General features: G+C 45.2%; 1 protein-coding gene across 1 annotated transcript; it reads left to right on the top strand.

Moving 5' to 3' along the window:
- The first annotated feature begins 54,158 nt into the window (after positions 1 to 54,158).
- NAPEPLD (N-acyl phosphatidylethanolamine phospholipase D) lies at positions 54,159 to 138,593 on the top strand. The gene is made up of 5 exons (XM_069229686.1): positions 54,159 to 54,678; positions 96,329 to 96,641; positions 105,577 to 106,223; positions 130,706 to 130,820; positions 136,524 to 138,593. Exons 1-5 carry the CDS (start codon positions 54,482 to 54,484, stop codon positions 136,746 to 136,748), a joined length of 1,497 nt encoding a protein of 498 aa, XP_069085787.1. The 5' UTR covers positions 54,159 to 54,481; the 3' UTR covers positions 136,749 to 138,593.
- The last annotated feature ends 2,753 nt before the right edge of the window (positions 138,594 to 141,346 follow it).

The raw sequence follows: 141,346 nt of genomic DNA, 5'->3' as shown, positions 1-141,346 counted from the left end.
TCCAACCGATTGCTTCTCTACGCTTGGCCAGTACCAGCACCAGCTGTGCCAGTTTATATGGGATGCTCCGTCTACGCGGCTTCCACACCACTCCCAAGATACACGTCATCGGCGTTGCCCCTAACCCCAACCCCGTGGCCTCCTCAATCGCTGCTACCACTTCCTGCCAAAAATCATATACTGCCCTGCAAGTCCAGGCCAGGTGTAGGAAGGAAGCACCAAACGCACCACACCAAGGGCAGCACGATCTACAGTTCGCGTCAATCCTGTTTAGTCAATGGGGTGTGACATCCATTCTGTGTACAAAGTTAAAATACAACAACTTAAACCTGTGAATACACAACTCCGTATGCACCAAAGACAAAGCCAACTCACAGTCAGAGTCTACTATGGGTTCCCCCAGTTCAGACTCCTATGCCCTGCGTCCCACACATATCACACCCGGTTGATCCTCCTGCAGGGCTTTATAAAACCTAATAATCAAGTGCGTTCCTTCACCCCAGTTAATCAGACTGTTCAGCACCCCAGTGGCGACCGGAAAACCACTCCAGATCTCACAAGCCACACTCTTGATTTCCGCATATTGCAAAAATTGACCCGGGCCCAGATCAAACAAATCCAGAGCGTCAGTAAAGGATAGAAGCTCTCCATTGGGATAAAGATGCCCAGCCACCTCACATCCTCCCAGTCTCCAGGCCTCTACCGACATTATCCTCTCCATATCCCGAAATGGGGCCAAGCCCCATATCTTCAGCTCCCTATCAAAAGGGCTCATCTGAGTACATGTTTAACTACCTGCTCCCTAATCCCAGCAGTGATCTTGATCAGGTAGGGCGCAGCAGGTTCAGATCTACCCCCGACATCAATATATGCACCAATGATCGCCCATCACACATTCCAGCATACAACCTCTTCTCCCAGTTATCAGTATCCGTCAACCACTTGGCCGCATATTGCAAGTGTGCTGCATAATAGTAGTATCTGATGTTAGGGACTGCCAACCCACCCCCCTCAAGATCCTTCTGCAACACCGACAGTGCCACCCTACTTTGTTGACCAGCCCAAACCAGAGAAATCAGGAGACTGTCCAAACGACGAAAGAGCTGGGCAGCCAACGGATACAAGGAGTTCTGTATCAGGTATAAACACAGTGGCAAGAACACCATCTTTGCCTCCGCAGCCCTACCCATCACAGAGAGAGGCAACCTGTTCCAAAAGGAGACCAAGCGTTCCAGGCCCACAACTACTCGCTCAACATTGTGTTTATCATGCGCAGCCATAGAGTTAGTGACCTATATACTCAAGTACAGGAAACACTCAGCCTCCCACCGAAGTCTCGTTTTGGGTAGCCCAGCCTGTGCAACCCCGCTAAGGGACCCCAAGGGGAACAGGACGGACTTCTTCCTGTTGATCTTGAGATCAGAGACAGCCCCAAAAACATCCGACCTCTGCAGCAGCATCAGCACTGAAACGGGAGGATCCCATACAAAGACCAGTGCATCATCGGCATACAGGGAAATTACATGCTCCACTGCCAGAGCAATCAAGAGAGGCGAGAGCAGGTATCCCTGCCGTGTGCCCTTGCCTATCTCCCAGGTGTCCGAGAGCTCTCCCACCACCCGTACTTGTGCAGTAGGAGCAGTATACCGCAACCGCACCCAAGCACAGAAACCGGGGCCAAACCCCATGCCTTGCAAGACCTCTAATAGGTAACCCCACTCAACTGTGTCAAAGGCTTTTTGGAAAGTCGAGAGACACTAGCGCCAATTCAGTCTCCACACCTTTGGTCTCATGCAGAATATGTGCCAATTGATGCAAATTATAGGACGGACTACGACCAGGGATAAACCCACATTGATCCTCGTGACTATACCCTGGATCACCCCACGGAGCCGGGTGGCTAAAATCTTACAGAGTGTCTTGACATCGTTGTTTAACATGGTATGCGGGCGATACGAGGAGGAGTCGCCTGGGTCCCCCCATGGCTTAAGCATCAAACATACAATACCCTGACGCATGGTGTCTGGCAACATACCACGCACTCGAGCTTCCTCAAAGACCTCCAGGAGCTTTTCCCGTAAAGACAGGGAGAACATTTGATACAACTCAACAGAAAAACCATCACAACCAGGGGATTTGGACTTTGTCATTGCAGCCACTGCCTCACTCACCTCCTCTACAGTACCTGCAGTCTCAAGTGCATCCCTGCTCTCCGGACCCAAGCGCTGAAGCCGCATCTGCTGCAGAAACCGCCCCACACCTTCCTCAGGTAGTACAGCACCAGCCCTCGACACCCTGTGGAGGTGCACAGCCAATTCCCGCAGAACGTTCGCGCGCCTCTTGAGCGTTTCGCCATCTGCATTCCTAATATGCAAAATAGGAGAGGTCTCTACTTCCCGTTTCAGAATCCACGCCAGAAGCTTGCCAGATTTATCTCCCTCCCGATGCAGTCGCTGCCTATACCCTCTAAGTGTTATCCGGCTTAGCGTATTCCAGCAACTATTAACCTCCTTGTTTAACCTGAGCTCCTCCCGTTCAGCCATTCTCGCATCCGGTAACTGCTGCTGCAAATCCCCCAATTTCACCTCCGGTTCTGTAAGATCCTGCTCCAATTGTCTGCGTACCCCACACACCATGCCTATACACTCCCCCCCTTATAACTGCCTTCATAGCCTCCCACGCCATGCCCCTAGAGAGTGTTGTGTTCCAATTCAATTCCATATACTGTTTTATGGCCTTGCCCACCCTTTCACGACACCCCGCATCAGTATTTAAGTCCGCAGGCATATGGCAACTACGCGCTGAACAAGTGGCCGCTGCCCCCCATTGTAACTGTAACCGGACTGGTGCATGATCGGACAAAAACCTACCCATATGCGTAACATCCAGCACTTGCAAGCCACTGAGACCACCCAGCAGAAACCTGTCCAATCAGGTATGAGTATTATGTGTTCTGGAGTGGCAAGTGTATTCCCTGCCCTCAGGGTGCAGCTCCTCCAACTATCACAGAGCCCTAAATGTGTCATCACTTCCGTTAGAGATTTCACCATCAGGGGTTTAGTTCCCAGCTTCGGCGGAAGGTGATCCAGATCCTTATGCAACACACAATTAGAATCCCCCGCCCAGACCAAAGGCCCATCCAGACTGTCCCCCAAGATCTCAGGTATTCTGGTGTAAAAGGAGTGATCATCCGTGTTAGGAGCATATGTATTAAGGATAACGATGGGTGAAACAATCAACATGCCCTCTACCAGAACATATCGGCCCTCAACATCTACTTCACTGTATACATGGGTGAATAGAACCCCTGGGGCCACCCAAACAGACACACCTCGGGCATAGGAAGAGAAGGAGGATGAGAACATTTGCCCCCGCCACTTCTTAGACAAGTTGTGTGCTTCCTCTTCAGTCATATGTGTTTCCTGAAGACAGGCAATATGTACCTTAAGCTTCCTGAGGAACGAGTGTACCCTTTAGCGTTTGGTGTAGCTCTTCAACCCCCTGACATTCCACGTCAGCATGTTAATTTGACGACCCATAGCAATACAGTATTGACCTCCTTCCCAACTGAACAACTCCCCCTGTGCTCCAACCCCTTGTGGTAAGACAAGAAAAAGACATATTGCACATCTCGCCCTGACACCTGCACTGTTGAATAAACTTCAAACATTGACGTACTTGGCTTATCAAAACCCCCCAAACGCACAACCCCACCCCGGATAAACAGTAAAACAACCATAACAGACCATATTGTAAGTCCATTCCATGAATGCTGCCAGGACAAGAGCCTAAACCACAACTTACCATGTCGAAAGACCTACCACAAATGTGGAGTGACCACCCCCCGGCATTAATCCATAGATTAACCGAGTACCACCCCAGTCTTAATTCACTAAGTGTCAGCTTCACCTCCTGAGGGCCATTGCAATCCAATCCTTAAGTGAGACCCCGTCAGAACCTGAACCAAGTTAGCGCTGCAGCTCTCCACTAGAGAAATACTTTCTTCATTGTCACCAACCTTGCAAAAAAGAGTCGCACTGGCACCCTGAATCATGAAGATCATAGTCAGACTTGCGCAGGATCCCCCCCAGCTCCTAGCCCCTGCTCTATGTACAGACCCCCAGCCAAATCAGTAGACACTACTGCCATTGTTCCATCCTGTTGTATCTCAACTCTGTGATTAGAGTCCACAGCTGAACCGACAGTCCCAGCATCCACCTGCCGACCAGCTTCACGTGACCTCTAATCCGGACTCTCTGCTCCGGAGGCCCGAAGAGTGACGCCTCCAGTTCAGTCCTTCCTCCCCGGGGCCACCTTGTCCCACATCTCCAGCAATCGCCACATCTCCTCCAGACGATCGAAGAAATGAGATCTCCCGCCTGAGAGAACCTTTAAACGTGGCGGATACAGAAGCATATATCTAATGTTCATGGCACAAAGTTTTGCCTTGACCTCCATGAATCCCTTACAAGAACTCTGCACCTTGTTTGTGTAATCAGGGTAAATGGATATCTTGCAGTTCTCGTATATTGTCTTATCGGACTCATGTGGGGTCCGCAACACACAGTTGCGATCCTTATAGTTCAGAAAGTGGGCAATAATAGCCCTGGGCGGCGCACCAGGGTGGAGGGGCGAAACAAGGGCTCTATGCGCGCGCTCCACTACAAAAAGCTTAGATAGCCCAGTGGGCTGCAGCACATCTCTGATCCAGCTCTCAACAAAAGGTTCTGCACCGGACCCCTCCGCAAGCTCCGGAAAGCCCAGCAGTCTAACATTATTCCGCCGGGACCACCCCTCAGTGTCCTCCAGCCATCCAACCATGGAGCTGGCCTGCAAATTTGTTTCCGCAGGGCCCCCACCTCTGTTTGTAGCTCCACAATAGATCCCTCCAAACCTTGATCTTGTCGGACACCTTCCGGAGGTCCACCCAAAGCAGGTTGACCTCCACAGCCACAGTCTCTATCTTACACTCCAGTGCCACCCTAGAGCCCTGGATGGCCGCAAGCAACTCAGCGTGTGAAGGTTCCTCAGGATTCATTAGCACCCTCATATCTTCTCCAATCACCTCCGATCTGGACGGGCGCTGCGGCAGGGGCACCGGGGTAATGTACTGCTCCATGGTGTTACCCTGTGATGCATCGGTCCGCTTATGGCGCTCCATCCCGTCTTACACATGGACCAGGGCTATGGCCAAATCCCAGTTGTAGCAGGGACACGCCAACAAGGTCCTGAACACAGCGTGCCACAAAAACAATATCCGCTGCTCTCCACACCATCAGGCCCCACTATCCTCCACTATTACACCAGGTGGCCAGGTCAGAGGCCGCAGATATTCCCATTGGTAGAGGACATCTCTCAAGGCAGTCACAGGTAGGAGCCAAATGGATCAAAAATGTAAAAACAAAAAAATGAAAATAAAATGTAGGTCCAGAGGTCACCACCGCACACACCCGCTCCGGTGCGCGCCAACCAGCGATCACAGTCCAGCAGGCCCCAGTGCAATTCCCTGGGTTCCAGCCGGCCCCTCCGGCGCCACCACTGGACACCGCCACTCCTCTCCAAACCTGAGCGACTTTCACCAGGGGCCAGAGGCCGCGGATCCAGCAGGCCCACCCGAATCAGGCACGCAGGAGGAGCCGCCCGCCCTCCAAGACAACGGGCCAAGCAGCCGGTCCCCACAAAGGCGAGAGGAGGCCTCCACTCGCAACCTCCAGGCTCCTCAGGCCCTAGCGCAGCCCACCGGAGCCCTCAATAGTGCCGCCTCCCGCCTCGCGGCCCAAAAGACACTCCACGTAGGACGGGGGCTGCTGACACCGTAACCCCCCCAATCCGGCTGCGCCACCGATGCATCCACCCACTGCGAGCCCCACAGGCCCAGCTGTCGTCTCCTGCGCAGCCCAAGAGAGGCACGCGATCAGTACCTCGGCACCGGCTCTGCAGGTGCCAAAAAGAGGGACCCTGCTGTGCCCGTACTCTCCTCACGTCATCCCACTGCAAGATGAGGGTCCCCACTGTCTCGGGTACCCCAGGATCCCTTGAGGATTTCATTGGTAGCGGGAGCTCACAAGGAGCGCGTCCCTCAAGCCATGCTGCTTGGCCACGCCCCCCCTTGAAAAGCTACTTAGTCCACAACCTTTGGTTCAGAAGATTCTTCCCATGAGTCATACTTCCTGACATCTCCTCTCCTCCCGGTAAGAACCTCACTATCAGTTTTCAAATACATAACACCTGGCTATTCACTAACTAACACAAGGCTTTTGGAAAGTTACAGCATCTGCAGTGGAAGAGAAAATACCTTGTGCAAAACAACAGTTTAATGTGAAATACAGGTCTTTCAATGATAATGTATAAATGATTGTTAATATGGCATTAGTTCTTAGGTTAACTTAAATCAGTACATTATTACTTTTTGTATGCTTGTAATGCCAAAATTTGATTACCTACTACAGAATATGCATTTTTAAAACAGATTTAACACAGGCTTTTGTACATTCTATTTAAATGTGTTTTTGTATTTAAAATCAAGACATTTGTGTCATCGGTTCCCATCTCTGATGGTTAGTATAAACATCACAATTTATCACAAATGAACCTCTAAGGAGCACCTTTTTTTCTTGCTGAGTCATCAAATTTGTTTTTAAAGTTTCCACCCACTTCAACTCCTTGTATGATTTATTCTTTCTTCCTTACATTTCTAGTTCCTTTTTCATTTGCCTTTGTCTTTCTGAACTTTTTCCTTTTTGTTAGGTAACATTTTGATCCCTTATGCACAACAAATATGGATATTAAGCTAATACCAATAATCAATATAGGTTTTAATATGACCCCTACTAATCTGCTCCTGATATTTCTAAGCCAGTTATTATAGCGGCCTTTGCCTAAGAATCCTAACACACTAGTTGTCTCTAAACAGGAATGTTCTTTGCAAATTGTTCTCTCATTTTACTCTCATTAGGTGTCAATGAGCAACAGAGTTGAGCCTTAAACATCTTCCAAACTCCTCCTTACTCTGTCGGGAATATATCTAAAGCCAATCAGTCTTGTAAAACCAATTAATCTAATAGCTACTACTAATTCTGTGTTGACTGCCAGTAAAGCACCAGATGACCTATAGGCTAGTGTATCTACTATTGTAGAGCGCTTTCTAATTTTCTTGTCATTTAGAACTACTCCTACCAGCAGGTTGATTGCCCTAAAAATATCTCCCACTAATTGTGTCCCATCAATGGTACTGCATGTATGTCTGTGCGATTGATCCATTATTGGAGCAGCTATGCTATTTACACAATTCATTTTAGGGAACAATAAAGCTAAATAAGAAATACCCTCCCAATCAGCAGGTAACTGGACAAATGCATCTTGCCCTCTAACAAAATATACTCCTGGAATAACTGGCCCTTTTCCAAATAATATTTGAATAGGCCTTCCAAGAACTTCAAATGTATGTTCACAGCTTCTTATTCCAATGTGTCTTTTTCTAAAGCGATTTCTCCTTTTAGAAACACATAGGTTTCATCTCTTCCGTCAATGCAATTTAAATTTTAGATATATGGCCTGATTACACCTTTGGCAGAGGGGGTTAATCCATCCCAAATGTGACGGATATCCCACCCACCGTATTACGAGTCCATTATATCCTATGGAACTTGTAATACAGCGAGCGGAATATCCGTCCCATTTGGGACGGATTAACCCCCTCCACCAAAGTTGTAATCAGGCCCATAGTGTTTTCTTTTTATATTTGTCCTACTCTTCCTTCCAAACATTCTTTAATATATATTCTTCCTTGGTTGCCTTATCAAACATATTAGCTGTCCTTTCCTCTAATGCTTGGATACATTTCTCTTCTAATGACTTCATTAAGCATATCAGATTTCGTTCCTGTGATTTAACAATGTCTATCTTTGTAGGGGATCTAAAAAATACCATGTTACCTCCATCTCCTTATATTGTAGATGAGGGTTCATTCTTTGTGAATGGGAACTTTGGAACAATATTCAAAACAATTCTGCCTATAAAACAAACTAAGCAATATACTACATGTAACTGCACAGGAGCATAGAATATGATGATATGTTACTGTAGGAAGCTGGCTCTGTATATACTATACCAAAATGAGGTGTAGTGTGAACAGAGTCCAGAGATTCCCCAGAGGCTTAACAGAGGCTAAAGTAGATAATACTAATGCTCTATTTGTAGTAGTGTGGTTGAGCAGTTAGGCTTACCAGAGGGTAGTGCAAACCATTTGTTGTACACATGCAGTTAAAAAATGAGGCACACACTCAATGACTAACTCCAGGGCAATTGTTTTAAATAGCAAGAAATATATTTTGTTACTTTATTTTTAGAACCAGAAGGTCTTTGTTGCAGGTAAGTACAATTGTCAATAGGTATCAATCATATGTATCAAATGTACTTTATTTGCTTTTTGCAGGTAAAGCAGTTTACAAGTAAGTAACACTTTTCTATTTCAAAAGTTGACAGTGCAATTTTTCATGGGAATCAATGGAGTCCTAGGCGAGGAAAAGTGTTAACACATGTAACAGGTAAGTACTCAATTTACAATCCCAGTCTTGGGGGGTAGGATGTCCACAGGTTAACGTTCAATTGACCCCAAAACTGCACCACCAGCAACAGGGGGCAGGCTGGGTGCAGAGGTCAAAGTTGGCTTTGGCTTTTCAATGAAATCCTCTGAGGACTGGGGGTGCTCAGTAGAAAACAGATTGTAGGTAAGTACTTGTGGTTTCAGGATATAGGCTTAGGGAATTTTAGATCAGCACCAGGGGGGCCACAGGTTCACACCAAATACACACCCTCAGCGGCTCAGGATGTGGCCGGGTGCAGGGTGCAAACACAAAGATGGGTACCCAATATTTTTTTATAGGGGACCCCGTGGGTCACAAAAGTTGCTGCAGGCTGAGTCCAGGGGGTAGGTTCCAGGAAACCAAAGGCTGGACAGGTAGGGGAGGTGCCCACTGGACTTTGTAGGACCATCAGTCAGATTCCCCAAGGCAGGGGGACTGCAGGTGCAGGGTTCTCCTTGGGCGGCGGGTATCTTCATGGGGTCCGATCGTGGTCAGGGGGTCCTCCGGAGTCAGTCTGCAGGCTTTGTTGTGTTGGCCAGGAGTGGTCAACCCAGGGTGGACTCTAGGTCGGAATCGCCTGGGGACCTTCTCTGGACCGGTGGGCCACCTGGACTTGGGCTGTGGCCGTCGGGTGCAGAGTGGGGAGGGCTTGCGGATCCGGGGCACTTCTGGAGTCCTCATGGAGAGTTTCTTCTAGACAGGGCCGCTGTCCTCTGGAGTTCTTGGTCCTCTGCTGGGCAGGCAGTCCTCTGAGAGTTTGTAGAGGTCACTAGTCCTGCAGGATGAGTCGCCTTCTTGAAGCAGGGGCCTTTGAAGCTGCAGACAGGACGGTAGGGCTGGGGTCAAATCAGTTGCTGTCTGGAGTCTTTTCTGCTGGGGTCGGCTTGGCATTCCTTCTTTCTTCTTGAGGTTGCCAGGAATATGGTGAGTGAGGTTCAGGAGAGACCCTAAATACTAGATTTAGGGGCATTACAGGGGGCACAGTACAGTAGCCAATGGCTACTGTCCCTGAGGGTGGCTACAGCCTTGCTGTGCCCACTCCATTTGGGGAGGGGGCACATTCCTAACCCTATTGGTCCCTATCCTCCAAAACAAGATGGAGGATTCTACAAGGAGGGGGTCACTTCAGCTCTGGACACCTTAGGAGTGGTCCCAGCTGAAGTGCCCTGGGGCACTGTAACAAGAGGCTTGAGCCTTTGAGGCTCACCACCAAGTGTTATATTTCCTGCAGGGGAAGGTGTGAAGTACCTCCACCCGGAGCAGGCTTTGTTTCTGACCCCTGAGAGCACAAAGGCTCTCACCCCAGGGGGTCAGAAACTTGTCTGTTAGTGGCAGGCTTGTACAGACTGTCAGTCTTACACTAAAGGGTTGGGTAAAATACAGAGGGCATCTCTAAGATGCCCTCTGGGTGCATGTAGGAAGTTGGCTCTGTATATACTATTTCAAAGTAAGATATAGGGGGTCATTCTGACCCTGGCGGTCGGTGACCGCCAGGGTCACCGACCACGGGAGCACCGCCAACAGGCTGGCGGTGCTCCGTCGAGCATTCTGACCGCGGCGGTTCAGCCGCGGTCAGAAACGGAAAGTCGGCGGTCTCCCGCCGACTTTCCGCTGCTCGGGAGAATCGGGAGCTTCGCCGCCATGGGGATTCTGACACCCCCTACTGCCATCCTGTTCCTGGCGGGTCTCCCGCCAGGAACAGGATGGCGTTAGGGGGTGCCGTGGGGCCCCTGGGGGCCCCTGCAGTGCCCATGCCGATGGCATGGGCACTGCAGGGGCCCCCGTAAGAGGGCCCCACTGTGTATTTCAGTGTCTGCAATGCAGACACTGAAATACGCGACGGGTGCAAACTGCACCTGTCGCATATACCCACTCCGCCGGCTCCATTCGGAGCCGGCTTCCTCGTGGGGAGGGGTTTCCCGCTGGGCTGGCAGGCGACCTCCTGGCGTTCGCCCGCCAGCCCAGCGGGAAAGCCTGAATGGCCTCCACGGTCTTTCGACCGCGGAGCGGCCATATGGCGGTTCCCGCGAGGCGGGCGGCGGTAGTGTGCACAGAGTCCAAGGGTTCCCCTTAGAGGTAATAGAGGTAAGATAGTGGCAAAATTAGATAATTCGAATGCTCTATTTTGTGGTAGTGTGGTCGAGCAGTAGGCTTATCAGAGTGTAGTGTTAAGCATTTCTTGTACACACACAGGCAATACATGAGGAATGCACACTCAAAGACTTACTAAAGGCCAATAGGTTTTCATATAGAAAAATATATTTTCTTAGTTTATTTTAAGAACCACAAGTTCAAGATTTGAAGTAAATACATAAAATGCAAGGTACTCCACACAGGTAAGTTAGGAACTTTGAATTAAAGCAATATCACATACAGAGGGTCATTCTGACCCTGGAGCACCGCCAACAGGCTGGCGGTGCTCCAATGAGCATTCTGACCGCGGCGGTTCAGCCGCGGTCAGAAGCGGAAAGTCAGCGGTCTCCCGCTGACTTTCCGCTGCTCTTTGGAATCCTCCATGGCTGCGGAGCGCGCTCCGCAGCCATGAGGATTCTGACCCCCCCTACCGCCATCCAGTTCATGGCGGGAAAGCCGCCATGAACAGGATGGCGGTAGGGGGGGTCGCGGGGCCCCTGGGGGCCCCTGCCGTGCCCATGCCAATGGCATGGGCACGGCAGAGGCCCCCGTAAGAGGGCCCGAAAAGTATTTCAGTGTCTGCCTTGCAGACACTGAAATACGCGACGGGTGCCACTGCACCCTTCGCACCTTCCCACTCCGCCGGCTCGATTACGAGCCGGCATCCTCGTGGGAAGGTCGTTTTCCCCTGGGCTGGCGGGCGGTTTTACTGGAACCGCCCGCCAGCCCAGGGGAAAACTCGTAATACCCGCCGCGGTCTTTTGACCGCGCCGCGGTAATTTGGAGGGCGGGATCCTGGCGGGCGGCCTCCGCCGCCCGCCAGGGTCATAATGAGGCCCACAGTCTTTGATAAAATGGCAATAAGCTATTTTAAAAGTGGACACTGCAAAAAATCAACAGTTCTTGGGTGAGGTAAGTATTGGTTAGTTTTTGAGGTAAGTAAAACACTTACAAGTCTCTGTTCCTGAGCACAGGCAGCCCACCGTTGGGGGTTCAAGGCAACCCCAAAGTTACCACACCAGCAGCTCAGTGCCGGTCAGGTGCAGAGGTCAAAGAGGTGCCCAAAATACATAGGCGCCTGTGGAGAACAGGGGTGCTCCGGTTCCAGTCTGCCAGCAGGTAAGTACCCGTGTCCTCTGGGGAAGACCAGGGGGGGGTTTAGTAGAGCACTGGGGGGGACACAAGTAGGCACACAAAACACACCCTCAGCGGCACAGGAGCGGCTGGGTGCAGTGTGCAAAGCAGGCGTTGGGATTTTAATAGGTTTCAATGGAAGGACCCAGGGGTCACTCTAGCAGTGCAGGCAGGCACAGGGGGGGCTTCTCGGGCTAGCCACCACCTGGGCTAGGCAGAGGGTCGCCTGGGGGTCACTCCTGCACTGAGGTTTGTTTTCTTTACGTCCTGAGGGCTGCGGGTGCAGTGCTTGGTCTAGGCATCGGGTCCCTTATTACAGGCAGTCGCGTTCAGGGGGAGCCCCTGGATTCTCTCTGCAGGCATCGCTGTGGGGGTTCAGGGGGGTCGTCTCGGGCTACTCACGGGGTCGCAGTCGCCGGGGAGTCCTCCCTGTGGTGTTGGTTCTCTGGATCTCGAGCTGGGGCATCGGGTGCAGAGTGTGAAGTCTCACGCTTCCGGCGGGAAGAGTGAGTTCTTTGAAAGTTGCTTCTTTGTTGCAAAGATGTAGCTGTTATTGAGCAGAGCCGCTGCTCACTGGAGTTTCTTGGTCCTGGGGGTCAGGGCAGTCCTCAGAGGCTTCAGGGGTCGCTGTTTCCTGTTCGATGCGTCGCTGGTTGCAGGTTTTCGACTCAGGAGACAGGCTGGTAGGGCTGGGGCCAAAGCAGTTGTCGTCGTCCGTCGTCTCTGCAGGCCTGTAGGTCAGCAGTCCTTCTTTGTAGTTCAGGTTGCAGGAATCTTATTTCCTGGGTTCTGGGGTGCCCCTAAATACTAAATTTAGGGATGTGTTTCGGTCTGGAGGGTGGCTCCACCCTCTTTGTGCCTCCTCCCTGTAGGGAGGGGGGTACATCCCTAATCCTATTGGGGGAAGAATCCTCCAAAACTAAGATGGAGGATTTCTAAAGGCAGGGGTCACCTCAGCTCAGGGCACCTTAGGGGCTGTCCTGACTGGTGGGTGACTCCTTGTTTTTCTAATTATCTCCTCCAGACTTGCCGCCAAAAGTGGGGGAAGTGGCCGGAAGGGCGGGCATCTCCACTAGCTGGGATGCTCTGGGGCGTTGTAACAAAGGGGGTGAGCCTTTGAGGCTCACCGCCGGGTGTTACAGTTCCTGCAGGGGGAGGTGTGAAGCACCTCCACCCAGTACAGGCTTTGTTCCTGGCCACAGAGTGACAAAGGCACTCTCCCCATGTGGCCAGCAACTCATCTGGTGGTGGCAGGCTGGCAGAAACTGGTCAGCCCCACACTAGAAGTCGGGTTCGTATTCAGGGGGCCTCTCTAAGATGCCCTTCTGGTGCATGTTACAATAAATTGCATACTGGCATCAGTGTGCATTTATTGTGCTGAGAAGTTTGATACCAAACTTCCCAGATTTCAGTGTAGCCATTATGGAACTGTGGAGTTCATGTTTGACAAACTCCCAGACCATATACTCTTATGGCTACCCTGCACTTACAATGTCTAAGGTTTTGCTTAGACACTGTAGGGGCATAGTGCTCATGCACATATGCCCTCACCTGTGGTATAGTGCACCCTGCCTTAGGGCTGTAAGGCCTGCTAGAGGGGTGACTTACCTATGCCACAGGCAGTGTGAGGTTGGCATGGCACTCTGAGGGGAGTGCCATATCGACTTAGTCTTTTTCTCCCCACCAGCACACACAAGCTGTGAGGCAGTGTGTATGTGCGGAGTGAGGGGTCCCCAGGGTGGCACAAGACATGCTGCAGCCCTTAGAGATCTTCCCTGGCATCAGGGCCCTTGGTACCAGGGGTACCAGTTACAAGGGACTTATCTGAGTGCCAGGGTTGTGCCAATTGTGGAAACAAAGATACAGTTTAGGGAAAGAACACTGGTGCTGGGGCCTGGTTAGCAGGGTCCCAGCGTACTTTCAATCAAAACTTAGCATCAGCAAAGGCAAAAAGTTAGGGGGTAACCATGCCAAGGAGGCATTTCCTTACAGTGCATTTTACAATAAATCCAACATTGGCATCTGTGTGGGTTTATTGTGCTGAGAAGTTTGATACTAAACTGCCCAGTCTTCAGTGAAGCCATAGTGGAGCTGTGGAGTTTGTTAAAAGCCCATGTACTTAATATGGCAACACTGCACTTACAATGTCTAAGAGTGGACTTAGACACTGTAGGGGCATATTGCTTATGCAGCTATGCCCTCACCTGTGGTATAGTGCATCCTGCCTAACGGCTGTAAGGTCTGCTAGAGGGGAGACTTACCTATGCCACAGGCAGTGGTTTGTGGGCATGGTCCCCTTGAAGAGGTGCCATGTCGACTTGCCTTTTTCTCCCACCAACGCACACAACTTGTAATGGCAGTGTGCATGTGTTTGGTGAGGGGTCCGATAGGGTGGCATAATACATGCTGCAGCCCTTAGGGACCCTCCTTGGTCACAGAGCCTTTGGTACCACTGGTACCTTTTACAAGGGACTTAGCTGTGTGCCAGGAGTGTGCCAACTGTGGAAACAATGGTGCAGTTTAGGGAAATAACACTGGTGCTGGGGCCTGGTTAGCAGGATCCCAGCACACACTCAGTCAAGTTAGCAGCAATAGCAGGCAAATCGTGGGGGCAGGGGTAACTGTGCCAAAAGGGGTACTTTCGTAGATACATCCTATGCAGCTGAAGAAGGTAAACATGCACAAACATAATAGTCTAAAGCATCTAAAAGGTGTGTAATAATCTAGTGTAGACATTTGATGTGAGATCTACATTTGAATAATCTATGAATGAAGCTTTTAATTTCCTCTCATCTAATGTATGTGTAATTAATGACAGTGGAGGTGTAGATTTAAGTGTTACAGTCTCAGTGGTAATACTTATACCAACTAAAAGATCTAAAAATGCTAAAAAAAAATCAGAACAAATATGTTTATTGAGTTCTACAACATATAATAGCGGACCTTCATAATTTTGCATGTTATATAATACAATGATAACATTTGTCCACAATACAAAACATGCATTTAGTTTGGAAGAAACAGGAGGCAAACTGGGAGGGGGGGGGGCGGTGGAAGGGTCTTGGATCAGGGTGGTACTGGTGTTTTGTTGGCAGTGATGTCAAAATGTAGGAAGGGCCGGCAAGGGCATCAAGGCTAGGAAGGGTGTGAAGGGAAATGCAGCGGCCCTTCCAGGATGGAAGGGTTGGGTTATCCTGGGGGCTTGGTCTGGAAGTATGAAAGTGTAATGGGGAGGGGGAAGTTCACAAAACATGACTCTTTGTGGTAATGAGTCATCTTTGGTTAGGGTGACGAAGTAGGGTATCCCATGCCTGGGAGATGGGATGCCTACAGATGTGTTGGACTTTCTCCAGGCGCGACACCTCCACCCGCCTACATCCCTGCACTGTCCCATGCCATTGCGCTAACACGGGAGGCTGAGAGGCATGCTAGTTGAGGGTAATTACACGCCTAGCCAGAAGCAAAGCAAGGTTCGCAAAATGCACTCTAACCACTAACCTTCCCCTATGCCTGAAGATGTCTAAGACGCAGGCTTCCCAGGTAGCGTTGACCAGGAGTTTAGTTACTTCACAAGTTGTGGTGTGAATGGCATGCCAGTATTGTGAAAGAGTGGGGCGGGATTACAACATATGTCGAAAGTCAGATGAGAACTCCTGGCAGCCCAGCTGGGGCTTGGGAAAGGAGTGATTAAATGGAAGCAGTGAACTGCAAATTCTGAAACCAGATGTTTCAGGAGACTTTGTGCGGAGATTCGAGAGCTCTGGTCATTTCAGTGTCATGGAGTGCCTGACCAATATCTAGGTCCCATATGTCTCAGACGGGGGTAAGTTGGACTCCTGTGTGGTCTATGATGGCCCTGTAGAGCCATGTAATTAGATGGCATCCCTCCCCGGTGGTGAATAGCGTCTGTACAACCGTCTTTGGGGGGAAGCCTGTGTATTATATGGACCACTGCTAATGAAGTGGTATCCTAGAAATTGACATCTAAAGGAGAGTGAAATTATCCCCCAGTTGGTCGGTGGGAAGAAGGTGGCCATCAAGACAGAGATCTCCCACTGTCATTTCAGCAATCTTCCAATAATTCCCCCCAAGGATTTTTTTACAACTTATATTCCCTATTGCGAGAGTTGAGCTGGGATAACAAACAACACCAAAAAGCCTTACCAAAACCTCAGTTGCCCATTGAGGTAAGCAGACTGGGTGCACTCTCCTTTGAGGTGTATTATCTGGCTGCCCACCCTCAGTGAGTCTCTTTGTGACTTGTGCAGAACAACCTGTTGGAACTTCGATCGGACACGGCCCCCCTCACCCTTCTTGACATTCAGGGCCTCTAACTGCCCAAGACAGGCCCTCTGAGCCGGTGATTAACCCACCTGGTGGAAGTTGCACAGAAATGTATTGGGGGGATGCCAGTCCTTATTCGATGCGTGGTACGGTATGCTCCTGCTTTCCCACTGTTCGGCCTCCAGCCTCTGCCTGGCAGTCGTTCAACTCCAATCCTCCAATCCTGGCACAATGGTTCTCTTTTAGGTGGTTGTGCGTGGACAGTGCATTCAGGAAATCTCCGTAGTCTGTAAGACACTAGACTGGGACATTTCCAAGTCTGAATGCCTGATTTCTGACCTCAATAGGGTGGTAGTACTCAACACCTCCAAGCGATACCCTCCTTGATCAGCTGTGTTGCATTAACTTTAAGCCGTACGAGGGAAAGACAAATTGGGAGTGTGATAAGTGTGGCACTCCCCTTGCCTGGATAGTACATCAAGAAACCCATTCCGGGTCCATCCTCGGGATTGCCTTATCCAGAGAGGCCATCCTTCACACCCAGCAAGACACATTGGAAGCCTTCTTTGCCTATTATTCAGCAGTTTGCGCTCCGACATGTTCCCCCCAGAGACAGAAACCACCACCTTTCTCTCCGGGTGCTCTCTCCCAAAGCTCACCCCAATCTGCTGCAAAGAACTCGATGAACCCTTAACCATTCAGGAAGTCAAGCAGGCCATTCGCACACTGGCCAGGTACAAGACAGTCGGCATCAATGCCCTCCCAGGTGAATAGTAAAGTATCTTCTGTACACTCCTAGCTCCTCACTTGGTGGAATTTTACAAGGAGGCCCCACAAACAAAGAAAACTACCTCCGTCCTTGTGTGAGCCTGTCCTGATGTCGCTCCCCAAACCCGATTGAGACCTGATTCTTCTCACATCCTATCACCCTATCGCCATTCTGGGCACTGATTATAAAATCCAGGTTAAGGTCCTAATGGACCAATATGCTCGATGTCTGCCGAACCTCGTCCATCCGGATCAAAACGGCCATGTTCCTGGACAGAAGACCTCCCTTAACATACGACATCTGTTCCACTTGATGGACAAGGCTCCAAGTCGCTTTCATAACAACACTTGTCTTATTCTTGATTTAGAGAAGTCTTTTGATTCACTGGAGTGGGACTTCCTCTTTCAAGTCCCTTTTCCCACTATTATTCGCTCTTGCGGTAGAGCCCTGGCCACTCGGCTCCACTTGGCTGGAGAGGCGTGGGACATTCATCTTGGTGGCGTGACCCATACAAAGATGATCTATTACTCAACATCCGATATGTCCATATGGACCTCAACCCCTTTTACACCACGCTGTGCACCTTTGCATGCATCTCTAGATTGCAGGTTAACTGGGCAAAGTCATGTTTATTTCCCTTGAGAACTTCCATGCCCCCGCAGAGGTTCAAATAGGAGGACATCTGCTGGAGTGTAAGGGTGATGTGGGTTCAATACCTAGGTGTCTGCCTAGAACACTCCCTGGTGGACCTCTTTGAGGGAAACGTTTGCCGGGTTTACATAGCCCTCAAATCCAAGGTCCAATTCTGGAAATTTCTCCAGTTAGCCCCGATGGACAAGATTACCTTATCCAAAATCATGCTTCCCCGCCTCTTATATCCCCGCCTCCCATTCAAAAGTATTCCATTGAAGCATCCCATTCAATAGTGCATGAGGACGTTGATTCGCTGTTAATGGAGAAGTATTAAGCGATGAGTTGGGCATGAGTGACCTGAAAGAACGGATCCGTAGTTGGAACTGTAGCCCAAGAGATGCCCCTGGAAAGGTCTACAGTGTGTGCATTGTGGTCTGAGAATAAACAGCCCTGATAGTCGGCCCTGCATACTGCATCTAGGAGTGTGGTGGATATATTCCATAGGCTCGGTAAAGGCACACATATAGATCATGGACTGCCAAATAAAAGAAGTATAAGCACTCACCAGGATGCATCGACCGCCATGCAACAACCAATGCCCAGCGCCCAGCCCACTCCCTCAAGCTCCCTCAAGCTTGCTGCCTGTGAGTAGGGAGGTGTCCAAGACAAGGGAGGGCATGATTGATCTAGGGTGACATTGAGGGGGGCAATTATAGTCTCCTCCCAGTATCCACAGAGTCACTGTTCTTTGCACCAGAGTGCGCGAAAGTATGGCTCAAAAAGTGTCTTTCTCCGTATTGGGGCATTAATGCTACCACTCAGCATGCCGGTGGCTCTCAATAAGAACAAAATAAACCTCCCTATCTGCGACAGTGTTGAGTTCCTGGAAGGGGGATACACGAACGGATCCATATAAGCGTGCCACATGCATATGCATAGTAAGTGGTAGCTACAATGAGACCTCTCCAGTGTTTTCTCAGTCGCTGTAACTCAACCTGTGTGATGTGGGTCTCCTGAAGAAAGATGATCTGGTGCTTTGCATAGGAGTATACTCCATAGTGCTTCCTCGCTGAGTGCATCCCCTTGACATTAAGGGTAAAGAGTTGGTTATTAGCCCGGGGTGCCACGGCAGGGAGGAGGGAATCGTCCCCCAGGAGGACGGCAGCAAGGGATTTCGGGCGCACCAGCCACCCTCACCGGTGCTCATGCACTGTGCACAGCTATTGCCACCCTGGTCAAGTGATCGCGGATGGGGGGAAGCTAAGGGAGAAGTGAACAAGATAACAGTTCACTTCTCCCTTAAATCATAAAGAACTAAATACCAGTTCAGAAGCTGGGGTCATGCCTAAACAGGAGGAGTGATGGCAATGAATAATGTTGAGTAGCCACCAAAGTTTGGCAAGTAGATGCAGCCCGGGCTGTGTATAGAAAGGTAACAGGGAGTGGGAGAGCGGAAGAAGGTGGGGGCAAGGAAACACGCTGAGAAGTGCTAGATGTACAAACTGGTCAGATTATAATGTCTGCTGTTTGACCAGTCAAGGAGTCTGGGAGCCAAACCACAGACCATGTCCTTGAGTAATTTGTCATCTGTTTTGAAGATGTCTGGGCTGTGTTCGTCTTCTGAGGAGCCAGCAGTGTCCCAGAACAATGCAGCCATTTGTATTGCTCACTGGTGATCCTCCATGAACTGTTCCAGAGTGGGAGGGTTTGTGGGTCGGGTGGGAAAAGGGAGTTCCCTTTTGCTCATGAGGCTGCTTGTGGTGCCCTGATGTAGATGGCCTGCCCCCCTCAGGTTGAAGATGGTGGGTTAGCTTAGTGCTGGTCAATCCAATCCCACATGTCCTTAGGGGTTGTAAAAATGTAGGATTCGCCATCAGTGAGGACCTTAAGGCGAGCCAGAAACAACAGGGGGTATTGTAGTCCAAGTTCACATAGTCTTTTCTTGGCTCCCAGAATGGAGGATCATTGTTGCTGCACTGCAAGCGTTTGGTCAGGGAAAATCATCACTGTATGACTGTCTAGCAAAAAGGGCCTGAAGTCGCACAGCTCGTAGAATAGCGTCCCAGTCTCTGTAGTGGAGCAACTTGTCTAGCGTAGGGCAAGGGGAGGTGCCCGGAAACAACTGTCTCACTGGCAGTCTGTGGGCTCTTTCTGGACAGAAGAATGGAGTAAGTTCTGTGGCAGGGACAAAGGAGCAAAACGAGGTATTAAGGAAAGTTAGAGGATCACAGCCCTCCAGGACAGCAACAATGTGAATGTTACTTCTTCAGGAGGATTCGTCTGCATCTTCCGCTCGCTCCTTGAGGGTCTTCACAAGCGCCTGTAGGTCTGACAACAATCTCTGTGCTTTGATCATCAGGGTAAGGAGCGTTGTAAACTCCTTCTCATCCTCCGCTAAACGGTCTGATAAGTTCCTATGATCGTCCCAGAGGAATCAACATTCTGTCATCAATGTTCCTACTATTGACTGAATGGATAAGCAAGAACTTTCTATTGCCACCGGGACCTTGTCAAGTTTGTCATCTGGTGATAATGGGTTGGTCTGTGTGGCATCCGGAATGGGAGTTTCTAGCAGAATGGTCTGTTGCTCCGGTGCCTGATGTGAACTGGGGGCAGTGGTGCAGATTTTTGTCGATCCTGTGTTCACTCCAGAGGGAAGAAGAGGCAGAGAGGGTGTTCTTGACAGCCAGGTACTGCGGTAGGGTGAGTGAAGGATAGGCTGGAGTTCCAGGGTAATGGGCTGTACTGTTGCTGGGCGATACCAGGCCAGTGCTCCCAGGTAGGAACAGTAAGAGATCGCTGCCTGGAGGCATATTAAGTTGGGTGGTGTAGTCGATCAGCGGGGTGCCCTCAGTTGACTTACGAGACAGCAGCAGTGGATGAGACTGGTGATGATTCGTCCAACAGTGTGGCAGAGGGCAAAGGTCAGGGGTCCTGCCAGGGACTGCCCAGGGAATTGGCAGAGATCTCCCTTTCCCTGACTCCAGCGGGGTCCTTACTTGTGTTGACTGCTGCTGTACTAAGAGAAATGATTTCCACCAGAGCTTGGTGCTTCTATATAAATGCCAAGAAATGGTGGAGAACAGCCTCAACACGAAGCAGAAAGGAGGGCTGGGGGGGGTGAGTGCTTTTTTCTTCCAGGTCCAGCCCGCTCCTCGCTGGATAAAGTTGTGGTCAGTTATTTCAGGCTAGTGTGGCCGGCGCCTGTGCCACAGGGAGTAGTGAAGCGTTGTGCAAGGGATGGTTGTTGGGTGGTTCGGTTGGGGGACTGCTGACAGTGTAGGCAGAGGGGACCACCAGAGTGTCAGGTGGAATGAAGAGGCTGTCAGGCCCAGATCTGCACTGTCAATAATGTAGGCTGGACAACGGCTCCTTTAAGTCGAGAGAGTGGCAGAGCACTCCAGTGGTTGAGGCCGTCCATGTTTTGAGCGTCCTTAGAGAGGGAGAGAGGAAATGGATGATCACTGCAGCATCACACCTCCTGCGGCTCCCCCACTGGGTAGGATTGAGACCAATTAGAATAGCCCCTAGTTTGAGAAGGGTGTCCCCACCAGCCCCCCCGATGTTGGAGAGAGGAGAGGCTGGGGCAGAGTGCAGCAAGCCATTGCAAGGTGCCCTTGGTTAGGGAAGCAATGTGCCCAGGCTTATTTACTATAGGAAGTACAGGGGTCTGAGTCCAGTCTGTTTGCATTGGAGGAGGGAGGGCTGAGCTGTTGAGTTCCCTGTGCCTGCAGCCACACAGTGTTGTGCAGAAGGTATGCCTTAGAGCGTCTTTCCAACTAGACTGGGACATTGGTTAGCTGGCCTCGTGGAGGGCCTCAAAGGTCAATGAAACAAAGAGTGAGCACTTTCAAGACCTCAGGCCAGTCACAAGCCTCACAGGGTGGTGCGGTAACTGGAGAGTTAAGGTTTTTGGGAGAGAGGCGCAAGTACCTGTGATAGTGGTAGCTGGGACCAGTGTGAAGTCTATGCTGAGGCCAGCGCCGGTTTCACCGCAGCCCTCCTGCAGGGGAGTTTGATGGAAGAATGGAGCCCCACCTCGTCTGGTCACCAGGGTAATACAGCATGAGATGGTGTGTAGTGGCAAAATGCGAGCCATCTCCTCAGGCCATAGGCTTTTGTTCTTCTCTGAAGCTGCTGGGCAGGTGTTGGCTGTCAGGTTCAGTGGCCCCTCCAGCCCCAGGAGGCCGCAGGTGCTTGCCGATATCAGAGAGATTGCAGCCTCTGGTGAGGGAGATGGGGGCTTTAGGTAGGGTGCGCCTGCCAGCATCAGTTCAGGGTGAGCCCTATATCAGGTGCTGATCAGGCTGATTCAGATCTCACAGAAGGGCAGCCATCGTCCTGTGCGGCCACCTGGTCGGCAGGTTTCCAAATCCTTCAGCTAGGGGCCCCGGCCAGGGTAGACTGCTCTGCAGGTGTATTGGTTTGGGTGCCACAGTAGTTGGTCGTCTCCGGCTGGTGGTAGAGGTAGGTTGTGCAAAATGAATGACTCCTGCAGGCTGCACAGCACAGCTGGAGGCATCCGTGCAGGTGATCGCTGTCCCAGCGGGCCCTGATCGGCTCCCCCACAGTGGTGCAAGAGGTCGATCGTCAAGCTGGTGTGATTAGGTGAGCCCCGGGGTGAGATTGAGCATGATCGGGATGTCTCCGTTCATTAAGCTGTTGGCGACAGCGTCCACCATGATGGCTGGCTAAGCCACGCCCCCCTGCAAACACTAACATGACAACTATTAGTGTAGTTGCAATTACTATTCTACACCTAGCCTTGGTAAGGAAACATAAGTATGTCTACACTCAGACCTTTAGTAGAATATAGCAGCAGGTAGATTTAATTTTCTACGTTGACTTCTAATTGTACAATAGGAGCAACATTTTCAATGGTTAACTTGTGATTATGTCATTCATCTTATATACAGTAATCTTCCCGAGGCATTCCTAGCCATACCCCATCTTCTTCTAATTGTGTTAACCATACTCTTCCACTGCAAACTTGGCCCAAGGGAATGCTTTTTAATTATTTGTGTTTGTCTTTGACAGAAAATAATTGCCATGTTCATTTATCACAGTTTTTATAATTTGATTTAGTCACAGATCGTTATTTGTAGACTCAGATATCACTGAATTGCATCAACTAGGTATCACTTGTCAAGTCTTATTTTATAATTTTGTCTTGAGAGTTTGAATCAAATGATGTCTTAGTGTAGCATGTCAGAAAGTTTCAAGTAATTCTGATCTCAGTTCACTGGGATCCTGATCCGTGGCATTAGGCACATTCTCTGTGAAGTAGGTCTGCTCTGTGCTTAGTACGTACAACAAGGTACTTTCGCTTTGGATCTCCTTGGTGTCTGTTGATCTTCTTCTTCTGTCACTCATACCACTATTTTCTGCTTGCTTCTTTGATGATGGTTTGTGGTATGCCTTTAACTGACATGCTAGTTTTCAATTGTCTTCTACCACACAACCATGGCAATCTCACCTGTAGTCTTTCATTCCTCACCCTTGTTACTTCACTAGGATCATTCAATTGTTCTGGTGGCAATCCAACAGCACCCCTACTTTCAGTTCGCAGATCTTCATTTTCAGGGGGTACTTCCACACCCCTTTGCAACATTTCAGAAACTTGGACAGGTGAGGAATTCTGTTGATATCAACCTCTTCTGATCCTTCAGGACATAGGGACACAAGAGGTCTCAGGCTTTGCTCAAATGTCACCTCTTAATCAAGCAGACACCACACTCTCTCTCTGTGAGCTGGATGTACTCAATTGGGTATCCCAGCACATTTCACAGCAGTGTTAATGATTAGAATCACCTGGTAGGGTCCTTTGTACCTTGGCTCTCAGCAGGATTTTCAAATGTGCTTTTTAATGACGCCCTAACATGGCGGTTAAGGTAATGATGCTGTGTGTGCTCTACATGTGCACCACATTTTTTGGGGTGCATGACAGAGGGCCTTATGCCCATAGCTATCCCTGATTTAGCATTTTCAAAAATAGTAATTTCCTAATAGGAAATTTTGGAAATGCTAAACCGGCCAGTTGGAACAAATGGCATGGGGATTTCTGAATAGTGATTTACTAATCTGTGATTTCATACATATAATTTTGCATTTCCTAAATCGCGATTTCTATGGAGTTGCTATTTAGGAAATTCAAAAGTGAATTTTCATACATCTGGCCCCTCATTACATATTCCCCATTCCCGATTGGAGATGTGGATGAAGTCATGAATTCCCTTTGTGACCACAACTGTCCGAAGTCATGAACCAGACCAAAGCCATACTGACTATCTGTACATTTAATCACTTGCAATTGTGCTGAAACATAGCAGGTTCGAGTAACGGCAATCAATTCTGCCACTTGTGCAGAGGTAACACCTCGAAACCAGGAGGCTTCAACTACTTCCTGAATTGTACATAAAGCATAACTGCTCTGAAAAGTCCCCTCATTATCTCTCAAACAGGACCAGTCTACAAAGATTACACGTGGGCTCATCAAGGGTTCATCTTTCATGTCAGGTCTTAGATTGGTACATAGATCCGTAACATTAAGGCAGTCATGTTCAACCTCGTCCCCTTCAATTTCATTTTCAGGCAATGGTAACAATGTAGCTGGATTAAGAATCAGCTATTCAGGGGGCGTGGTCTGGCCACGCACAGAGATGGCCGCCTAGGAGCTGAGCTCTGCTGGACGGCGGGCCTTGGGCGGGGGGCGGCGGCTCCGGGGGTGCACTGGCGGCCCACCCACCACATACAACACGGGGGCCAGTGTTTGGCAACGCCTGAGATGCTCCGGTGAGGGCGGGGTTGAATACTCTCCCCCAAGCGAACGGAGAGAGCAGCGGCACCATGGAGGCCTGCGGCGCAAGGAGAAGCCGTGGCCTCGCGCATTGGTGAGTCCCGCGTCCCGACACAGGCGGAGCATCTCGCCAACCCACAGACACCGGGGGCGGCAGGCGTCTGGGTGCCTCCCCGCCTACCCCCTCCCCTTCCTTCCCCGCTTGGAACTGAAAGAGCTCCTGCCCCACGGGCATAACAGAGGAACCGGGCGGTCCGCGAAGAGCGACGTCGGAACCGCGGCCCCCCCACCCGGTTTGAATTTGAATTTGCTTCTAAATTGTAAGTTGAAACAGGGAACTGTGGAGGCCTGGGGCCGAAGGCGACAGCGTCGGGGGTGCACTGGTGCCCCTCCCCCCCCCACCTACCATCTCTACAACAAATGCCAGGGAGTGGTGATACCCGGGACACCCCGATGAGAGCAGGAGACGCCTGCTATCCCCCCGAATGCCAGGGGGGGGGACAGTGAAGCCATAGAGGCCTGCGGCGAGAGGAGAAGCCGCAGCCTCGCCTACCGGTGAGACCCGCCCCACGAAACAGAAGGAGTACCTTGCCTCTTCACAGATACTGGGGGCGGCGGGCACCCGGGAGCCTCCCCACTCATCCCCCCCCGGCTCGGAGCTTGAGGAGCCCCAGTCATGCGGGCACGAAAGTGAAACTCGGGCAGCCCACGGAGAACGACGAGAGCGCCGCGGGCCACCCCTTGCCCGGCTTGAAACAGAGACTCACAGAGGCCTCCTCGTGGAAACTGGATGCCATACTGCCCCTGAGTGCGTGAAGACATCAACTGTGCCTACGCCTTGGCCCTCACCTACCCTCACATCCTCAACCAGTGTCCGCCCTGACCTTCTGCTGCACTAACCTCCCTCCCTCCCCAGCGGAGCGGGGGGCTGTGTGTGTGAGTGTCTACACCTACACCTGGACCTACACCTTGCCTCAGCGTCCGGATGTCGATCCTTTGAGACTTTGCTAAGTACTGGAACTGAACCCTCTCGGACACCTCGGCTGCCAGATCCCCTCCACACTCCCCCCTTCTGCATCTGCTGCACCACAGGCAGGTGCCCTTCGGATCCCTACATACAAAGGGAAACATGCAATGCCTGGGGGGAAGTCGGCGAGCAAAACACTGGGTAAACCAGCCCGCCAACTACTCTTCTCCGAAGCCCTGTGACAACAGAAACACTCAACCGCAGAGGACCCTCCACATCCGCCTCATACCAGCATGGCGGATGATATGCAGGGTGCGACAATGGACCGCATCCTGCAGGAGATATCGCCGGTAAGCCGCAAGCTGGAGGGTATGGACGGCGCCATGGTCTCACTGACGGCAGAGACAAGATCAATACGCTTGGATATAGCGGGCTTCCAGTCGCAAGTTACTGGGCTAGATCAACAAGTAACAACAGTGGAAACTCAAATAGCCTCCTGGACCGACAGAGACCAAGAACTCCTGCACCTTCGCAGTAAACTGATAGACCTGGAAGACAGGAGTCGCAGGAATAATGTTCGCCTCCTTTGGTTCCCGGAAGGCATTGAAGGTGCAGACATATACTCCTACCTACAGGAGACATTACCCAAACTCACGGGTATAACATTTGACCCTCCTTTGGAATTCCAAAAGGCACACAAACTGGGTCCCAAGAGACGAGACGGAAATAGCCGCCCCGCCCAATTATAGTTTGTATGCTGCGCCACATGCAGGCCCGCCAACTGCTGCCAGCAGCTCGAATACAGGGGCCCGTCCGGTCTGACACCCTGGAAATTCAATTCACAGCTGACTTCTCCAAAGAGACTGCCGAAAGCAGGAAGGCCTTCCTTTCTTTCCGTCCCCGCCTTCGTTATCTAGACGTGAAATTCGGCCTATTTGAGCCAGCCAGGATGTGGATCACCAAAAACAGAGAATCAAGGAACTTCTACGACCCGGAGGACCTGAGAACATTCTTGGAGGGTCTCCAAGACCAGACGCAATCCATGGACATGATGGCCCAGACCCCTCAAGACACACGGGCCTATCCTCGGAAGCCGCCCATTCGACATCTGCATCTGACCCTGGGGGAAGATTTACCACAGATCCCCAGGCTAGGGGGAGAGACCTAGAGAGACTCACAAAAAGCTACGACGACAGGGGTCGGCAATACACACACAGTTATCGGATAGAGACAAATCCCGCTCCCCCTTGAAGCCTACGCTGGCCCCCACCTGAGGACTGGAACGTACTGTGCTTTTAAAGACCCTCGCTACTGCAGACCCCGAGCTCTTATGAGGAACCAAAAGGGCCCTGCTGTGGAGAAGATGAAGCGGAGAGATGAGTACCTGATTTTGTGACCTCACAGACATGTTATTATTAGGGGCCATTGCTCCAGATTGTTTTTGATTGTTTCTAATTGTCTCTATTTGCTATTACATGTTTCTGTATATTTCCTGGGGATTAGGGGACATGCCTTTTTCAATAACATAACTCTCGTCTCATTTGTCTAAAGACATTAGACACCACACCTCTTTAGAGTTGCCACATCACTCCCATCTGCTACCAATTTATCCTAATTCTGGTTATTTTTCAGGGATTATTATCCACTGCTCATTACACGTGGCAATTTATTGCCGCAACAGATTAACATACAACGGCAGTACAGTATTCCACCTCACTCTTGCCGACCGGGCCCACCTGCCCCCTCCTGCCCTTCCGGCTCTCCCTCCCTTCCTTCTCCTTCTTATTTAGACAAATGAGCCACACGTTGTCCTCGCTATTATGTCCTCCTGAACGTGACCAAGGTAATGACCTCGCTCCCAAACCCTTGAGGAACAATATCCTTCCCCTACTTCCCGTTCCTTCCCCTCCCCCACCCCCCTTCCTGCAGTACAGCACCGACCTGTTCCCAGACCCAGACTATCGAGTGAGTCTAACATACTCTCCCTACTACCTCCCTCCACACCCCCCCCCCCTTTCTCTCCCTTTGTTGCTCAAACCGGAGCGTGGACGGGAGGGCCAGATTAAGGAGGCCGGGGTGCCATACAGGCGCTGCCTCCCTCGGCGTGAGGCCCACCAGTCGGGCGTCAGAGCTCTTTAGACCTGGGTTTAGACTCACAGGTTATAGTTCGAGAACGCCGGGGCTTGTGTCCCAATTTCCTAAATCTTACTCTTCTTCTTGGCCTTGTCCACCTGTTTCTTCTTCTTTTCTTATTCTCCCTTTCTTCATCCTTTCGTTTCTCTCCTCACTTATTTTCTGTTTCCTCTCTCCCACGTCCCTTCATCCCGACCTTCAAAACAACACCAAATCCCCACTCTCCCTTCTCCTCCACCCCCTGCCCCATCCCTAGTGTCCCCCTCAATTCCAAACAGGCTGACGTCGCCCTATTGCAAGAGAACCATTTAGATAAACTGGAATCTGACAAACTAAGACGAGACTGGGTGGGCACCGCTTTGTTCAGTTGCAACCCAACTCCACCAGGCGCGGAGAACACCCCAAGAAAATGCGGTGTGGCACTATTGTTGCGTAAGACCCTCCCCCATACAGTTACTAAATCGTGGTCAGACCCAGAGGGTCGCTACGTATTTGCTAAACTAAAAATAGGCGATTCCTCACTGTGTATGGGCTCAGTCTACGCACCAACTGGTCCAAAGCGCCTCTTTTTCTTACAAATCAACTGCCTACTGACTGAGATAGGGACATCCCGCTACGTAATAGGGGGTGACTGGAACATATTCAGGCCAGAACGGGACCCCTGGACGTCAGCAATAATGCCGATATACTATCGGGCAATGGCCTAGTAGACCACTGGAGACTAACCCACCCGACCGACAGAGAATTTACCTTCCTCTCACTGGTACACGGCACCCAATCCCGACTTGACTATTTTCTCCTATCCCACAACCTGGTGGCCCAGGCCCACGATGACTGCATACTAGAAGGTGGCCTTTCAGACCACTCTCCTATTAGTGTTGCTATCCAACTGGGTCTAGTATCCCCGGGAAGCAAGCCCTGGGGATTCGCAGTTCATCAATATCGCTCCCCCCAGGGTAAGCTACAGCTACAGGACCACGCATCCACCTTTGCCCAAGATAACCTGGGCACTGTTGTTTCTAGCCGAATCCTGTGGGCTGCAGCCAAAGCAACAATATGGGGACAGCTCATGCGGGATGCCGCGCTGCCAAACCGAGACAGAAAAGAGCAACAGGCGGCACTGAAATTTGACATCCGGCGGCTCACACGGCTATACACCACCCACCCCTGTCTTTCAGGGCGCCGAAACCTGGAGCGTGCCCAAATGGCCCTTAATAAGCTGTATACCTCTCAAGCCGAGTATGCTCTACAGAGGTTACAAGGGAGACATTATGAACAGGGCGAGAAAGCAGGACGTCTGCTGGCAGCCCAGCTCCGCCAGAGGACTGCTGCTCTTGCCATTCCAGCCATCCGTACCTCCTCCGGAGAAATACTAACACACCGCAAGCAATTGCAAACAAATTCACGTCTTTCTATAGGCGACTTTATACATCAGAGACAACATCCAGCCCTGACCAGATTACGGCTTTTCTGGCGGCCTCGACTTACCCTCCCTGTCAGACGATGGACGTGGCCTTCTAGAAGGGGAAATAAGCAGACAGGAAATAGAAAGAGTCATCTCCGACCTCCCCTACCACAAATCGCCCGGGGAAGATGGACTCCCGGCAGAATTTTACAAATGGATAGGGAGGGAGGCAATTGACATCATGCACGCGGCCCTGAATGAAACCTGTACAGTGCAAGCTCTAGGAGCCGTCTCCAACAATGCTACGATAGCCATTATACCAAAGCCCGGGAGGGATCCCTTGCTGTGTGGCAGTTACCGGCCCAGATCTCTCCTAAACGGGGATATAAAAATCCTAGCAAGCGTCCTGGCAAACAGACTACGCAAAAGTTATACCGTCCCTGATCCACCATACACAGGTGGGATTTGTACCGGGCCACACTTCTAGGAACCACCTACGCACCTTATGCCATACCCTATGGTCCTCAAAGGACTTACCGGAGACAGCGCTGGCTTTGTCCTTGGATGCCGAAAAGGCGTTCGACCGCATAGAGTGGCCCTATCTGTTTGCGGCGCTGGAGAGATTTGGCCTGGGAAACAGATTCATTTCAATGGTACGGCTGCTATATGATCAGCCTGCAGCAAGAGTTAACTGCGGAGGCTTTCTCTCTGACCCCTTTCCAATCCATAGAGGTACACGACAAGGATGCCCCCTTTCACCCCTTTTGTTCCTACTAGCAATGGGGCCCCTTGCTGCAGCCATCCGCTGCTCCACTTCCATAACAGGCCTCATGCTACCGACAGGAATCTCTAAAATCTATTTATATGCTGATGACGTCCTATTAACCCTCACGGACCTCGAGCGCTCTCTACCACCTCTCTTGGAGGTCATAAAATAGATTTGCATCCCTCTCAGGCTACCGCATCAATTGGGGTAAGAGCGAGGCGCTCCCCCTCTCGCGTGTGACCACAAGAGCAGCACTCCTAGGCTTCCCATTCCGCTGGACACCTCAAATACCTAGGAGTGCTAGTCAATCCGGGTCTGGTGCATTTGGTGGCGGACAATATCTACTCTCTCATCATACGGACGAAACTTGATTTTGCGAAATGGAACCAATTAGGCCTCTCCATGTGGGGCAGAGTACAGACGGTCAGGATGGTCACGGTACCTCGCTTCACTTACATCCTGGAACTCCTCCCCTTACAGGTGCCCCTTTCTACGCTGCGAAGCATAGATGCACTCATTAGATCATTTGTATGGGGTCCTATGCGACCACTACTGGTGCCCGCCAAGCTTTTAGCCTGCCTCTCCCACGCGGGCATGGGACTTCCATTGGTAGAGCACTACTCACTAGCATTACATCTATCCCAATTGTCCCACACTTTGTCTGAAGGGCCGGATCCGCCACAGTGGGTAGCTTTGGAAAGACTACTGCTTTATGCGAATGAGGGACTCGGAGAGCCTTACCGCGATGACCTCCCATCCGCTCACGCGGTGAACCCGATCTTGAAGGCGACTCGGGCAGCCTGGCGAAGGGCCCTTCGTCTACTGGGGGTCTACCCTCTCCTTCACGCCCAGGCACTTCTGTGGCTTAACAGCGGTCTACAGATAGGCGGAGATGTGCTCAACTGGCCGCAATAGAAGAGGGCCGGCATTCATACACTTTCTCAGATCCTAGAAAATTACACGCTTAAACCTTTCCTTAGGCTGAGGGAAGAATTTGATCTCCAGCCGAGCCAAAAGTGGAGATACCTGCAACTCAAGCATTGCCTGCACCAAGAGACCGATACTATCCGACGGGGATCCCAACCCTCATCCGTGATGACCTACCTACAGAAATGGGGGCAACACAGGGGAGTTATGGCGGGCCTCTACGACCTACTTACCCGACAGCTCTATTCCCAACCTCTCCTAGATAAGCAACAGGTACTAGATCCGACAGAATGGGAAGACATTATAGAGGCCTTGGACAGAGGCACCCCGGAGGCGCGTTTAAAGTTCTGCCTCTTTAAGATTTTACATGACTGGCATTGGTCCCCAGTGAAATTGCACAAGGCAGGGCTTCTCCCATACGAATTGCTGGCGATGTTCAGAGACATACTGTGATCTGAAACACATCTTAATCGATTGTCCAACAGTCCTACCACTGTGGGAAGTGGTGGGCTCCACTCTGGATGAATCCATGATACTCCCGTCACCACTCCCCCCCTCTCTCATACTCTTACAAGATACGACCTCCCTCCCAGACATCTCTAGACCGTACAAAAGACTGTTACGCACAGCACTCGCCACCACAAAAATCTGTATCCTCCGCCATTGGCGGTCGGTGACCTCCCCAACCCCAGAGGAATGGATCACAGCTATGACCCGCATTGCTATGCATGAAAGAATTATCTATAACCTGCAAGACCAAGCTCAGTTATTCAACCAAGTGTGGATCTCCTTCCTCACCGCAGGACGACCGTAGACCGCCCGCAGCTATCCGCTCCCCTCCCCCCTTTTCTTGCAGCTCCCAACAGCCTCCTCCACTTCCCCCCTCCCTCCTCTTACTTATCCCCCCTCTTCTTCATTCTCTTTTTTCTAATCAGTCCTTCTTTCCCCTCTCTCTCTTCCTCCTCTCTCAGTTTTCTAAGAGACTTGATCCTGGTCTTTCCTATTTCTCCCAGTATGCTCCTCTCGTAGTTCTATCCTCGGATCACTGAAATGGTACAGAGTACTACACATGAACCGTGCTGAGCGAAGACCCCAGCCCCAATATCACGATCGGTCTGCTATTCTGGCACTACGCTGTCTCGGCACATTATTATCCTATTATCCTGATACTTCGACCTCCGATGTGACAGTACCCAGCCTGATCTGGTGTTCTAAAGGACAAGCACGTCGCAACATGACCCCAATCCAGGTTTCAACACAGTGAGGAATGACTTTTTTACCACTGGGCGGCCAGATGACCTCGTACCTATATCCTCACCGCCCTGTTAGTCTGATTATTCCCCCCCCCCCTCGCCCTTCCCGAAGGTCCCATAACCTGGTACTCTGCCTTTTTCCCCATCTCTTATCTTTTATTTTTTCCTTTGATTGATTAATGTGTTATGTTTTCAAAACGTGATTGGCAACATTCCAATTTCTTATTTGCTTTCCACAGTATCTGAATTATTAGGTATCATTGTTTGTAGATGTTGGGACCTTGGTCCCTTTTGAGTTCTGTACCATTTTGCAGTGTTAACAATAAAATAATTAAAAAATAAATACATTTTTTTAAAAAGAATCAACTATTCATATTTTGTAAATCTGCTGTTTATCGAATATTGGGTCTTAGTATGAGTGAGCAAAATCTCAACAGAGTGAGGGACCATCACTGTAAGAGGATGCACCATAACTATGCTCTTGCTTCTCCTAATATTGACACCAACCGCCTCAACTGCTTTAAGGCAGCCAGGCAGTCTTGTGGCAACAGAGGCAAGGAGAAGTTAAAAATTATCTACAGGTCTTCAAGAGTCTCCATGCGAGTGAGTAAGCACTGAGAGAGTGCGGGTCTCCTTCAGAGACTATCTCTCCGATCTTTAAGCAGTTGTTGTGCCACGGAAGCGGATAAGACAAACACTTGTACGTCAGCCTCAGGTAAAGCTTTGCCACTAGGGAAAAGTTGGGTATATACTGTCTACACTAGCCCACCAATCCCAGAAACATTCTGATCTCTCACTGTGTTTTGGTTAGATTAATTTTCAAAATTGCTGTGATTCTCACTTGTGACACCTTTCTCATTCCCTTTTCAATGATATGTCCTAAATACAGGACTGCTTTTTGGCACTATTGCAACTTGCTCAGGGACACTTTATGCCCATCGTAAGCCAAATGATTCAGTAGAGCAATCATATCCTGTTTATAAGCTTCTTGTGTTGTTGATGCTAAAAGTAGGTCAATGTATTGTACAAGAACTGAATTACAAGGCATTTGTAAAAAGTCTCAAGATTCTTTTTTCAAGATCTGATTAAAGATCAAAGGGCTCTCGGTATTCCCTTGTAGAGCTCAGCACCATTCCAAAACTCTATCATTGAACATGAAGGAGAACAGATATTGACTGTCCTCACGTAATGCAGTAGAGAAAAAGGACTTGCAGAGGTCCACAACAGTAAACCATCCTGCATTACAGGGAATCTGAAATAATATTGTAGCTAGATTCAGTACCGCAGGGAAACATGGAATGACTATGCTGTTAATTTTTCATACATTTTGAACAATCCTATACTTGCCAGTAGGCTTCTGTAGTACACATAATAAGCGAGTTGCAAGGACTTCTAACTATTTCTTTCAAAACTCTTTGTTCTAATATCGGCTCAATCACAGGAGAGATTCCAGACACTATTTCAGGCATAGGATTAATGGTGCCGTTCTCAGAAATGGGGTTGTGTTACTTGGACTGGTTCTACACCTTTGATTAGTCCGATTTCTTTCCTCTGAAAAATCCCATACTTCTGATTTTACATCTTGTATCTTGTAAATCTTGTATCTCATAAATCAGGAGATAAATCCTCTACCATTCTTACAAGGTACAATCCAACAGCTGTCTCTTGTCTGGCCATTTTGGATCTTCATCATGTGTTTGAAATTCAAAATCATCCAATATAAAAATATATACTGCAATTCAGTTTGCCACAAAAGATCTATTCCTAACAGATGACAGTACTTAAGTCAAATACAACAAATTGGTGATCTTCCGCAAATGAGCCTATTTACTAGTGGTCAAATGGTTACTTGAGTTCATGAGGGAGTGGTGCAAATCCAAAGTTTAGGCCAACCACAATAGAGGGTAGGCTGGCTACAGAACCAATGCAGGATCCACTGAAAAAGTATCTTGGTTGGAGCAAGCGTCCAAGTCAAGGAGCAAATGTGAAGGCGATGTGGTGATATTATCCAAGGAGTTGGGTCCTGCGTCGGCGTCAAACTCCGTAGAGATTAATGAAATGCATTGTCGTTGACTGCCTTTGATGTAGGGGTGATTTCTCTGAAGTGCACAATGATCCCTTTCAACCCAGCCCCATATGCCAGGCTGTTTGTGTGAGGTTAGGCCACTACCCTTTGAAGTTTAAGTATGAGCCCCTCCCATTCTTCCTGCCAGGAAGACCCAGAAGTATGCAGATGAATACAGATGCAGTTGAGTGTCCCATGTTGTGGCTGTCTGGAGGGAATACACAAATGTAGCTGTCACCCAGCCCAAACCAGATATGTATTGGATACAGACTATCAAGCACACAGAGCAGTACTAACAGAGAAATGCCCACTTAATAAAACTGGCACTTCTAAAATAGTAATGTAAAATCCAACTTCACAAGTAAAGAGGATTTATCATTACCATTCCAATGGTATGAAACATTTTGTAGATACTCCTTTCCGATCAAGAATAACAGCTTATATTAAGCAATTCCCAATGCTGGCTTATAAGAGGAGAAGGCCTCACTGTAGTGTACAATTATTTTAGACGTTTTTCAATACCAGGACATGGAACACTTAAAAGTACATGTCCTGACCTTTACTTACATAGCACCCTGCTCTATGGGTTACCTAGGGCCTACCTTAGGAGTGACACATGTAATAAAAAGGGTGTTTAAGGCTTTGCAAGAGGTTTTAAATGGCAAGTCGAAGAGGCAGTAAAGTGCACACACAGGCACTGCAGTGGCAGGACTGAAACAGGTTTCAAAGGCTACTTCTTTATCAGCATAATCAGTGCTGCAGGCCAACTAGTAGCATTCAACTTATAGGCCTTGTATATGTCGTATACCACTTTACAAGGGACTTGCAGATAATTCAAATATGACAAACAGGTATGCACGAATGTCACCAAGTTTAGGGGAGAGAGCACATGCACTTTAGCACTGGTCAGCAGTGGTAAAGTGCTCATAATACTAAATCCAACAAAAACAAGCTCAGAAAAAGAGGAGGAGAAAGGCAAAATGTTTGGGGTAACCCTGCAAAAAGGGCAATTTCGAACACACCGTCATTGTGAATTATCGGAATCAAAGTTCTCATTCTCAAACACAGGCAACTGTGGAAATGGATTCTGATTTTGGAAAGTATTAAGTTTTCTCTTGGTGCTGATTTATTTCAAATCTGGGTTACCCATATTTTGTGGGGTCACTGGACCTTGTGGGACCTGAATCATAGAGACTTGTGACTGATTTGGTGTCTGCATTCACTGAACTGAAACCTGAACTTGAACATTTTACACCTGCAGTAGATTCACACTTTGCATTTGTCCATCCCCACCTACTCCCTCTTCCAATGCCCTAGCTTGTTACAATAGTGACATGGAGTCAACCTTCGCAACGTCACAACATGTACACGTGAATTTGGAGCAATCGGAACACCTGGACCCCTTCCTTGTGAAACACCAATTCCACCTTGTGCCAACTGACCTCTATTCTAGAAAGCAACACCATGCATTCCACTGACATTCCCTACATTCAGCTGATTTTGAAACCCTGGCTGAGACAGATTTGTTTGCACCAGCATAAAAGCCTGTTCTGCTTAATCCTGTATTCATCACTACCATATTTTACATACCTCATAATCTCATCCAAAGTTTTTGTCTGCCAACAAATCACATTCTGTTGTATGTGTATAGGGATTTCTGGCCGCACCAAGAATGAACTTTGACAGACAATTCAACATATCTCCCTTTTCTGGATTTTCTTGAACAACTGTAAAAAATTCATAATCAGCATACACTGACTCTATAGCTTTCTGAGTAGGTCAATTGATCTTCAACCAATCAATGCCCCCGCTGGACCTTTTCTCTGCAAAAGGATAATAACCTAATTGTACTTTTTCATCACCATAGGTGAAAGTTCACTAGTATGTATGTCTCTTGATGGCTCTGTATGTGGCCATTGCACAGCTAACTTACACTCAGCCTATAAATCACTCATTAGCACAATGTTGAAGAAAGTGTTCAAATCTGTCCACAGAAACTTTGCAATTTTCACAAACCTGTCAACTTGTGCATACCACCAGGCTGGATTCTGTCTCAGTTTTGGAAAGTTGTTAATGAAGGTCGCATTATAGATCACCTCTGCTCCACAGTACATGAACATACCCTCCACCTGGTATCTCCTTCACAAGGAAAGTTATAGCCTAAACTTCATCTAGAGGTATCTGCGGTGGCTTGCCATTTGCCTCTGTAGTATCTGATTGTTTCTTTTTCTTTACTTGTTTATTTGCCCATTTGCTTTCTAATCTGTCAAAATCGCTCCATTTCCGAATGCACTTCACCAATTCAGCAATGTGTAATCTCATTCCTGAGGATCACATGGTCATAATAGCTTCCTCATCTAACTGGACCTTAACAATTTCTGTAAAGGAATACTCTTGGAGAGGTCTTCTTCGTATTTACTAGCCACCTCTGCCAATTTATCTTCTGTGGCAGCTACATGTCTTGTAATTTCCTTACTCAGGTTTATCAGCTCATTCTACGGAAACTGAATTAAATGTGAAATCTCTAACCATCTCCTAATAATTTCTTCCAATTCCTTCTTCAGTTTTGGTACATCTAGGGTTCTTGCCTTTCCTTGATTAGTAGATGGTCTCTCTGGATCTCCTGTACCCCTATTCTTAGAGGTTTCTTCAAACCATGGGGCAACATTTCATCATCAAATGGTCCTTTCTCTTTCTCTGAAATTGGAGTTATAAAGACAATTCTTCTCCCTGATTGAACATTCTGTGGTGGGGTCCAGGCAACAATTTGTGAGTTTTGTGACATCAGGATTATCCGTGCCATGGCTACTCCTCCTACAGCTCCTGGAACAACAGAATTCGGAACAATATTGATTGGTACAGTTGAAATTGGAATTGCTAATGTCTGAGCGGATATAAGCTGTGACACTGATGCAGGAACAGTCACAATAGAATCCGTAACAACTGGAGTAATTAGAGTAGTGGCTGCTTCAGCAAGTGCAGCTGCAATCAAATGTATTGGAGGTGGTCCCTCAATTTGAATAATATTTGAGTCAACAGTGGCTGTAGCCAATGAACCTCCTTGTCTTCATTTCCCTGGTGTCAATTCTTCTCAGTGTTTTATGCCGTTATCGCTGGGCACGTACTGTGGTATTGCTAGCTCCCTCAACTATACATTTCATTCTTCTTTGCTGTTCTTTATCTCATTTAGTATCAGCGTAATTACGCTCTTCTTTCTTTGCTCTATTCCAATACTTTTCTTTCTCTTTGGTATGAGCTGTTTGCTCCCAAGCACTTAATGTTTTCTACTGTGTTGGCCTAGGAGGGGGCTTCATTTCCTATAGATTTTCCCTCAAAGTTTTAAGAATCTTTAAATTGAATGTACCATATTGTGAAAACCTTAATGCTCCTTCTTTTTCTGTGATATTGTGCCATTGACGAAGCCGCAAACATCTATGAAGCGGTACATCTGTCACCATATAATGACCTGGCGTACCTTCTGATGGAGCCTCCTCTCGCCCTCACAGACAGGACTCTCAAATCATCTCTCATTAGGTCTTTAAGGACTTTAAAACATTTCTTGATCACAACAATTCAACAAATAATAAACAAATCAAATCAGTTAAATTCAAGGTTTTTGTTTAATTCTTAGTTCTTGTACAAAACAATGTTCACTTCCAATCCTAACACAATGCTTTCATCCTGGGCCTATCACAGTACAGCACCTGTCATTTCACCAACCAATTCCAGCACAACACTTCGCACCAATTGATCTATCCCAGTGCAGCACACTCTGACACAGCTCTAACTCCTCACAGCAGTTCACCCTCCTTCAAAACATTCCCATACACTAAATCCCACAACTTATAAGCAAGAACAGTAAACAAATAATTCTTGTCTGCTCCACTAGAGATTTAAAAATAGTTAATTCACACTACAAACAATCAGAAGTAACACCTTCGGACTCCTCTCCTACACACACGAAGGTGAAATCTCGACCAGCAGTAAATCACCCTGAATGATATAGTTTCCCCTTTGCGCAATAGGTTCCACTAACATTAATCACTACTTAGTAGGATCGTAATAATTTGTTAAAGTCCCTATCTCAATTGTGGTAACTCACAAACCAACACCACAAAACCTGAGAAAACGAGTAATATCACAGTATTTCTTATTTATCTTTCTTATCTTATGTTATCATATGTTACCTTATCCTGAGATCTTGGACTACACCTAATCCGATAACAACTTCAACTGCTCATCTTCAACACATATACACAACTAGACCATAACCATTACCAAAATGCAAATACATAACCTTACTACAATAACGTAAGCTCAGCATAAACATTTGCAATGCACAACCCTATTCATAGTCACACCTCCACCATTACAACTGCTTTTGCAACTGAAAACTCCTCCAGTACTCAGGCTCAGGCTTTGGATTAAAGGGAAATAGGCGTTTTAAACTTGGGCAGTTGTTTACTTTCTAGCTCCTTTTCTCCTATGACATTAACAGTCACTCTGCTACCACTGGAAGGCTCGGGGATTCTTATTTCTCAGCCTTCGGGTGTTATCATTAAATTACTCCTGCCACTGCTCGTAAGGATCTTTGTTTGTCAACAAGACAATGGAGAAGGAGCAATCATTTACATAAACCTTTATAAACAACAACGTTCATTTAAGGATTTATAATAGACAATAAAGAGAATTTGTGTGAGTTAAAGGGTTTTATTATCAGTCCGATAAGGTTTGATTATTTTATTTGATAAATATTAATCTTTTAGTCATCATTATTACAAATTCAAATAATCCAATTCCAAAACAAGGTTAAATATCAAGCTTGCGAGTATTACAAATAAATTAGAAATAATACAGCAAATGTTTTCCATGAAGAAATTCCCTCATCTAAATTAAGCATAAGAATAGCAATTTCTTAATTAAGTCAAGAAAAAAGGTGCCAGTCCAGAAACCCAATAAAGAGTTCTGAGGAGAGCTACCCTCATTCTTGTGCTTCCTCATTCTGTTTCAGATTAAAGCATGGAGGCCTAGCATGGCCTCCTCCAGTGGCTAATATGCACAGATGGTCCTACAAATGGCTTGGGCTTGCCCTTGTGTGTCCCCCTCCAGTAGGAGTGATGGTGATGCTATGTAGCAATGGTTGCTGTGGGAGACTTCCTCCTCCTCCTCCTTTCCTCCTCATGCAGCTTGTGCAGCGTAGAATTTGCTGCCACCCCGACATCACAATTATGACCTATTTGTATCCATTATGTAGTTTACACTGTGTGTTTTAACAGATCACTAATGTAGTGGTTCACTCAAAGTCAATAATTAAGTGCATTCACTGTAGTGTTAGAAAATCATGTTTTGACCAATCTTCTGAAATTTTAGGTGCAACATCAACCGGGTTGGCAACAAACCAACGTGGATTATCCGTCACAAGAACCTTTGTAGAACTGGCCTGATCAGCCATTCCTGGAAAGGGGGAATTGTAATTGGGTCGACACATGGAGCCCTAACATGGCCGCCAATGAGAGTTGGCTTCTGCCTACAGAAAATGTTATCGCTGTTGTCGCCCCCCCCACCTATCACTGTGGAGAACTCGGGCGGAAAAGGTGGCATGGCGGAGCCGAGAGAAGATGCGATCCAAGGAGAGCGAGGCGGAGACAGGATGCTCAAGCAGCAGCAGCGAACAGGACAAGTCTGAGGAGACACAGGAAGAAGAAGCAGCAGTCGCAGAGGAGGGTGTGACACTGAGAAACGGACCGGGCCACCTGGTTTTGAAGACTACATGCTTCAGACTGTCACAACTCTGTCAGAGAATCGTGGCCACAGGCAAGTCCTGCGCTCGGGTTTCCTGTATCGTTGGTGGGGAGACAGGAGTGCGGGGGACAATTTAATACAATGAGTAGCATAAACAAAATGGGACACCTGGTCACTTCTGGCTTGCAGTGCACAGCCCACCTGGGTGTTGGTGACTGCGTGGACGTGTATCTAAGAATGGGGTCTGAGTGCGGATTTCTTTATATTTTTGTATCTGAGGCTTACCGGCTGCGAGCTCCTGAAGTTAAAAAAGTGGGTCAAGACGAAGCCCACACTGTATCGGAAGTAGTACAGAACGGTGCCTAAGGAACTGATTAATTAAGCCTGTAGGAAGAATCAGAGTTGGATCTGCCTTTTGATTTTTCTCAATCTTTTTTGTGGTACATATTGACAAAATAGAACTAAAACCTAAAAATCCCACCCACAAACGAGGTGTGGTCATCCTTCCACACTCCAAAATGTGCTGAAGGTAAAACTTCTTTATTGTAATGCTTTGTTCTTTGTTTATAAGAAGGGAGAAATGTGATTTCTTAGAATGTTGTTGTTGGAATGTGATGCTGCGGAGTGGAGGGGAGACAGGTGTAGAGATGTTCCACTGGCACCGTGGCTGGGATGTCTATTCGTAATAAACTTAATACAATAAAAAAGCATACATCAGTATCTTGTCACAAATGTTTTGAGGCCATGGCATGTACTTTGGCTCTTTGGACCAAGTCAGACCCCTAGCTTAACTCTGCTATTATGTTTGTTGGCCTGTCAGCCTCTAAGTTTTTCATGTATTCAAAAATGGATGCACTTGCCTCATAAGTCATCATCTGCTGCATTTCCAAAGATTTTAACACAAAATGTGTTTCCGCCTCAAATGGCTCAAAGGTTATTCAATTGTAATTGCATGACACTTTTCAACAAAATTGAACTGATCCACTTTCAGCTGTTGGTTGCTGCAATGGGCTTTGCAAGGCGTGACTGTTTTGACCAGATATTATAAATATTCCCTAATTAATGGACTAGGGGAATGGTATGTGTCAGTAGCTAGCAGCAACACCTTAAAGACTTCAAATTAATTCAAGGGTGGAAAGAGTGATTACTTGTCACAAAGATGTTTTGCTTCACAGTTTATGCAGCTTTAAGTTTACATCAAAGATACTGTTGTCAAAGTAGAAGTTATTTCAACAGGGCACTTACACTTTAGAAAAATCACACGCATGTTGCAACTCCTTGTACTGTTCAATAGCATGATTCATTAGACACCTTCTATTGAGACTCATACATGGTAAATATGAATGCACTAGTGTTATACGAGTTTGTATCTACATGGAATGTGGAGCTTCCATTGGCCCTATTCTTTGAACAAAGGCAACCCCAAAAATGAAGGTAAGATTCAGAACAAAACTGGGATGTTCCTAGTAGATGAGGTTAATATATCATGACAAGGGGTTATATTAACTGTTGGTGAATAACATTTTAAATCTGTTCTCCTGAATGTATACAGTTATTTGTTCTTCAGAAATCTAAGGGTTTTTAGGTCTCACCTTAAGGTATTAAGAAGCAGCACCTTGAAGCAAAGCATTATATTTAATTTCAAGAAGTGACCCAAAGCCACAGAAAATGAAGTACCTAATGCTACACAGGTGTACGAAAAAAGTTAAATTTGCATAGCTAGGGTAAAGATAAAAAAGAAAGTAAGAGTCCATCTGCCAAAAGGAAATGGCAGGCAAAGGCACTTCTTTTCCCCAAGAGCGCCCACAACCTACCCATCCACTGCCACCCAGAAACTATCAACTCATAAGCACTCCATCAGGCCCTGAGAGATGCACTCTCCTCTCCATCCTTCCCCTCTACTGCCCTGGGCACACCAGCCCGTCCCTTTCACCTTTTCATCTGGCTGCCTGTAGTATTTCAATTAACTTCCCGCTGTCTCCTCTCCTAGCTACCCTTCACCTCCCAAGGCTCACCTGTGGTCCAATGTACTCCCATAGTCTCCTCCTTCCTATCACGAGAACTGATGGAACCCCACCAACAGCAGCAGAAGCCCCCTCACATGTGGGAGAGGAAATGCAGCCTAGAACAGGGTCAGGACACTAGTGAGAGTCTGGACGCCAACTGAACATAAGTAAATGAAAAAAGGGTTTTGAATGATTTGTGTACTTCTGTGAACCTGTCTGTCTCTAAATATATGTGTTTATGTGTATATATGCAGATGTGGGTACATATGACTTTTGTGCCCACTGTATACTCTGGTTAAATGCTGGCAACTTGTAGGCATCAATGGTCTGATTCCCATTGCTCATCTATGGTAAAATGCTGGCTGTCACATCATGGTGGTATTTCCAGACAACTAGTGGGTGTTCACAGCATGATGATTACCCCTGGTAAAATACTTGTTGGCCCTAGCATAATAGTGGTTAATTCCAGACAAACTGCATTACATTGCATTGTACTGCAGCATTTATGGGACAGATGTAGCAAAAAAAGAAATAGCGAGTTGCTATTTGCGAGTCCTTCCGACTCGCAAATTGCAACTCGCTATTTGGTATGCAGAACGGTGTCTCAGACACCGTCTGCGAGTCGGTATGGGGTCGCAAAGACCCACCTCATTAATATTAATGAGGTGGGTCGCAAATTGCGGCCCCATAGCGACTCTGGGCACTCGCAAACTTGGAGGCCTGCTGTAGTCAGACCTCCATGTTCGTGACTGCTTATAAATAAAGCAGTTTTTTTTTTTTTAAGTGTAGCCCGTTTTCCTTAAAGGAAAACGAGCTGCACTTAAAAAAAAATCCGAAACCTTTAGTTTCGGTATTTTTTCAGGGCAGGTAGTGGTCCCTTGGAAATTGCAAATTGTTTCCTACATCTGGCCCTATATGTGGCTTACTACCTCTATGTAGGGTGCTGAGGCACTTGCTTACATGGGTAGCATGCTATACTGTGTAGGGTGTATCTTTGGATGTATGTTGTCTTTGTTTTGATACTATGCGGAAAGTGTTTCCATGTGTGTGATGACCACCAAGATGTGGTTCTCATACTATGGGACGCAGTAGGTAGACGTACAGTGGATGATGAAGTGTAAGGAACAGACAAGCAGTTTATGGTTTTCAGTATGCTGGTAGCTTTGAACAGCTCTGCGGGTCCCTTTATAGTATCTCTTATGATAAAAAACGCATTTGGTTACTGTCTGGGTTTTCCAATCCTAGATTTTGTGCATAGTTTTAATTCTGAGCTAGCATTGTTGGAGGCAGAGGGAAGTGAAGAGATCTGTTGGGATTGGCATTTTTATTATCATCCCATAACCGAGTGCCTTTGTGAGATGTTAAGAAGCGGTTAGAATGTATAGCTTTTTGGGACCTGGAATGGTGGACTGCATTAAAGACCTCCAAATTGTCCAGCAATGTGTGACACACGTTATTCCATGCCTGTTCATTTGGTGATGTTCGTTTTTTGGCTGTACAATACTGGTGATGGAAAACCCTCATAGCAGATATGTCTTGTGTAATTTAAGAGGCAAAAGTTACAATTTGCTGATTATCACTAAATAGTATGCTCTTAGGATTATTGTGGGCCATAACTGTTATATATGCAAGGACATAACTATATAATGCCACAATGTACCATAGCCCGTCCGTCCTTAGCTTACCTGCATATCGAAAGCAGTTTGCTGGTTGAGTTGTTTTCAATTTGTGTGTTGTAAAGTGAGGATTGCGCTTGAGGGTGAGACTGTTGACTAGGCTCTGGTTTTTTTTTTTTTTTTTTTTTTTTTTTTTACAGGTAATGAATACTTTATTTTTATAATCCATCAATGAATGCTAGATATACTTCAGTTTTGAAATAGCCATTAAAATTAGTACAAAATGAAATTTACAGATTTGTTTTTTTATTCAGTAAACATTCATTCATAAATTACTTTAGAAAGTGCCAAGTTCAATACTAAAACGGCTAGTCATTCACAAGATGATTTCATTATTATTTATTTATTTATTTATTTATTTTTTTTTTTTTTCGTCCTCATAATTATCACCCATGCTTTGGTAGAGGAAAAATGGTACCGGACGGGGGAAACGTAACCCTTGGGTCGTCCCGTTTGGTCTACGTTTTATTATTCTCCCAATCGTATGCCATCAACCAGGATATACTATTTTCTATGAAACCTAGTCATAACCAAAGCATCGCCCAGTATTGGGTAAGGGGAGTACTAATCATTGGACTTAAGTTGCACGAGGAGGAGACCAGACAGCAAAACAGTAATATACTATTGGTAGACATTTTCCCAGTTCATCCAGAAGTTATCCCTTCTAGAAAGGGGACCTCGTTGTTCCATTATGCACATTCGATTTACAGATATTTGCCAATCCTTAGAACGGGGGGGAAAGGGGTCAACCCATTTACGACAAATTTCTCGTCTAGCCAAAAGTATTAATACAAACAACAGGTGCTCCTGATGTGCTGACAATTTTTGATAATTCATACCCTGTTCACTGACCCCAAACACCACCATAGAAAGATCCAATTTTACGTTCACATTAAATATTATCTTTAAAGTGTTTCCTATCTCCTCCCAATATTCCCACAACTTTGAACATTGCCAAAACATGTGTATATCGTTTGCCTTATCGTCACCACACCTCGGACAGTTTTTCTGAGTTTTCCCGATAGCTGTTAATCTGGCCGGCGTCCAGTAAACCCTATGAAGTGTGAACAAATGGTTTTTCTTCAACTCTGCCGGGCTGGTCGTGAACCACAACTCTGAGCAGGACCTATTCCATAAAGATTTCACATCTAGAGTTGGAAAGATCCCCCCCCACTTCGACAAGGGAAGGGATGTCCCATCCCTTGTTGCTTCCAACAGAGCATGGTACCACAGAGCAACTTCCTTATTAATGATTTTCTGGTTTAATTTCCCTTCCCATATATTCCTTCCTATTTCTCCTATTTGTTGCGATTTAACCCAACTAGCTATCTGAAGATACTTGAATTTGGAGACTGTGCCTCCAGTCCCTTCATAAAGTGTCGACCAGCTTAACAGTTCTGGTCCTTCCATTATCTGGCCCCATCTTACAATCCCACTCACTCTCAAAGGAATTGATAATTTATCAGTGAAGCATTCAGGAGTGCCAGGTGAATCCCAAATGGGGGAAGAGCTGCAAAAATAGGGTATCTCTAGCACCTTCCGAAAGTGCATCCAAATGTTGCATGCATGTCTGAGTGTCTTCAAGCGTACCTTCTTGAAGTACTTAGGATGGCCGAATTTATATAGAAAATGATCTGCTTTTTCCTCGAGGTGTGCCGTTAAGGCTTTCCACGCCGGATCATATTCTGACTTCTTATTCAATAGGTTTCTAATGTTTTTTAATTGAAATGCCAGATAATACTTGAAGAAATCTGGAGACGCAATGCCCCCCCACTCTTTTTTTTTACTCATCTTTTTCCACGAGATCCTTACTCCTTTAGAGGCCCATACAAACGAGGATAAATCCCCCTGTAGTTTTTTAAACCAGCAGTTCTTAAACTCTAGTGGAATAGTGTTGAATAAAAAGGTGAATTTTGGGAGAATACACATCTTCAAAATGTTGGATCTTCCAATTATGGAAAGAGGGAGAGCGGCCCACGTCTTTAGCAATTTTTTGGTTTCTCTGTATGTTATGTTAAAATTTAGTTTAGGTACCTCATTTAGATCATTTGTTAATCGTATACCCAAATATCTGATCTCTTGTTTGACTAAAGGAGAAGCATAAGTCAAATTCCAACACATTATTTCTGTCTTTTCTGTGTTTACGCTGTAACCAGAAAGTTTACCAAATTGCTCCATCAAAGTATTGAACGCTAGTAGGGTAGAACTAACATCCTTGGTGTATAGCATAAGATCATCCGCATATAATGCTACTTTTTTTTCCCAGTCCCCACTTTGAAATGGAGTAATTTCCTTACTTAACCTAAGAGAAATTGCCAGAGGCTCAATATATAAGTTAAAAAGCAAGGGAGACAATGGACATCCCTGTCGCGTACCCCGCCAAATCCTAAATTCTTGTGATAACTGGCCGTTGACCAGAATTCTCGCTGAGGGGCATCTATACAATTCCCTGACTGTCCTAACAAAAGGAAATCCCAAGCCTCCTTTTTCCAGCACTAACCTCAAAAAAGACCAATTGACCCGATCGAAGGCCTTTGCTGCGTCAAAAGTCAGGATCGCCAGAGGGGTCTTTTCTTGTTCCGCCAGATCTATTGCAGCAAATAACTCATGTGTTACATCCTGGAGATACCTCCCTTTCATAAAACCCTTTTGATCCGTATGAATCAGATTGCCTATGGCACTCCCTAATCTCCTGGCTAAAATCCCTGTATAAAGTTTGTAGTCGGCATTCAACAGGGAGATGGGTCTGTAAGATGCACAAGACATTGGGTCCTTACCTGGCTTTAAAACTAGACAAATTATAGCCTCTCTCCAGGATTTAGGCGTCTGAGCCCCCTCAACCAGCATAGAATTAAATAATTCTAATAAAAAAGGACTAATAACTTCCCCCAAGACCTTGTACAATTCATTAGGTAGATTGTCTGGACCAGCGGCCTTTCCTTTTTTTAACGCTTTTATGCCTTCAATAAGCTCAGCCTCATTTATTTTACAATTTAATAGGGTCTTTTCAGAATCTTCTAGAGCTGGAAGGTGTAGTTTTTCTAGAAAATCACTAATCGACTCGTCTGAATTAACCAGGCTTTCTGAGTATACGTCTTGGAAAAAAGATACAAATGCCCCCTCAATCTCTTCTTGCTCCACACAAATCGTATTGTCCGATTTGACTGCTGAAATATATCTTTTAGAGAGGTCTGACTTAACCTTCCATGCTAGTAGCTTACTGCAACCTTCTCCATATTCATGGTGAGCATATCGGCTAGCTTCCCATTTTAACTTACTGCGATTTTCCAAAAAAGCCTCTAGCTTAGTCCGAACATTAACCTCTTGACATATCAAGTCCTCTAATAAATTGACCTTCTCTTCTGCTCGTGCTTTATGGATTGCAGCTTGCAAGGTTTTTAGAGATAATTCCATATCTCCCAATTTCTCTTTTTCTTCACGATGTTTGTATATTGCCAGGCTCATAAGCCTCCCTCTAATATAAGCCTTAAAGGCGTCCCAAACACACCATAAACTTGCCGTACCTTGGTTCAAAAGAAAGAAATCTCTTGTGTCTTTTTTTAATGCTTCTACTATAGAGTCGTCTAATAGTATAGCGCGATTAATTATACATCTAATACCTTTATTTACGACCCTGATATCCAAGTGTAATTTTACAGCTGAATGATCTGAGAGGTGAGCTGGATTGTGGGCTACCTTTCTGACCTCTGGGCATAAACTTTTATGTATTAAAAAAAAATCTATTCTAGATCTATGCCCATATTTTTTATTGTAAAATGTATATCTGTCTCCTTCGCCTCCTCTGCAGTGCCATATGTCTACCAATCCTAAATCTTGCATGGCTTGTTTCACCTGTGCCCTCATTTTAGGAGAGTTATCCGTACCTCGAGGGGTTGACTTATCGTGTACAGGGTCTAACAAAATGTTGAAGTCTCCGCCTAGTACCACTGGATATCTAGCTAGAAGTAAAATATTGAATAACTCTTGAAATGGTGTGGGATCATCTAGGTTAGGTCCATAATAGCCTGCCACCGTGACCCAATAACCACATACGCACAGTTCTACCACTACCCATCTCCCTCTAGGGTCAACTTGCACCGATCCTATCCTAAGCTTTATGGATTTTTTGATGAGAACTGCCACGCCTTTTATCACACTAGTTTGGGAGGAGCATACGCTAAGAGAAACCCAATTCAACCGTTTAACCCAGGTCTCCCACTCTGTTTGTTGGAGATGAGTTTCTTGCAATATGATAATCTCCTCTTCCGCCAATCTTAAATATTCAAAAATCTTCCTCCTCCTGCTTACCACTCTTAAACCATTCACATTCCAAGAAAGAAATTTCAATCTTAAATTCCCATACTTAGACATATCTGTCAGGAGAAAAGGAAAACGTCATAAGCACAGCGCACCCCCCTCCTAGGTAAACAACATATGAGGACTTTCTTATTTTTATCCTTTCAACCCACCTAACCCACCTAACCCAACCCGTTGACTAGGCTCTGTTGCCGGGATGTTGGTGGTCCAGTTATCTAAGAAATAACCATGTTTCCCACTATCTTTGGAAGTGTATATGCTCCTGGATGTTTCTAATGTTGGCTGGTAGGGAGTTCAAGAGCTTGGTGGCGTGTACTGAGAAAGCAATGTCTTGTATGAATTTCTAAGGTGGTAGGATGATAAGCGGTGCAAAACTGGAGCGCAGTGTCCTGTTTTGTTTGAATTGCTTTAATTTAGCTTGTAGGTATAGCAGTCCTTTTCCTAGGGAGAATCTGTGAACAATGCGGAGTACCTTGAACATTGCTATTCTAACTGTAGGTAGCAAGTGGAGCGATTGTAGAACTGCAGTCATGCTTTCTCTTTGGTGAAGGCAGAGATGCCTTAGGCATCTATGACAAGTCCCAACCCCTGGTAAATGTCTGTCCCTCACATAAATGGTGGCATTTCTTGCTAATTTGTGGGCATCCATGCTGCTCCTTGTGAAATTCATAACGTACTGCGAGCATCTATATTATGATAGTATCTATTTCTAGCCTTATGCCGGCCCTAGCAGAGTGGTAAACATTCTTAATAAACTGTATGCATCGGGGTAAAATAGTACATGCCCATGGCACACTGGTGTTACTGGCAATGTGATGGTAATTTCTAGCATATTGTTGATACCCATGGCATGAAGGTAATAACGCTGGCCATTGCTTAATGGTGGTATATTGTGGGCAGCCATGTTGCCTAGACACGCATGTAGATCATTTTATAATGCATTAAAAGTTGAGTACGCTTGATAGGCAGAAGATCATAAGGAAATGTAAATGAACATAAGAAAACTGTATGCTAATTTGTATATGCCAACCATCACTGCAAACTCAGGATAGAAAACCTCTTTGACATGGCCCTAGCTCTGGGGAGAGGGTTAGGCAAGGCAAAGCCTATTACATTTCTAAATGCTTTACAGCATTTACTGTAAAACTGTATCTTTTTTATTTCAATGTGTTAGAAATACCAAACTGCTCCATGGTGATGCCTAGGTACTTGTTAACAAATTGCCTTTTCGTGCTACAAAATTTGTCCATCCACAGACCAGTAATTACAAATGCCTAAAAACTAAATGCGTTGACAATAAAGTAAGTGATTTGCACCCTTGGGAGTTTCGACTCGTTCTCAATGAGTCACTGATTTCTGTGTCTTGGAGCATCAGACCGTCGAATTAGCATTTTGTTGTTTAAACATTGACTTTTTGTCCACAACGCTCACATGTTAGGGCCACACTGACATTCTTTCTGTAGGTTGTACTAGGCACCCATACACAGCTCTAGCCTTGGCAGCCTGTAGTGTCGCGACCAGTGACGTAAACTGATGCGCGGACACTCCCATTGGTAAACATGTGGGTAATGGTTTTGCCCCGACGTGATGCAGGGGAATTATAAAAATAAAAGTGGCGCGAGTAGGCAGCAGGCACGAACGGAGTGCAAAAGTTATGTGTGCTGTCCTGCTCTCGGCAAACCTAAAACTCCACTGCGTGTCTGAGCATTATTGCCGCGCTGTACACATATTCAGGAGTCTCACCTGCGACTCCACACTGGCGACGAGGAATCTTGGACCCACCTGCCTTTGTGCTGCCAGGGACATCGTCTGCCCACTCCCCAGCCTGAGTGTTGCCTGCCGTTTTTCTGCCTGGCAACAGTTAACGTGTGCGTGGCCGCCCCTCCACTGCCCCGAGGGCAAATTACAGCAGGTAAGCGCCCAAACACGTGTTCCCTCGGCTCACACTTCTTACGTGGATCCCTTGAGGATGACTGGAGCCCTGCCAGGCCCCTGCAGCCATTGAGGGGACTCTCAGTTTTGCTGCGTGCTACATACTTGGCCATAGCATCTCCACAGAGTGGCCAACAGAGTGCGTTACCCCTGTTGACTCCATCTGTACAGCGCCTGCATACCGAGGTCCGGCTCACACCCCTGCACCAGTAATCTCAGTGGCCCCAACAAATTAAGCCCCCCAGGTTCTGCTGTGTGGACCCATATATCGACCCACCGTTTTTTGATCTTGGCACACCAGCACTACGTCTCCTGTGTGGACTCCCAGCCACCCCTCCTAGACCTCGCCTCACGCACCCACACTCTACAACATGGCCACCATACCTGCTGTTGAGCCATTCATCATAGAAAGCGCACCTTCCACCCAGGCTTCCAGGTGGAAAGATTGGGTAGAGAGAGTCCTCCTTTTCTTTGAAGCAACCAAAGTAGACAACGCCCAAAAAAGAGCAATGCTACTCCATCTCGTGGGAAAGACATTCCCAGAATTTCGAAAACCATCGAAGCCGCCCCGAAGACCCACCTTACGCTAATAAACCCACTAAACGCCCACTTTGAGCCGATGCTTAACACAGACTACGCATGTTTCATATTTCGACAGGCCCGTTAACTAGCAGATGAATCAACAGACTCATTCCACATGCATCTGAAGGAATTAGCCAGCACATGCCAATTCGTGAATGAGAGAGAGGAAATCAGAGGGCAAATAATACAAGGGTGCGCGTTCACAAAGCTAAGAGAACGAATTCTTGAGGAGTCAGGACGATCACTAGCGACATACTCATGCTGGGGAGAACAAAAGAACTCTCCAAGTCTAGAGCATTGCATATGGAAGCAGTGCTACAGGGTCATGTGAAAGAAGAACCAGTGAATGCCATCACGACGACGCCCAACAAGCCGAGACCCAAACAGCGCTACGCACCAAACAAGGCATGTGGCTACTGCGGAGGACCCTCTCACCGCCCTCAGACTGCCCGGCCAGTGGGAAGACATGCGTAGGATGCGGGAAACTCAATCACTTCCAGAAGGTGTGCAGGTCACGGAAAGGTAGGACCTCAAACCCCACGACCAATGCCATTTTTCATCCGCAAAGTCAAACTAGTGACATGGACGATGATGACAATGAGGAACATGCAGTTCATTCCATTTTCACAATAGGCTCAGCGCCTGGCACGACACGACAACTACCCAGGTGCAGCATACAAGTTTGAGTACACACAAACCAAGTGGTGGTAGACACAGACGCCTCGATTAATATCATGTCGTCCGACACGTACGAGGAGATGAATCCGCTCCCAAGTCTGACCCCAACAACCATCAAAGTATTTGCCTACGGACAGTCCTCCCCACTTGTCATGAGGGGAAAGTTCAAAACGACACTGACTTATGGACCCCACTCAATCGAACGACAAGTGTACGTGGCAAAAGACGGCCACGGCATGCTGCTAGGATGTGGCACCGCCGAAGCTCTAGGCATAGTGTCTTTTAATTTCGGGGTGTACGAAGAGTCTATTGATGAAAACTTCCCTGGCATTTTCGAGGGCATTGGATGTTTAAAGAGCAAGGTGATCAAGCTCCACATAGACAAAACCGTACAACCAGTAGCCCTTCGCCATCCCCGTATCGCTTTTCACCTGCGGCCACTAGTTGAAATAGAACTATACAAACTTGAGGGATCCGGCATAATCGAAAGAGTCACCGGTCCAGCACCATGGGTATCCCCATCGTAGTGGCCAGGATGCCCAAGCAGCCAGAGGAGGTGAGGATCTGTGTTGACATGAGGCTACCCAATGTAGCCATCAAGAGAGAACAACACCTCCCCCCGACCATAGATGACCTGATTGGCGAAATCAGCGGAGTCTGTTGGTTCTCAAAGCTAGACTTGAGATCTGGGTACCACCAACTAAATCTCGCCAAGGAATCCCGCTACATAACACCATTTTCGACACATGTGAGACTGTCACTATAGCCAGCTCAATTTTGGAATCTCAAGTGCTGCTGAGGTATTCCAAAACACCATCCACGAACTGCTGGCTGACCTCCCTGGAATTCTCAATGTCAGCGAGAACCCTGCCCGAACACCAGAGTCGCCTGAAGAAAGTGCTCCAGAGAATCCAGGACTCAGGTTTGACACTCCATCGCAACACATGCGAGTTCCTCAAGAGAAAGCTGCAATTTTTTGGTTATGTCTTCTCATCCGAAGGTGTTGCTCCAGATCCGGCCAAGGTCCAAGACATGCACCTCCCCTAACAACAGTAACGGAGATTCAGAGTTTCCTAGGCATGGTAAATTACTGTAGCTGGTTCATAAAAGGACTCACCCTCCTAAAACAACCGCTTCGAGGCTTCACCAAATCAGCAACACCATGGGAGTGGGGGACCCATCAAAGATGCCGCATTTCAAAACACCAAGGACGCACTGTCTGCAAACACTATATTAAGATACTTCGACCCGTCCAAAGACACCTCTATAGCCGTAGGCCCAAAGGGACTAGGTGAGGAGCTGCTACAAAAGGAAATTCAAGAGGACTGGTCTCCAGTGGCCTACGCCAGTCGGTCCCTCACCCCGACTGAGCAGAGGTACTCACAAATAGAAAAGGAAGCCATTGCAATACACTGAGGGTGTAGGCACTTCCACCTTTATGTGTATGGACATCCATTTACAGTGCTGACAGATCATAAACCCTTACTTCCCCTTTTTCATGGGAGGACCTCTAACCCACTTCCTCGAATCGAGAAGTGGTTACTCCAACTCCAAGAGTATAACTGTTGAATAGAATATCAGCCAGGATCCAACAATCCAGCAGACTACCTCTCAAGCCACCCTTGGTCAGCCACGGAAGAAGAAGAGAAGGAGGCGCAAGAAGCAGACGAGTACATTAGGTATGTGGCTGAACAATCTCACCCTTGACCTATATGGAATGAGGACCTCTGTCAAGCCACAGCACAAGACGAGTGTCTCCAGAAAGTGCTTGCAGCAGTCCGGAGCGGACAGTGGCCCATTCTAAAATGACAGTGGCCCAAACTCACGATGCAATCCAGGCGCATCATCGAGAGCCTACACCATGTTCGAGAAGAACTTACTGAGGGCCCAAATGGATGCCTACTCTGTGGACACCGCATTATTGTCCCTTCCAGCCTAGCAGATCAGGCTGTTTCAGTTAGCCCATGCAGGTCACCAAGGCATGGTGAAGACAAAAAAAACAGACTGCGAGCTAAAGTGTGGTTTCCTATGAAGGACGAGAAGGTGGAAACCATGATCCGGTCATGTGAGTGGTATCAAGCAGTAAGGAGTCTCAATCCTCCAGCCCCCATCACCACCGAACGAGGGCCAAGTCGACCGTGGGAGGTTGCGAGTATTGACTTTGGAAGCTTGCCAGATGGCCGGCAAATGCTAGTCTTAATAGATGACCATTCAAAATATCCTGTGGTGGAGATCCTCAAGTCCTTGACAGCCACCGAGGTACTCCCAAAAATATAAAAGATTCTAGCCACCCATGGCATCATCAAGGAAGTGCGAACAGACAATGGGCCACCGTTCTAAGGCCGAGAGGTGGCAGCATATCTAACATCCATGGGGATTGTCCACAAGAAGATAACACCTTGCTGGCCACAAGCCAACAGCGAAGTGGAAAGGTTCATGAGAACCCTCAACAAGGTTGTCAGGATTGCCAGTGCATCTCATCACTCACCTGAAATGGCTATCTACACATTCCTACAAAACTATTGCCTGATACTCCATGCCAAAACTAAATGCTCTCCTGCTCATTTGTCTATGGGGCGAGTAGTGCAAGACTCGACTCCACACCACCCAGACTGGGCGCTTAAGTGCATAAATGATGAACAGACCTACGAAAGACGGAAGTCTACAAATGATTGAGCGAGCCGTCATAGATGTGCCAAAGTATCAGATCTCCGAGTAGGGTACAAGGTGCTTGTGAAGGACAGGAATCCAGGCAGCAAGTTCAGCCTGCCATTTGACCCTCATGCGTGGGCAATCGTGGGATGCCAAGGCACCCTAGTGGTCGCTCGCCGTGGACATGAGGAATTCATCTGGAATGTGTCAGTATTCAAACGATTTCATTCCTCAGCTCCATCGTCTGGGCCAAAGCCAATGATCATATCACCAGAGTCCCTAATCCCTCCACTGAACAATGTCCCCAATGTGACAGTGTCAGGGACCAAGTATCTACTCCTCTGTCACCCTGCCAGGTCTCAGACTTCCTGACTCCCGAATTTGAGTCATCAGAGCATGGCTTTGTTCGCACAAGATATGGTCTACAGTGCAACCCCCTGCCGTCTATCAAGCTCCAAGACTATATAGCTTGTTCCCTGGCAGGTCAGGATCAAGCGAAGACTTTAACCTGAATATGACTAGACTGAACATTTCTTAAGTTATGTGTTGTTGTTTGTTTAAATTTTTGGAGGAGCGTAGTGTCTCGACCAGTGACATAAACTGGTGCGCGGTCACTCCCATTGGCGAACATGCCAGAGAGAGGTTTTCGCCCTCCTGGCTCAGTCTCCCCTCGTCTCGTTGCGGGTAATGGTTTTGCCCAGACGTGACGCAGGGGGAAATATTAAAAATAAAAGTGGCGCGAGGAGGAACGGAGCGTAAAAGTTGTGTGTGCTGTCCTGCTCGCGGCAAACCTCAAACTCCACTGCGTGTCCGAGCATTATTGCCGCGCGGCGCGCTGCACGCATATTCAGGAGTCACCTCCGACTCCACAGCAGCCTGTGGCCGGGGTGAGCCAGTGCTCTCACGTCACAAGATGGCTGCTGGGCCCCGCTGGGTCCACCTCTCGCCCCGCCCTCTCGGTGCGGCAGGTCTGTGCACATTCCTGCCGCAGGTCCCGTGGTCCCTGCCAGAGGCACCGGCTGCACAATGGGACGCGGCGGCGAGCCATGGTGGTGGCGGTGAGGCGGAGGCGGGCGCTGCTCTCAGGGTGGCTGGCGCTGCTTTTTCAGCAGCCGCGCTACGGAGGCTGTGGCTCGGCAAAGACAGGAAGTATCGGCTGGTGGAACCGTAGGATCTGGAGCCGGTGTCCGTGGCACCAGGGAGCTGCAATGGCCGGGAAGCACAAGGAGACGTCGGGCGAGAGGTGAGGTTCACGTCACAGACAGCAGCCGAACCCTCTTTGAGGACCAAGAGGGTTGCCAGGGCCCTCTACAGGTGGGACAGCCCACGGCCGCTACAGAAAGCCTGCAGGAAGCATTACTGGCAGCCGCGTGAATCCTGTAGCGACAGGTCTATACACCCAGCTCTGAAGTAGTGGCCAGCCGCCTGTTGCATTCTGGTACTTGTAGTTTCGGTTTTACTGTTAGTGTAACGTAAGTGTGCAAAGTGGTGTTAGCTGAAAGGTCAGGACTGCTTGATGGTAGCTCACAAGACGGGTCCACCTGTCGGGTGTGAGCGCATCCCAAGTATCCACCAGAGACTCGATGTGACTAGGGATAGTTCCAGAATGCGCCCTCTGGACTGGCAGTGATGACGGCTGTGACACACTCTTTTTCTCTAACATAACACGGCCATGTTCAGTAGGTAGATGTGTTTACATGATGGTGGACATATGCAATAAGCCTGTGGCTCCATCGTATGGTTTAGCCGTACCATATACTTACGTCCCGCCTTACTAGCAGAATTAATACATGTAGCCAACATGTTATCAGGCGTCTCGCTATCCTTTTAATGTTTCACGTATCACACAATTAGACCATTACAAACCCTACACTCTCTTAAAGTCTGTTTCCAGAATGCTCACCCTTGGTCCACAGTATTGCTTGGTTGGTATTTTGTGGACAGAGGCCCATCTTCCAGGATTTCGGTCTCCAGCTATCCAAAGCACATTCATCAGAGGGCACATAGGTTGGAGAATATACAAAGGTGTTGACTACTTTGAAGAAAGTAACCCCATAGAGGCACAGAATACACCTGTCAGAGTACCGGACACTAACGCTGCCCCTGTGCTCATACCTGTTTTTTCACTATTTTTAACACAACTTGAACATACAGCCCTATAAAAACCTTAAAGTGTTGTGTGAACGTCTGCTATGTTTCATGCCATGGCACAGTAATTACTGTCAGTAAGGTAGCTTAGTGTGTTGAGCAAAGATGTGTGTAGCATTCAGGTCAGCAGGTTGAATCCCAGATGGACCATTGCACGAAATTGGATTATTTGGGGTGGGTGACTACCCACCTCAAGGAATAATCACAAACCTTGTTAGGGTCAACCCTCCAAGTCACTAAATTACCCTGAGCTCAACCCCTTGGTAGCTATGGCACAGAGCAGGCAGGCTTAATTTAGGGCAATGTGTAAAAATATTTATGCAGTATCAACACATTAATAAAGTTGAAATGCAAAACAATTGACTCCTTCGCTGCCAGGCCTTTTCCCCTTCCTGTGCTGAGCCTTTTTTGGCTTATTGGGGTAATTCGCGCTTAGGCTCTCATAACTTTTTTCCTACATGAGCTATCCACGCCAAATTTGCGTCCCTTTTTTCCCAACAACCTAGGGATTCTAAAGGTACCCAGAGCTTTTGGGTTCCCCTGGAGGAGATCAAGAAATTAGCCAAAATACAGCTACAATTTGTTTTTTTTTTCACAGAAAAATGGAAAAAAAAGTGCTGCAGAAGAAAGCACTTGTTTTTTTCCCTGCAAATGGTGTGAACAAAGGGCTTGTGGTGTTAAAATCACCATCTTCCCAGCTTTCAGGAACAGGCAGACTTGAATCAGAAAACCACATTTTTCAACACAATTTTTGCATTTTACTGGACATAACCCATTTTTTCTATTTTTTGTGGTTTCAGCCTCCTAGATAGTGACAGAAATGCGTGTGAAACCAGTGGTGGATCCTGGACAGCTAAACATTTCTGAAAATTAGGCAAAATTCTGAATTCAGCAAGGGGTCATTTGAGTAGATCCTTCAAGGTTTTCCTACAGAAAGTAACAACTGAAATAAAAAAAACATTGAAATTGAGTTGAAAAAAATCAGCCATTTCTATCCATGTTTTCTTCTGTCACTTTTTCCAGCTATGGCATTTTTTTAAAAGCAATATACCGTTATTTCTGCTGTACTCTTCTGTTTGCGGGGATATATAGGGCTTGTAGGTTCATCAAGAACCCTAGGTACCCAGAGCCAATAAATGAGCTGCACCTTGCAATGGGTTTTTATGTTATACCGGGTATACAGCAATTCATTTGGTAAAATATAAAGAGTAAAAAATAGGTATTAAGGAAACCTTTGTATTTCCAAAATGGGCACAAGATAAGGTGTTGAGAAGCAGTGGTGATTTGCACTTCAACGAATTCGGGGGTTCCCAGACTAGCATGTGAATTACAGGGCAATTCTCAAATAGACTTTTTTTTTCTTACACACCGCCTTACATTTGGAAGGAACAAAAGGAACGAGGAAGACAATGGGCAATAACACTTGTTCTTCTATTCTGTGTTCCCCCAAGTCTCCCGATAAAAATGGTACCTCACTTGTGTGGGTAGGCCTAGTGCCCTCGACAGGAAACGCCCCAAAACACAACATGGACACATCACATTTTTACATTGAAATCTGAAGTGTTTTTTGAAAAGTGCCTAGCTGTGGATTTTGGCCTTTAGCTCAGCCGGCACCTACCGAAACCTAGCAAACTTGTGCATTTTTTAAATCTAGACACCTAAGGGACTCCAGGATGGGGTGACTTGAGGGTCTCTCTCAAGGTTATGTTACCCATAATCCATAGCAAACCTCAACATTTGGGAAAAAAACACTTTTTCCTCACAATACAGTGATGGAATGTTCTGAAATCTGAGGGGAGCCACAGCCCCCCCCCCCCCCCCCTTGCATTCCCCCAAGTCTCCTGATAAAAATGGTACCTCACTTGTGTGGGTAGGCCTAGTGCTCGCAACAGGAAATGCCCCAAAACACAACAAGGACACTTCACGTTTTTCTAATGAAAATTGACCTGTTTTTAGCAATGTGCCTAGGTGTGGATTTTGGTCTCTAGCTCATCCGGCACTTAGGGAAACCTAGCAAACCTGTCCATTTTTGAAAACTAGACACCAAGGGGAATCCAGGATGGGTGACCTGTGGTGCTCTCACTGGGTTCTGTTACCCAGAATCCTTTGCAAACCTCAAAATGTGGGTTAAAAAAACACCTTTTCTTCACGTTTTGGTGCTGCACAGTTCTGGAATCAGAGGGGAGCCACAATCTTCCTTCCACCCTGCATTTCCCCACATCTCCCAATAAAATTGGTACCTCACTTGTGTGGGTAGACCTAGTGCCCGCGACGGGGAAGGGTCCAAAACACAACATAGACACATCAAAATTATCTATTACAAAACTAGCTGTTTTTGGTCCTGGGCTCAGGAGCCATCTAGGGAAACCTACCAAACCCAGACATTTCTGAAAACTAGACACCCGAGGGAGTCCAGGGAGTTGTGACCTGCGTGGATATCCCAGTGTTTTCTTACCCAGAATCCTCAGCAAACCTCAAATTCACCTACGAAATCAAATTTTCCTCACATTTCTGTGTGGGATCACTGCGCCGGCCCAAATTTCCTACCACCCAATGTCCCCCTTAGTCTCCCAATAAAAGTGTTACCTCACTTGTGCAGGTAGGCCAAGTGCCAGTGAAAGGGAATGGCCAAAAACATGTCGAAATTGAGAGGGATCCAAAGCGGGTCCAAAAAGGCAGTTTGATAAAAAGTTGTTAGGCTGACACGTAGGGCAGATTTGTTATTGATATAGATGTAACTATGCTGGGTGGTAGGAATTTTGTGGATTCCTGCAGATTCTGGAAGGTTCCATCACAAAAATGTAGGGAAAATGCGTGATTTCAAGCAAAGTTGGAGGTTTGCAGGGTAATGTGGGAAAGAAAATGGTGTGGGGTGCATGTGAAGCACACCACCCTGGACTCACCCAGATGTTAAGTTTTCATAAGTATCTAGGTCTGGTAGATTCTTCTACATGGCAGCGTCCCAAAGTCCAAAAAGTGCAGCCGCTCACCATTCCAAGTGGGAAGATATTGAGACTTAGCCAAGCTCTCTTAGCCCAAATGTAAAATCAAAACAATCAAATGTCCTCTTGCTTGCCGTTGGGATAAGATCCTTTAGTTTGTGGCGGATGGGGGCCTGAAAGACTGTTATGTTGGGGTGAGGGGCATAACCATGCTCATACTGGTTGTCTGCCCCCACCCCTCTATTTTTTTTTTTTTTAAATTCACCGGCATCTAGTAGGCCATCTTCGTTTCCTTTCAATAAATCCTATTTATTTATATATAAACATAGCACCTCCAGCCACTGAGCCTTTCTCTTATAGTTGACTACAGCAGCTTAGGTGAGGCTGTTGGAAACAGTAAATATCCTTCCACCCTCCATATACAAACATAGCGTTTTGTTTCTTAGCAACGGGGCTGAGCTACCCCGAACACATGCGTGTACTGGGCAGACTGGCAGTATTCCATGATCCAGAGGGACAGCCTGAGAATTGGAATATAACAACCTGTTTTATACACACCTTGTTGCCACAGGTACGTGTTACTGTTTGGCTACCTCGACGCACTCGTTTTTTTTTCAGTTTAATTTAGTGAGTTTTTTTTAAAAACAAAAAGCGCAATAATTAGAACATCACACTGTTGTTATAAGGCGCAAATAACAGGACGGATATAGATGCAAAATACACTAGACAGCCTTAAAATTAATATAATAAGTGTTACATGCTTTAAAAATAGCATATATTTACATATTAATTCCTTTTAAAACTATTGTCTAATTGTAAGTTAATATATTTTAAAAGGCGAAACCTGATTGCTAGGACATTTAAACCATGCTTACTAAAGAACAATGGATACAAGAGGGAGAAAAGTGGAAAGAGACACGTGATAATTTAAGGAAGAGAGATGGAGCAGAAGAACCGTACGCTAGGCTTTTAATAGGCAAAATATATTGAATTTGAGAAATAGCTCGCGTATATTGAACACCCCTATTAACAAATAAGTAGCGTCAGTTTTAGCACAGTTGACTGACTTGAAAAATAGTTAACGGTAACCGAAAAATATCTCTGTTGCTAATCTCACGAATGGTGGATCATAAACTCTCTCTGTTCTGCGATTGGCACAAATGACACTCGTATTTTACGACTGAGTGCCGTCTGTCCTGACGCCCTTGCGTGTAGCACATACTTGTATACCATGGAACGTATCGAGTGTATTGTGCATCACACAAACTCTGAGTGATCTGGATGATGATGCATGAATGCAGTGGCAAGTTGTCTAACCTGCCATTACTCGCTTGTGCACCACCTCCGAATGTATTCACTCAATTTTTCTGATGTCGCCATGCGAAGAATTGTACTCCTGTTTCTGGCATTTCTGGTAGCAACATCAGTGCGCTTTCGGTAAATAGAAAAACATATACATTTCATGCGCCAGCGCCTTTATCTTTTGACCTGAGCTTAGTGCACGGCTGTACGCATTTTCGCAGCGGTGCCACCAACCAGCTGAGCTACATTACCTCATTAATGTTAATATTTAACTCAGTTATCATTGCACTGCTGTGCCACGTATGTTTTGCTTTATTAATCTCAGCGTGAAAACCACACTGTTAAATTTACACTTTCTTTAAAATGTGACATTAATTAGCAATTTGTAACCAGAAAATATTGAGTGCCAAATGAACAACGTAACATTTTTTTGCACGGCTTTAAGTGCAAATGAACTATTTAGCCCTCGAAAGCTGATCTGCTTTTATCATGTTCACATCCGGTTTGGAAAATAAGCTGGGACTCTTTGTTTGAGTACAGTTGGACTTCCTTATACAGATGGCACTGCCCATGATTATCTGCCCACAGTAGAAAGTCAAATATTGAACAAGCCTTTGTGCCTGCATGCCGGGGCCAGTCCAATGCGGTGCGAGATGTTCCAAAACATATCGTGTCTGTGTTGGACCTTTCATCCTTAGCGTGGTCTCCCTTAACTTTTTGCTTCTGCTTCCCAGGTTGTTGATGTGTGCTGGACTCTGTTTTTGTTACTCTGGGCACTTTACTGGCATATTTTATTTACTACTAAGGCCCTAGTAAAGTGCACTAGAGGTGCCCAGGGCCTGTAAACCAAATTCTACTAGTGGGCCTGCAGCACTGGTTGTGCCACCCACATAAGTAGCTCTGTAATCGTGTCTCAGACCTGCCACTGCAGTTGTGTGTGCAGTTTTAACTGTAAATTCGACTTGGCAAGTGTACCCATTTGCCAGGGCTAAACCTTCCCTTTTTTACATGTAAGATACCCCTAAGGTAGCCCCAAGGGCATGGTGCAGTGTATGGTTAAAGTATGACATATAGTAATGTGTTTTATATGTCCCAAAAGTGAAATACTGCTTAATTCGTTTTTTCACTGTTACAAGATATGTGGAGTTTGGGGTCTCTGAGCTCACAATTTAAAAATACATCTTTTAGTATAGTTGATTTTAAGATTGTATGTTTGAAAATGCCACTTTTAGAAAGTGAGCATTTTCTTGCTTAAACCGTTTCTGTGACTCTGCCGGTTTGTGGATTCCCTGTCTGGGTCAGTTTGATAGTTGGGATGGTTGCACCTCTCACTAGACAGTGACACAAAGGGAGCTGGGGTGTAGTCTGCATTTCCTGATGAGCCATCTGTGCTAGGAGGGAGGGGAGAAGTGGTCAGTTACACCTGAAAGGGCTGTGCCTGCCCTCACACAATGCAGTCTCCAACCCCCTGTTGTGTGTCTGGGGCCTGGCCTGGGAAGGTAGGATTTCACAAACAAGAGAGACTTTTCTTTGAAGTAAGCCTACTTCAATGGGCAATATGGGTATAAGAAGGGCACCCAAAACCACAGACTTTAGAACATGTCTGGAAACCAAGAGGAACCACTGCCTGGAGAAGATCTGAGGAAGAAGAGCTGCCCTGCCTGTGACTGTGCTTTGTGGAGCTATCCTGCAGTTGCTGCTTCTGCCTGTGCTAGCGGACAAAGACTAGACTTTGTGTTGCCTTCCTTCTTGTGAAGATCTCCAAGGGCTTGATTTAGAGCCTGCCTCCTGTTATTTGAAGTCTCAGGGACAGCAAAGATTTCTCTCTGACAGTACACAGAGTCTCTGGTGAGACTCCTACCCTGCCTAGTGGTGCCCATCCAGTTCCTGGGGCCCTGAGAAGAGAAGCTGGCAGCCCAAGAGTGAGAAATCCATGCACAGACCGTCGTGCGGGGAAAAGATCGACGCAACTCCGACCTGCGGCTGAAAAATCACTGTGCCTGCCGGCTTCGTGGCTGAAAATTGACGCTTGCCTGCAATGTGCCCCAAAGATCAACGGCCGGGGCTGGAGAAACGACGCGCAGCATCGCTGACGGAGGCTGGTGAGATCGCAACCTGCGCTGCGAGGCTTTTGGATCATTGTGTGGCTGGATTTCGACGCAAACACCGCGGGGCTTGTAAAAGCGACGCACAGCCTGCCCGGACCCGAGAGTGCTGACCGGATTGACGCATCGCTCTCCTGCGGAGTGAAGCACACCAACCCGAAGAAAGGAGAAACCATTCAAGGTCTCGCTTGTGAGTGAAATCGACGCATCGCAAGCCCTTTTTGACGCACACTCGCCCGTGCGGGGTTATTTTTGACGCGCCCAAGGTACATTTTTATGCTAACAGTGTTAGTGTGTGTTTAAAATTACAGGAAGACTCTTTTTGCATTTTTAGTGATAACTTGACTTGTGTATTGTGGATTTTTGTCGTTTTGGTCTTGTTTTGTTTAGAAAAATATTCTCTATTTGTCTAACCCTGTGTTGTGTCATTTTGTAGTGTTTTCATTAAGTTACTGTGTGTGTTGGTACAAATACTTTACACCTAGCACTCTGAAGTTAAGCCTATTGCTCGTGAAAAGCTACCAGGGGGGTAAGCAGGGGTTAGCTGAGGGTGATTCTCTTTTACCCTGATTAGAGTGAGGGTTCTTACTTGGACAGGGTGTAACCTGACTGCCAGCCAAAGAACCCATTTCTTACAGTCTGAGAACAGCCTTCTTTATGTTACTTTCTTGCTTTACAAAATACCGCAAGCCCTGTTACATCACTTTTCTTTTTCGTCTTGTCTCTCCCATGGTTTGCTTCTTTCCGTAGGCCTCCTGTCCTCGCGCAACGCCTGTATTCTCTTGCCCTCCTTTTTTTGTTTCCTTTTTACACTGGTTGTGATTTAATCATGCTATTAACATAGGGTCCAATTCCACAGTGTGTTGACACACTGTTCACCTTAAGTGTGCGAAAAAAGATCTGTGGAGTAAACTTAGCATAGACAGAACGTTACATTCAGAAAGTGCATTTATCAAGGCAGCGTTTCTACCGCTATACATAAAAATTATTCTACAATCACAAATGAAGGGTTTGAATCTATACTTGGTTGGCTCTATCTTCAAGCCTAAATTGATGCACACAAACGTGTATCCGTATTCTTGCATCCATTGAAGGTAGTTCCCTAATCCTGGAAATATGCCCATACATTTATTCTTGTCCAAGAAAGAAGTAGGTGCGCTTTCAGAGTGGGAATGGGCGGAGAACGCCCCCATAATAAACTTATTTATTCACATTTTTCAGATATTACGACAGGGCAACAGCCTGACATCAAACAAGTAATAGTACAAACAAATTGCAGTGTGGTAATGTCTCATCTCCACCAAAGGTAGATAATCCAGTGTAGGTACAATTTTCCTGCTGAAACAGGGGTAAGGGGATGCAGGGCATATCTGCTCGGGGTTATGGGGGGGGAGGGGCAGGCATGAAAGACAGGGAAGCAATGCACAGTCACACAAGTATGACCTCTCATACATTTGTAGTAGATGTCTGCCTAGTGTAGGGGGCCAGTTTCGGCTGGGTGCAGTGGACGCCCACAGGTATTCTTGACGGTTTACAGTTTATCAACATTCCAGCTGGAGCTTATTCATTCTGTTTGCTTCATTCACCTGTCTAAGTAATAAAGTTAGTCGGCTGTTGCAGGAGGGTGTGGAGGATTATTGTAGTGGAGAGCCTGGACTGGAGCAGCCATCTGTCTCTTCACCATTGGTACCCAGAAGATCTTGCCTTTCACCCAGATCTCTAGCCCTTTCCTGGGTTTCTTCTGTGTGGACCTTCCAGAGACCACATTCCTTGGCCACAGCCCACTCCAGTAAGTCAGCTCTCCACTTATTTTCTGTCAGCGGCACTGGACATGCACAGTGAATTGCAGTGCGCCTCCTGGCGAGTAAGTGTCCTAATTGGTAAAAGTTGCATCTCATCTTGCTACCCTCCTTAGGGAGTGGAAATAGTCCCAACAAGCAGTGTCGTACTGTTGATTCAGCTTTTATACCCATCACTCTGTGCAGCCCCTGAACTATCTCCCCCAAAAAAGGTCCAGTTCACCTGCATGTCCACGTGATGTGGGCAAAGCCATGAGGGGACGCCCAGCATCTTGTGCACATGGCAGTGCATGTTGGGTACACACCCTATGTAGCCACTGCGGTGTCAGGTACCCTCTATGCAAATAATAAAATTGTGGCCATTTAAACCTGGAGTTGCTGGCACTGGTGGAATCTGTCACCTCTCTCCTGTATTCTCCCGAGCTGATCTGGTGGAGGTTACACAGATCCCAGGATCAGAAACTGATCTGGTCTAACAGGAACAGTTGCAGGTGGTCTCCTCCCCTCTGAGTGACTTCTGGCAGGTTTGGGTGAGTCGAGAGGATGGGCCCTGTGATGGGTGCCCAACCCATAAAGTGCTGCTGTTGTTTTTTGTGCCTCCGCCCCCTCTGAGGGGGGAACATTCGAACTTGGCTGCACATAGTGACACAGCTTTGGACGTGCCATAAACGGGGTGGAGGAGCACACCCTGTGACTGCACCATGCACTGGGCCCTGATTAAATTTGGTTCTCGTTTCCATCCACCTTTCATTCCTTTCCTTTATTTTGGTTTAACAGTGGTTGATTGTTACGGGGAAGAATGTGCAGGACCTATAAGGGTATCTCTAGGCTGGACTGCGCATCAGGCTGCCTTCGTGTTCGCCTGGCTGCACACCACCCCTTGGAAACCTCTCAGATTACTAGTGGTGTGCAGGGGGTTCCTGGCATGCATTGACATAGTACCCATATAAGTCATTTTGGGTGGGTTTTGCTACACATGGTTGGGAAGACACTAGTAAGGATTCAAGGTGTTTATCCTTGGAGGGGGGGCAGTTTCAAGTTCCAGTTTCTGTACGTGTAGCAGGAAGTGGCTCTTATTAATTTGGATGGCAGGGCAGGGGATGGGGTGCAGGATGTGTATGGTGGGCAGGGGGTACCAGCATGACCTACAGCAGCCCAGGGTGGGTGACTGTACACAAACTCATGTGGAATGTGAGGGGCTTGAACTCATTTGTTAAGAGGTATAGAACGCACTCTTGTCTTAGATGGGTGGGGCCCATATTGCACCACTACAGGAAATACACTTGTGTGGTGAAGCCCAAACAATGTAGAACAAATGCAGAGGGCAACTTCAATCCTCCACATACTCCTGAAATGTCCATTAGGGTGGCATCTGGATCCCATTTCAATTGCGCGGGTACACTGCAGATGTAACAGGGTGCTAGGTGCTCTTGCATAGCATTCTGGACAGAAGAGAGCTCTACCTTCTTAATGTATATGCTCAAAACAACAATGACAGGCCAAACTGGTTACGAAGCCCCCACATGGTAGCAAGATTGTGTGAGACAATGACCAGACTACAGTTTGTAGGCATCTGGAAGAATCTTTACCCCACAGCTAGGGTTTTCTCTGCTTTACACCGACCCACAGGGCTCATAGCCGTCTATACAGCTTCCTATTGATGAACGACAGAATACTGAATGTCCAAGGAGTGAAATATGAAGTACAATCCTCGTCAGACTATACCCGCTTACTGTAGAATGTGGGCTCAGGGGACGCAGACCAGACATCCCCTTGTAAAGGTTGCCGCTGGAGTCCCTGGGGGACCCGGAATATAAGGTAAACATGCAGTTGGTCCGGCAGGGCTTCTTTGACACTCCATGGGATCAGGTGAGACAGAATGGGGCGCAGTGAAGGTGGTTGTTAGAGGTGAAAGCTTCAGCAAGACCTACGTACTTGGAAAAAGCTGGAGCATGAGTTGCGGGAGGGAGAGCCCCTCCTCGCTAGACTACAGCAACAGGTGACGTGGGACTGACCAAGGCACAGAGACAGGTGGTAACCACAGATTAGATTGCTATGTGCATCAGGATTACAGGTAACAACTTCACAAAGAGGGACACGGGTCGGGACGCATGCTGGCCTGGTTGCTCAATGGCAAAAGGCCCCTGCCGTAGATCGTCTCCCTTAATTGATCAGGGGGGTGGAACAGCAGTGGGGCAGGCAACAGTTAACTCTGTGCTGCTGCTCCGTATACATGAAACCGGCGTGCAACGAGGAACATGCTGGAGTGAATTTTTAAACCAGATTGCAATCCCCTGCCTGCACCAGGCCCTATCGGAGGGGCTAGGCAAAGATATACATGGCCTGAGGTAGGTGCCCAAAACCTGATGGTCTCCCGATTGAGGACTTAGAAGCATACTCCGCCTCTCTGCTTTCTGTCCCACTAAAGAGACCTTGTGGGGCCTGAAACAACGGTGCCTTACTGATCCACATGTGGGAGCCCTTGATAATTATGCTCTGACAAAGTACAGCCAACGTTTAAATTTCACAACTTATTCGAAGGGAGAGGGGAGGTTTCCAGGACCTTCCTCTTGAGTTTAAGGCATATAGGTGGAGAAACTTGGCAATGAAGCAGAAGGAACTCCTTTCTGAGGGTATACGTATTGCTCGGAAAATCAGAGTCCCATTGGGGAAAAATTCTCCTTTCTCAGATGTCCAGGGTTCCACAGCTTGATGGCGGATGATATTGGATTCGATCTCCATGGTGATGCATGTTTCTTAATTCTCTAGCTTTGTTGTGTGTGTGTGTGTATATATTTCCGGCATAAATATTCATTAGTTGATATATTGCACTTTTTCTGCTTATTATTATTCAACTGTTGTGATTATTTTAGTATCTGCACATGTGTTGCTGCATTCAAGTTAAATGCTTATGTTAATATTTTTGTATACTTTCGTTTGAGACCTGGGAAGTGCCTCAATACATTCACTACTCAGACTAAGAATGGTGCATTATTTGCATTTTTTTTTAGCCTTATTCCCTCTTAGATTGAAACTAAGCAGAACAAAGCTATACTACTTGGCTGGTTACTTCAATATGCAGCATTACGGTGCGATGATGACCTGAACTAGGAAAAGTCTTTATTGGAGGGATCAGCAGCTGCAGATGACCACCCCAATTTACTTATGTGGAGCCGCAGATCACAGGCAGATACCCCCCCTCTCCTAGTCCAACAGTTTGCGCTAGCCTGGGAAAGAACAGTCACCCAAGTTCTAAAACTAGCGTCCTGTGCCAAGTTTCTTCCCATTTGGTGGCTGCACCCGTTTGCGCGCACATGAAACTCCATGGGTGTCACACTGGGTGGAGGGCGGATGAGACCTATATCTGAATGAGACCTTCATGACAATGGAGGAGTCAGGAGTGCATTACGGCATAGGTCCCAGAGAATGTCTGCAGTATACACGTGTATCCCACATGACCAGGGAGCAGTGAACAACCTTCCCTGCTAAGCTTAGTGAATTGAACACTCAGAGGGTGTTACTGGCTCCCAGATCCGCCACAGCTATAATTTCCTGACTATATACTGCCGTAAAAAGCAATAGGCAGACAGACTTAAAGTCCACTTGAAATAGGTGGGACAGAGACCTGGAGATCGCCTCAAAGATGGTGAGTGGCGACGCACCTGGGCACAAGTGCAAGAGGTGAACAGCCTCTCCTGTCGCTGCTGTTCCTGGTCCAGCGTTCCATCCTGATGGACCAACACCTTTGCACCCGAAATAGATCATAATCTTTGTTTGCTTCTCCTCCTCGATGTAGGCACTGTCTTCCTGCCCTTTTAAGTATCTCTGGAGTCGCCTCCTGATGCTGTTGCTGGAACTCTGCCTGCACCTCAAACCAGTCCCAGGCGTCCCACAATATTATGAAGAAGTGCAAGCACTTTTAATTTGGCCAGGTGAAGCAGCATGTAAGAGAGATCCATTGCTTTCAGTTTTTTGTTTGACACCTTCAAAGGACTGCTTTGTATTTGGACAGCTCTGGTGTAGTCCAAGAAGATGTGTGTAGTGTGATTCTCAAATGAGGGATCCCCCTTTTCAACACACTTCCTGTAGACTGGAGTCCCTGTAATTAAGGATCTATGCAATTACTGTTCTTGGGTGGGGGGACTCCAGAGTGCGGCTGGGGGGACCAACAATCTGTGTGCCCTCTCCACCATGAAGAGTTGCGACAGCTTCACAGTCGGTATGGCTGTTTTGATCCAGTCTTCCAAAAATATTGCTGGAGCGCCTCCCTCTGCCCCCCCATTTGGAACCCCACAAAACATAGATTGCATCTATGGGACCGACCCTCTGAAATTCTGCACAAGCTTTCAGTGTTTGTGAATCTGATACGAGCGAGGCGACTGTGGCGCTTAGCACTGTAAGCGCCTCCTGCATGTTGGAGACCTGCTGTTCAGTTTTGACAGATCTCTCTGCTCCCTATTATCAGGTTAACGTCCAACGCCCATTCCCTGGGCCATGGACTGATCGATCTTCGTTTGTTGTGCACCCCTGGGTGCTCAGTCCTTGCCCATAGTGCAAAGCAGGTTAGGAGCAACGCAGGTGACCATTGGGATCTGGTTGTCTGTTCTTATTGTCTGCGCGTCCTCTTTGGTGTTATTGCTGGGTACTCCGCGAAGCCCTTGTCACTGGCTGTTCTCCGTGTGACGACTCCACAGTGCAATGATAGTCTGGGTTTTTTCCCCCCCTCATAGTTTGCAGTATCGTCAGTAATCTTCACCAGAGTTCAGAGTTGCGGGGTGGTCCTCACCTTGTCTGAGGAGTTTGGGGGCTGAACTTCTTCAGGCCTCTGTCTTGTCGCAGCTTGGCATGAGACTGGGTCCCTCAGAAGTGCCCATTGCGCAGAATGCCAAACACTGTGGTGCTGTGCAGAGTGTTCCCAACTCTTCACAGCCGTCTCACTTGAAGGGGAGGGTGGATGACAGCAACACTGTTATTGTTTTGTACCCCATAGTGGTTGCAGACACATCGCAGGAGTCTCTCCAGCAGGCCCATCTAGATAAAACGTGTGGTTAGTCCCAGATTAGGTTAATTTAGTCCCTTAAAAGCCCTGCTGGGGCTTCGGTAGTACCGGGGCCCCCTTCCATCTTCATGCATACCTGTAAGTCTCAGTGGTGCTCCTAGGGCGAAGCCGCTAATTCACAGGCTTGTACAGTCAGTTGGTCTTGCTGTAGCAGTCTTGGAAAGCCTCTCTTGGCTTAGAAGAAGGGGCCAAATACCGTTCCAAGCATCGCCCTGCCGGGTGATTAAATTGTGTCCAGTGAGCAACCTGGGAAGGGGGGAGGGGGGGTGTAATCACAAGTTTGGGGGTCCCTCCCGACCTCTTGCTCCTCTGTGCTGTTGTCTCCTGTTGCTCAGGGTGTGGCCACTGGGCTCTCACTGCCTACTGATATTATGCTGCCCAGGGGGAAGGCAGGTAGTATTCCTAGGGACACTTAGCTGCAGGTCTTTTTCCTTTTGAGGCCACAATCACTGCTTTGGCCGGGTCCCATTCTGCACCCGGCCGCCGGCCTTCCTTAGCCGAGTGGCCTGGGTTCCACAGCCCCACCGCTAACTGGGAGGAGGAGGGTTCTGTGACTGGCGGCCCTTTGCTGTGCAGCTTTTTTTCCACCCCTCTCCCATATGCGGTTGCGGCCTCCACTTTGGCTGGAGCCAGCATCACTTGCACTCACTGGCCTCTCTAATCCACTTTAATGTTCGAATGCTGCCAGCTGTCCCCAGATTATGCAGTCCAGAAGGAGGAAAAGCCCCGTCCTAAGAAGCGCATTGCCACACAGCTGGCCCTTCCCACGGCGGCAGATGCCCCCAGTCGAAGCTCTTTCTGTATTCTGTCAGAGGTCTTAGACCTCAGTCAGGCCGCCATCGCTTCTGCCACATTGGGGGACTCCCACCCTACAAACGGGTGATATTGAGGGACATCGAACATGCCAGGAGGTTCAGCCAGGCTATCCCCAAGTGCTCCATCGGCAGAGATGGTAGGAGTCTTTGACTCTGCAGGGTCCCTGAGGCAGCTGGATTTTTTTAGGATTTTGAAAAGCAGGCGGGGAGCTTTCCCTTAGCGCTGCATGTCTGCCATCTTGCCAACCATGCCCCTGAGTGAAAAACGTTACGTATGTAACTGCAGGTTTGAGTTAAAATTTCATCTGGAGCATTGTCCGTATAAAATACAATTTCCGAAGGCATAACATTGACCATGCAAGATCTGCAGGAAATCTATAACTGACATTTTCAGGAGCATAGCATATCTGCGAATCCCTAAAAGCTGTAAATGTGCTGCAAACAAAGGAGTAATCTTGTGGGAGTACATTGCAACTTTATCCCAGACACGTGAAACAGATGTTCAGCCTTAAACCTGTTGCTGATGTTGGCCCATGTATATTTGAAGTGATACATTTTAAAATGGCATGGGTGGTTTGGCTTTCTAAACTAAGAAAATGTTGGCAAAGCTCTCTCTTGTATTGTTCATCCTCCCATTATTTACACACACACCCCACCCCCCCCCCCACACACACACCACGCACCCCACACACACACCCACCCACCCCACACACACACACCCACCCCACCCACACACACACACACACACCCACCCACCCCACACACACACACACACACACACACCCACCCACCCCACACACACACACACACACACACACACCCCCACCCCCCACACACACACACACACCCACCCCACCCCACACACACACACACATCACACACACACACCACCCCCCCCCCCCCCCCCACACACACACACACCACACACACAGACACACCTCTGACGTGGTACTAAGCCAGATCTATTGACTTTCCTACTAGCTTGTTAGACGTGAGAGTGCTGTCATTAGTGTCAGACTGCTAGCAGGTGAGGGCTGCTATAGTTTTCAGAATTACTGCTTTTCTGTGAATGGAGTGAGTACTGTCAGAAGCGTGCGACTTCTGATCTGTGGGCAGTGTTAGATTTCTTCTGGTTTTCTGTGACTGCAACTCTGTGCTTGGGAATGTTGTCTATAGTGTGAGATTGCTATTATATGATGGTTTTAAGAATGCTTCTGCTAGAGTGACTTCTAGTTTGTGAGGTGTTAGAGACTGCTTTTAGTAGTGTGTGACTGCTACTCTTTGAGGGATGTAACAGTGCTGTTGGTATTTAAGGTGTTTGCTTGTTCACCATAATTAGTGTAACAGTTTTCTCATATTTTTGTTGAGGCAATAGGAAATGACACCATCCGTACTTATTTAACACTTGTAATAACACTGCATGAATCATTCTTTGCACAGTCGTCGTTTTCTGCTTGTGAGCCTTGATGGCCTGTTTTACCTAATGAGGCTGCCCTAATATTGGGGCAAGGGAGGGTATGAGTTAAAGACCAACTTATTCTTTCTTTTACTTTCAAGAACCCTTGCCCAATGACCACTGGTAGTCTGTTTCCACCCATTAATACCACCACGTAATAACTGACCAATATGCCATGTGCACAACTGGATGTGTTCACTAATATCATTTAGTGTAGTTACACCAGTAAACAGAGACTGAGCCCGATTACCCCATTAAAGAGAGCATACCTCGCCGCTCAGCTGCTTTTAACTGTCCCACAGCACACTACATAAGCTGCCACAACATTATGCCTGAACGTTGCAGCTATCTTTGCAGTAGGGAGTCCAATGCCTGTTGTAATTCAGTACCAGCTCTGCCTGCACATGTAACATGATGCGCTATTGCTGTTTCTTTTCAATGGCAACTGGCGCTGTAATTGTTAGAGCTTGTGCAACAAGAAGAAGTTTGGGGGGAGATAAACAGTGATAGGTCTGGTTTCTTCTGGGGGATTGGGGATAACAATGCGCCTACACTGCAGTTCATGTGGGAATGTGGGAACTGGCTTGCCGAGCCCAGGGTAGTTAGGGGCTACTGGATTCCAGTTATTACAGGTGGGCCTTTTACTTAGGTGTCCTGGGCCTTCTTATGGTTGAACCCAGTTGGAGCGCCAAGTAAACCACTTTTGCATTTGACTCTCATGATAGAGAGGCAGAGCAGTCCAGTGCTTAATCAGCCAGGTGGTATGAAATAAAAACTCAGTAGTCTTCAAAACACACAATAACACTTAAGAAATCAATATGCGGCCAAAGCTGTTATTTCAAAAAGAAAATAGTAATTTAATTCATGCCCTATTAAACAAGCATTTGCAGTGCAACGGGTCTTGCGTTTACTCTAGTTAAAGCTATTAGCGTTGTAAACTCCTAACCAGACTTTTCTTGCCACATAAACTGAAAAGTAAAACAGTTTCCTATAAGTGAGCCCACGGCGACCATGAAGCGTGACTTAGACACACAAAAGGAAAGAAAAGTCTCACTTGCAGTGAAACATATCGGCAAAAGTGCAATTATCCATGTAACCGTCAAAAGTGCAAATATCCATGTAACAGGGTGATGCCATGCATATCGCTAGACTACTGCCTAACAAGATCGCTCTGCCTATGAAATAAAGAGAAAAAGTAGTCCAGAAACCATACAGAAAAAACAGAGCCTCGTATGTTTTCAGTAGTTGCCTGGTGCGCTCTAGGCGGGCAAACATCGAAAGAGGCATGACGTATGCATGCCTTTGACTAATGAAATCAAGCAAATTTTAAAAGGCAAGCCCACGAACCAACCAAACGGATGGGCTTGACATGGGCGTGGTTACATCAGGGACAGAGCACATTGTGCTCAATCCTAAAAAAACAAACGTAGAAATGTACATCCAAGTACCAAAAAGCAGACCTTTTTAGACGGTCCTGAACAAAAGTTCTGTATAAGAAGGTCTCTCAGTTATAAACAATGCATCACTACACCCTGTGATGTTTGTCTCACAGAGTTCCCACTTTTAAACCCTTCTTGTTGCATTTGCTGGAGTACACAGTGTAAAACCCCTTCCTGTTGTAGCATTTGCACAGGATTACACCAAAGAGAACTTCTTCCTACTGTATTTGATTGACGGTTTTCATTCACAGTATCTCTTATCAATTAGGAGTAATGAACCTATGTCATAGATGGACTAACACAGCTGATGCCCATTCAAAACTTCCTGTAAAGAAAATGAACGGATCCAAAGCGTCTCTTTCTAAACTGCCCTTTTAACGTTTTCCTTGGTGATGACACAAGCCTTGACAGGCAGGTAAAGTTGTCAAGCCTTACTTAAATATGGAGGCTTTGTAGTGCTGTTTCGAGGCATATCATACATTTAAGCTTGTAAATGCACTTAAGTATAGTCTTTTTAGGGGATCTTGCTATTAAGAGTCCAACCACCTGTGTAATGTTCTTTCAAAAATCTAATGGCCTTTTAGACTCCGACTCGGCAGAAAGCCAGATTAACAGAGGTGATATCATGCAACCTTTAGTCCTGGTGATATTATAGGGTTGACGCTTTGTACCACCCTGCAGCATTTTCAAATTAGTTACTGAAGGAGAGGGAATAGATCAAGCAGTGAGAACTACAAAAGGTAAACAGGGGTTTTAAAACATGGTTTACTTTCTGTTTCTACATCTTCCTTTTGTTACACCGAAGATTCCCTCATTGATGTTCATAAACGGCTTACACAGGTGATTCTACTAGTCTAGCATAGCCTTATGAAGTGAATCTATTACTGTACTCCATTCACTGCACCGTAGAAAAATATATTTTGCTTTTGTCAATCACTTTTCAAAGACTAACCACTCATTTTTCTTCTCATATTTGTACTTATTTTGAGCCCTACCTACCCAGATATTGCTAGTCTGGAAACAGGGTAATGGCTTGAGATGTGGTAACATTGAAACGTGAGTGTTCTTCTTTTTTTTTTTTTTTGGGGGGGAGAATTTGACTTTGACCACATCAGCCTCTTTTATTTTTTTTTCCTTTTCTTTTACTCAATTTTTATTTTCCTAGTATAAGTGCAAAAAAATGTCTCAGTAAATTTATGGGATGAGAATCAGGATCGGTCAAAGAGAATGGTTGATACCTCACTAATACACATCTTCTTGCCATGTTCAAGAGTAAAACTGTTATTAGAATATACTTTTTTACTCAACTATCTAAGACTAAAAGTTCAGGTTCAGCACTGTTTATAGTTCGGAGATGTCATATAAAACATGATGATAAAAGGTATTGGAAAGGAATGTTATGTGCGCATATTGTAGAATAGGTTATAGATAGTTTATTGAGCTGGAGCTTGCCACCAAACCCCTCATCAGCTTGCTAGCCAGTTGTTAGAAATGGGGTCTCTAGTTGTCAGCCGGTTTGCACCCTGTCCAAGTAGGGACCCTCACTCTAGTCAGGTTAAGGGAGATACCCGCTCAGATAACCCCTGCTCACCTCCTTGGTAGCTTGGCACAAGCAGCCGGGCTTATCTCAGAAGGAATGTGTAAAGCATTTGCACATAACACACAGTAATAAATGAAAACAGTACAAAAGGATACCACACCAGTTTTAGAAAAATAGGCAATATTTATCTATATAAAACAAGACCAAATACGATAAAAAATCCAACATACAGTAATAAAAATATGAATGCTGCAAGATGTAGTTAACAATACAGTTCCTTGAAGTCGATAACTCCACCTGGGGCTATCACGGCGTTGTGAACAACAAAACCAAAAGTTCAGGCTGGCCTCGGCGTCGCGGGCCAGCTGCGGTGTCGGGAATACTCACAAACAATACCTTGGATTCGCAGGGTGTCGTGATCCTCGCGGTGAGCTCCGGAGAGCGGTGTCGCTGGCGTCGGTTCCGGAGTCTGTGCAGGAGTCGTCAGGCCCTTGAAGTCACGCACCTCGGGGATCGAACTCCAGGCTGATGAAATCAGGTGCGCTGGCTGGGATGGCGTCGGGGCTGCGGTGTAAAGCGGGACGATGCGACGTGTGGTGCCCACAGGTCACGGTGCAGGCAACGGCTTTGTGACGGCGTCTAGTGGCGTCGGTGAGACCAGTGCTGCGGTGTGAAGCGGGGCGGTGCAATGTGTGGTGTCCACAAGTCACGGTGCAGGCAGTGGCGTCGTCATTGCGGAAGCGCTGTCGTCTGTAGGCCCAAACGGACGGGACGGTGCTTCGTGACCCTCACGAGCGATGTCCACAGGCCACCAGGCAAGGATGCCTGCCTGGTGACGACACTGGAACCAATGGTGCTGGCGTCGGTGGACCGGGGCTGCGGCGCGAGACGGGACGGTGCTTCGCGCTCCTCACGAGTGGTGTCCACAGGCCACGGTGCAGGCAGTGGCGCCGGTGTCAGCAGGAGTGACGTCGTCGGGGATGCCCAGGCTGTGGTGTGAGCAGGTGACTTCGGAGTTCGGGGCCCACCGGTCACAGTGCGGGCAGCGGCTCGGTGAAGTCGTCCGATGATGGCGTCCGTGAGAGAAGGGTCGCGGTGCGAGGTGGGGCAATGTGACTACGTGTTGCGTCTGCAGGTCACGGTGCAGGCCAACAGCGTTGTTGGCGGCGGCGCAGTGGGTTCTCCTCTTGAACAGCACAAAACACACAGTTCTCAGTGCATGCAGATCGAGGAAACTGATGTCTTTGGTGTCCCTGAGACTTCCAACAGAAGGCAAGCTCTACTCCAAACCCATGGAGCATTTTCTCAAAACTACAGTTCCTTGAAATCGATAGCTCCACCTGGGGCTATGACGGCATTGTGATCAACAAAACCAACAGTTCAGGCCGGCCGCAGCATTGCGGGCCAGCTACGGTGTCGGGCAGACCCACAAACAGTACCTTGGATTTGCAGGGCATCGTGATCCTCGCGGTGAGCTCCGGAGAGCGGCGTCACTGACTTTGCGGTGTTGGTTCTGGAGTCGGTGGCAGGAGTCATCGCGCCCTTGAGGTCACATGCATTGCAGATCAAACTCCAGGCTGATGAAGTCAGGTGCGCCAGCGTGGATGGCATCGGGGATGTGGTGTGAAGCGGGACAATGCGACATGCAGTGTCCACAGGTCACGGTGCAGGCAGCGGCTCGGTTACGGCGTCCAGCAGCGTCGGTGAGACCAGGGCTGCGGTGTGAAGTGGGGCGGTGCGACGTGCGGTGTACACAGGTCACTAACAGGCAGGATGCCTGGTGACGACACAGGAGTTAATGGTGCTGGCGTCGGTGGACCGGGGCTGCGGCGCGGGACGGTGTGAGCACGGATTGCAGGGCCCACAAGTCGCGGTGCGAGCAGCGGCTCAGTGAAGTCATCCGATGATGGCGTCTGTGAGACCAGAGTCGCGGTGCGAAGCAGGGCAATGCGACTCTGTGTGGCATCGGCAGGTCACAGTGCAGGCCAGCGGCGTCGTTGGCGGCGTCGCAGTGGTTTCTCCTCTTGGACAGCACAAAACACACAGTTCCCAGTGCTGCAGGTCGAGGAAACTGAAGTCTTTGGTGTCCCTGAGACTTCCAACAGGAGGCAAGCTCTACTCCAAGCCCTTGGAGAATTTTCTCAAGCAGGACACACAGCAAAGTTCACCCTTTGCACTCTTTTCAGGCAAAAGCAGCAACTGCAGGCAAGTCCAGCAAAGCAACACAGCAAAGGGACAGTACTCCTCCTTGAGCTCTTCAGCTCTTCTCCTGGGCAGAGGTTCTTCTTGATTCCCGAAAGATTCTAAAAGTCTGGGGTTTTGGGTCTGCTTTTTATACCCGGTTCTGCCTTTGAAGTTTGCAAACTTCAAAGCAAAGTCTCAAGTGTTTGCAAGATCCTTCCTTGTCTAGGCCAGGCCCCAGACACTAGCCAGGGGGTCGGAGACGGCATTGTGTGAGGGCAGGCACAGCCCTTTCAGGTGTGAGTGACCACTCCTCCCCTCCAGCACAGATGGCTAATCAAGATATGCAGGCTACATCCCAGCCCCCTCTGTGTCACTGTCTAGAGGAGAGGTGTGAACAGCCCAACTGTCAAACTGACCCAGACAGGGAATCCACAAACAGGCAGAGTCACAGAATCGATTAAGCAAGAAAATGCCTACTTTCTAAAAGTGGCATTTTCAAACACACAATCTTAAAATCAACTTTACTAAAAGATGTATTTTTAAATTGTGAGCTCAGAGACCCCAAACTCCACATGTCCGTCCGCTCCCAAAGGGAATCTACACTTTTTCTACATTAATCAGATTTAAAGGTAGCCCCCATGTTAACCTATTACAGGGACAGGCCTTGCAACAGTGAAAAACGAATTTAGCAATATTTCACTGTCGGGACATATAAAACACATTACTATATGTCCTACCTTAACCATCCACTGCACCCTGCCCTTGGGGCTACCTAGGGCCTACCTTAGGGGTGCCTTACATGTAAGAAAAGGGAAGGTTTAGGCCTGGCAAGTGGATACACTTGCCAAGTCGAAGTTACAGTCAAAACTGCACACACACACACTGCAGTAGCAGGTCTGAGACATGATTACAGAGCTACTTTTGTGGGTGGCACAGCCAGTGCTGCAGGCCCACTAGTAGTATTTGATTTACAGGCCCTGGGCACCTCTAGTTCACTTTACTAGGGACTTACCAGTAAATTAAATATGCCAATTATGGATAAACCAATCCACAGTACAATATATATGGGGAGCACTTGCACTTTAGCACTGATAAGCAGTGGTAAAGTGTGCAGAGACAATAAACCAGCAAAACAGAGTCCAAAACCAGGAGGTTAGAAGACAAAAAGACAGGGGAGACACGCCAAAAAGCTGCCAGGTCTAACACCAGTGTTTGTTGTAGCACCATTGATTACTTTGTTTAAAATATATATTTCCAGCAATTACACAAAAGCCCGCATGCAGTAGGTCAGTTTTCCATATCTTGTGTAAATGTGGGTTGTTATAGCATGCAAGGAGCACTAGCAGGAATTTGTATAGATATGTCTAAGGCTAAGACTTTGTTAAATTTTATGTTAGACATAGTTCTGTTGTGTTCTTTAGGCCCTCCACCTTCTCGCCCACTTTCCAGAACTTTTTGAACTTTAATGTCCGTAGTGTTTGTGGTTCTGTAGTTGTTTACGATAGAAGTCTTTTAACTATTACAAAGATGATGGGCTATGGAGTTAGTGTTTTATGCTGGAAGTCTTGCTGAAGTGTGTAATCAGCTCTCCTCACCCCGCCCCCCTGCACCCCTAGGTATTTTGCCCCAAAAAATCTTGAAATGGTCACTTTTGTAAAAATCCCTTAAAAATTGACTGCAAACAGTAACTGAAAAAAACGACTAATACTCTTGGTTTTTGGCTCTGCGTTGCGCTGGGCCAATAAATGGAGGGCAAACAACAAACCATCAGGTAGCAGAGGTGTAAACTTTCTCTGTTGCCTACCTAGTAACATCACTTGCAAATGCACAGGGCTGCCATCCTCTGCTAACAGCCTGTGGCTTGACTCACTTTATAGCTAAGTGCCCTCCAATGGTCTCCTTCCTTGTGGGCCTTTGACACAGGTGAAGACCCCCATGTCTCCACTGATCTCCACCCCCTGCTGCCTCATGATTCCTCTACCCACCCAATGTCTCGTGTGCCTTCCACTCCTGTGACTCATGTAACCCTCCTTTCCCCATCCTCATAGGCGTTTCCTGTTCTAAGGCACCCCTACTACTCTGTGCACCCATGGGAAGCAGTTTGATTCATGCAACCGGATTAGAGCATTCAAACAGAAATCTGCACTTTTTATTACCAGACATCCGTGTGGTCTTATGCACAGTGTTGCTGGAGACTGAATTGGCAATGTCTCCAGCAGTGACAGACCACAGGCAAAAGTGGTATTTTTGTAGTAAGCACATTTTCTGCCTATTGCAAAAATGACACCGATTTTAGGGTCAACCCACGCTGCAAAATTCTAGGGGTTCTGAAGGTGAAATAGTTGTAGCTATCTTGAAAAGATGACATGGATCCATTCATCCTGGACATGACTTGCCATTTTTTGGTATAGAACATGAACCCGAAGAAGCTAGTGATTTAATTCTAGGGCATAGAGGTATGGTAAATAGCAGAGGTAACCAGTCCTAGCCATACGTGACTTCCAACAGATAGTGTGTTTAGGACTGGAGTACTGAGTGGTGGAGGGGCATCATTTGTAAAGCATCCATATGTTTATCAGTTTTTGTGACACAGGGCTGTCGCTAACCATTACCTCATTTCAGTACACAAGACTGTTTACTGGAATGGAAAACAAGTCTGAGAATTTTTCTTTATATTGCCCAGTGTTGTCTGGGTCTCTGTTGGCGAATAACAAGATCGTTGCCCAAGACTGCTTTAGTACTTTTTGAACTTCGTCTGAACAATCGGGGCTAATTTCTCTAAACACACTAGCCTCTGGTTCCACCAATGTACATTATTCTTTCGCTTATCGCAAAAGATTAAAGAGACTCCTGTTGCTTAATACGGTTGTAATCCTAATCAACTAAAACGTACAGTTTTTTTCCACAATTCAGCTCATGCCACTTTGAGTCCCAGTGTATGACTTGGAAATGCAATCAATTTTACTTAAACTAGTTTTCCTTTTGAAACTGGAGTTGAGTCTGCATGGGCAAATGAAACCCCTATTGCCCTTATTTGATTAGGGAATATAGTTTGATAATCTCTCCATTACTTTTATGGGTTCATGTAGGCCATTGTGCTATAACAAGACGCAAAGAAACACTTGGTGCATATAACATTTGCATTGGGCCTTGGAAGTGCTTGTGTAACCCATTTACACACTGGTGATGGAAAAAACGGTCACATTATCCCATAGGCTAGTACGAAACTAGGCACTGAACTAGCCACAATCAAATGATTGTTTCAAGAATTCCCAAAAGAATGGACGAAAAAGTGCTACAGTGTCATAACAATGGTTAAAAGCTGCATACAAGTGTCCATAACATATCGTAACATTAAATATATATATATATATATATATTTTAAAGGGCAGCAGGGCCAAATATCCCTTGGCACTCCACAGGCCACCAGCAGCTGTTCTGTTGAACGGAATTCATAGCTCAATTGAGTTCAGTTTAGCATATGTTTTGTCATCATTTTAATGGCAAAATACGGATAAATTCCAGTTATTTACTATTTACAATTTCATTATTTTTAATTTCCGTCGTTTTTACTAAATTTCCTTATTTTAGTGTTTTAATGGGCAAGTACTATTTTGGTTATGTGAATCAGGATGTGGAATTAGCTATTGCAACGTTTCGTTTGTGTGCACACACTTAAAACGCTATAAAATCAAACTATTCTTAGGTTATCTTTTTAGTGAAGATCATCTCATTTTTGGATCTAGAATGGTACTAACAAAAGTTAAGATACACAGTGGACACAAATTTGATTAATGCTAATGTTCATTCTATTTATAAAACATAAGCAAAATTACCAACAAATACAATTACTCTCTAACAACATTTTTGTTTGTAACTAGGTAACATCAGTACTGTTTCACCACCTCCTTTTAAACAGTTTACATCTGTATCAAGCGTAGAAAAATCATAAAATTGTTACTAGACCTTCAGGTCGAGTAACTTGAATAATCTACTTGACCTAACTGTAATGACCTTGACCCGTACACAGGTCAAAAATTGTGTGATCCTATGCAAATATTTTATTTTACAGTGTCCCCTTTTTCTTCATTCTCACATGAGTACACCTTCAAATATGCAAGTTAAGCATTTCTGCTGTACAAAAAAACTATTTTGTTAGCTTAAATAGACTAAACGTTGCTCCATCGATAATAACAATCTAGCCACATATAGGGTACACATGATCCGTGTCTTGTTTCTGAGTTTACTAATAGCATTGCCATCAGGGCAGAAGTATTTCCCAGTTTGTTTAAACACTTACTTTTAATAAATATATTACTAAAGCATGATGTGGTAGCACATTGTCATTTACAGACATTAAATATCCAAGAAAAGTTCACAAACCTTCCCACTAACTTCCAGTTTTACTGATAAAATTATGGAGTGTATTTGTAATGTGTGAAAACAGGGTTTCAGAAAACATATTTATCATTTGCAAATCATCAAGTGAAGTATTCTTGCTTGTTTTCATTCTAATAAAATATTTTTTTTATCATACTGAAATACAAAAAAAAAAAATGGTCTTTCACAGCTACTGACATGTATTTTGAAATGTTTGTACAGTTTACTTATTATTTAAATGTGTGTTAGGAAAAACCCACACAGCCTTTCATTTAACACTTTTTACAGCAGGTCAGACAGGTCACCCTACAAAATCCTGAAAAAAGACAAACTGAATTTGCCCTGTCTCTGAACACAGACCAAATGTGACAAGAACAAGATTTAAAGGCATCTTTTTAAGTTTCTGACTGAACAGAACACCTGTTTGTTAACTTGCCAGAAGGGAGGAGTAGGTCCTAAAAATAGCTCGACCTGATAAAATATAACTCACTACCGTAGCGAGTGGGCGAGTAGATTTTTCGAGGCCTGTTGTATTAAAGCACAGTCTTATTGGACAACTGATGTCTTGCATTTTCCTAAAGATTACAGCCAACATGTGATGGATGTGGTCCTTTCTGCAAGGACATCCTCAAACGTTTTGACTTCACCCTCCTGTTTTCTGAACCAGTTTTGTTGACTTTAGGACTCTGCATTTTACCACTACTAACTAGTGCTATAGTGCTTGTGCTGTAACCCTAAAACATGGTACAATTGGCCTACACCTAGTTGGCACATTTAATTTACTTGCACATCCCTAGTAAAGTGGTACTACCAGTAGCCAGGGTATGTAAATTAAATGCTTCTAGTGAGCCTGCACCACTAATTGTGCCATCCACTTCGGTAGCCTTTTAAATCTTTCTCAGACCCCCTATTGAAGCCTGTGTTTGCAGTTTTAAACTGCCATGACGACCTGGCAAAATAAACCTTTTGCTAGACCTACATCTTCCTTTTTAATACATATGCCACGGCTAGTGTAGGCCCTAAAAAGCCCATTGGGCAGGGTGCAATGTATTTAAAAAGTCGAACATATACTTTTAACTTTTACATTCCTGGTAATGAAAAACCCTTAACTTCATTTTTTTACTACTGCCTCCCCTATAGGGCAACATTGGATTAACTTATTGCATTTAATGAGTGATACCCTTTAATTGGAAGCCAGTAGATTGTTGACTGTGGTATCTAAAGAATTGTAATTTAAAACCCTCTCTAGTTGTAAAGTCTGTTTTTTTTTATTTGTTTTAAAACCACAATTCTAAACATACCACTGTTAGAAAGTTAGCATTTTCTCGTCAAAATATTTGGTGCCTGCAGCCTGCTCCTGGGTCACATGACTAGGTGTAGCTGGCAGTTGGTCTTTGTGTATTGCTCCTAGACAGTGAGACAAAGCGGGAATAGGTGTTGGCAAGATGAGCCATCTCTGATTTAATAGCAGTCACCTACCACACTTGCACATCACTAAGCCTCTGCCTGAGCATACTCACTAAGGGGTTGACACTAGTCTTTTGTGTTGTCAAACAAGTTGGGCCAGGGCAGGGAGGAAGCTTCAGACACCTCAGGGGAAGGAAGCCTCTAGAAACTTCTCCTACTTCAAAGCTGGCACCTCAGACTCCACTCTTCAGTATACCTCTGGACCTGTCGAAGACTGAAGGTCTGTTGTGCTGCGCTGCTGCAAGGAGGATTGCTAAATTGCTGCCCTGCTGCCTGAAAGAAAAAGACTGGACCTGCAGCAAAGTGACTCCAATGGCAAGTTGGCTGGCCTCCTGATTGCCTCAGGGAAAGAAAAGGCTCCAACCACCTAGAACCCAGCACTTGGACATTGCCTGTTGTAAGTGTTGCTCCCCTTAGGTGGTAACACCCCAGTCCTGGATCCTTGGAAGTGAGCCTGAGGGTGCTCTGCCAGCCCAGCTGTGGCCCAAGCAGAACTGATGCAACACGATGCATTGCAGCTCTGCATCAGAACTGCAGCTGCACGTTGCATCACAGGCACAGGACCCCACGACTCTTCAGAACTGCAATGCATGATGCTTCTTCAGCACAGGACCTAGTATCTCAGACCTGCAACTCCTCGGAGCTGCCAATGCGCAAAGCATCCTTGACGCAGGACCTTGCATTGCAGTCCTGCATTTCCCCAGAAACGCTGCTACTCAAAGCATCTTCAACACAGGACCTCTGAGTGCTCCGCCACCATGATTAAGGGCACATTGTTAAGCAGGCCTAGCTTGGTCCCTGTATCTGGCCCAAACTCCATCACAGTTGGCCTGACCTTGTGACTTTTTCCCAGTTCTGCACTACCAGATATCCTGCAATTGGTGCTTTGTGCTTTTAGGCACTGTTTTCACCTAAATCTTTATAAAATTGTATATCTCTGGATTTACTGAATGGATTTTTGTTGTTTTGGTCTTAAATTATTTATTCAACTTTACTCTATTGTTCTTGTGTGGTGTTCTCACTTTATTATTGTTGAAGTGCTCCATACTTTACACGTTGCCTCTAACTTAAGCCTAACTGCTTTTGTACCACCCTACCAGAGGTTAATTTGGGGTTTCTTTGTGGCTTCACCTCGACAAGGATTGTGGTTGCTGCTTGAGTGGGGTTTCAGCCCCCTCAACCAGTAACAGCCCTATTTCTTACAACATTATTTTTGGTAAGTAACACTGTTTCCTCCAGGCTGTACACGATTTGGCAACATTCGCCCAAGAGAAATGTTATATGGTAGAGTAGACCGATCACAAAAACAAAATACAAGCATTGACAAAGCCAATAGGTCTTAGGCTTAGAAATACCTTTCCACCCGTACTTACATGCATAGATAAAGTGATGGCTATGTAAAATCTTCTGAAGCTTGCCTCTCACTCTGCAGACACTACAAGAATTAAGAATGATACATAGTCACCTGTGATGCATTTTTTGTCAATGGTGCTCCTTGTTCCCCCTAAAATTCACCTAAAACTCCTTCATGTGGAATTCTTTGGCTCCTTCCTCTACTTTTTAAGTAGTTTGATCCCTTTTCACGGAAGCTGAGAAGGCACCTGTTCACGGAGACTCTTAACAAAAGAAGCAAAAGCAGTTTTGTGATAGCAGTCTGTTTTAGACAGTGACTTTTCTGAGGCACTAGAACTTCCACTCTAATTATCTCCAAGAAGTGGTATGGTGGGGGTGAACAGGCCCAGAACCCTGAATGAGGAGTCATTGACACGCCGCCTCCATCACTGCAGCTCCCATATGAGTAAGAACAATTTCTTATTGCTAGTTAATGTGGTAGAGTGTGAAGAGGGAGAACACTTAGTGCATTTGATATAATTAAAAAAGTAATCAGAATATTATTTTTTTGTATAGCAACTGTTGTAATGATTATACATTTTCTACTGTGGGATGACAGTACTAAGTTGAAAGGCTAGGGTGTGAATTTGCATAAGTAATTCTGGACAGGCCACAACAGCGACACCTCCATTCACTTTACAACACTTGACTGTTTCAAGACCAATTTTTAAAAGTGGAGAATGTGTTATTACTGGCTTTTGAGCCAATAGAATCCTGGTATGTGCGACCTGATAATCATCCTGGTATGTGTGTGTGAGAAATCGGTTGAAAACACAGGCAGGATTTAAAAAAAAAAAAAAAGGGGATTTGCATGTCAAGCACAGAAAGCGCCTACGGATCAACAGTCAAATATTTAAAAGGCTGCACTCTCTTATTGTATCACAGATCAAGGTTCTTCTCTGTGACTCCTTCAGCTGTTGAAGTGAAAACCAACATTTATTACATTTTCACTTCATGCAATCAGTAGACTTTGAATGGCAATTTACTTGGAGAAAGCAGATTTACTTAGCCAGTTCTTTGCGTTGTTTCCGAAAAATATTTCCATTGATTGCTTAGAGATGTGTTGTTTCTCTAGTAAAAGTGGTGTGGGGTGATGACACTCAGGCATCAGAAAGTGTCATATATCTGGAAGTTGTCAGCATAGCTCAGGGATCCACGTGGAGCCTGGGGGTCCAAGAGACTCTTAAATTGGACATTCTTCAAAGCATCTACTAATTGCTTAGGTAAAAATAATATGAGCATGATGTATCTCTGGATAGGTCTCACTTATAAAATGATGAAGCCATGATAAGAATGGCAACCAAAATGGAGTTGTCATGAAATAAAAAACAGTTAATACTGCATAAAAACAGCTTACAAGAAAACTGTTACATTGGTTTTGTTACAAAACAAACAATGGACCATTAAGAACAGTAAAGTATGGCAGACATTTTTACTTTCAACATGGTTGCCACATATATACCAAAACTGGGTAGATGGTTGCAGAGGGGCAGCTGGCCAGATATTGTCAAGGGGGGTCAGTGCAACAATGGATGTTTTCAATTGATAAATATGGAGTGGAGCCAGGGAGCTAAGATGTTGGCGGTCATCTTCCCTGAGGGTAGTCTCTTAACAGAAGGGCCCGACTCAAAATGGCAGTCTTTTTGTGCACAGTAATGCTTGATAGTAAACAGAGGCAAGTTGTTGCCTGAAGAACAAAAGAATAGAGAGCAGTCCATAGCTTGACAATACAATGATGCAGCTCTCCTCCGCCATCTACCCCTCCCATGTCATCAAGGTTCGGGCCTCCTGGGCTCCAGAAGACCATCCACCTTACATGTCCCCAAGGACACCTTTGCAACCTATGTCTCAGATACTCAGCCTCAACCACTTGCTTCCAAGCCCTTCCCACTCACCCAGCACGCAATGCGTACTCATGGTACCAGATGAGGCACTGTGTTGTGTACGAAGGCTTTTTCAGACAGTAGTGAAATCCAGATGGGCAGCACTTGTGAATACAGGTGGAGGCAGGTGCCCCCACTCGTAGCCTGGCCCCTCCTGAGCCTTGCTGTTTGGTATCTGAGTGCCAATATGATGGGTCTGAAGCACCCTCCGGGAGTGATGAGACGCACTCCATGAGCCTCTGCAGCCTGCTCAATAAAGCCGGCTGAAGTCAAGGGGGCAATGGTGCAGGAGACTGGGAGCCCTCTATGTCCTTAATTCTCCAGAGCTTCACTGACCCCATCTGATGATTGTGTTAAACTTGAATGGCAGGTTCAAACTTTATATCTGCTTTAGAAGCCTACACACCACTCCCCAGGTAACACAAGAATAAATTAATGTCAGTGGCAAAAAAAGAAAACTTCAAGAGTACCAGTTTGCTGCCAGGGATGGATATTTCTTTACTTGAGATGAATATCACAAGATAACCACCGAGCCCCATGCTGTAGCCCGTTCTATACCACTTTGGTGAGCTTACTGCAGAGTAGCCAGCTTGAGATCAGAGAGGAGCACACCAGACAAAACAGATTCTCTATCCTAAACTCAACAGAAATGTGTTGCTTTATAAGGATCAGCAGTTTACAGAATACAGTCCTGAGAATCGTGTTACAATGCCCTAGTCTGCTGCAGTGCAGGACCTGCAGCTGAGTGGACTTACTGAAGTGGCCATATTATGGCCTAGAGAGGACGTATCAGAGGGGTAAAGGCCCACTCCAACTCCATGGGCTACACTAATTCTATCCTCTGAGATTTACATAGCACGTGGTTACCCACCGGGCCTCCCAGCACTGGTAACAACTTCAGCCCACGTCCAGATAATAAGATTAAACTTAGGCTAAAATAGATAGGCTTTCAAGTTTTTCCTGAAGTTGCTTTCTGATTACTCCAATCTTGAATGTATTGGGAGGGCTTTCCACAAGCTGGGGGGCTAGGTAAGCAAAGGAGCTCCCTCCACATTTTGCTCTTTTGATCCTAGGAACCTGCAGCATATTCTGTACTTCTTTTAGGCCTATACGTGGTCAACAGTCAACAGGCATTGTATAAGCAGGGATCCCTTTTGTTAATGGCACGATGGACCAGGCAAAGAGTCTTAAACTGGATTCTCTTTTCTACTGGCAACCAATGCAAAGCTGGCAGTGCTGGTGCTGTTGGTTTATGCCTGGGGATTTTGTAGAGAGTACATACCAAAGCATTTTGTATCATCTGCAGTTGATTAGTGATATAATTTGGGCTCCCTAAATAGAGGGAGTTTCCATAATCCAGACAAAAGTTGATGAATCCCTGTACCACTACTCTCTAGAGTGTGATGGGAAGCCATATTAGCAGTTTCCTCAAGGTCTGGAGGAGTCCAAAGCAACATGCAACCAATTTCTTGGCCAGAACCTAAATGATAAGCCTGTCATCAATCCAGCCTCACAGACTTTTGACTGTTGAGGAGGGAGAGGGAAGTAGTCCAACCAGCGGTTGCCCCCTGACGGCAACAGAAGCTGCACAACCTTTAACAAACAAAACGATAATAAACCGTGTTTATTCTGAAGGGATAATAAACTGTGTTTATTCTGACGGGATATATATATAAACTGAATTGTGGAATTTCTCAGGGTTCCTCCCTAAGCCTCACACTCTTTAACAACACATCATTAGCTCCTTTGGTTTCACAATGATTTAATATGCTGACGATACTCAAATTATTGTATCACTATCACCAGAAACTTAGTCGGCCTCAGAAGACCTGTCTACATGTATGGAAAAGATGTCTAGCTGGATGGCAGCAAGCCACTTAAAACTGAATGGAGACAAGACTGAAGTCTTGGTGTTTGGAAACAACCCCTCACTGTAGAACCAATACCTTTGCCCCCCTTGTCTGGTATCTCCTCCTTTACCATAATCTGAGGTAAACAGCCTAGACCTGGATAAAGAGTTGTCGATGGTCGTGCAGACCCAGAAGGTATCAGCCGCCTGTTTTGGGCTATTAAGGAAATTCCTCAGATGTTTGCCTCAAGATTTCAGGAGGCTAGTGGTGCAAAGTCTAATTTTGTCTCGTTTGGACTACAGTAACTTTGTTCCTTGGCAGTCCAGCTCAAGTAACCCAAAAAAAAAGTTGCAGGTTGTCCAAAACTCAGCAGCACGTGTTTTATTGGGAGTACCGAAGAGAAGATCTGCCAACACAGCATTAGCTCAACTGCATTGGCTACCAATCAAGAAAATAATCAAATTTAAAGCCCCTTGTATTGTACATAGATTAAAATGTTCTCAGTCATGCATTCCATGCAACATCTGATCACCCCTCATGTTGCCAAGAGAGCGTTAAGATCCAACAGCCTCTCACTCTTGGAAGTTCTCAGAATTAAAAGAGCATGAGGAGGAGGTTGTTCCTTTGCCTACAGGGCTGCAGTACTGTGGAAGTCTTTGCCACATAAGCTTCGGGACAACAATAAACTGCTACATTTTAGGAAGCAATTAAAAACTCACCTATTTGTTTAGGGTCAGCTTTACCATACAGGTCAACGGTGGTCTTTGTGCTTTTCTATATCACCGGGATGCCCGGAACCTGGGTATCTGTTCATGCTCTACAAGAGCTGCATAACATAATATGAGATGACATGACCAGCAAGCTGATATATGTTGCAGGAGAAGAAGAGCCTTGGAAATAGCCCCCTCCGATGAGGAATAACTGTTAGGAGAATGGGCAGCCTAGTACTGATCTACCCTTTTACTGGTATGCAAGGAAGTTGCATCAATAAACGTAATGGCCGTGGTTGGCCAGTTTGAGTCAGTCGTCTGGTGATTAAGTCATACAAGTGTAAGGTGGGTTTGAAATAAACATTATTTGTTAGAGGGGAAGGGAATTGTTGTCAGAAGACAATCTTATCTACAAGGACCATGGCTGGCCATGGCTAAAATAATTTCTTAACTAAAGATTTATCTTTGTGAGGAGAAGGCCATTATCACCAGGGGTTGTCCAATAATTCACACGGATATGTTATGTAAGCATGCTCTGTGCTTTATTGATACTTTAGGTATGCGCTGTTCACTAGAATTGTCGCTGCCAAAATAGTGTCAGAGGAGCGCCTCAGAAAATGCTATTAGCTTGAAAGAAAGAAGCTGAAGTAAAGGTGTGAGTGCCTGTTTTCTTCTCCTGATCTACAAAAAAAGAAAAAAGATGTGATGCTCTAAAATCGGATCGGTGTTTCGATTTGCAGGCACTACAGCTATGTGCGATTGTCAACAGTATCAATGCTGACAGTAGATAGCTGATCTGTGTATGCCACTTCCATCAAGTCAGGCCGCATAAAACTATGGTGGGTATGAGTGATTGACGCTGACTTTGGTGGGTCAGAAAACTGGTGTTCTACAGTGTAATACTGTACTTAAGTTAGAAATGTTTCTGTGAGTTTCAATAGGAGGGGAGGTCCCGGATGAATCTTATAATGGGATATGGTCTGACTGTTTAGTTCTTTGGGAACAAATCCCTCTTACAGGGAGGGCTAAATGCTGGTCTTAAACTTAGTAGCTTTCTGAACACACATTCTAGCGCACCAGCTATGGGATAATGATCGATAATTCAGAGCACTAGTTTAGTGGTTCCCAACCTTTTGACTTCTGTGCACCCCCACTTTATCAGTATTAGAACCGAGGGACCGCCGCTGAATAGTTATTGGAATCCTGGGACCCCCCCCCCACTAAGTCATGACAAGAAGCCAGGGACCCAGGCCTGAACATTATTGAAGATTTGAACCGCAGAACAATATACAGAAACAAGCACTCCATCAAACACATACAGAAATGCTGACACATTTTATTTAATTTGCAAGCAAACAAAATAAAAAAATCTACATTCTAATAGGAAGGTTGGAGCTTTTCTAAATTCAAATGAAGCCACACATCGTCCATACTATTCTCTGTTTGTTGCATCTGTACTGCTCCCACAAATTAATTTAAGGATGCTAATTAAAATTTTAGCCTTCAATTTCCTTGACATTTACAGTACATTTTAAAATGTTGAATTGAACATTTAGCCACTTTATATACACTTTATTAATCTGTTAATATTACTTAATTTTCCAAGCAGTCACGGACCCCCTGAGGAGGCTTCGCAGACACCCCAGGGTCTCCAGACCACAGGTTGAGAACCACTGCATTTGATGAAGATTTTTTTTTTTTTTTTAACACAAACACTGATGTAACAATAACAGAGTTAGCAGTGTAGCTGGAAGGGGTGGGCTATAGGTGGAGTATAGGAGGATACTGGTAAATGTATGGGTTTGGTTAAACTTTGAGAACGTAGGTAAAGCAATAGACTTCAGAGCATATCATATGGAACTGTAAAATAATGAGGCTTGCTTCAGGTGCCAAACAGTACCGAACAGTGATAATGGCTATGAAAGTTAACTCAATTCCCTTTTGATCCTGCTGACTTTAACCTTTCCATAAACGTCAAACAAATAATTATCCTGAACGAGAAAAGAAGAAGATTTGCTTGTCTAGGTGATCAAGTAATATAGTTGGAAAAAGTAAGGATCCGAGAAGCAAAGGTATTCCTAGAGCTATACCTAGAGGGAGGCCCAAGCTGCATCCTCCCAACTCCAGGGTTGAGCCTTTAGTAGAGGGGTGTCCGATGGGCTATAGTGTGCGTGAACAGCTATAATGTTTTAAGCTGTATTTCTGAGTTTAAACTTCCCCATATTTACTGAAAGGAGAAGGAAAGTGTTCACTGGATTTCTGTTAATTCTAGTTAAACAGAACTTTCAAATAGTTGTTAAATTGTTTACTACTTAGCTGTGGTGTGCTCTTGTGACGGACAAGGGACCTTATTGTTTGATTTATGTGGTTCGCAAATCCTGGTGATGCATGCTGTCCCATCAAAGTTCATGTGTCTAAGAACAGCTCAGTCTAGAAAGTTATGCCAATGGTTGCAATGTTGCTCTGTCGGAAAGGTACCATTATTAAGTCCTGGGTTTTCCTTTGCATAAACCAAATACACTTCAAGTCCCATAAAGTACAGATTTCTTATATGAACACCTAGGATTGGAAAATGGCCTTTTCGACATACAGGTGCGGGAACCTGTAGTGTGGAAAGGGGAGGGACGTTTTAAAGATCAATTTTAGGGGGGAACTAGATGAGTGAGGAGTTAATTTTAATCTAAACAAGGTTTGTTTCTAACCAGTGTGGTGTGTTGGACGGCCGGGAGCCGCCTGACGCTGCAAGGCTCATGTGCATCGTATGGTTACCGGCAGTCCACGCATATGGCACTGGAAATCCCTCTGGCGCCCACACGAGAGGGATTTCTTTTACAAATAAACAGCCTCAGGAGCTGGAGGAGATCCCCCCCCAACTCCCAAGGCTGTGTCTTTGCTTTCATTGAAAGGACGATCCGCGCTCATGGCGTGATGATGTATTTTTGATTAAAACAAAACTGAAATGAGCCAATCCACTCATTTCACTTTCTCTGCATTCATGCTCATGGGGCTTTCTCAGTACCGATCCAGACGGGATCACTGCTTGGGGATTGCTGCAGGAGGGCAATCCCCAGGCAAGGACCCACTCCACAGAACACCAGGGAGGGGCAGCGGCTCCTTGGGCAAGGGCTTTTGCTCCTGCCTATTTTTTGGGAAACTCTTCAGTCTTTCTGCCCCCCACCCTCTCCCTTGGGGGGAAGGGGCCAGAAAGCCATCTAGCACACCAGGTAGTATTTTTTATTATTAGTGTAGGGGTTAATTAAAAAAATTGGAGTAGTCTTTCTGCCCTTTCTGGGGGGCAGATGGGGCAATAGCCACCTATCTGATCGGAGGGGTGGGGGGGAGAGGCAGATATTCTGTAGCACACAAGGAAATATTTGTTATTGTTGGCCATGATGGCTCTGTCAATGCCCCACCCAACAAATAGGCACAGCTTTTCTGCCCCCACATTTGGGGGGGCAGATGGGGGCAATAGTCCCAGATTTCCCCATGCCCCCCCCATCCCGGGGGCAGAAAGTCTACTATGCATCAGGGAGCTTTTTTTTTTTTTATTGGTGTAGGTGCTGTACGGGCATGGCAATGCCCCACCCTAAAAGAAAAAAACGGGCACAGCCTTTTTATCCTTTTGGGGGCAGAAGGCCTACTAGGCACCAGGGACAATTAGTGGTGGGGACTGCCCAGAATGGGCATGACAATGCGTCCAACCCCCAAAATGCAGTCTTTCTGCCTCTTTTGGGTGTTAATTCACTTATGGGCCAGCAGAGCTAGGCTAACTCCCAATATGGTTCTACTTGCAATGGGGAGCAGCTGCCCTTTTTGGGTATGGGTAAGCTGCTACCTGGAAAAACCTACCAGACCCAGTCACTTCTGAAAAGTAGACATCTGGGGAACTCCAGGGTGGTGTACTTCAAATGCACCACGCACCATTTTCTTACCCACAAAGCCCTGCAAAACTCCAACTTTGCCTGAAGTCACACATTTTCCCTACATTTCTGTGATGGAAACATCCAGAATCTGCAAGAATCCACAAAATTCCTACCACCCAGCATTGCCCCACCTGTGCTGATAAAAACTCTGCTCCCCTAGTTCCAACGACAGGCGTGGATCCAACCGAGTTCAATAGGTGTCTCCACGCAAGTGCTCCCATTGTGCTTGGTTTGATCTGTTCCTGTAAGGAAAATTAGTGATTTCAGGAAAAGCTTGTGGATAAAAAACCTAATGGGATCCACACAAGTCACACAGTCCAGTATTCCCCTAGGTGTCTAGTTTGAAAAAATATACAAGTTAGCTAGGTTTCCCTAGGTGCCGACTGAGCTAGGCTCCAAAATCTAAAGCTACCCACAGCTGGAAAAGAGGGTCAGTTTCCGGTGGAAAATGTGCTGCATATATGTTGTGTTTTGGGCCGTTTCCTGTTGCGGGTACTAGGTCTACCCACACAAGTGAGGTACCATTTTTATCGGGTGACGTGGAGGAATGCCAGTTGGAAGGAAGTTTGTGACTCCCCACAGATTCCAGGACTTTCCATTACCGAAATTTAAGGAAAATTTGTTTTTTGTGGACAAATTTTGAGGTTTGCAAGGGAATCTAAATAAAAGAACCTGCTAAGAGCCACATAAGGCACCCCATCCTTGATTCTGATGGGTGTTTTGTTTGCCTAGGTGCCGACTGAGCTAGGACCCAAAATCCACAGCTAAGCAGATTGCAAAAAAGGGGTCAGTTTTCAGTGCAGAAATGAGCTGTGTCCATGTTGCATTTTGGGCCATTTCCTGTTGCGGGCACTAGGCCTATCAACACAAGTGAGGTATCATTTTTATTGGGAGACTTAGGGGAACACAGGATAGCAGAACAAGTGTTATTACCAATAGTCTTTCTCTGCATTTGTGCCTTTCAAATGTAAGGCAGTCTGTAAGAAAAAAGTCATTTTGATAAACACCCTTGAATTCACATGCTAGTATGGGTAACCCCAAAATCAGAAATGTGCAGATAACCACTGCTTCTAAACTCCATATCTTGTGTCCATTTCAGGAATACATAGGTCGCCTTGATACCTCTTTTCACTCTTTATTTTTTACCAAATGAATTACTGTACACCCGGTACACAATGAAAAACCGTTGCAAGGTGCAGCTCTGTTATTGGCTTTGGGTACTTCGGGTTCTGGGTGAACCTACAAGCCCTATATATCCTCGCAACTTGAAGGGCCTAGTAGACCTAACAGTATGTTGCTTTTGAAAATCTACCATAGGTAGAAGTTACAGATGGAAACGTAAACACAAATGGCTGTCAATTTTTATTATTTTTCTTTTATTTCAACTGCTACTTTCTATAGGAAAACCTTGAGGGATGTACACAAATTACCCCTTGCTGAGTTTAGAAGTTTGTCTACTTTGCAGAAATGTATAGCTTTCCGGGATCCACCATTGGTTTCACACCCATTTCTAAAACTAACTGGAAGGAGGTTCAAAGCACAAAAAATAGGAACAAACATTTGCAATGCAATAGGGCTTGCATTTGCTTGAGTTACAGCTATTGACATTGTAAATGCATAACTGGACTTTTCTCGCCACATAAATTGGTGAACCTTGCAGCTTAATTTAGTCCTTGCTGCCACATAATTCTAGTAGCCTTGTATCCAATTCAGACGTATAAACAAGCCTAGAACGTTACCGTGCCCTGCCTTCCTTCACGCTGCTGAATACGCTGTCCCCAAGATACACACATGTGGTTTTTTAAAAACCTGAAATAAACGAAGTGTTGCACGAGCTCTGCCTTCTTAGTGGGGGGTCATAAAAAGTTCAATTTACAGTCTGTTTCTGGGGGGTTCTTATTACCCAGCCCACAGCTGCAGCAGAATAAATTTTAAAGCCACATAATGCCACGTAATATTATGGTGGTGATGTTTTTGCTGCAGTACAATTGTTTTTATGAATAACACTGCTCTTTACGCTCGGTGCCAGCGTGCCATGAAAGCAGAACATTAGATATAAAGTGTATATAAAACGTGGTAGACCCGCACAATGGTATCTTGCAAATGTTACATGTGTAAATAAAAAGAAATGTGGTGGTTAGTTGAAATCTCACACAGTTCAAAAAAATTGTCATAGGCTCTTAACTCTGAGTCAAGGCACTTTGCCAACAATGTGCTAAAAATACGTGCCTTCACAAATGACAGCAACTGCATTGTCATATGTACAGATCCCATCCTCATGTGGCCCAGAGTTGTCACGCTACTGTACCCAACACAGGGTCATGAGCTACAGTAACTTGTTACTAAGGTACATTTATTTTCACTTGCGTAGCACAGAATACTGATTGACATTGTCTAGTCCATTACCACTTCTTTCACAGTTATTCAGGCATGTAGTTGTCCTATCTAAATTTAGCCCAACTCAGCGGAAACAATTATCAAATGATACCATTAAGATGGCTTCCTACTGGGCAGGGCTGTGTGATGCATCTGCTGTGTGTGGTGTCCTTTCGCTGCATAGCCACATGGCCACCTTGGACCATTCATGTTCCTCAATGTTTCCATACTATTTTCGAAAGCATTCAAGCACTTATTCACCTCTCTCCCCTCACCTTTAAAAGGCGATGTCCAAGAAAAGGACATCAAGCTGAGATCCAGATGGACATGTGCCTATGGTGGAAAAGCTAGCCCCTGCCGAATTCCAAGGAGCCAGTGGATGAGAATGATCTCTGAAGCACAGGAACCCTGCAACCACACTGCTGCCATATCCAAGCTATCTTCAGCCCGCACAGGACTGTGGACATGGAAACAGAGAGGAACATGTCAGTCTGGTGGCCTGGCAAGCCTTAATTTATTATTAGAGCTGCCATCTTGAAAGGTCCGATTGGTAGTACCACTCGAAGAATAAACTCATTTATGCATCTTCATTCATTCAGTTTACTTTAGGCATTTTAATCCGTTTTTAGAAACGTACATAATTGTATTAGCAACCTCTAAAATATATAGTTAGACTGTCTGACACTAAAGTGTATGACATTAAGAAACGCAGAACAAGCCAGATCTCAAACATACATCAATAGTACATTTCCCTCACGGAGTCTCATTTTAGAATGTGATAGCATAACGTTCCTAAAAGTATTTGATTTAATGCATAACCTTTGCTGTAATCAGTAGTTGGTCCTTCTTTTGTTTTAGTTATAATATCCTTCCATTCAGAGACTGCATGTAATAACAGTCTGCTGGTGCCTTCATTGTAGGAGCACGTGCAACGCCATCCACTGTGCTTAAAAGTGAAGCGCAACTGTTGTGGGAGAGAGGGAGTAATCGCCACTCTGCTGGCGGTGATGCTGAGTTAATTACATTTTAAGAGCTTTGCAACGTGACTGGTGTTCATGCAAAGCACTCTAACTCCTCAGGTGGAGTACATGCTTGAAACTACCATGGCCGCGCGATGCAATGGGGAGAGACAAAAGAGAAAAGTAGTTTGCTCACACAAAAGTATATGGGTGATGGTGCAATAATTCATGTAACAGGGTCCATGTAAGATGGTAACAAACCAGCCTCTAGGCGGGACAAAGGTAAGACATTTAACAACAACATCAAGGGATTTTTGAAAGGCAGGCCCATGAACGAAAGAAAGTGATGGGCATGGACAAAGCCCACATAATAGATTAAACATGCTTATGCGCTGCTATGCTCAACCGAAAAATGAGCTATGTCCTAGTAAAATGCCAAAACTGTGTTGAAATAGCTGGTTTTCTGATTCAAGTCTGCCTGTTCCTGAAAGCTGGGAAGATGGTGATTTAGCACTGGAAACCTTTAGTTGATGCTATTTTCAGGGAAAGCCAGATGCTTTCTTCTGCAGCACCTTTTCCCATTTCCCCCCCAAAAAACAGAATGTAGCTGTTGACTGATATCTCGGTCACCTCTAGGGGAATCCACAACACCTGGGTACCTTCCGAATCCCCAGGATGTTGGGGAAAACAGGATGCAAATTTGGTGTGAATAACTTTTGTGGACCAAAAGTTATGGGGGGCTAAGTGCAAACTACCCCAAATAGTCAAAAATGGCTCAGCACTTGGGGGTGAAGGGCCTAGCAGTGAAAGGGATAAGTAATCCCTAGATTAGTCATAGTTTGATTTTGTGAGCAGTAAATTTGTTTTACTTTTGTATGTTATTACAATATTTTACAGTAGCTCTGATTATTAATCATTGACCTAGTTACTGAAAGGCCTGCTAATACCTTTGAAACTGTATTTTTTCTTGTAAATCTCTTATTTCCAGTTTTGACTTAGAAGTTGCACTTGCTGCATGTTTAGCCTTTGAAAGGTCTGCAGATTACGCTTTTAGTATGATTTCAACCATCGGTCCAGTTCACATAATCTGCTGAATGCTTTAAACTGGCCCTAGCTAACATTTGGCATGCCATTTTGTGTTGCCTTTGTGTTTTTGGTGTCTAGCTCATTTCCAAAGAACAGAGGTGAGGAAGATAATAAAGAACATCAGGCAGGTACAGATATGCATTACCCCAAGGAAACTGTCCGAAAGCGACAAAACTCCAGTCGGAGTTCAAGAGGAAGTGATTCATCCCGCGCCTCAAGAAGAAGCTTTCGGTTGGACTACAGATTAGAGGAAGACGTTACTAAATCGATGAGAGGTAAAGATGGAAAATTTGTAAATCCTTGGCCAACGTGGAAGGCACCTGCACTGAAAAATATTCTGAAATGGGCCCTAACTGAAAAAAATAACAGCAACGTTCCAAGCTCAAAAGAGGTAATTCTTAGAGAAACGCATGGATATGTGATTTTTACAAAAAAATATATGGTATGTTATATGATGGTATATTAATTAACACAACATTTGCCATCAACCTAGCACTGCTTACTAAAAATCTCCTCCGAAGCAACTCTGAAAAGCTTCATGCCAGTTAGCTTGTAGAAAAGATCATGGTCTTCTGAGCACACGTTGTTAGTGCTCAATTGTATGATTTATTGCAGGTTCAGTGGGGGAGTGTTTCGGTACAGGGCACCCTGAAACAAATTTGAAGACCTGAGCAACATTTTGTGTACCAGGGCAACTCTCTTATACATGCAGTGGTAGTGCAGTGTAATGTCATTAGTTAATAGAAGATAAATCGCTAGGAAGTCCTGATGTACCAGGAACAAGGATTTCAATTTTATTCTGTCACGAAGTGGCAGCCAGTGCAGCATCTGTAAAGCGCAGGACAAAGTCATTATGCTTGAGATGTAGCAAGCCCCCAGGCAAGGTACTTCGAAGTTTCTTAAATTAGACAAAGCCATCAGGCCTAGGATCTTATATAGGAGTGACAGAAGATGGAAAGAACTTTCAGTGTTTCACTGGAAAACACTTGTTTCAGCAGTTTGAGGTCCTGGTAGGGGTGCACGGAGGTGGTGGGAAAGAGGAGCAGAAGTCATGGCCCTTTCTGTAGCTCTGTATTCTTCTACCTTGTGTACAGTATGTGTTTCAGAACCAACCGAGTGGACCAATTTTCTAACAATAGCAATAGTCTGATGTTTTTCAAAATGTTAGCAAAACAACTTATAAATCCTGTTGTATGTGCTGGAAGTACTCTGTTGGATCTGTTCTTAGCTCGCTTGTGCCATCAACATGCAGACACCCTCCCCGCTTCTTGATCGACTAATCCTGCTACCAAAAGTGCTTTAAAATTCAGAAGCACATTGAATCAGCTTCTCAAACCTTTATCTGTGAGCAGATCACACTTGGCACATTTACATCCAAGTGATCTATCCGTAAGTGCTGGAAAATGCTCCAGTAACCACCATTTTACATGCAAAGTTTCAGGAAAAGAAATGAAAAAGACTTTAAATTTCTCTGAACTCAGACTGCCCCAGAACATGCAGGCTGTACACAATGTGGAGAGTCAGCACACATAGGGTTAGAGTAATTGGCCAAATGCTAGAATTTAGAGTGAATCTGGCAACATTCCCCATGGAACAGATAGCCAGGGGCACCCAGAGCCCTTAATTTGTTCAGTTATGGTGGACATGATACCTTTTCAATACTGGGGGGGGTCTTTGCAAACACATTCACTGAGATATTTCAACATTAATTGGTGATTATGTGGTCCAGTCACCTATCTGAGGTGATCTGTCCACAGGGTAAACATTGTTTTTATTCCAGTCCACAAAAAAATCTGGAGTAATCCACAAACTTATTAAGTGCATCAACTTGGGCCTGATCTTTCAGGGTGTTTTGTTTGAGAACATCATCTACATAAAGTGAGACTTTATCTGTGACATCTGGTGAGCAGTGTAAGCTCTTGATCAGACCTAATCAGTGTGGCTTGAAAGTAATAGCACACAGTAGGGGCGTCAGGGTATCACGGGCGATAGCAAAATGAGGGAAGAGAACACCATTAACCAGTACTTGTGCCAGTGGCTTCATAACAGACCTGGGTAGGCAAAAAACCTGGCACCCAGTTGCGAGCGGTCCAGTGGAGCAGATAGTTCAAGGTAAGTCTATTGGTCCCTACATCTATTTGAGCTTCAATAGATTGTGTCTGTTTCTGTATCTCTTTCTGTCATGGTCATAGATCTCTTTCTTACCTGTCCCTTTCTTCATTCGTTGGTGGCGTTGGGGGCCTTTATATATATATATATATATATATATATATATATTTTTTTTTTTTTACAATATCTGTATGAGCCTTCACTAAAGCATGCAAGATAAAACTAATTTCTTGATCAGAAGCTAGCCCCAAATGTTGGATTCTCCCATCTAGGCCGACTTTCGACCCTCAACTCCTCTGATAAAGCATTTGTAACATCTACCTTGAAAGGTCACAGTCTTCCACACATCCATACTGCATGTGTATAATTCCTCACATCTCTGTCTTGCATTGAAGACAATTTGTGGAACTCATCCTATGGGGTTGGTTTACATTTGTTTTTTGTCCCAGCGCAGCCTCAAGGTGAAATACTCAAAGGATCAATATCACAGTATCCTTACCTTATGCAGGGGTGTGGAATTTATTAAAATATCTACTTGTCCAGGGGACAGGTTGCTTCTCAAATCTACTTGTCCTGTAAAAAGATCTACTTGTCCCTTTGGTGCCATGTAGTGTGGCGACAAATTATGGCAGCAATCTCATTATGTAAGAGCTCTGATAATAGCCTCTCTGATTATGCCAGGCTACTACCATAATAGGGCTTGAATACTTGCAGTTTCAATCCCTACTGTAGCAATTTCCTTATTTTGCCACCTTTTTGCATACTGGGGCTTGAGGAAGCAGTAAGCAATAGTTCCAGGGCTGGAATGCCTTTGAGTCTGCAAACCTACTAACCTGCATGTTTTAAAGATTTTCACCAGCTTCTCTCTAATATTTTCCCACAATAAGAAAGGTTGGACAATTACTCCTGACAATGGCAGAATTAGAACTTCTTCCAGGGTTGGGAAGAAAGTGGCCGGAGGGAAAATGAACTTGCAGATGCTCAATAGATTTTCACATGAGCAAATCTACACATGCGTATTTACCCATGCTAAAATACAGTTCACAAATATTTTATAGGGGTACGACGTATACCATGGGTGCACTTTTGTGACTTTCTTTAAGAATTTGGGGCCACATGTAGGTAGGTTCAGATTTGCGACCCGCAAATTGCGAGTCGCAAATCCGAATGTAGGATGGTGTCCCTGACAACATCTGTGATTCGCAAGGGCTTCGCAAATGCCCACCTAGTGAATAATCATGAGGTGGGTCGCAATTTGCGACCCCCTTGCGAATAGCGGCCCTCACAGGGATGGTGGCCTGCTGGAGACAGCAGACCACCATGTCTGTGACTGCTTCCTTAAAGGAAAACGAGATGCATTACAAAAACGAAAAATGAAACGTTTTTGTTTCATTTTTTCAGAGCAGGCAGTGGTCCGCAGGACCACTGCCTGCTCTGAAAAAATGTTTACAGTGACATTCACAATGGGGAAGGGGTCCCATGGGGACCCCTTCCCTTTTGCAAAAGTGTTAGCACCCATTTGAAATGGGTGCAAACTGCGATTGGTTTGCGCCCGCGTTCGCGGTCACAAAACAATCCTACATTGCACTGCGAGTCGCAATTAGGAAGGGAACACCCCTTCCTAATTGCGACTCGCAAACCCGTTTTGCGATTCGGTAACCAGGTTACTGAATCGCAAAACTGGGTTTGTGCATCGCAATGTGCTTTTTGCACGTCGCAAACAGCGAAAGTCGCTGTTTGTGACATGCAAAAAGCTACCTACATGTGGGTCTTGGTCCCTAATTAGGTCTGGTGTTAACAAAGACATTTTGTTTAATAAAAACTTCTATTTCTCTCTCTTTTGGCTGGCTTTACTGTGAGTGATTGCATTCTGCTCTTCCACAAGGAGCATATTGGCACACAAAGTAGTTTTGTTCAGTGTCAGGAACTACAGTGGCAATCAGTGACGTAACGAAACTGGAGGGTGCCCCTTTGCAAAGAACATGGAGGAGCCCCCTCTCCAGACTCACTCAGGGCATGTGCTGTGCTAAAGGGGCCCCCTGGAGGGCGGCTGCAGGGCCTTTGTTATGCCACTGGTGGCAACGTGTGCTTTTAGAGTTAAAAAAATTTGGGGTTTTCTTTTGGCAGTGTTTGTTACAATGTTGAGGGCCTGGTAGCTCCCACAACAATAAAGTGTTACAAAAGCCAGGTCAAAACAAGACACGCATTGATGAAACTAAAAGACTTATAAAAATATGTCAGATCAGTTGGCTTTGTCAGTGTTTGTTTATTTTCATGCTTCCCATATTCGTGTTGAAAATGGTTACACTGATTTTCCATTAGAAATATTTTTGGGAAATACTAGCATGCATCAACACATTTTACTAAATGACACTTCATTTGCATCTAATCTGAGAGCATTCTGGGAGCATTATACTTAGCCTCATAGCCTAAAGTTTTCAAACATGTGTATACACAGCTGTTTTTTTTTGTACTGGAACCAACGTCAGTAGTGAAATGTGACCTTAAAACATTTATTTACAGCACTCACCCTAATAATCAAGGCTTTCAAATAATGAACCATAAATACAAGTTCGAACAGCATTATCTTTTGGAAACACATTACCTCAACTGCAGAGAGTTCCACTCTCTGTAAACAGGCAGCCAAAGGGTTTGTGCTGCAGAGGGTTGGACCTACTTGTCCCAAGGACAAAGTAAACATAAAAACTTGTTGCCCTTGACCCCAAACAAGATGTCCCGGGCGTCGGGCGATAGGAATTCCACATCCCTGCTTATGCCCTCACGATAAGCACTGCTGATTTGGCCAACATAGTACTTCATCTTACTTAGACGATAAATTGAGTACTAGAATACCTTATTAATTACAGTGCTACAAAGCAACATAACTGGTAGGAAATGCAAAAGAAATACCATTCTTATGACTTCTGGATGTGATGCTAGTAGATGTGTTGCTTTGATACCATAAGCCTACCTTAGTTCTTCAAACTATGGCTGTATTGCGTCAGGATTTTACTCCATTTAAAATGGCATCTGTGACAGCAGGGCATTGAAGATAATCTTTTAAACCTGCCAAAGGGGTGATAGATGAGCCTGTGATCCTTCCAGGATAGTACTCTTGTTTGATAAAATAACATCCATTCAGTTAGTTGACAGGGAATCTTTCCCATCAATAGATTCTAATTGCATCGGTCAACTTACCTAGGGACCAACCATTCGGAGTGGGTGGAGTGTTGTGGAGATATTACTTGCTTATTTCATGTCATCCTTTCGTCTCCAACACAAAGAAAATAACAGGCATTTATTGGAGCCCTACTTCTGGTATCCGGTAATATAGGAAAGGCCCAATGTCACTCGCGACTGCTGCAGTGGACTCATTCCTTTGCTGCACCATGCATGCTTAATTATAAATGCTGTAACATTTCCACGCAGAAGCATTGTCCTCAACTCCAGCTTAAAAATGAGAGATTTGTCTAATGTAAGTGTGATGGGAGGGCGTCCTAAAGAAGAGCACCCCCAGTGCCTTATGTCTGTCCTCCTAATTATTGGGAGATTTGATATAGAAAGAAGTCACCTAAAACAATTTTTTGTAAAAAAAAATTTTTTTTAAAGAAGATGGAAGGTGGTGGTTTTTGGAACTTACCAAACCTGAGGTCCATAAACGCTCCCAGATCCCTCACCTGTTCCATCCGAGAATCCTGCATTCAAACCAATAAAAAAGGAAAAGATTCTAAAAGAAAGGGCAGGTTCCTAAAAGTAGTGTCCAATGTTTTGGCCCTTTTAAAGGCCAAGTCAGGTTGCCTGTGTTCATAATTGCACCTTCTTTGTGGTCCACAAATGATGATCCTAGTCCATGTGCACTGCTGTTGAGTTTCATCTGCATATATTTGTAAATCATGATCATACTGAGAGAGAAACTCCGCCAGTGAATGCATATATGGATGTTTAAAAACAGATGGCAGCGAGGATCGCTGGGGGATCCCAGACTTCAGTTAGTTGGAGAAGTCACCTTAATATTGGATATTGCCAACTAAACAACGTCCAAGCAGTTCTACTGCTGTTCCTCTTATACCCATCCTTGTTCCATTCACTTAGTGTACCTGCTGGTCTACCAGTCATAATCTGCTCAGATGTCGAGCCTTGCTAGGACTTGGGTCTAACCGTACTTTCAGTGTCTGACAGTACCTTTAGGTACAACATAAAAATGCATTCGCTCACAATTCCTCTCCTTCTTCGATGCGACATTCCCTGTAGATATAGAGCATGTTTCAGCTATTCCATGCCGTCATTGCAATAATCTGACAGAGCTCATCTACTGGGTGAGTAAATTCCCCTTAAGCCTAGGGATGAGAACACAGTCCCTTACCACGAGCTCTTGTGGTGTTGAAGGTAGTGGTTAAAAGTGGTTCCACTGCTGAAGAGGCAAAGAAATGCCCCATAACTATATTTCTTCCTCCGTTTGACACCTCAATAGTGGACAAGAGGCTGTAGATTAATTTATTTTATTAAACTTTCTTTCATGCTGTGTCCGAGCACAAGGCAATTTTGCACACCTTTAGCAACCAATTCTTTCAAACAATACTTATTGTTTCATGTCAAATATGGATAAAAATGAAATGGAGAAAAAATGATTTTGCTTTCACGTGGGTTGCTTTTGATTAAATCCAGCAGTGTAGCTAGGTGTAATCTCAGCCTTCGGCCCTTGTGTCATGAAATGATGGTTTGAGGTATAGGGAACAATAGCTTGGACCTAGCAACATGTAGCAAGGAGACCTTCATTAGACCTTCTTTGGCTGCCTATACCAGATATTAAACGTTACCGCTTTTGTAAATGCTTGCTGCTTTCATCACTGAGACAGCCAAAACCAAGTGGTGTTTGTAGGTCGCCTTTTCCAACAAACACCTTTCTTTCTGAAAGACAGAAGCTAAGTAGGTTGGCTCGAGAGTTTGCACAAAGGAAATGTCCTAATACAATCTCAGAGGGATTTTGAAGCACAAGTGTTACTGTGTTATTCTTCTAGTTATTCTTCTAGTTTAGATGCTAAGTTTGTGGTTTTACATGTATTTTGAAACATGTGGCAGCGTATGTTTTGAAAGAAAGGTTTTAGTAGTTAGGAGCAGATTAAGAATCACCTATTAAAATTAATGAATATGCATTACACATTCTTCTAGCCTGATAAATGTTCGAATGTCTTTTGTTCAAGACGGGGATCCCCCACATCACACCATATATACACATTTGAGGACAACAGGTTAAGAGGCTTAGCAATCAAACTCTAGTTTAAGGTTCAGCACTTGGTTAATGAGAATAAATTGGCACTTCAGGGACAGAAAAGACGCACTGGAGGTATTACAGCAATGTCTTAACCCATGCCTGCGGAAAAGAGAGCTCTCTGTCTGCCTGGGAGTGAACAGTTAGTTAATTGGATTACAGTAATTCTAATCCATTGTATATACAAACCGAAGGACCTAGGAATAATCTATATCCTTTGCCTACAGCTACATTACAGCAGTCGTTGTTTAAATCGATAAAACAGTAAGTAAAGCAAATAATGTTTCTCAGGCCCAGAACAGGCGATGTTAGATTTTGCAACAGACACACAACTATCTCCATCCACATGTAAATTGATAACTATCCGTGGAGAGGTTCACGTGCTGTTCGAGTCTGTTAATGTTTTTATATGTTTCATTTCTTGAATCATTAGTTTAAGTGATCGTAAGAGAACACTACAAACATTACCTTCTCTGTTTTATACTACAGAGAACCAAAGGAATACTTAGTGTTTCTATTGTATTGCTTCTGCATCCTATTTATTTTTGTGTTATGTTATAAACCGTTGTCACCTAGCCTGATAAGGTAAAATAGCAATTTATGGTTAAGCCATAAAATAATGGCTCCTATTGCAAATCCCACCAGGAAAAGTCGAAGGGATAATTGAGACCAGGACTACTTTATAAAATGGAGGACCAGACCACCTGTTCTATTTTTCAAGGCTTCTGCGCTGTTATGGTTCAGCAATTACTTTATGTAGTAGTTTTGTATTTCTGAACAGGAATTCACATCGTCCTAAACAGGAATTAACGGAGGGTTAATTAAACTACAGAGATTTCATCACACATCACTTATAATATAAATAAATACTGTTGTGCACAAATGGAAAAATAATCACTTATTTTTCGAAGATCAAGCTGTGAAATTAGGCCAGTATTATTGTTTAATTGAATGTAATGTTTAGTATTGCTTTAATCCATTTTATCCCAGCATGTATATTCCATGTGATATAAAACATGGTATCACTGATAAAGCTAGACTGTTTCATGTGGGTCTCTTTTCTGCACTAATGTTGATCACGTTATGCATAGAATGCTGTACTGAAACCTTTTTATTTGGATAATTATTTTTAAAATGCATAACCATGTGATACACGTAGAAAATAATAGCTGTTTTGGTCTAGTCTATGCGGTGGCAGCCCAAATAATTATTTGTGGTGCATTTAATGAATGTTTTGCCATTCTGACACACACCTCCTGCTAAATAACCTGTTGCTGCAGAGCTGTCTGTTTTGTTATTGCTTTCAGAAATGTAGTAACTTCACCATCATAAGGAGATGGAAACTGAGACGGGAAACTAAATAGAACTCCCAAAAAGCCAGATGGCAAAAACATATTGTACAGTTGTGTCCATATTTAAGCCTGAAGTGTGTATCTTTCCCTGAGCTGCTATTACAAGAATAAGAAAGAAGGGTTGACTGTAGCACACTTGGAAGAAGCAGTCACCTACAGCTGGAGTGGGTGCTCAGGCATCAGCACTCCAAGGAAGCGGGTGGTGGAGTCTAGAACATTCCTCGATTGAAGGGACTAGAGTACGGGAGGTTTCCATAATGGAAGTGGGGACACTAGCAGCTGGAGAAGGGAGGGCAATAGGTGTCATATGCTGCCTAAACTGGAGTGTTTCATGTTGGTGCATGCAATTCCGGGTGATAGCTTATATCTTGTGATCCCATGTTTATTGCTTGAAGGAACAACCAAACAGGTTTTCCTAATTCCATTATACATGCCTTCTATTGGAGTCAATTTTAATAATAACTTATTGGAGCGTAGTAAGTCAGTTTTTTTTACGTCTGTTTCTCAGTTGTTCCATTGTATGTACTGTTTTGACTTGAACACAAAATGTAACATGGATTAAGAACCAATAATGAAAATTATTTATTTTTTCCTAGGAATTAGACAAGGAACTGCCAGTGTTGGAACCTTACTTTGTTCAGCAGCCAGAGCTTGCTGGAAGGACGGACAGTGGCATCCGTGTAACTTGGTTAGGGCATGCAACAGTACTGGTGGAAATGGATGAGCTAGTGTTAATCACAGACCCAGTTTTCAGCCATCGGGCCTCTCCAGTCAGCTTCATGGGGCCAAAGCGATATCGAGCACCACCATGCACAATAGAGCAGCTTCCAAAACTTGATGCAGTCCTGATCAGTCACAACCACTATGACCATTTGGATTACAACACTGTCGTCGGCCTAAATCAGCGCTTTGGCGGGGAACTCAGGTGGTTTGTACCTTTGGGCCTCCTGGACTGGATGCAAAGGTGCGGCTGTGAGAATGTGATTGAGCTGGACTGGTGGGAAGAGAACTGTGTTCCTGGCCATGATGAAGTTACCTTTGTGTTTACCCCTGCTCAACACTGGTGCAAGAGGACTGCAACTGATGACAACAAGGCTCTTTGGGGCAGCTGGTCTGTCCTTGGGCCATGCAACCGCTTCTTCTTTTCAGGAGACACTGGCTATTGCGCTGCCTTTGAACAGATAGGGAAACGATTTGGACCTTTTGACCTTGCAGCTATTCCTATTGGGGCCTATGAGCCAAGGTGGGTATACTTCTTAGTAAGTTCAACCTCAAATTCCCTTGTTCATTTTGTGCCTGACTTTTGTAATGTTTGTAGAGCACCCACGTCCCTGTAAATTGTTATATGAAATATAAACAGGAGGATCTTTAGTCAGCTATTCCAGTCTAATCCTTTGCTGCAGGAAATCTAAGCACATGCTTGTAACAAACGTTTATACATTGGGGTAAACTGGGTCTATGATGCCATCACTTGGCCCGTTCCATATGCGGCTCTTAGGTTTATTTGAGGATTATGTTGGATGAAAAACATATCTTTAGGATTTAAATAGGAAAAAACTTGAGGAATTGAGTCTCAGCAGAAATATATTGTACCTATAATGTGTTGCTGTGGATTTCTAATTATCTCGAACGCTTTGAAGGCACAACATATTTGTTCGGATCAATTATAATCTCTACCTTGGACAGCATCTCCCTAAATTTAGTAAAATTAGAATCTGTTATACCCCTGTTAGCAGCTTGAGAATTTAGGAAGGCTATCACTTGGGACTAGATGGTAGCACTGTGTGCTGAATAGCATACGAGTGTCCGGTTTCTGGGAGTCTCAGATGATGTTTTAAAGACTGTAGCTGGTCTGTTAGATAGGCAATGTCAGCCACATATAGAGAGCTCAGCAGTTTAAAGTCGGTAAGAGTTGGTTGCTGTGTACAAGACTTATCATTTTCTAGTGGAAATACGTTTAAAAAAAATCTAGCAAGCTGTGCTTAATAATCAAGTGGCTTCTGGGCGAGCTACGTTCTAAATATGAAATACTTTTACCAGCACACTATTTAGTTTGTAAATCTTAACAAAACTGGACACTGTGAACCAGAACCAACTTTTTTTTTATTTTATATTTTTTAAGAAAAACAATTGTTTTAGTGCCTTTTTGTAATAGATATTAAAGACAAGTCAATATATTCAATACAATCATGTTTATTGATTCCGGCACCCATCTCCGCATCTGCCCCACCCACCATTTAAAATTATAGTCTGCTACATTTATGCCTGCTTGCAGTTCACTCACCTTGTTCCAAATAGTACTCAATGCCTGTCCTGGCAGGGACAGTAAATGTTCCCTACATTATGAGTCTGGCCCTTGCCTACATTGAATCCAGTTTTCCTCATGGGGTATCATCGTGCATCGTATATTACAACTTCTAAATTACAACACATGTCCACAGCGGCCTACCGTTTCTGGATTCCTCCAGTTTTGGTTGCGATCCTTTATGGTGCTGTAAGGATGTGTCCTTGAGTCACATGCTATTCTTTTCCCAAAGATTATAAGGTGACTAGCTGAGTCGGTGTTCATGTCTTGTACTCCCAAAGTAATTTTTTAACATTGCAATATTACACCAGATATATTTTTATTTTTTCTTTATTTATTTCTGGTACATGCACAGCTTCCAATCTTTGTTTCAAAATATTCTTTTGCCTATTACAGTGTAACCCAATCTTTAAAAAAACATACTCTACCATTGCTTCTGTACCTCTCCAATGGAAACTATTTGTAGACTATGGTGTTTGGATATATATATATATGTGTGTGTGTGTATATATATATATATATGTTCGGTGGCATGTGTAGCTGCAGATACACATGCTGTGCATTATCCTGCCATCTAGTGTTGGGCTCGGAGTGTTACAAGTTGTTTTTCTTCGAAGAAGTCTTTTCGAGTCATGAGACCAAGGGACTCCTCCCTTTCGGCTCCATTGCGCATGGGCGTCGACTCCATCTTAGATTGTTTTCTTTCCGCCATCGGGTTCGGACGTGTTCCTCTTCGCTCCGTATTTCGAATCGGAAAAGTCAGCTAAATATCGAAAATTCAACTGTATTGTTCTCGCTCGGTACCGGTTTAGTGTTAGCGTACCGATAGCAGAAGCGCTCCGGCGGCCCTTCGGGGCTTCCGCTCTTCAGCGGGGCCTGATCGGCCCGACCGCATCCATCGACAAACTAATGGACCGGACCCCCTTCCGTTTCTGTCCTAAGAAACCTTATACAGACCAACACCTGGTCTGTAATCTGTGTTTATCACCGGAACACAGGTAGGATACTTGTGAGGCCTGTCGGGTGTTTCGATTAAAAAAAGACCCTAGCTGATCGAAGAGCGAGAAGACTACAAATGGCGTCGACACCGAGAGAACAACTCGACGTCGAGGAGGAGGAAAGAATTTCCATCCAGGGGACGGACTCTGACGAATCCGAAAGTGAGCGACCCACGACGATGCAGAAAACAGTGAGTAAAACTGCCCCGTCCAAAACTCACACAAAGATCGTTAAGGCCAAGGGGATGCCACCGCCAGCAGGCCATGGTTTAACCCATCGAAAAGAAGGTGACCAAACATCGGCACCGAAAAAGGCCAAAGAATTGCCGAAGACATCCGACTCCGGTCAAGATTCAGGCACCGAACGATCTCGACACCAAGAGATCGACTCACACAAGGTGAGAACCGAAAAATACTTAATTGGAAGCATCGGTACTGAAAAAAGCGGCTTCGGAGCCGAAAAGAAGCTCTTACACAGAAGAGCAAGGACTTTCCAGACAAATGCATTAAAAACACAGATTTGAGCAGGAAATCAGTATGGTGGAACCAGACCATACGCAAAGGAGGTTGCATATTCAGAAAGAGACTGGAAAAATACAAACTCTTCCTCCAATCAAAACCAAAAGAAAGCTGGCATTTCATGAGTCAGAAATGCAGCCGAAGGCGAAGATGGCCAGAGATAAAACCCCACCACCAAGGTTTTCTCCACAACCTTCTCCACTACACTCACCATAGCTGTCCCCGGTAAGAACACCTCCAGTGCAGTCACCTACGCATACAGGGATGACACAGGATGATCCTGATGCATGGGACTTATATGATGCACCAGGATCAGACAACAGCCCAGATTGTTACCCAACAAGGCCGTCACCTCCAGAGGGACAGTACTGCATATACGCAGGTACTATCAAGGGCAGCTACGTTCCACAATGTAGCAATGCATTCAGAGCCAATAGAGGATGATTTTCTGTTCAACACCTTGGCATCCACCCACACTTCCTACCAGAGTCTGCCAATGCTCCCGGGCATGCTCAAACATGCAAAACAGGTATTCCAGGAGCCAGTTAAAGGAAGGGCTATGACGCCTAGGGTGGAGAAAAAATACAAGCCTCCCCCAACGGACCCTGTGTTTATAACACAGCAACTTACACCAGACTCGGTGGTTGTAGAAGCAGCAAGAAAGAGGGCAAACTCTCAACCGTCAGACGCTCCACCGCCTGACAAAGAGAGTAGGAAGTTTGACGCAGCAGGCAAACGAGTGGCAGCACAGGCAGCCAATCAATGGCGGATCGCAAACTCACAAGCCCTACTTGCTCGCTACGACAGGGCAGACTGGGACGAGGTGCAACACATTATACAACACTTGCCCAAAGAACACCAGAAACGTGCCCAGCAGTTTGTGGAAGAAGGACAAGCAATATCCAACAACCAAATAAGGTCCGCATTAGACTCTGCAGACACGGCAGCACGAACTGTCAACACTGCGGTAACCATTCGCAGGCATGCATGGTTACGAAGCTCTGGATTCAAGACAGAAATCCAACAAGCAGTGTTGAACATGCCTTTTAACCAGGAACAATTGTTTGGGCCGGAAATGGACACAGCAATTGAAAAATTTATGAAGGACACGGCCAAAACCATGGGCGCGCTCTACTCCTTACAGGGCAGAGGCACATTTAGAAAGCCACAATTTAGAGGGGGGTTTCGAATGCAAACACCAGAGCCTTCCACCTCACAAACCAGACCCACCTATCAGGGACAATACCAGAGAGGTGGGTTTTGTGGCTCATATAGAGGTGGACAATTCCCAAGAGGAAGGGGAAAGTTCCAGACACCTAAGACAAGTCAAACCAAACAGTGACTTCAATGTCACAAAACCCCAACACTTAACACCAGTGGGGGGGAGAGACTTACCGCATACTACCAAAACTGCACACACATAACTACGGACGCATGGGTCCTAGCCATTATCCAACATGGTTATTGCATAGAATTCACAAATTACCCGCCAGATGTGCCCCCAAAGGCACACAATATGTCCAAACAACACTTAGACCTATTACAACTAGAGGTCCAAGCATTATTACAAAAACAAGCAATAGAGTTAGTACCCAACCATCAGAAAGGAACAGGCGTCTACTCACTATATTTCCTAATTCCAAAGAAGGACAACACTTTAAGACCTATATTAGACCTCAGAACAATGGATCTCTTCATCAAGTCGGATCACTTCCACATGGTAACACTTCAAGACGTGGTTCCCTTACTAAAAAAGGAGGACTACATGTCAACATTAGATCTCAAGGATGCCTACTTTCACATACCCATCCACCCTTCTCACAGAAAATACTTAAGGTTTGTAATACACAGCGTACACTATCAATTCAAAGTGTTACCGTTCGGGATAACAACAGCCCCAAGAGTATTTACAAAATGCCTTGCAGTAGTAGCCGCTCACATAAGGAGACAGCACATGCACGTATTCCCATACTTAGACGACAGGCTAATAAAAACCAACACTCAACAACAGTGACTTCTTCACACGCAATACGTTATAGAAACTCTACACAAACTAGGGTTTTCGATAAATTACCAGAAATCACATCTGCAGCCATCCCAAATACAACAATACTTGGGAGCAACACTCAACACACAAAAAGCGATTGCCACTCCAAGTCCACAAAGGGTACAAGCGTTCCAAAATATAACATCAAGCATACAGCCAAACCAACACTACCCAGTAAGGTTTGTAATGAAACTTCTAGGCATGATGTCTTCATGCATAGCCATTGTCCCAAACGCGAGATTACACATGCGGCCCTTACAACAGTGCCTAGCAAAACAATGGACACAAGCACAGGGTCAACTCCAAGATCTAGTGTTGATAGACCGCCAGACACACTTCTTGCCTCAATGGTGGAACCCTATAAATTTAAACCAAGGGCGGCCATTCCAGGACCCAGTGCCTCAAGATGTGATCACAACAGATGCTTCCATGATGGGGTGGGGAGCACAACTCAACAAGCACAGCATACAGGGACAATGGGACAATCAACAAAAACAACTCCACATAAATCATTTAGAACTGTTGCCAGTGTTTCTAGCATTAAAAGCATTTCAACCACTAATAGCCCACAAACACATTCTTGTCAAAACCGACAACATGACAACAATGTATTATCTCAACAAACAAGGAGGGACACACTCGTCATAACTGTGTCTCTTAGCACAAAAAATTTGGCATTGGGCAATTCACAATCACATTCGCTTAATAGCACAATATATCCCAGGCATTCAAAACCAGTTAGCCGACAATCTCATTCGAGATCACCAGCAAACTCACGAATGGGAAATTCATCCCCAGATCCTACAGGATCACTTCTTTCGCTGGGGAACACCAAACATAGACCTATTCACAACAAAAGAAAACGCAAAATGCCAAAACTTCGCATCCAGGTACCCACATCCTCAATCCAAGGGCAATGCACTATGGATAAGTTGGTCAGGGATATTTGCTTACGCTTTTCGCCCTCTCCCACTCATTACTTATCTGGTCAACAAACTAAGTCAAGAGAAACTCAAACTAATACTCATAGCAGCAACCTGGGCTCGCCAACCGTGGTACACAACACTGCTGGACTTATTAGTGGTACCGCACAAAAAATTACCAAACAGGCCAGACCTGTTAACTCAACACAAACAACAAATCAGACACCTGAATCCAGCATTGCTCAGTCTAGCAATCTGGCCCCTGAAGTCTTAGAATCTGGACACTTAAACCTTACACAAGAATGTATGGAGGTCATTAAACAAACTAGAAAACCTACTACAAGACATTGTTACGCAAACAAATGGAAAAGATTTGTTTACTACTGCCACACTAATCATATTCAACCACTACATGCTTCCGCAAAGGACATTGTAAGCTACTTAATACACTTACAAAAGTCTAAGCTAGCATTCTCTTCAATTAAAATACATCTCACAGCAATATCTGCCTATCTGCAGATTACACATACAACATCACTTTTTAGAATACCAGTCATCAAAGAATTTATGGAGGGGCTAAAAAGAATCATACCCCCAAGAACACCACCAGTTCCCTCGTGGAACCTCAAAATTGTGTTAACACGATTCATGGGACCACCATTTGAACCCATGCACTCTTGTGAGATGCAATACTTAACTTGGAAAGTAGCCTTCCTAATAGCTATCACATCTCTTAGAAGAGTAAGTGAAATACAAGCATTTACTATACAAGAACCCTTTATACAAATACATAAACATAAAGTGGTTCTCCATACAAATCCCAAGTTCCTACCAAAGGTCATATTGCCATTCCACCTAAACCAAACAGTAGAACTCCCAGTCTTCTTTCCACAACCAGATTCAGTAGCTGAAAGAGCCTTACATACATTAGATATAAAGAGAGCACTAATGTATTACATTGACAGAACAAAACAATTTAGTAAAACAAAACAATTGTTCGTAGCTTTCCAAAAACCTCATGCAGGTAATCCTATATTCAAACAAGGCATTGCCAGATGGATAGTTAAATGTATTCAAACTTCCTATATTAAAGCAAAAAGAGATCTACCTATTACACCAAGAGCGCATTCCACTAGGAAAAAAGGCGCCACAATGACTTTTCTGGGGGAATATACCTATGACAGAAATTTGTAAGGCAGCCACCTGGTCTACGCCTCATACATTCACTAAGCATTACTGTGTAGAGGTGTTAGCAACACAACAAGCCACAGTAGGACAGGCTGTATTAAGAACATTATTTCAGACAACTTCAACTCCTACAGGCTAAGCCACCGCTTTTTGGGGAGTTACTGCTTATTAGTCTATGCACAGCATGTGTATCTGCAGCTACACATGCCACCCAACGGAAAATGTCACTTACCTAGTGTACATCCGTTCGTGGCATGAGACGCTGCAGATTCACATGCGCCCTCCCACCTCCCCGGGAGCCTGTAGCCGTTATTATTTGAATGAAAATTGTAAATTTGTAAATAAATATTATTTTAATATACATCTAGTATATTCGCAACTCCTACCTCACCCTCTGCGGGGAAAACAATCTAAGATGGAGTCGACGCCCATGCACAATGGAGCCGAAAGGGAGGAGTCCCTCGGTCTCGTGACTCGAAAAGACTTCTTCGAAGAAAAACAACCTGTAACACTCCGAGCCCAACACTAGATGGCAGGATAATGCACAGCATGTGTATCTGCAGCTACACAAGCCACGAACAGATGTACACTAGGTAAGTGACATTTTCCATATATAAAAAAAAAATTATATATATATATATATATATAAAAACGGACTTTTGAGGAATGTTACTGTCAATTTGGTCAAGCCATGTCATTATATATTTAGTATTTTGGAGCACTGACCTAGCTACAATGACCAACAGTGGGTACTAAAATGAATACTAAAGTTGTTGTGAATTCAAACATATCTACATTGTGCACTGTATAGATATATCAATGGTATGCATATTTAAACATTTTACTTTAAGCATATTTGAACGGAATCACACAATATTTGGCCAATGTAGGAAGCCAGGATTACAACCAATGTCTTCACGATCTAAGGACAGCGACGTAGTCACTAGTACACAACATAGCCACTACAATACATCTCCTCCTTTAATCCTGATTAAAAATCCAAAACTTTTTGATGGCTACATCTGAGTGATTTTGCCTATTAGCATGCATCAGAATGAGGGAGTTCTTTTTCATGATGAAACATATAGTGAGCGAAGGAGGGGCATTTTTCAGCCACTAACTTTTTTCTTTAGAGGGTAACAGCAGAAGTCATGCCTTAGTCGTATCCCTATATTTATTTTTTAAACAAACATAATTGTTTTTTGCAGTAAGTACAGCTTGTGTCAAATTCACTTGCTGCTTGAGCAGTGTCTGAAATCACAGAGACCTCAGTGGTAACCGTTTTTCTCTCTTAGGGGATCTCCATTGATACTCCTAAGCAATGAATAGTCCTGCCCATGTGCAGGGTTCCCGGAGCACTTTTTCTCAAGTTCCTCTAAAGTGCTGATGTTCTCCATTCTTCAGGAAGGCCTGCAGAGTCACTTAAGAAACAAAGTATGCAGCCTAAAGGACAAGCTACAGTGGCCCAATTATTAATCTTGAACTTAAAAAATAAAAAAAAAGGCCAGAAGGAACAAATATGGGTATAATTTTCATGATGTTCATATATATATATATATATATATATATATATATATATATATATATATATATATATATATATATATATATATATATATATATATATTGCATAAATCTTTCACAAACCCTTTTTTGTTAGAGTATAAAGATGAAGGGAAGCAGGACAGTGTAGCCCCATAGGCTGTTATGCAAGTTAAAAATAGACTGCCCCTTTAAGAACCTAGGGACCACTAGTATCCCATCATGCTCAGCAGGTGACCATTGCTTCAGTTCTTTGAGGCGATGCATGAGTGATGCGTAGGTCCCATGGTTTACCCCTGTCAACTCCACCGGGATGGAGGGTGGGTTGCTTATTACTTCAATGGAGATTCCCCTAAGAGAGAACTGGGATGACGGGTAAGATACCATTTCTTCTCTCTTAGGGGAACTCCATTGATTGTCATAAGCACTGAAGAGAGTAGCAAGCCTATCCCCACCAAAAGTGGCGGAGAAGACGAGGAATGACTCCAGTAACCTTTTAAGCAAAGAGATTTCTGAGGGAGGCCTGTCCTACTTGAGCATCTACTCTAGCATCTGAGTCCAAGCAGTAGTGTTTGGTAAATGTGTGAATGGATCTCGATGTAGCTGCTTTGCAGATTTCCGCTGTTGGGACATTCCTCATTAAAGTGTCCGTTTTACCCCTAGTGTGCCTTTGGTTTAGCTGATAGAGCTTTGTTGGTTTTTTGATAGCACAGTAGGATGCAGAACACTATTCACCGAAAAATGCATTGTTTGGAAAGGGGCTAACCCTATACGGACCGGGCCCTAGCTAATAAACAATTGGTCCGAACTACGAATGTCCCATGTTTTATCTAAATAAAACTTCAAGACTCCCTTTACATCAAGTGGGTGAAGTGCCCTTTCAGCCAGGGTTTAAGAATGCTGAAAGAATGTCAGTAATGATATTGTCTGATTGCGTAGAAATCCGAAATAACCTTTGGGAGTAATTTCGGGTGAGTTCTCATGACCACTTTCTTAGAGTGGAAGACTGTGTATGGCTCATTAGAGCATAATGCTTGAATCTTGCTAACCCTGCGCGCGGATGAGATTGCTACAAGGAAAGCTGTTCTCCATGAAAGATGTTGTAGGGATGCCTTGTGACTTTTTTCTTTGCCTCAGAAAATATTGAAACAGCACCAGGCTCCTTGCTGGGGTACAGATATTGGGAGTCATGCAGATACACACAAGTATGCATCAGCACCCCAGTGAAGGTATCCCTCTTAGCTTAAGAAAAAATTCCAATAGCACCCGAGTCCCTGCACGGGACAGAAACAGAAGTTTGGGCCTGGTGTCATTTGACTCTGAAGTTAACTTTCTGATCATAGAAATGTCTGAACACTGCAAACTGTGGTGTGGCATGCAAGGATGCTATTGTTTATTACCTAGAATTCCCTTCACAGGTTATACCTTAGTTAAAAATAGTACTTGCTCTTATATCTCTAACAATAGGTTTCAAAATGTGTGAAAAATAGCAAAACATCCACCACTCGTTTGCCCTCAATGAAGAAATATCTCATGTGGCTAGGCCTGTCATAGCAGATGGGAATAGTTCAGATACATGACAGTGTGAAGTCAATATAGTGTCAATGTGGTCTTCATATTTCCACAATTTTCACCTATTCCTCTTTCATGTGGTAGGCCCACCCACCCATTTGATGAGGTTTTTTTTCCCAGTAAAAGTATAAGACCACTGGATGGTTTGCCATGTCCTGGAAATACTGGAATTTTATATCACAGAAAAATGAGGGAATTGTGATTATTTTGGTACCCATACTAAAGAATTTGTATGGGATTTTGTTTTATAATAAAACATTTTGGGGTTCATGCAAGAAATATATCTGTTGATTCTCTTATGCCTATAGTTTTCAGAATTATCAGAGTTTAGTAGGTTCGCCTTATTTAGTGTCAGCTGATACAGTGATACAAATACTGCAGACATCCCCAAACCAATCTCCCTAAAAACATACCCTGGTGTTTAGAATGTGGAACCTTGCTCAAACCCATGGAAACTCCTCCCATGTATGATAAACCTACACGGGGATTTGGGTCAAACCTTGAGAAGGATAGGTTCCTGTGGGAGTAAAACTTAAGGAAACAACCATGTTTTTTTTAATGACAAATGGGTTGAAAACTTGACAGATGTCTTGTTATGTGCTATCTTACACACAGACATACAGGGTGAAGGAGGTTTGGTACTCAGCAATAGAAACCTTATGATGTGTAAATGTTAACAGTATCTTGTTGTGATATGTTTCCATAGAGGTCGGGGGTGATATTCTGTTAACAAAAGACAGGTAGCCTGAGCCAGGATTTCTCATGCAGCTTCTTTCCAAATTTCCAAAGTACTCTGCACCCAGTTTATCATCTGTAGGCACCATAATTAACAGAAAATCCATACATGTTGGACCCCCATGCTCAGGAGACTCAGAAAATACATTTGGGCGCCATCTCTTGGCAGAGATATGTTTCTGCAGAAAGGAGACCGAAGGGAATTTCTGTTTTGGAAAAAATCTAAACTTCTTGTACAGTGTGTTCTGTTTGCCACCTAGTCAGAGCAAGAGCGATCTAGCTTCCACCATTAGTTTTCTTAGGTTAGTCAGAATTTGAAAAAAAAAAATCTGGTTTATACTCGCCTTATTGTCCTTAGTCTGATATGTCATCAAATGACCAGTGCCGCATACACAAAGATTCTGCCGTAACTGAACAGTCTGCACTAACATTACATAATTGATTGTGCAGACTATGTTCTCTAGAAAACCCACATATATTTGATCTTGCCACATTCTAGACCAGGAGTCTCAAACCTTTTCTGTAGTAAGACTTACTTTTGTTCAATGAACATCATTGTGAGCTACTATCATTAGTTTTGTTACAGTGACCACTTTGGCCTTAGTAGCCGCCCTATGCTAGATTAAAAGCGAGAATCACCTCCATGCATCAGGAGGGTTGCCAGCAGTAGTGTAAAAAAGGCTTTGTCAATTTGAAATGTCTTTACGTTGCTAATACATAAGTCATAGCTGTAATGCCAGAGCATCAAGGTAAAACTATTAGCAATAATTCTCCCGATAGCTACATGATTTGTCACTCAAATACCAGCTTTGAATATATTTTGGAAACCCATCCATTTTTCTCTAAATATCAGTTTATGAGTTCAGAAAATACAGACTTTTGTCTAAGATACACACTTTTTAATTTTGGTTTCCATATATTCAACAAAGGAAAAGCTTCAAATTTAGTAGATTAGGTTGCACACAGAAGAGCTACTCCCAGGTAGCTGGAGACCTACCAGCAGCTCACAAGCTACTGGTTGGAGAAGCCTGCTCTAGACATTCAGGGCACATTTCCCTTGCAAGCCTAGAGTAAAAATGGGTAAAATGTGGCTTGTTTATGCATAGTCCCTATTAGGTTCCATAGATTAAGAGGTCAGGTGACCTGACTGGATCCCTGAACATCTTCTTGGAAACTGGGAGCTCACTTATTTGTTGCAAAATTAAAGATGTCTCAGGTTCAGGGAGTTAACGAGTTCTATTGATATCAATTGGTGGGCAGAATTCTTGTGAATAGCACCTAATTGTCTTGAAACAGGTCGATTTTCAGTGTTACATCTTAGATCCATATTTTAACTTTATGTATATATATAAAGAATGTGTACATGCCAGAGTAATACATAGTATCGGTAGCATGAGAGCAATAGCAGATATTTATTTCTCATACAGGCAGAGTCTTGCAGTGCTGCTTTGTTTATTGTACCTGTTCTATTGGTCATGAGATACGTTTTGCTAGGATGGGCCTTGGAGTAACAGAGGAAGTATTTGTTAATAAAAAAGTAGTAAATGCCTCATATGGGTTGTCTTTGATTTGACTAATAATGCCTCCCACATCTTTAATGTATGGTTCTAGTATTATAGCTGGGGTATTTCCAGTGTAAATTGTGAAAAGGATCAAGTGCATGGAAAAGTGAAGTGATGTAATAGTTCTTTTACTTCTGATGCTGTGCTTGACTGTGGCAAGATCTGGGATAAGCACCAGGAGATGAACCAAATAAAGCATTGCTGGACTCAGTTACACGTTCAGAGGTTGGGGACACAAGTTACTCTTTACTTCAAGGAGGATAAATGCTTAGTGCATACTGCGTTCCTTGAATAGGATGCCTTTAAGGTAGTTAAACGTGGAGCCGAGTTTGAAAACTGAATATGAAAATATTAGAAAAAGAAGCTGAACTTAGGGACCAGAATAGTATCTGAAGCAGGTATTATCAAGCATACATTGATCAAATAACATAATATGGTGCTTGACTGGCTTAGTAGGTTTAGTTGCAAAGAGCTAGTGTTTAGGCAGCATTCAGAGGGGGACATTGCTGGACATAAGTTGGCCAGGTTGTTACAATAGAACACAGGCAGGAAGCAGATTTGTATTATTATAACAGAACAAAGCAGTATAATAAACACACAGCTCGAAATCAATAATCCATTCACTGCTTATTAGAAGTCAGTGTACTCAGTCCCAGATGGTTGTAGCAGCGTGACTGCTGACTCCCTCTTGCAGCACCTAACTCTATATACTCTAAACGCTGAACAGATGGATGCCTGGGAGAGCTGATTACCACACAATTGATTACTGCAGCCATAGATCTACTGGCAAAGGGCAAGACACCAGGTTCAGACAGGCTGACCGAAACCACAGAATAGTGGTGCTGTCCAAAAAAGGTTGTGATCCGCTGGACATGCACTCAAATATTCTTCTGTCTTTCCTCAATTTTGAATACAAAATACTGAGGAAGCTATTTGCTACAAGACCAGCAACATTCACTCGCGCTCTGGTACATGCAGACCAGTACCGTTTCATTCAGACTCATGAAACACAGACAAACTTAAGAATACTTTTTTATGTTGTAGACAGAACTTCAAGGGTTTGATCCTTCCCTCAGTCACCTCTTTAGACAATTATCTGCCTTATCAGCAATCCGTGCAACTGTGTTCGTGCCATGGAGGCAGATTTGAATTTAGGAATACCTAGTAAGAGTGATGCTGCTGCATTCTGCAGAATCTAGTTTTTTTCAGATGTTGTTGCATATTAATATATAGACCATTACAATAGTCTAGTTTGGAAAGAATCATGGAGGGAACTACTGATTTTTGCAGGTTGGGAGTGAAAAAAGTTATGATCTTTTTGGTTGTCCTTGGGGTGTAAAAGGTAGATAAAGTGACCAAGTTCACAATGATCACTGTAAGTAACTTTATCATCAGTGATCATTCTGAGGTTACAGGCTTTTCTGACTGGGTCGGCAGGGTTCCTAACTCTTGTGGCCAACACAAATGGGACTAAAAGGATGCTGGATTCCCAAATAAGATGATCTCTGTCTTACTTGAATTTAACTTCAGCCAGTTATTGGCCATCCAGTCATTCACTGCCTGCATGCAGTCATGGAATCTTAAGTCTGTGTCAAGTTCAAATTTCGTCAGAGACAACAATTTTTGTGTCATTGGTGCACAATGTAAGTGGGAATCCAAACTGTTTTATCAATTTGGCCAGATTAGACACATAAATGTTGAACAGTGTCTGGCTCAATGAAGAGCCTTGCAGCACTCTGCAAGGTAGAGAGAAGGGATCGGAGATGTGTTAGTCTAAAGATACGGATTGTTTTAGGAGGGCAAGGGCCGCTCCTCTAACTCTGATGTTATGTAGTCGGCCCATCAGCAGCTCATGATTGACTGTGTCAAAAGCTGCTGATAGTTCAGGTAGGATGAGGGTAGCTTTACCTCCTTGGTCAGAAGTATCTCTGATCTCCTCTGTTGCTGTGCCCCCATACTGCATAGGGTCCAGAAGATTGTTGTCCTGTATAAAGGTAGCCAGCTGAGAAGTCATAATCTTCTCCACAATCTTTTCTGGCAGAGGCAGGCGAGAAATGGGCATATAACTGTTAGGGTCAGAGAGAGGTTTTTTTTTATGAGGGGCAACACTGAGGTTATCTTCCACTGAATGAGAAAATATCCAGTAGCAAACATATGGTGGACAATGGACGTGAGATTCAAATCAATGATTTCAGGTGCCTTTCGGCCACCGAAAGGGGGACAGGGGTCATGTGGGGGAAGCAGACTTAGTAGATTTAATAAGAAACGTGACATGCTCTGAAGTTGGGTCAGAGAATCAGAAACAAATCTCAGACTTTGTGAGAGAAGAAGAAGCCGATTCCTCCAAGGATGAAACCTTGATGGTGGAGAACCTGTCATAGACTTCTTTTACTTTATTTAAAAAAACTAAAAAAAGCCAGCAAGAGCGTTACAAATGTTTGACCAGTGTGACTAGAATTGTTTGCTATTATAGAGGTCAGTTTCTTTACAGTTGGAAAGAGTTCTTTCTTTATAGAATTCTTTACAGCATCAATTTTTTGTGAAACATATCTGGACTTTTCCCTTATTATAAATGCTTTGTAGTCAGCCAGATTTTGTTTATATTTGCCTTTTTCTGACATCAGATAATCCTTCCTTCATGTAAGTTCTTCACTTCTGCATTTTTGTTTTTTGAATTCTAAGATTCTCAGTAAACCAAAGGGCCGTAGATTTAGGTCTCTTAATATAGGATGTCTTTTGTAGGGGCCAGAGAGTTGGCTGCAGTCATGATGAATAATTATCTACAGAAGCATTATTATCCTCTCTAATCAAGTGAAGATCGGGACCGTTCCCAATTAAATTGGTCTGACTGAATCTTGTGCCAAGGATGAGAATAATGTTCCTTAGGCAGGACCTTACCTAGTTGGGGGAGTTGAGATGTGGTTAAATCAAACCTCTGTGCATAGTGATCGGACCATATAAGTGGAAGAGTGCTGATATCTGTGAAAGAAAGTTTATTTGTATAATGCCATCAAGACAATGCCCTGTGGCATGAGTAGGGCCTTCCACGACCAGGGAGAGACCAAGACTTGCCGTCATATCAACTAATAATTTAGTGTCTTTATCAGAGGAATCTTCTAAATAAAAATTGAAATCTCCCAGTAAGGTGAATACCTTTGCTGTTCTAGTAGTTTTCAAGTTAGTGCTTAGATCTTGGAGGAGGATATGTCTGGGGGTTAGTGAGTTATACAGAAGTAACCCATTAAAGGTTTGAGATTTAGACAACTCAGTGCTGAAAGAGAGTGCTTCACAATGTGTGAGCGGAACAGTTTGAAAAATAGCCTTCATTTGGGACCGATAGATGATAGCTAGTCCGCCACCTCTTCTGTCTGGTCTGTTCACCCTTTGTGTTGGGTATGCTGGTGGTTCCGCGGAGATTATATCTGGGCCTGAAGACTGGTCTGTCCAGGTTTCTGTAATAAACATGATATCTAAGGCATATGTTTCTATGAAGTCAGTGTCTTCTTATTTGTGTTTGACAAGGGATCTAGAATTGACTAGGGCACAGCACAATTTTTTTTAATCTTAATGGTCTGGGTAGCGCAGTGCAAGGGACTTATCGATGGTTTACCAGTCCTATCCGTAGCCCCCTTGTCTGTGTGATAATAACAGTCCTGACATGAGAGAATAGAGGGGGTAGAGCAGGTAGTTAAATCAAAAGGTGTTCAGTGTACATTTTTACCTATGGTATTAAAAGCTGTAAGTTCCTTCCTGGTGTAACTGGGTCTATGTGTAGGTTCTGGGCCAAAACTGCCATGGCTACCGGTGATTGGCGTTATCCGTGCGCAGACAGGCTTGCCTTTGGGATCCAGCCCTTTGAATATGGGGCCCGCACCACCAAGGAGCCAGGCACCTCCTAAAATCTGCGAGAGCATGCTGCTACAAGGAAATAAAAATGAACTAAGAGTGAAGCTACTCATGAGCTGCATGGACATGCTGTAAGCTTGTTGAAATAGCCTGCCATGGGGTGATAGGTGTATCCGGGGGCAGTGCTGAGTGCTAGTCCGTGCTGGGGGGTGGAGGGGTCGCGTCATTTCCTTCAATTAACGCCTTGCTGGTAAGTGTGCCAAAAATGAAAACTGTGCTGTATGCACCCAGGGTTGGCAGGTATTGCTGGCAGTGTAATACTTGCGTGTGTCTGTGGGGGCTAAGGGGGTGGGGTGGTTGGGGATGATGGCATACTCCCTAATAATGGTTACCAAAATTCAGTGTGTTAACCAAACACTTCGAAAGAATTATGGTCAGAGGCTGAGATTTGCACAGTGGGTGATTTATTTGCAGGAAGGGTTTATATTACCTTTGAGCCAGTGTGAGACCAATGGGACTTAGTTGCTGGCCAATTCACAGTAGACTCTGCGCTGATTAAAGCAGTAAGGGTCACTTGGCAGGATCACACCACTAGACTCCCACAATGTTTAATGGGTCTAATACATAGACATAAACCGTCGAGACACATCTGCAAATTCCTTGACGTGGCATTGATAATTACAAATGGGGTGGAAAGCACTAAAAGCTCCAGGAATCTGTACATGACTGCAGGATGTGGTGAGGTGGTATCATGCTTTGCTGACTCTCTGTAGAAGGAACAACAAGGGACAATCAGAGGACTCATGGGAACAGCATTATTAGCACTGGAAGGCAAAAGCGATGCGCGACAACCCTGAGATAGAGTAAGGACTGTAGAAGTTCATGGCAAAATATTACTTGTTATAGCTGTTTAGGGCATTCTATACGTAAGTTGAATGTTGTGTCTCTCTCTCTCTCACACACACACACATTGATAGTTATTGGTTGCAAAGCGAGAGGGGTAATTTCAAAGGTATAGTAAGGGCGGGTATGTCACCATAAGGAGCCAACGCCTTGGGGAAGAAGGTGCTCACGATCAATGAACAGATGCGGACACTGACAACCCCAAAGTAGTGGAGTGACTGGCAAATTGGGGCTCCTCATCCTTCCTCTGGGAATCCCTCCCTCCCCCCTAGATCAACCAGAGGCTCATAAGAGAAATGGTGCACTCAGTCCTTACTGATGGGGAGGTCGGTAAGCAGCCTTCACTGCAGGACGAAGAATATCACGAAGCAACTCAAATGGCAGAAAGCGACGGGATGCTGAGGGGAGTGCATGAAAAACTACCTGGTCGACAGGTGTGAGCCATACAGCACTCCCAGATACGGCATAGACAATAGCTACGGATCACAAACAGCCAGGAAGGAACATACTGATGCTACTCTCACGGGGTATAGTAGGCCACCCGCCAAAAACCTCTATTGGGCGATTGCCTTTGTTTCACCTGCAATAACAAAAATAATGGGAAAATACACTAAGAAAAAAGACTTGGCCGACCCGGGTGAATCCCAGGAGACACACATGCGACTGGATGAGAGAGAGCAAATTCCCACAGGTCTAGGACGCAATGATCATCAAAGCAAGACACTGGATACAGTCCTGCAATCTATCAGGGCCTCTCTGGAGGTACTGGAATTGAAAATAGACATTGTCGCAGCAGAGATAGGCCTTCTGAGAGATCACCACTGATGCCTGGCTGAAAGGGTTACAGCTACGAAGCAGTCTCTGGATACGGTCACCCCAGATCTCAAGACAGTGACCACTCGCATGTCCCAGTTAGACGCCAGGGTCAAAGAACTAGAAAATAGGGCCAGGAGGAATAACATACAAATTATATGACTGCCAGAAATAATTGAATTCCCAAGTAGGGATATTGTGGCCTACCTGGAGAAATGGCTTAGTGAGAAGGTAGCACCAGAAGGCCTGTTCTCGTATTCTGCCCCGGAGCTCGCCCACCTCGTAGCAGCGCACCCACCTTTGCCTGGATCATCTCCACGCCCAGTATTTGCTAAACTGCTTTAATACCGAGATTGGGACCACATTTTAACCCAAGCCGAGAACAAAGAGACCTATTTGTTCAAAACCCAAGGGTTATGATCTTTCTTGACTTCACGAGGGAAGTTCAACAGAAAAGGACCTCATTCATAGCAGCTAAAAAAATGTCTACTGTCCCTGAACATACAATACGCTATGCTGTTCCCTGCCAAACTTCAAGTCATGCAAGGGGAGGAAGTGCAGTTTTTTTTTTTTTTTTACAACCCCCACCGTGCTCTGGGAATAGATAGATGGCCGACCCCGGGATGGGGAAACACTCAGGGACACCCGCCTGCAAATCACACAAAAGATCCCCTGGAAAACAAAATGGCCAGGCTGGCCCCCACCAGGTTCCAAGCCATGCAGGAACGACAGAGGGTGGTGAGAGCAGTGGCAGCAATAAGTGCGGCTGGGTCCGGCCCACTTTCGACAGGGGAAGGTGACAACTCTGGAGACTCGGACTTGGGACTGGCCTCTGTGTCCTTCCGGAACCCTACATCTTCATTGCCACTGATAACACCTGACATAACTGATCAGATCATATATTATATAAAAAAAAGTTCTGTCATTATGGTTGATGTGCTATGTAGCGCGGCACTACCTATTTGGTCAAGGGAAGCATCACAACAGGAATTTAACAAATGGGCCTGGGTGGGCTCCTGACATCCTGAGTTCTAGCTGGGAGGTGTGATGCGAGGCCAGGAAGCAGAGCGATTAGTAACTCCTCACCCCACCACCACCACTTCTATGCGGATGTTTACTGCACGAAAGTTTAATGATGTTTGGATAGGATGGGTGTTTCCTCTTGTCCTGTGGATAGAGAGTTTGTTTATGGTTTTTAGAACTTAAAGGTGGGCGCCCCCCCACTCACCCTGGGGCCCAACACTCCACACATCTGAGAGCCCATACCCAAGATCAGTGGCGAGCTCCTTCGCCCACCTCTCATGCATTTGAAATATGGCTGCCTCCTTAGCATACAATTTTATCAGCTGGAACATAAGGGCCCTCAGTCATATGGCCAAGAGATATAAGGTCCACACATATCTGAAAAGAGAGGTTCACTTTGCCATACTACGCGAGACGCACCTTACCACATCGGAAAGGGAGGCCCTACACAAAAGATGGTGAGGACAATAATATGCCACCACTTATTCTCCATTTGCCGGGGGGGTGCTAATATGAATCAGACCCGGAGACAAACACACCCTGTCACCAGGGATTACTCCTTCTACTCAGGGATGCATGATCTGCACATAAGATTAGACACCTTTTTGTGTTCCCCAGGGGTTCACGATACAGTCCCACATACAGAATACCTATGTAGGACAGTGTCAGATCACAACCCAATATTGTCACTACATTCAGTTAGAGAGAGACCATGTGTACCAGACTGGCACCTGCGGATAGAGGTGCTAGAAGACCAGATATTCCACCATTCTATAGGGGAATCCATAAGGCAGTACTTCACAGACAACTGGGTAACCGTGTCTTCCCCATTAATTGAATGGGATGATTTTAAGGTGTTCATAAAGGGATGCTACATCATAGAAACAGTAGGGGTAAGACGCACATTAATTACAGACCTTGACAAACCTGAAAGGGAACTAGGTGTAGCCAGACCAGAGAACCCAACCCTGAAGCAATAGCTACTCTATGCAAAAGAGGAAGTGGCAGTACACACAGAGAAACTCCTATGCTTTGACTACCAAGACTATATGACTAGGGCACACGTGAAAAGAGATAAGGTGGGATCCTTGCTGGCCTGGCTAGCTAATCCCTCATCTAGGGGCTCAAATATCCTGGAGGTGGACTTAAGATCAGGTGAGCGCCTATATACACATGGGGCCATAAATGAGTGATTTGCAGAGTATTACAAAGTACTCTATGCATCACCTAGTGACACAGACCCCCAAGAACTGGGTGTTTTTCCAACTCAGTGGCCCTCCTGACGATATCGCAAGAGGAAGCTGAGACACTTGGAGGGGTGGGAGAATAACAGAGTAAGAAGTGAGAGTTGCGGTTAAGGCCCTGGCACATAGAAAGGTTCCAGTGACAGACGGACTCCCAGTGGAGTTCTACGCGGTATGTATAGATGAACTGGTCCCTAGGGCTTCATGCGGAGGCCCAAGAGGAAGACCTGCCACCACTGGGGAAGCCATTGCAATCCCATTGCTAAAACCAAGATGCCCGCCACAAAACGTGCAGGCATAACACCCACTATCTATGCTTAATATAGACTATAAGATATTAAGCAGGATACTCGCCTCCAGATTCCTCCCAAACAAGACTGCCCTGATTCATGAGAATCACACCGGTTTCAACCCGGGGCGCAACACAGTTTATAACATCCAACGGCTGTGTGAGATCCGGGACAATGCCCACATGGATCACACATAGGTGGTAACAGTAGCAATTGATATAGAGAAAGCCTTTGACAGCCTCGGTGGGACTTCTTATATCGGGCGATGGAGAAGATGGGCCTAGGCACAGAATTTATTAAGTGGGTCATACTCCTATATTCTGCGCCCACAACCCGAGTTAGAACAAGAAGGCAGATATCGGAATCATACGAGGTGGGACGAGATAACAGATAAGTGTGCCCACTCTCCCCATTATTGTTCGCCATTGTGATGGAACCACTGGCCAGCAGGGCACAAGCAGGTTTGGCATACCAAGGATTAGCAATACAGCCATCTAGCCCTCTACGCTGATGACATGCTACTTTTCCTACACAAAGCAGATGCTGTGCTGTCAAAAGCGATTGCCCTCCTGGAGCTCTTTAGGGTCACATTGGGGCTCACATCAAAACTAGCGTAAGTCCAGCTGCTTTCCCCTAACTAGGGCGACTCCTCAGCCACAGAACTTATGGGACCTTAAATGGGAGAGGGAACATGCCTAAAATACCTAAGAGTCTGTATTTATCATGACCTTGCAGACCGATTGGAGGGAAATATCGGGGCTGCGACAAGAAGCCTTAAGGCCAATGTTGATTTTAGAAAACCCTACCATTGTCCGTTGCATGTCGAATCGCAATACTTAAAATGAATGCCCTCCTCAGATTATTGTACTTCTTCTCTACACTACACAAGTATCATCATACCTAAGCGGACATTTAGGGAACTAGACTCCCTGATTGCTAGGCTCAAATGGGGCACAGGCAGAAGGGTAGCATTAAGAGGAGTAGCAGCACCGGACATGGAGACGTACTATTTTGCGACTCCTCTCCAATGGTTTGCTCAGTGGCTATATCCTAGAGACCAGTACGGGAGTAATGGAACGAGGACAACACTGAATCTCCGGGCCCTCCAATGGATCCTTTTGGACCTTAGGTGCCCATTAGAGGGTGGCAATGATGAATTAGGAGTTGTCAGGCACTGCTGGAAGTGGACCCCCCAACGCTCCCAGACAGTATTGCCATATTCGCCTGACCTCCCATTGAGCAGTCAAGAGCAAATAGCATGGAGCCCCGCATTACAGAATATAACTGAATGGGCCACATATGGCGTTAAGCGGGTTGGCAACTTAAATAGAGATGGGGAATTGCTATCATTTGAAGCCCTTTTGGATACATACAATGTTCTTAGGGACCAGTTCATAGGACACAGGGCAGTGACGGCGACACTGAGATACCACTGGGGAAGGGGACCGGTAGAACCACCATCCTACAAAAGGTGCCAGATACTGTGCACCATATCTAAATATATATAATATAAAGCAATAAAACTGTCTCTATCAAGTTCTAGGCCATAACCTCCCCACACTGCTGGAAAAATGGGAAAGGGACATCACACATCCAATTACAGAAACCGATTGATCAAAATACTTCAGAACACATACACTATGCCCCGTAACGCACGGGGCCTACCTCACCCTGAGATCTATCACTAGACAATTTGGAGCTCAAGCAGTAGCCTGTCCAAGATGCAGAAAAGTAGCAGTCGAAATGTTTCATATGGGATGTGACTGCCCATCCCTGGAAGATTAGTGGAGGAGTACATTAATGAGGTTACGCTGTGGTCCATCCCGCATATTCCAATGGCCTGTCTGTTGGAGGGAGGATTCCCAAGCCCCCCCCAAAACGGAAAATGACGACCAGATTTATAGACCTAGCCTTGACGTTAGCAGAGAGAGAGAGATTACCATCAACTGGAATTTCGCCAGAGGGTCGAGACTGCGTAAATGGAGGGAGGAACTCATCAGATGGATAGGGTACAAGAGTGCTGTCCTGCTTAGGGAAGCTAGGCAAGGCAGGGGTTTAACAGAAAGGGTCCAAACCTGGTAACATTCAGTAGACTTTCTGACCGTCCTTGGGTCGGAGTCCACTCCCCCACCCCCAAACATCTGCACAAGGCAACACGAAATAAACTGCACCAATGAATCACCTACAATTTCTTAATGGGGGGGAAACAAATAGCAACCTGGGTGGATCTGTAAATAGTGGGATCGGAGAGGACCGCCAATCACAAGTGTAATGAGGACACAGAAAATGGGCATATGGGGCTGGGGTTGCAGACTGTTGTTGCTGTTGACTGGTACAGGGCAAACCTATGTACTAGCACTATGTCTCATACTCCTTGTTCGCAGAGACCACGCTAAGTACCATCGAGCTGTGATATGTGGACATACCTTTGTGGTGCAATGTGTTTAAACCCTGTTACCTGTGTTTGTTTTATTTGAAAATCAAATAAGATTTGTTAAAAAATATATATATATATTTGTGGATGAACGTGCTGTCATTTTCAATTCTGTGAACTCCTATGGAATGGTAGCAGTTAGTTACAATTATTGGCACACAGTGGCGAATAAAAATATGTTTTAACTTTTTTACACTTGTCTATTATATTTGATTCTAAAAGAAAATTAATGAAAAACAATGTAAAAAAAAAAAGTGTAGGAGATAGTTATTTTTCTGTAGTCTCTTTTTTTTCTCCTCCTCTGCGCTACTCTTTTCTGTATACGCAGGTTTTCAGAAACCTATTTGACTACTATTTCAGTCTGGTGGGCCTAATGTGAAGTGGATGGACTATGTGGAGTGGACAGGGAGGGATTTCCTTCCAGCAAACGTCTTACTCCTGATTCTCCCTAGTCTTCACACAGTCCATTATTCCTGGCTGTCATGACATTTCTGGTCTGACCTGGCAGCATCAGCCGGCCATACCTCCAGCCAGCCCTCCAACTCCAATTGAGTTCCTTTTGATTTTACTTTGCCTGGCTCCTGATAATCTCTGGTAAACCTAGGGGAGAGGTGTGAATAAAGGAGTTGGTAGTCATGCTCCCTGAATGGCCTGGCTGGGTGGCTTTTGATGCTGGACCCTGCTGTGTGTGGGCAGTCTATCTACAAGTCCCGACTATTAACACTGGCCTTTGGTGGGAATTGCAGGAAACCGGCTTCCAAGGGGCTGCTGAGATTGACTCAAGTCCTATCCCAGTGTGACCACCTCCTTTAAAGTAACAGTGTAGAGTATTCTTCAGACTATGTAAGAATATATGATAGATCCAGCTTCTTCTGTCTTGAAAGTCTATCCACCAATATTTAGTTTCCTATGGGATCTTGCACCCTTCAGCTTTTGTTTGCTACGGATACCTTGATGTTGCTTTTCTATATAACTGAAGAACGTTTAATTCAACAGTGTCATCCAGATTAACTCTAGTAAAATTGTGCAATTAAGAAGCAATATTATTTTGCCGAACATGTTTGAAGAACATCTAGATTTGATTTGAGCCTTGGCCTTTACTAATAGAAAATAGATATACAATTATTTATGTTTGGAGTCTGGCATGGCAAGTCCTGTGCATTTACAGGAAAATGTTACATTATTTGGCAGAATTTGAGCATGTTTTGAGAGATACCTAATGGAACGTGTGACAATGTTATGAAAATAAGTTAATGTAAAACATACTTTTGTTCTTTCCATAACTGTACCTCAGAGGGCCTCAAAATGACTGCTTAGAGATCAAAACATTTTTAGTCCTCTGTGGAGTCACTTGACAGCATGTAAGTGCCCCCAAGCTTTCAGATGTTTGTTTAAAACATTTTGAAAATGTGAGGGATGATGTAAAAAATGTTTTCTTCCTAAGAAATACACAATAATATAAGAATATACCATGCTCACTAATCACAGTAGGTTCATGTTTATGAGAATCCAAAGAGAGGTAGTTCTGTATTTTTTTTAATCCCTTTTAATGTTGCAACATAGTTGTCTTTGTATGGTGTTTAGAAAAACCAATGGCATGGAGGGGCGCTGGAAAGTGCTTTAGCAACTAAGTGTTGTCCTCACATTTGGGAAGTGTCTTTCAGGTAAAGGTAATACACAAATAAGAACACCCGCTGAAAATTATTCCAAGAACGCACGTGATACTGTTGAATGTGGACCGTCACGTATACATGTTAAATCATTTTGTACCTCTGTTTTAGGTGGTTCATGAAATATCAACACGTGGACCCAGAAGAAGCTGTAAGAATTCATATTGATGTTCAGGCAAAGAAATCTGTTGCTATCCACTGGGGAACATTTGCTTTAGCAAATGAGGTATGACAGGCATATTTTACGATTTTATTTAGTGTCCTTTTAATCTACAGCATTTTTAACACAGAAACCTTACTTGCAAAAACATTTTTAATACTGTGGGGGTTGGTGGATATTTATCTATGTAATCACAAAACTGTTTGAGAAGATGGTCTACAATTTCCACAGAGGTTAATTGAATCAATCTGTCAGTAGAGAATATTGAGCAATGTAGTGAAATTTTGTTGTACTTTTTTTCAACACGTTTCTCCTACTACTTCCTCAGAATACCAGTTTCTCCTTTCCCTCCAAAATTCCCTAATCTTCAAATTTTAGCCTTTTGATGGTGGCAGCACTAAATTCTAAGGAATGCGTTTAGCAGATATCCAAGTGCAGTGTAGGGTTCAGTTGAATAGCAATAGGGCTATTTTATTTTAAGAAGTTCCAAATGACAGTGTTTGATGTTATGAAGAGTGTTGCTGCTCTTAGAGAGCATATTTTGTTGTTTCTTTATAACTGTCCGTATTTGGCTATTTTCTCCTTCGGTCAGGTGTCTGTGTACTTTAAAAGATGCAAATTTACATTACTATTCATGTTCATGTGTAACCAAGTCCAACTTTTGGCAAAACCTTTAAAAAGCTTTTTGACCATAAGCCCTCCTTCTGACTTAAACTATTTTCAGCAGACCACCATGCCACTTGACTTGCTGAGATCCAGCGGACTCTCCGCAGTATCCCTGCTCTACTTGCAGTTCCATGCTGCTGTAGTAGGGAATTTGTGATGAAAGTGTTCCTGTCAACCTGTGAGGAGCGTTGTTGCTAAAAATGTAAAGTTGAACAGTCTGTCAGCTCATGATGGCCAACTCTGCATTTTTTGATCTGCATTACCGAACCCCCAACACATGGGATTATTTTAGTAGATCATAATATAAAACTGGCCTAACCCGCAGAGAGATTTCTCCTTTCTTGTGGGAGGAACTTAGCTGTGTTTTTCTGCATGGCATTCCCGTGCTTCACATGGTGGTCCAAGACATGGAGAATGAATAGACCAGTGGCCCTATAGCACCTGGGTCATCAGCACACTATTTCTGACGGCAGAGCCAGCTCATAACGGTTCCTCCCCACCCCCCAAACACACACTCCTCGAGTTGGAAGGCAGGCAGCTCATTTGTGATGGGAAACCCAACCCTTCAAGCTCTAAATGAGGCACTTTCAAGGTAATTGTTTACCAGTGGGCATGCATTGCCCCCCCCCTTACGCTAGATCTTAGCAGCCCACTCTCTGAGGGCTGGCAGACATGAAAATAATAGAAATAAGAAATGTATGGTGCATATTTATATACAGAAACAATTTACTTGAGCAGTGAAATTGTTCAAGTGTAGAGAATATATTAATCTATGACTGACTTCTATGAAATTGCATTTCTTTGCGAATTTGCCATACTTTTTAGTTTGGAAAATGTAGGAATAGTAAGTTGTACCCTGGGCCTGGAAACAAAACGTTATGCAGATGCGTGCTTGACATTACCTTAGGTAGTAGAGGTGATGAGTCTCAAGGAATGAGTCCTGACCTTCAGTGCCCTGCTGAGTGGAGCTTAACCCACATCCAACAGCAACAAGAATATCCAAGATGGCAGAGGGGGATACTGAAACCCCAGTTTAGCCATTCCATCAGGGACTGGGAAGCCGGCTGTGCCTACAGTGAGGCCTTTCATTCTCTGTCTATGTGGTGAAGCGGAGGTTGGACCTGAACTATAGTTGCTATAGTTGGCACTGATAGAGTGCATGTTGCCAGTCATTGGTGCTGGAAAGTTGAGAGGGTGAAAGCTCCTGAGAATGGAGTGGGAGAAGTGTCAGCTGGGAACTACCAAATTAGCTCTCTTACACAGAAATGCAGGATTTATGGCAGAACTTGATGTAATGCATTGAGTGACGGTGGAGTGGCTCTATGCGGAGTACATTTTTGTGCAAGTGATGGCAGTGGCCAGTGTCTCTTCCAATAATGCTGTGGAAGTAGAAACAAAACTGACTGAAGAGAGGTGCAAATTCTCCCCCAAAGTTTGCACACACATATTGAGCCCCACAAAATGACTGAGAACACAGGTGCCAACAGCCATATGCTGATGAGCGGGAAGACCATGCTGATTAATGTCATATCTGCAGAGATCTAATAAGCATATGGAGGGCATAATGTAGGACCTGAAATCTCATAAAGGAAAGACTGAATTAGGAGCGGACCAGCTGGAACTGCAAGTTGGCACAGCCGAGTCATGTCTGAAGAAGATCTGCTCACCCTCTGAGACGTAAGTGCCTGGATGGGTGTTTGATCACCCTCATATCTCGTTTGGAATCAAAAGTAGAATACCTGGAAAACACGTTGAGCGTACTGAATCAGTCCTGGATACTTTGTTTCTCTTAGATCTCACAATGTGCAAGTAACAGTATAGTTTCTAAATAATAAGGGTTGGAGGGCAATCCATTGTAATCAGTAGTTGTGACCTAAGTATTGCTGTTGACTAAGAGGAACCCAGTGGGCATGCTCTTAGTAGAACTGGCTTGTCTGGCCAACTGGAAATTTAAAAACTGAGCACTGATGAAAGAATGGAAACATGGACCTGAAAGGGCGAGTTTGTTTTCTCATAGTATTTAAGTGACCTGTCTGGGTGTGGGCTCTGTATTAATTTAAATAAATGCAAACCAACCATTAAATATTTCTTCCCTTTTCGAGGTGGTCATCTCATAGTAGGTCTGTAGGAAGCTGGCCGGGAGTGTGGTGAGCAACTATGGTGTTATCACCTTATACCAGGTCAAGGCATTCCCTTTTAGTGAGGTGTAGTCCGAGTCTATGAAGCTAGGCTCTCTAGAGGTAGCTGTGGATCAGCAGCCAAGACTTATTTAGGAGACATGCAAAGCTTATGCAGTACCACTGTAGTCCTACAGCACTTACACACATGAAATAACCCCACAGTGTTACAAAAGTAAAGGTACTTTATTATGGTAACACAGATACCAAAATACTATATAGGCAATACCTCAACTGGAGGTGAGTAAACACACTATTATATGTCAGGAATTAGCTTAGAATACAATAGAAAACAGGGAAAGCAATAAGCAATACTGAAGGCCTGGTAGGGGGAACCAAACAAGATACTAAGAAAGTGGTATGCGAAAGTCGCCCCCCAACCCTACCCAAGGAAATGGAATCGGTAGAGGGGAGCTGGAGGAAGCAGGAAACCCAAAAGGTAAGTACCAGAGTGCCCCCCCCCCCCCCAGGGACCAGGAGAAAAGAGGTAAGTATCTTGTTTTCCCCAAACCCACCAAAAGCGCTTCAGAGAAGGATATTGCAAGACCCAGACAAGATTGCAGAAAACCAAAGGTGGATCCTGGAAGAGGAAGACCTGGAAAGGAAGGGGACCAATTCCAGTTCACATTGGAGTTTCTGGTGGTGGCAGGAGCCACTACCCACCCATCTGTGAATGCAGTAACAGGTCGACGGTGGACGAAGACAGTCAGCAGCGTATCCCTGGAGCAGCTGAAGAGTTTCTGGAGTGATGCAGTACACGTCCCACACCAGAAGAAGGATTGCAGTTGGTCAGTGGTGTGGAACAACCACCAACATGCCCTGGCAAGGACAATTGTCGTGGAAGAAGAAATGTGGAGGTGCCGGGTAACAGCAAGGTCCAGTGGGACTCAAACCAGGGAGGAGAGTCCCGGCTGACCCTCAGCAGTGAGGAGAGTCACAGGAAGAGGAGGCAGCCCCCACAGGCAGCAAGCACAGGAGTTGGGGTGAGGCCGACGCCGCTGGAAAAGCAAGCAGAGATCTGAGCGTCGCAGGGAAGAGTGCTGGGGATACACAAAGCCTGAAGATCACTTGGAGGAGATGCCAACAAGCCTTGGTAACTGCAAGAGACTTTGTGCACCGGGGTACTGTCCTGCGTGGAGAGGCAAGGACTTACCATCTCCAAAGTTAAACAGCTGGAAAAGAGGACTACTCCAGACCACCACATGTGATGCAGGATCCACACAACTCTGGAGGAGAGGAGATCCACGCAGCTGAACATCATTGCAGTTGGTGCCTGCGGATGCAGGGGAGAGTGACTCCTTCACTCCAAGGGAGATTCCTTTTTGTGCAGGCTGAAGAATCATCGCCCTCGGAGTATGCACAGCCAGGGAAATGTTGCAGTTGCTGGAAGGAGCCAGAGAAACAGTGTTGCAGAGCAGAGTTGTTGCTGCAGATTGTAGGTTCCTGTGAAGTCCAGTTGCGGTTCCAGTGGCCCGAAGTAAACATTGCAGAGGAGTCCTGCTGGAGTCTTGCTCGTTGAATCTGAGGACTCACCCAAGAGGGAGACCTTAAATAGCCCTGGAAGGGGGATTGGACACCTAACAAGGTAACCACCTATCAGGAAGGGGCTGTGACGTCACCTTCCTGACCTGGCCCCTGAGATGCTCCCAGAGGCCTCTGCCCACCTTGGATTCAAGATGGGGGAATTGAGTGGCTACCTAGAGGAGCTCTGGGCACCAACCCTGGGGGTGGTGATGGACAGGGGAGTGTTTACTCCACTTTCCACTGTCGCGCCAGGGTTGGGACTGGAGGTCCCTGGACTGGTGCAGACTGGTTTATGCAAGGAGGGCACCAAATGTGCCCTTCAAAGCAGACCAGTGGCTTGGGGAGGCTACCCATCCCAAGCCATGTAACGCCTATTTCCAAAGGGAGAGGGTGTTGTCTCCCTCTCCCAAAGGAAATCCTTTGTTCTGCCTTCCTGGGCTTGAGCTGGGCAAGCAGCAGGAGGGCAGAAACCCATCTGAGGTGTGGCAGCAGCGTGGGCTTCCTGAAAACCCCCAGAAAGCTGGTAGGAGCAATGCTGGGGGTCCTCTAAGGAGCCCCCAGAGTGCATGAAATCATACAACCAAGACTGGTAACAGTATTGGGGTATGATTACGAAATGTTTGATACCAAACATGCCCAGGTTCGGAGTTACCATCATGTCGCTGGACACAGTGTCCTGTGTCCAGTACAGATGTAAAATGGCGTCCCTGCACTTACAAAGTCCAGGAAAATGGAGCTGAAATTTGTAGGGGCTCCTCTGCTCATGCAGGGGTGCCCTCACACACACCGGTACCTGCACCCTGTCCTCTTAGATAGGAGGGCCTAGCATGGGGGTGACTTACAGTGACCTGAAGTGAAAGGGTGCATACACCCTTTCATGCAGGCTGCCATTTCAGGCCTGCAGATACATTTTACATGGGCTGCCACAGGTGCATAGTACAGGCTGAAGCCCATGGAGAACCCCTGGTGCCCCGAAGTCCTGGCTACCTAGGTGCCATATACTAGGGACTTATATGGGGGTACCAATACGCTAAATGTGGGGTGTGTGAAGTCAAAGCAACCAAATTTAGAGGGAGAGAGCATAGTCACTGGGGTCCTGGTTAGCAGGATCCCAGTGAACACAGTCCATCATACTGACAGGCAAAAAAGTGGGGGTAACCATGCCAAAAAGAGGGTTCTTTCCTACAGTGTCACTCCTGATGAAGCTAGGATTGGCCACCAAAGTACGGGGTAACATTAGTCTGGTCTTTCCCGCGTCTTGGTAATGTTTCCCTAAGTTGCGTATATAAAGGTGCCAGAAAATGAGAAATGCTTGCGATGTACATCATTGTATGTAATGTGTTTCTAGTATACTCTTGTTCAAAGGATAGTTTGTTTTCTAATAAATCCTTTTATTTTTCAGTATTATTTGGATCCTCCAGTAAAATTGGAAGAAGCCCTTGTGCGATATGGATTACAATCTGAAGATTTCTTTGTCTTGAAGCATGGCGAATCAAAAGATTTACATTTTGATGAGGAGTGCTTTGAGAATAAACCCACCACATTTATGTCTACCCCGATGGATGTAGACAAAATGATTTGTGAAGTCCAGGAAGAAGAAAATAAAAAGTGTGTTTTAAATGATTAAGTAAAAAATGCGTATTCTTTCGAAAATTTTAACACGGAACTAAAACTAATGTATAGATTTGTTTCATGAAGATGCAAAATATCTTGTATACTTTAATGGTGAGAATATTTGATATACAAAGCAGTGGTCTTCCAACGCATTCCTTGGAAGAGCATTTTCATTGTAAAGCAAAATGTAGATGTTTATACATTTGTCTGCTTGTACAGTACTTGAACGATTTTTAAAGATTTGAACTGAAAACATCCCAAAGATATGTGCCTTTAAAGAAATGTAATACTTGAGATTGTCCTAAGAATGTACGGTATAGTTACCTCTGAAAATAGCAAACATTGAGTAAGGTTTCCTTCTGAGATATTAGGCTAGGTTTGTTTTGTGTGTAAGCATTGCAGGCCGTCTGTAAAAGCACACTAGTATTTAGCTGTTAATCTGTCAATCAAGTTCTGGGCATTTATGTTTCGAGGAATGACAAGCTTCATTAATTCTGTTGCTGCTTGGGATGGTGTAGTCAAGCCGATTACTCAGCTGTGGGTATGCATTTATAATGACTGATGGATGCCCAGCGATGCTTAAATTTTCCTTTTACTTCATCCTGACTTAGGCCACAAAGGTCATTTCTATGTTTTAAACTATAAACATTGAAAAAACTTTTTCATAATTTCCAGTACTCCTTGCACCCTGTCATGTGGGCATGTGTATTTGCACAATAAAAACTGGGAGAGCTGTTATGGTATCAATGTTTTTATAGTGTGCTAATCACTCGTGAGGGTATCCAGGTGTGTGAGGTCAGACCTGAGGGCTTATTCGAAAAGCTAGATCTTCTGCTTCTTGCAAAAGTCAAGAAGAGAGGACAAATCTCCAGTGTGTTGTGGGAGGTTGTTGCAGTCTTTAGGAGCCAGGTACGAGAAGGTGCAGCCCACTGCTCTGGTGTATGTGTGGGCGGTGTGTGCTACTGCGAGACAAGCAGAGCGGAGGTATCTGGAAGGTTGGTGGTAATGCGGCTGTTCAGGTAGGCAATGCCAGTGTTGCGGAGAGCTTTGTAGGGATGGGTGAGGAGTTGAAAGTGTGCATGCTTGTGTATCAGGAGCCAGTGGATTTCCCTAAGATGTGGTGTGATGTCGGCTTGGCATGGGTGGTTGAAGACTAGTCTGGCTGCTGCGTTTTGGATGGTCCGCAGTCTTCTTGTGAGTTGGCTGGATGTCCCTGCATACAGGAGCTTTCCATATTCTAGTCTGTTGATGATGAGCCCCACTATTCACCAGTACTCTACAGGATTTTGTTTTTTTATGCATGAACTTGGGTATCTGGCTGAGTAAAATTCAAGTAACATCTGATACATCTGCTAACCAGTCTTTTTTTTTTTTTTTATTAAACTGCCACCTGCAGATTAGTGCGCAGTCTGTCATATTTTAGTTTGTAGGGTCAACCCATCCTTAACAGTTTCAAAAGATGATTATAAATAAGCATTGCACCAAGTGACCTTGGAGTTTGTAGTATGGTGAGATATTTGGTCGACAGCCTTATCAATTATAGTATTTAATGTTTCTTGAAAAAAAGAGCTACAGTGAACAGCTCCCCAATACATCGTATGTATTTCTCTGCTTGTTTCTAGTAAATATTGGGCACTTTCCTGTGTTGAAAACATATCCTGTACAAAGTAAAATTTCTATGTTTTGCAAAGGAAATGTAGTGGAGTGTGATCCGATGTTTTATTGATTAGGGTTTTACTACAGCAAGACAGCTATATGGGTTACACAGAATATCAGTTATTAATTATTGTAAAAAAAAGAATGACCATTGCGTGTCTGAAGAATGTAACTGCATTCATTAAACATTTTAACTAAGGTTTCTGGAATGATTTCTTTAAAATACATTTCAACTTACTGCATTGTTAACTTCTAATACTAATGAGATTTCCTGATCCATATGTGCTTTGTTGTTCTAGTAGTTAAATGTTTGCCTTGCTGATTTATGTAAATCATGCTAATAGATACATTTCAGACTCTTGCATCTCTGACCATCTTTTCATGTGTTTGTCCCAATTGAGTATTAAGACTTTTGTGTGTAGCTTTCAGATCGTAATCATTTTGAACACAGACATGACTATAATGTGCATCCATTTTTAAATATAAAACGCTGCATTTAAAAGGAATATACAAATGTTTAAATAATATGAAAGGTTCCTTTCATTATCCTTAGGGTACAGTACTTGCTCTCTCTACAGAACTGGCCGGAAGCCCTGCTGTGTGGAGATAGGAGACTTAATTTAAGAAAGATAGTGGGCTGTACAATTTATAAGGATGCCATTCATGGACCCGGGCTGTGCCCGAGCACATTACTGTATAGACGTGCCCGTTGTATGTTTTCTGCCATTTTGAATAGGAGCACAGCATGTTCTGGAGAAAAAACACGGACTAGGAATGCATACACCACATTCAAGGTAATTCTCTTATATGTAACCTGCTGACCCAACTGAATGGGACAAAAGTCTTAGTCAAAAATCTGATGGATGTGCGCCTATGCAGATCCTGGAATTCAGCCTACAAATGGCACAGAAGAGGTCATCGAAAGCAAATGTGCAATGTCTTTGTTCTTCCTCACCGATTTAATTCCAGAACGCCAGGGGTGGTGTGGTGAGTGGCTAACTGGGATTAAAACTGAGCAAGCCCGTCTGACAAGGGTTATGTCAGCTGTCCGGTTAACTAGAAGGCTGAAAAACTGGAAGGGATATTTTTTCCTTAGGTTGAAAACATGATTACTAGCCAGTATGAAAAGGAATGTGTAAGATGTGGCATTAACTCGGAGAACGATAGTGTATGGATATTGGTTCTCATTTTATGAAGTCACTTAGGTTCTGCAAAAATAATTGCTTGAAGACCCGATAAAGCACCAAATTGCCCAACAGCATTTATGTGAAATGCAATTTTTAAGCTATAGTAACACTAACGTTAGAAACAGTGGTGGGGGAGTCATACTTATAAGAGTGAGAAAATATTGCCAATTAACCAGAAAGCAAATGTGGTAGTCCGACAAAAGTCTGATCAGCCGAAGGACCTTGAAATTGAGCAAATGATACAAGAAAAGTATGGAATGGATGAGTTTATTTGCCAGACTACCATTAAGCATACAAAGATGTGCCTCTGTTGTTCCAAGGAAACAGGGCTGGACATGCTGAACGACTTTCGAAGCGCATGAACCCCGTTACTTGCAAGCCTGATGACCAGAACAAAGAGCAAGAAATGGCTAGCTAAACCAGCTCATACAATTATTGTGGGTGTGACTGGCACTAGGTAGTTACAGCATTTTTGACTTGCAAATATCTTTGGCACTGTTTGACGAATCTTCACGAACGTTTAAAAAAACAAAAAAAAACAGTGCCCTGGTGATTCTTGTTGCGCACAAAGATTCTGGGTGATCCTGCAGCTGGTGGCTATTGGGAGTGCAAGAGGAAGGGGGAGGGGGGGGGGGGGGGACAAGTGGGGTCGCGGTGTTAATAAAGTTGTGTTCCCCATGTTAATTCCCAGAGGATCTTTGAACAAGGTTACAGCCTGAACCACTGGATGGAATTACACCAAATTTGGCAGAAAGCTAGCTTTCAGTACGCAGATTATGCTTTTGGTGCACAAAAAAGTGTGGGCCCCAGTGCTTGTTACCTCTGAAGCCCCCAGGTGGCCCAAGTCCGGGGGCATTGCTATTTAAACTGGGATCCCCACCTCCGCAGAGCTAAAATGTTATCAAATGTGGTGGGGGTGCCACCCTCCTAGCCCCAGGGACCACTACCTCCCAGGGCTTTGCAGTAGAAGAATGAGTAACCCCCCACCAAGTGGAGACTTCGTAAATAAAAACATATCTGCCTCAGGTCTTGGGAAGGAACAGCCATCTTTGACTGCCAGCATTCCCGAATTTAGAATTTAGCCTAACTATAAGTTGTGGTGGTTAATGGCTTTTACTATAATATGATACCACTCTATACAAAGCAGTCTCTTATGGGTAAGGTGGTGCCACAGACGAAGTACAACGCACTCTGACCAAATCATTCTACGTTCTTCAATTATACAGAGTGTGTGGCTTAGGGGTGGCAGCATGCTAAGTGTAGGAGGAATTGATTATGTTGTCTTGCAGTTCACATGCAAATTGACAGTCTATGTGCATGATGTGACTATTTATTTCTGCTTCGAGCACAGCACAATAATCTCCTGTATTCTGACCACTAAGAAAACAGTGCAAGATTTATTTGCAAATATTTTGGTGTATTCCGTCCTAAACGGGCCACATGCACGAAAGAGCCTGGTGTGTGTTATCTGTGTACTACTCTGGCACCACAGATGCTTATTTTGGAAGGAATGTCCTAAAGCCAGTTTTATGGGTCATTAATAGGCATTTTATGGCAATTGCTATGCGGTCCAACTCATACAGGGCTACTGTTCTTGTCTCTTTAAACAGCCTGCAATAATGTAATTGTACCTGGATACCCAGTTGGACTTGTTTTTTTCCCTTCCTATGTGCCTTGACACAGATACGCCTTCCTCTGAAGTATATCGAGTGTCTTCCAGCATGTGATCCTCGCTTATTAGGCGTGTGCAGGTCCCACTAAGGGTGAG

Source organism: Pleurodeles waltl, chromosome 4_1 (genome assembly GCF_031143425.1).
Source record: "Pleurodeles waltl isolate 20211129_DDA chromosome 4_1, aPleWal1.hap1.20221129, whole genome shotgun sequence".
Taxonomy (NCBI): domain Eukaryota; kingdom Metazoa; phylum Chordata; class Amphibia; order Caudata; family Salamandridae; genus Pleurodeles; species Pleurodeles waltl.
This window is presented reverse-complemented; position numbering and strand designations above follow the sequence as displayed.

Excerpts from the sequence above, each read along its gene's own strand:
- NAPEPLD (XM_069229686.1), top strand. The coding sequence starts at position 54,482 with ATGGTGGTGGCGGTGAGGCGGAGGCGGGCGCTGCTCTCAGGGTGGCTG. Across the intron at positions 96,642-105,576 it reads ACGTTCCAAGCTCAAAAGAG|GAATTAGACAAGGAACTGCC; the intron begins GTAATTCTTAGA and ends ATTTTTTCCTAG. Across the intron at positions 106,224-130,705 it reads ATTGGGGCCTATGAGCCAAG|GTGGTTCATGAAATATCAAC; the intron begins GTGGGTATACTT and ends CCTCTGTTTTAG.